This window comes from Anolis carolinensis, chromosome 1 (assembly GCF_035594765.1).
Source record: "Anolis carolinensis isolate JA03-04 chromosome 1, rAnoCar3.1.pri, whole genome shotgun sequence".
Taxonomy (NCBI): Eukaryota; Metazoa; Chordata; class Lepidosauria; order Squamata; family Dactyloidae; genus Anolis; species Anolis carolinensis.
In genome coordinates, this window is record NC_085841.1 from 65,552,599 (window position 1) to 65,696,777 (window position 144,179).

The window sequence follows — 144,179 nt, forward strand, 5'->3', positions numbered from 1 at the left end:
TCTGACAAAATCCACATTTGTTGATCTTTTGGGCACTGTGATGGCTCATCTGTTTACTCAGGGTTTGGCCTGCGGAGGTGGCAGTGGAGAATGTCTTGTTTATACCAGAAAGAACTGTCTGAAGTGCTGACAGAGATGAATGCATTTAGAAATGATACTCATTCATGCAGGCAAAAACACCTGCACACAGTGGGGTCCCAGTGGCATCTGACAAGGACCTATTTCTTCTCACCTTGGTGCACATTGATGATGCACATCAATGTATCTAGTTAATCTTGATTAAGCCTTAGACACATCCAAGAAAGTGGACCATTTTTTTGCCTGCTCCTATCTTATGAAATGCTTGCTGTATACCCCTTTGTGCTAAACTCAACAAAATTGTCTGTCTAGTGTTCTGTTTATGGGATGATTGTAGATGTCAAATTGTCCAAGAAAAGATATTTAGTCACCAAGACATTCCCTATACCACTACCACCTCAGAGTTGCCAGGAAAAATCCAGGAGAGGACTCATGCACCTATAACAGAAAAGAAAGTTTCAGCAAGTATTTGTCATGCAAGTAACACATGTCCTGTTTTTCACTTGGGAGCCTTACTAGTTCAATTGATTATTATCATTTCTGTATACATATATTTGTCACATGATTGTTTAGTCCATGTAAGGGTAAGTAAATTGTATGTTATAGGGTAAACCATGATTAGGATGTGGTTTGTAGTCTCATCAGGGAGGGTAGGGAAGGCAAAATGGGGGTCTCAGAGGCCAATAATTAACATGTTTCTCTCTTACTAAAACTACTAAATACCTTGAGTTAAAAAAAATAATAATAGCACTATTATCTCAGGTCACCTGGGCAACAATATGAATGCCTCAATGATACCCATCCAAATCTGCCTTTCATGTTAGATGAGTTCCAGTACTCATGAAGTTTATGGACAGAATCTCTGAAGAAATAGACTGTAGTCCAAGGAGAACTCTATTTTAACTCAGAGCAGCCATGGAAGAAATTGTGGTAGTAATTAAAGATTGATTAGCCATTCTCACCGAGGCAGATTGGTTGATCAACCCAATGCAGAGTGGCAATAGGCAGGGAAATCTCTCATTCCTCCAGATTACTATAAAGGTGTACCAGTTGGAGGGCAATGGGGGGTAGAACCAGGGAGTCTCTCTGAATGAAGGCAATGCATCCCAGGAAGAGATCATACTTCTGAATGTTATTCAAAGAGCATGCAGTTCATGCATTGTAATGTATTGATAGCATTCTGATGTGTGACTTTGCTTCTTCAGTGTATCTCTGTGTGGCACTGCTAAATAATTTCACACTATTTTCTAAAAAAGGTAAACCAGTTTTCATTTAAATTTACTAACAACAAGAACTTTCTTAAGAATAACTTTTTTAGTGAATATAGAAATTGCCAAAATCTAAAGAGCTCTTTTTATAGGAGTGATGGCTTTATTTTATTCAATATATTCTAACAAAATATAATTTCAAAGCGAGTCTATTTGCAAGTCAGAAATATTTTTTGTCTAATAGTGACATCTAGTGATTGCTTTCATAATTTAAACCCATCTACTTTCCTGAGTATAAGGTAAAGGTAAAGGTAAAGGTTTCCCCTGACGTTAAGTCCAGTCATGTCTGACTCTGGGGGTTGGTGCTCATCTCCATTTCTAAGCCGTTGTCCATAGACACCTCCAAGGTCATGTGGCCGGCATGACTGCATGGAGCACCGTTACCTTCCCACCAGAGCGGTACTTATTGATCTACTCACATTGGCATGTTTTCGAACTGCTAGGTTGGCAGGAGCTGGAGCTAACAGCGGCTGCTCCCGCCGCTCCTGGGGATTGAACCTGGGACCTTTTGGTCTCCAGCTCAGTGCTTTAACGCACTTCGCCACCGGGGCTCCCTTTCCTGAGTATAGTACAGACCATATGTTAAGGTGTTCTGTTCAGATAATTATTTTAATGAGATTGGATACACAAGATGTGTTTGTTTGTAGTCCAGAAGCCACTAATTGAAGAGTATTCTTAGGCTTCATCTTCACTGTCATATAATGAAGTATGAAATTGCATTTGTTGTTTATTCATTCAGTTGCTTCTGAATCTTCATGACCTCATGGACCAGCCCACGCCAAAGCTCTCTGTCGGCGGTGGCCACCCCCTGCTCCTTCAATGTTAAGGCAGTCACTTTAAGGAAACCATCCATCCATTTTGCTCTTGGTCAGCCCTCTTCCTTGTTCCTTCCATTTTCCCCAGCATCATTCTCTTCTACAAGCTTTCCTGACTTCTTATTATGTGGCCAAAGCCCTTCATCTTTGCCTCTAATATCCTTCCCTCCAGTGAGCAGTTGGGCATTATTTCCTGGAGTATAGACTGGTTGGATCTTCTTGCGGTCCAAGGCACTCTCAGAATTTTCCTCCTACACCACAGTTCAAAAGCGTCCATCTTCCTTCACTCAGCCTTCCTTATGGTCCAGCTCTCACATCCAAAGGTTACTACAGGGAATAGCATTGCTTTATCTATGCGGACCTTCGTTGCCAGTGTGATGTCTCTACTCTTCACTATTTTATCAGGATTTGTCATTGCTCTCCTCCCAAAAAGTATACCTATTCTGGCTGCAGTCTGCATTTGCAGCAATCTTCATGCCTAGAAATATAAAGTCTGTCACTGCTTCCACATTTTCTCCCTCAATTTGCCAGTTAACAATCAACTTGGTTGCCATAATCTTGGTTTTTTTATGTTTAACTGCAACCCAGCTTTTGCACTTTCTTCTTTCACATTGGTTATAAGGCTCCTCAGCTCCTCCTTGCTTTCAGCCATCAAAGTGGTATCATCTGCATATAAAAGGTTGTTAATATTTCTTCCAGCAATTTTAACTCCAGCCTTGGATTAATTAAGCTCCGCACATTGCATGATGTGTTTTGCATACAAGTTGAATAGGTGGGGTGAGATTAGCCCTGCCGTGAAATGGCATAGCCTCATATAATGCAGTTCAGTGTTGTTCAACTACATTTTACTAGTTTATTCTGACCACATAATGCATTCAAACTGCATTATATGGCAGTGTGGATGGAGCCTTATACAGTTTTTTCTCTCTCTAGTTCTGTCATTATCTTTAAAAGGAAATTCGTGCACAAAATATTTATGTTCTTGTGAATGTTGCCACTCTAAGGATGATGGCCTGTATTTCAAAATTTATCTTTACAGTATTCCTCATTCCCCAAATAGCCCTAGCGAATGACTTGCAGATATTTTTGTGCCCTAGACTAGTTCTACGCGGACCATATAATGCAGTTCAATGCAGTTCAAACTGTAGTAGGGTCAGTGTAGAAACAGCACTCGTCTCTGTGTATATAATCCCTGTATTTTATTTCATCCTAACCCAAACCACTTGCGCTTCATCATAGGCATCTCCTCCTGAGGCCTCAACTTTGTATATGTGTGTAGGTCATGGATGCACACAAAATGGAACATCTGCCCTCTTGTGGCTATTTAAAGGAAGTATTATAAATGTTCTGGACCTAGAAAGAGAACACATTTCAAGGAGTCAAGTGAAATACTGTTCAACTATAAAATAAAATTGAGAAAATTAATCCTCATTGTACAACAAAGTCCTAATAATTTCATTGGGAATATATGGAACTAGCCACAGGTTTATCTGCACAACAGACCTCTATCATGGCCACACAGCCCGAAAGACATACAACAACCCTGAGACCTCTATCAGTTTCATACCATTTTATCATCATGACTCTAAGGATTCCTAAAGTTTATAGATTTGTAATTTGATGAAGCACAATAATTCTCTTTACATAGATGCTAGAATTTTCTAATTGAGAATTTTAAGTACCTCACCAAACTATAAACCCCATAGTTCTGTGAAATAAAACTATGGCAGTTAAAGTGATATCAAACTGATACAACTGGAAAGTAGTTACCCCTTTAGTCTGGACCCAACTTAATGTTACTAATCCATGCTGGTGAATTGTCAGGAGTTTTACAATTTCATCAATAAAGCTAAAACCTGCCAGCTGGCTACTTTGCTAAGAAAGAGACGGAAAGGATTGATTCCATCCATTAGTGTTCTTCCTAAACAGCCAGTCTGCAGAGTTTAAACTTTTTGTATATAGATCAGGAGAGCCTGAAGACCTCATCACATTGAGGCTGGGTTTTGTCATGCATCATGGCGGATCTGGCGGGGCCCGGCATGGGGCGTGCTTCAAGTGAAGTCAAATTATCATAGGATGGACAATTTTGCCTGTCTGATGCGGTCGTATAACTCTGGAGACAGCCATAGAAACCCATTACCCAAGCCACACTCTCTCAGGCTAGATCTACACTGCCTTATATCCCAAGATCTGATCTCATGTTATCTGCTTTGAACTGGATTATATGAGTCTTCACTACCAGATAATCTGGGATAAGAAGATAATATGGGATTAGATCCTGGAATATAGGACAGTGTAGGTCTAGTCTCAGTCATTGGCCCCTTCTGCACTGCCATGGAAAATCCAGATTATCTGCTTTGAACTGGATTATATGACAGTGTAGACTCATATAATCCAGTTCAAAGCAGATAATGTAGATTATTTGCTTTGATAATCTGGATTATATGGCAGTGTAGAAGGGGTCTCAGGTTGGATCTACACTACCCTTTATCCCAGGATATGGTCCCAGATTATTCTGAGTTTGGAGTGGATTATATGAGATTATCCCAGATAATCTGGGATAAAAAGATAATCTGGGATCAGATCCTGGGATATAGGGCAGTCTGTTTGGACTCAGGGAAAGGCAAAGGTAAACTTCCTCTGAACAAATCTTGCCAAGAAAACCCCATGATAGGCTTTTTTTTAGGGTATCAAAAAATGGAAACAATGTGAAGGCAAGCACACAACAATAACAATATAGATCAAACTATTAGACCAGAAAGAGGATTTATATGTGCACGATCTATTCATGCACACATTTTTTCCCCAAACATATACCACAGAGAAGCCTACCTCAGCATTTGTGCATTTCAGTAGTAGGCTGCTGTGGCTTTAACTTCCAACATTCTTCACCAATTGTGATGTTGACCAGGGCTGATAGTAACTGTAGTCTAACTACATTAACAAGGCTATAGCTGTGTTGTCGAAGGCTTTCATGGCCGGGATCACAGGGTTGTTGTATGTTTCTAGATGTTCTGGTCATCCGCAAACCCAATCAACAATTGGGCCACACAGTTTACAGAAAACCTACACACACAGATAGATACCTTCATAAAAACTCCAACCATCACCCAAGTCAAAAAAGGAGCACAATCAAAGCCCTGACAGACCGTGCACAAAGAATCTGCGAACCTCACCTCCTCCAAGGTGAACTCAACCACCTAAACTGGGCTCTACAGGCCAATGGATACTCCACCACAGACATCAGAAGAGCTGCAAGGCCAAGAACAAGCCATGAGAGTCAAGACAAAGATCCACCCAGAGGAAAGGTGTACTTACCATACATCAAGGGAACTACTGACCGCATAGGGAAGCTGATGAAGAGGCACAACCTACAAACTATCTACAAACCCACGAAGAAAATCCAACAAATGCTACGGTCAGCGAAGGACAAGAGGGATCCTCTCTCTTCTGCAGGAGTCTACCGGATACCATGCAGCTGTGGACAAGTCTACATAGGGACAACCAAACGCAGCGCCCAAACAAGAGTCAAAGAACATGAAAGGCACTGCAGACTAATTCAACCAGAGAAATCAGCCATAGCAGAGCATTTGATGAACCAGCCTGGACACAGAATACTATTTGAGAACACAAAAATGCTGGACCATTCTAACAACTATCATGTCAGACTACACAGAGAAGCCATTGAAATCCACAAGCATGTGGACAACTTCAACAGAAAGGAAGAAACCATGAAAATGAACAAAATCTGGCTACCAGTATTACAAAACTCAAAAATCAGAACAGTAAATAAAAAGCAATACTCTGAAAACAGAGGGTTTCCAGACATGAATCAACCAAGGGCAGTTAACGACTCTAAACAAAGGATGCCCCAGAGGCAGGAAGAAGACAGCAGATAAGCTTTTCAATGCTAATTTAAGTGATTAACTACACATTCACACTGACCTCTCTCACCCTAGACTTTCCACAGATATATATTAACCTCTTTGCTTAGTTTTCTCCATACCTCACAACCTCTGAGGATGCCTGCCATAGATGTGGGCGAAACGTCAGGAGAGAATGCTTCTGGAACATGGCCACACAGCCCGAAAGACATACAACAACCCAAGGCTATAGCTGGTCCAGCCTTGGTATACTCTCCGTTTGGGTGACAACTAAAGTATGAAATGACCTTGAGTGTTTGCTCCTTCATTTTATGGACTTAGTGTTTTCACAGCAGATTTGATGCGATTATTTGCCAAAGGCTTTTAGGATGCTGCTAAGGTGTTTTTAAATATATATCTTGTATTGCTGCTGTTTTTATACCATTTCTTTTATCGGAAGGCAATGATTTGTTAGCATTTGATATATGTGAATTCTAATGAAGAGTGCTCTATAGATTTTGTATTTGAAGAGTTCAACGGAGGTCTAAGAGATAGCACATGAATAGCCCTCTACTGAAAACATGTAGCTGCAAGGGTGGTGTAATATGAACGTACTGCCCCCAAAATAAGAACTCTAGCACATTTACCTTTGATTGTCACATTTCTTGTAATGGAGAAAACAGGCATGGAGAAATGACATGTAGAGAGATTATCTTTCCCTTAACTGTTTATTATTTCTTCTTCAAACCAGCACCTGTTTATAAATCACAGATTGGAATTCCAAGAATCCTCCATCCGCTGTGGCTGTCTTAAATCATAGAGTTTAAAAAGTTGAGATGAAGCAGCTATGGAGCAGCAAAAAGACATATATCAGTGGCCTTTTTCAAAGGTATGCCTAATTTAGTTGATGTTTCTTTCTCCACTAGCCAGTGTTCACCTTTGCCAGTGTGTTGCTTGAGGCAAGTGAAAAAATGATAACTGGCAAATGAATCTTACATTTTTTAGTAGCAATTGGTCAGCATATTCCACCATGTCTGGAAGCAGAGATTTGCCTTGCTGGATACAGGGCAAGTCATCTGATACACATAATGATCTCTGTCTTCCAGCATCTAGCTGACACTTCCCTCAAATGGTAGGGTTTCCTCGTAACTCACTTTTTTGTGATCTTTTCTTCACTAGCACTTTTCCAAACTTGCATTTACTAGAGAAAACTCAGAAAAATGATTTTATTGGACTATATTACTTTGTATGACTTGTGGTTGGGAATTCCAGATATAATAGTGCTTGTCCAAATAATAATGGTAATAATGGTAATAATGATAACAACAACAACTACTCCAAGCACTGGTTACGAATTGATCAACATCATTCTTACAAGGAGCTGCGGTGGCGCAGTGGGTTAAACCCTTGTGCCTTCTGAACTGCTGACCTGAATGTTGGGTTGTAGACCTGGAGGTGTCCAGTTCGAATCTGCAAGATGGGTGAGCTCTTGTCTGTCAGCTTTAATTTGTGGGAACATGAGAGAAGCCTCCTAGTTAACACAGTTTGGCATCCCCTGGGCAAGGTCTCTGTAGACTACCAATTCTCTCACACCAGAAGTGACTTGCAGTATGTTCTCAAGTCGCTTCTGACACAATAAAAAAAATACAGTTTTTACAGGCTATCAACTTTAAGTGGCTCAATCAATGGAAATATCAAAAAGGGCTATGCTGTAAATAGCCTAGTTCAGTTTTGCAAACTCACTGCGATGGGTCCTTAGTCACATTCAATCCACCTGAAATGTGGTTTTTACATTGTCTTGCCAGCTTCCACTTTATAATCTTTATAATCTTTTCTAGTGAGCTGTGCTGCCTCATGTTGATTACTAAGTATGAAAACCTGAGGCAACTACTAATCAGTGCAACAATTCTGGCTGGGGAATTCAGCTACATCTTCTAGGAATTCAAGCCCCTAAAAGTAACTTTCCTAAGTTCCACATTACTCAGAAGTATGTTTTCTAAAATCACAGCATGGTAAAATTGCACTCAAAGGAGTTTGAGAGATGGCAATAAAGAATACAGAATGTTTTACTCTTCTCCATCAGCAATGAAATCTAGGTTGAATAAATGAGACGCATCCGGCAACCAGTTTGCATGCCAAAGCCCTGGATGGCAAGACATGTGAAACAAAGAGCAGCTGCTTGAATATGTTGATTTCTGAAACATTTGCCAAAAATAATCTGTATGGGTGGTTTGTTTTATAACAAAGAATCCTTCCTTGGGAGGTCTATTTCCACTCCAACCTCCAAAAACACCCCACAATAAAATTAGAAGAAAGGAGTGGCTTCTGACGGGGGAAATTCCCCTTCTCTGTCTATAGCTCCTATAAAGAACACAGATAGTTATGACACATTTATACCAGCCAATGTATACATGCTGCTTTTCATACCAGAAGGCCACATTTTCTTTCTACCAGCCTATTAGTCAATTGTAGTACTCTAGGCAACTGGCAACTTGGAACATTTTCTTCTGCATCAAACTGTGCCAAACTATGCTAAAATTACAGTTGGAGTGATTAGACACAATTTAGCCTGAGATTTACAGAGACCGCCACAAAATATCTTTCTTTCTTTTTTGGAAAAAAATGATGAATTTAGACTCAAAATAGCACTAGAGTAAAAGCACTGAAGAGCCTGAGCATGTCCTGAATCTTGATCAACCTGGTTGCGGTTCCTGGGAATTGAAACCACAAAAATAAATCTTGGAAATTGTTGCAAGTGTCTATTGAGTAATACCTTTAGACCATTCTAGTTCACATTCTCTTACAAATTCTCTAGACAGTAAATAGATACTTTTAGCAATGTTTGGGCAGTGTAGCCTGTAAGCACCATGACACTGTCTAGAGACTTCTAAAGATCCCAGGGCATCTCCAAATTGGTTTTGTAAAGTCACCAATAAAAATGCTCCTGGAGGTTTCTACGGGGTATTTTCCATCTACCACCTCCCATGGTCTAAAATATGTCTTTTTCTCCTTGGAAGAAAACTAGGTTAACTTTCTGGTTGAAAAATGTCTTTCCTGGACCTTACATTGCCAAAGTGAGGTGCACATATGTGCATGTGCATATACACACACAAAGCAAAATCGCCACCTACTCCACAAGACATGAGTAATTTTTTTAAAAAAATTCCAAAACGAGATAAACAAATGTAGGGGATAGGGAACATATTGAAGAATGAAAGTGGCAAAGTATCCCCAAAGCTACTTTCTCAACAGTACCATGCCAAGAAAAATGAAAGTTACTTGCTCATAGCTTGTTATGATAGGCCCCTTTCACACAGCTGAATAAAATCCCAAATTATCTGCTTTGAATTGGAATATATGGCCGTGTGGACTCAGATAACCCAGTTCAAAGCAGATACTGTGGAATATTCTGCCTTGATATTCCAGGTTATATATGGCTGTGTGGAAAGGCCCTTAGACCTGGCTCCTGCAAAGAAATTTAGGAAAACTAACAAAGAATTCACCAGTACATCAACCAACTGAGCCACAGTTTACTTCTGGACATTCAACTAAGTGAATATAAACACAGATCACAGCAAATATGTCTCAGAACTGCCATAGTCAGACCAATATAATGTATGATAATTGTTTTGGAATAAAATGCCATTTATAAACCAGTTTTATTCCATTATCTCTTATTTGCATCAAAACCTATTTTACTGGCTTATTCCACCAAATCATGAAGCAAACAACATCTGTGAATAGGTTTATTCAGATCATGTTCTCAGGTATCTTTAGATAATTGCATTTGTATGTTGTGAATTATTACTTGGGAAGTAGTATCAACAACCTGAATGAGAAAGTACATAAAAGCCAATACAATAAACAGTTTATGAAACAGTTCAGCACAAAGAACAACACTCTCAAGGAGATATGGGAAGAAGAGTTAGGCATCAAAATAAGATGAAAATGGAGATAGAAGATATTATGAATATAAAAATAGAAGTCCTAGTATTTCTTTGTTATCAAACAATTGAAAAAAGAAGAGAAAGACGTGATATCTAACTTATTAAGAGTAGTAAGGCTGCTAATATCAAGGAACTAGAAAAGCAAATAAATATTCAAATTGAGGAGTTGTATAAGGAATTATAGAAACTGGCAATAAATGATAAATTGACATGCAAGTTAAAAGTTAAAAGAAGAATATGAAAAAGTGATTCTGATGAAGTCTGGGAAAAATTTGTTGAAAGAAGATTTAAAAAGAAGGATGGAATCTTACCTCCATAAGAGGAAATGAAAGTTTGGACAGAAAATATAAAAAGAAGTGGCTCGGGGGAGGAGAGCACGGTGGTGAATGATATATAAATTTACAGTAGATATAACAACATTAATGAGAAAAAAGATTAAAGCACTTTGGATATTATATGTTTGATGTATTATAAATGTATTGATTTATTTTAGAAAATTAATTAAAAATTAAAAAGAAACAAGAGGTGAAGGTTGTCTCTTCAGGTTTTGCAGTAAATGTCATACTTTATCCGTGCTCCTAATTTAGTACCAGCTAAATGCTCTTCAAATTTTCTATCCATTTCTTTGTTCTGGGATTCTGAGAACAAAGTTTTCCAGTCACCAACGGATCCTGTAAGCATTTAAACAATAGCTATAGTGAGTGGTAAGATATATCAAAAAGTACTATAATACTGAGGTTTCTGCCTTTTCAGCATTATTGGGGGCTATATGGGCCAAAGAAAATCTCTCTATTGCTTCCTCCCCCCTCCTCCTTTTTGAAACAGAGAGTAGTCTTAACATTTATTCTTAATTTGTTCACCAGATGAGCAGAAGTGGTGGTTGGTAGTGCTCTTATAACAGTGCAGTGAATCCACTCTGTGGCCACTGATAATGCAGTGTAGAGGACACATTAGCCTGGGGCATCCAAATGATGCACCAGGCTAATGTGATTTAACCCAGTACACATTTATAATAATATTCTTATATTTATTCTTATATCCCTCCCCATCTCCCCAAAGGGACTCGGGGTGGCTCACATGGGAACCAAGCCCAGCAATACACAATAAAATACAATCACATAAATACATTTAAAACATATAAACATAAAATCATAAAACTTACAATACATTAAAACATACTCATTGTTAATCCAGGTTTATTCTGGTTTTTAAAAAAATACCTGCAAGGTATAGAGACTGGGGGGACTGTCCCTTGGGATCACCACCCGCAATCTCAGGAGGCGGTCCCACAGTCATCTTATACTCCCTGGGCTCAGGCAGCCCAGGAAGGTGTTACCTTCCCCTCCCTGTATCTCATTTCACAACCCAGAAGGCACAAACGGCCTCTTTAGCAATGCACAAGGCATCCCTTAGCTCCATGGCACTCAGAAATGAAACCATGGAGCTTTAGACCCTTTCCCTCACTGTAGTGCCATGGAGCTAAGGGAAGCCTTGTGCATTGATAAGAAGTCTGTTAATGCCATTTTGAGTGAGAAAAAGGGTGTGGGGAATGGATGGTGGCTCTGGTCATGCCCACTGATGACACAAGCTCATCTGCATCAACGGGTGTATGGCCACCCCCTGCCAATGAGTTGTGCCCCCTCCCCCTGCCGTGTGATCTCCAAATGCGACACAAACCAGAATTTTTAATGTCAGTTTATGTCACATTTTGGCCAGTGTAGAAAGTCCCTCAGTTTTAATGGCAGTCCTCAATACCTCCACAACTGTCCAACCTTTACAGGAGCTCTCCAGATGCTGAATCTATATTAAAAATAGAGTTCCTGTCTAGATAGCTCATGTACAGCTATGAAAGCACAACGATTAAAATTGAGAGCTGCCATTAAAAAGAAGGTGAATTCTTCACAATGAAATATCTGCATTATCAGATACCTTTGCATATAGAATTGATATGGGAACAAATAAGATACATTCTATTAGGCAACTATGATAAATCAAAAAATGACTCATACAAATTTACCAAAAAATCATAAATAATTTAAAAATATTTTAAAAGTTTTACAGATTTTAACTGAAGTACCATAATAGAAAACATAGTTTCATCTACTTAGTTGCACATTTGAATATACTTGGGACTTTGTGTACTAAGATCAGTGTTTTATTTTTGCCTACATTTAGAGATGTGCCTTGCTATGGCTTTGTGTATAATCCTTTTATGTTGTGGGTTATATTATAACAAAGATATATTTACACCTCAAAAAAAGATAAGGGGACTAACTAATTGTGAGATTTATGAGCTGCTAATATGTTACTGTTAAATCGCTGAGCTGCTGAATTTGCTGATCAAAAGGTCAGCAGTTCGAATCTGGGGAACGTGGTGAATTCCCGCTGTTATCCCCAGCTTCTGCCAACCTAGCAGTTCAAAAACATGCAAATGTTAGTAGATCAATAAGTACTGCTCTGGCGGGAAGGTAATGGCACTCTATGCAGTTATGCCAGCCACATGACCTTGGAGGCATCTACAGACAACACCGGCTCTTCAGCTTCAAAATATAGATGAGCACCACCCCCAGAGTCAGAGAAAACTAGACTTAATATCAAGGGGAAACCTTTACCTTTAATATGTTACTATATATAGAAATTTGATTATATAATATTTCTTAAAAGGAGTAGACTTGTCAGAACTAAAAAAAATAGAGAATGAAGGTTGTTAGTTTTGCTTTTGTATATATGTTTTGTGTATTGAATTGATTTAGTAGTTTTGTTAGTTGTTGTAGGCTAGTGTTTCATACTGTATTAATTAAAATTGATTTTTTATTTGTTTCTTTGAAGAAACATTAATAAAAGTTAATAAATACTTTTGAAGAGAAGGACGTGATGTTTATAATTATTAAACAGACTTCTCTTCTTGAGTCTTCTTTTACAAGACTATTTCCAAAAGACGTTTGGGAAGCTATTGTAATATTTCTGACTCTAAATTAATCCTGATTATTTCTTGCTGAAAGGGGGAAATGGGCAGTAGAAACAGGTTTGACTCTTGGTTTGACAACATCTTGGTGAAATCCTTCCTGGTGGCCATACTCTTATATTTGTGTTGCCATGCTATAATACATATGACTGGTGATTTAGTGAGCCTTGTCGATGAAGGGTATTGGGAAGGGATTGTGGAAAATTAAAACAGTGATCCCAAACCATTCAGATTTAAACAGATTTAAACAAAAATAAAATGGCTATTATTCACAGTCAAATTTTTAACTATTTCTGCATTAAAACTATGCAAATGCAGTTTTACCATATTTGTTTGTTCTAAGCTGTACTTCAAAGTCTAGGAAGAGAATTTGAGGTCATAAAACCACAGGTGTGTGTTGAAATATAATCATTGCTGTTGAGCATCTCTAGCATTAGGCAATCTTAGACACCAAAAACAGCCTGACAAGTGGAGAAATAAAACAGAAATAAAACAGTAACATCCATGTTATTGCCACCATCTCCACCCCATGCACTCTAAAAACTTACCTTTGCGGAAAAGAAGATCTCCAAATGCTCCAAGGGTTTCCTGTCCACTTTGTTTCATAGTTTTGAAGCTGCTCTTTTCTACAATGCTTTGAATCTCTTTTTCAGTCAGGGGAAACCCAAGAAATGTAGCTATTCTTTTCACTTCTAAGTTCGGATTCTTTATTTGTAAAAAGAGAAGATGATAAATCACATGTTAAGAATTTTACCTTGACAGTGCATGTATACAACCCAAAAACACTTCTGTTAAAGTGTACACTGCAAATGAAGATAGAAAACTCACAAATGAAGGCAGAAAAATCACAAATACACAAGTTCCGGGCTGTGGCGCAGGCTGGAGAGCAAGCCAGCTGCAACCAGCTGCAATGAATCACTCTGACCAGGAGGTCATAAGTTTGAGGCCCGCTCAGAGCCTATGTTTGTCTTGTCTTTGTTCTATGTTAAAAGGCATTGAATGTTTGCCTATATGTGTAATGGGATCCGCCCTGAGTCCCCTTCGGGGTGAGAAGGGCGGAATATAAATGCTATAAATAAATAAATAAATGAATAAAGTACCCAAGATACCATATTTCATCACACGATAGTTGATGCCACATAATAGTCGCACTGACATTTTCGAGATGGCAAAAACAGTAAAATGCACATTCCTTGCAAAATAGTCTTTCCCTTAGTTCAAGAGTGTGACTATTATGACAAGAGGGCAGGCATGCAGACAAGTGAGAGAGCAGCCATACAGCAAGGCAAGCCTCCGTAGCTCAGGAGGAAACCCACCCATCTGCCTTTTCCCTCTGAGTGCAACTACTATCTGGTAAAAATAGAATCAATTTTCATAATTTTGGAATTGAGCGTTGGGGGCTCTATAGTGATGGTTAGTATGTCTTTTCTACTTTTGAAGCCTTAAAAACATGCCTGGGCTTCAGGGCCTCCAAGAGACCATCAGTAGGCACAAATGAAGTATTCTTATAATTTCCCAGTCTTGGCCATGTCATATTTCAAAATACCACATGTTTGATCCCACCACCAGAGCAAGTCACAAATTTACACAACAGTTGAGTTTTGTTATTTTTTAAAAAAAAAAATCAAATATTTATTTAGAATAAGACAATTAAGAATAGTATCATATTTATTCAACTGTAAGACACCATTGATTGTAAGATGCATCCTAATTTCAATGGCTCCACCACCACCAACAAAAATACATAAATACACCTGCAGTTCTAAGACACACTTCATTTTAGCGATGCTTATATAGGGGGAGAAAGTGTGTTTTAGAACTGAAAAAAATACAATATGTAGCAAATACAATTCTTTGTGCAATTTTTTGTACAACCAAATTCTGCAAAAACATTGAAACCTTTTTCATCTTTGGGTTGTTGTATGTCTTTCGGGCTGTGTGGCCATGTTCCAGAAGTATTCTCTCCTGACGTTTCGCCCACATCTATGGCAGGCATCCTCAGAGGTTGTGAGGTATGGATAAACCATACCATAAACCATAGATGTGGGCGAAACGTCAGGAGAGAATACTTCTGGAACATGGCCACACAGCCTGAAAGACATACAACAACCCTGTGATCCCGGCCATGAAAGCCTTCGACAACACTTTTTCATCTTTGTTTCTGATTCAAAGAGATAGGCATAGAATTATGGGTTTGTATTCTGCATATATAAAATGGATTTTTTTAAAAAAAAACCTTGTACATTTATTATTTCTGTGGTAGTTCAGAAAGAAATTTCATTAAACAATCATACTTTGACATCAATGCTAACCTTACCTCTTTTAGCTCTTCATAACATAGGGATGTCACATTTTCATCATCAATATACTTGTCCCATTCTTTGACAAAGTCAAAGTAGGATCCCCAGCTCACTAAAGAAGAAGAAAAACACATTGAACTGTATGATACTGTCACTCTAAAACAGGGGTCCCCAAACTTTTTAAACAGGGGGCCAGTTCACGATCCTTCGGACTGTTGGCGGGCCGGACTATAGTTGGCCTCTGAGCAATAATAATAATAATTATTATTATTATTATAATTAATTATTATATTTATTAATTATTAATTATTAATTATTATAATTAATAATAATTATAATAATAATAATAATAATAATAATAATAATAATAATAATAATAATAATAATAAAGAGGGTTGGAAGAGACCCTTTGGGCCATTGAGTCCAATCCCCTTCTGCCTTTGTGCACTGAAAGCACAAGCAAAGCATCCCTGACAGATGGCCACCCAGACTCAATGTTAATAATAACAATAACAATAACAATAATAATAATAAAAAATGTGCCATGCCAAAAGATCTCAGCTGGCATTTGGAAACAATAGACATTGACAAAATTACGATCTGCCAACTGCAGAAGGCCACCCTACTGGGATCTGCATGCATCATCCAAAAATACATCACACAGTCCTAGACACTTGGGAAGTGTTCGACTTGTGATTTTGTGAAACGAAATCCAGCAGATCTATCTTGTTTGCTGTGTCATACTTATAATAAAAAAGCGGGTTGAAAGAGACCCTTAATCCAACCCGCTTCTGCCTCTGTGCACCAAAAGCACAAGCAAAGCATCCCTGACAGATGGCCACCCAGCCTCAATGTTAATAATAATAATAATAATAATAATAATAATAATAATAATAATAATAATAAAAAGGGTTGTAAGAGAAGAAGAGACCTCTTGGATCATTTAGCCCAACCCCCTTCTGCCCTTGTGCCATGGGGGCCGGATAAATGGCTTCGATGGGCCGCATCCGGCCCCCGGGCCTTAGTTTGGGGACCCTGCTCTAAAATCTTGCATTTAGTTTGGTGCAAGTGTGGTTCAGCCTGCAAGCGACTATAAAATGCAACCAGGCTGATCTGGTTTAACCCAGGGAAAGACGCTTAAAACTGCTGCACCGTGGGTTAAAAGAACTCAGGAAAGCTTTAATTCTGCACCAGGATTCAGGTTTTCCCATCATTTGAGCAGAGCAGAAATTCAAAGCCAATTCCTGAGAGGAACAGAGGTGGGTATTGCAACAGCCACACCATGCTACCAAGGGCCCAGGATGCAGGATGGCTGCCTTCTCTTACCCGTCATGATGATAGAAAGTTGCTAGTATTTGTAAAAAGAGATAACTGGCTTAAGTGTCTAATGAAAAGATGGAGCTGATTACAATACTTATAAGAAAATTTGAAATATTTAAGTGATACCTTTCCCATTCATAAAATCTGTGAAAAAATCATCCCATGTTTTCGTTGGAAAGATGGACATCTTGTTGTTAAAATGAAAAAAGGACACCAGTGTGTCCTTCGGATTTCTAATCAGAACCAGTATCTAAAAAAAATCATGCAAAGAAATCATACAGTAACATTGTACATTCAAAGTTCAACACAACATATAGACAGATAGCGAGATAGGAAAAGGAGAGATATAAGCATGCAGTACATATGAGGTGACCATATACATTAAAGTAAGCATCAGTTTGAGCATCTGCTATCTAGAATTCTGAAATTTGAATATTCCTGAATCAAAATAATCTGCATGTGTGGCTGAGATAACAATATCTTTGCTTTCTGTTGGTTCAGTATACACAAATTTTGCTTCATGCAAACACAAAATTATTACAAATATTCTGCTTAAAATGACCTTCAGGCTAAACATGGAAGGTGTAGATGAATGTTGTGTTTATATTGGGGTCCCATCTCCAAGCGACTTCATTATATGTCCATTTGTAAATAAAACTATTTATTGTTGATTTTATTGAGGTTTTATTTACTGTAATGTGTTTTAACTGTTGTATTTGTTTTGTTATCCTCCCCGAGTCCCTGTCGGGAGATGATGGCGGAGTATAAGAATAAAGTTACTTACTTACTTATTCCAATTTTTAAAAAAGCAAAATCTAAAACACTTTTGGTGCCAAGCATTTCAGATAAGGGATACTCAATCTGTAATACAGTGTTCCCTCACTACTTTGTGGTTCACTGTTCGCGGATTCGCTGTTTTTCGGTTTTTCAATAAACTCTAAAAGACTATTATAAATCATAAAAAATTACAATTTACAGCCTAAGGAAGGGAGGAAGGAGAAGCCAAAGAGAGAGAAAAGGAGCCCAAGAGGCAACGGGAGGAGAAGGAGGCGATTTATCAACACATGATTGGTTGATAAAGACTTAAAATAGTGTATAACTACTAAAATAATGTATAAATATTAAAATAAATATAGCGTTCCTACTTTGCAGATTTTCACTTATTGCGGGTGGTCCTGGAACCTAACCCCCGCGATCAGCGAGGGAACACTGTACATAAATGTATATGAAAATACATTAATATATACAAATTATAAATATACAGAAAAAACAGCAACATTTCATAATGATGATTATTTATTTTTCAAAATTTGTAATATAAATTATACAGACCATCTAAATTAAAGCAAGATGTGTCCATAATATAAGAAATATATAAAACAAACGCACTCACCTTGGCTTTATTTTTGAAAGCAGATTTAGGCAGTATATTGGGATCAAGGTGAGTGATTATAATCCTTCTTGAAGGTAGATTTTCCATTCTCTTTAAAAAGATAAAAAAAGGGACTAACGTCAAAATTGAGGTTAATGCACATCTATATTTTGAATGTTTTTATATTAAAACCACATGAAATGGAAGTGTTTTTGCAGATGGTCTGCAGAAATGTGAAACTTCATTATACATTAATTGAATTACTAGTTACAGTTGTTAAAGGACACTATATATATATATATATATATATATATATATATATATATATATGAGGATTGAATGGCTCCACCTTCGTTACTTGGGTTTGGATGGGAATATTTTAATAAATCAAATGCAGTAATAATCCTTAGAATGTGCTCTTTAACTACCGCTATTGACTTTTCCACATAAACACCAGACAATTGGATGCATTTCTGCCAACAGTGAACAAGTTTTCTGAAGCCGTCACTGAAGAAGTCGACACTCTGTTTCTGCAACCAGCGTCTCACAGTACCATCATGCACAGATTTTCCAATAGCCAAGTAAAGCAATAATGTGACCCACAGATTTTTGTGAAATGCTGATTATGCTTGAAATTTTTTTCTGAGTGATACGACAATCGTCCTGAATCAATCTGTCAACCTTTTGTTTGTGAAACTTGGTGGTTGCTGTCACAGGATGTGCAATTCTTTGTTTATCACGCAAATCAGATGTTCCCTCCTCAACATCTTTAAACTTACTTGCCTAGTGATGCACAGTGCTCACATCAACACATTCACCATAAACAGCTTGCATTCTTTGATTAATCTCCTTTGGGGTGACACCTTCTGCTGTCAAGAATTCAATGACTGCACGTTGCTTAAGTCACATTGACCGACCGTCTGCGCAGGATTCCATACTTTGCACTTTAACATTCAATGCTAAGGCTTCCCACCAAATGGAACTGTAGAGGAGAGTCTACTGAACAAGCCAGTACCTGCTGCATACCAGTACTGCCATCTGTTGAGGAGTTACGAAGGAGGAGGCATTACGTTTCATTCAACCCTCATACACACACAGCACTACCATCTCTGTGCAGAAAATTAGACAACCATCCTATGTTAAGTGCAATTATCTATCAGACTATAGATAGAATAATCCAATTTAAACTGTTTTGTTTTTGTAAAGACTGTGTAATAAGTCGACCAGCCCAGTTTGGTGGTCAACTAACCAGAAAAAATGGCCTGGTATTCTCTTTTGAGGAACAATAGCAACTTAATACATTCAGATGTAACAAGATAAGCTTTTCACAGCATGGGGATATCTGCTGCCCTATGATAATGTCTGCCCATCACAATGCCAGTATTTGATCAAGAAATTGGTAAATAGAAAGATAGCTAACAATTGTCTATCTGGCAATAGACTTATTCATAGAAGAAGTTGCACTGCAGTAGGCACTTTTTTTAAAGTTAGGGGCAGAGGACCAAAGTGGGGGGAAATCTGAATCAAGAAGCACTACCACATTTTTTTCAATTGTAAGACACTATTGATTGTAAGATGCAACCTAATTTCAGTACCACCACCACCAACAAAAAAACATAAGTTACATCTGTGATTCTAATGAACTTTTCACGTGTCCGGCAGCAGACGCCAGTGGTGCTCCTTTTCTCCACAAGGCATGGAGAATCCGGCAACCCACACCTCCCCTCCCTTCCCCTCGCCTTGCATTGCCCACTGGGAGGAGGAGCGATATCATGGGGGGAAGTGTAGAGTGCACGTGGTACGCGCGGCTCCCCCCCCCCCCGCCAGATTTGACAACACAGGAAGCCTCCTGTGTTGTCTGGGTGTGGCGGCATACCAATTCCACCCCTCTGCACCCACAGAGCTGGCACAACCTCATGCGAATGGAGCTAGCTGGCTCCGTAAGTGACTGGGGCTAGATCACTGGATGTATCTCATTTTAGATATGGTATGTTCATATATGAAATAAGTGCATTTTAGAACTGAAGAAATAACAATATTATTTTTATGCAACAGAATGCCACTCTAGGAATTTTTTGGTTCTCCAGGGCAACTCTACTGTGAACTTTTGCCTTTAAAAGCACCCTGGATGGCCTAGGCACTCCTAAAGAAGTGTCCTCTCTGGTAATCTCTAGGATCTGCTGCATGGAAGCTGACCATAGAATCATTATTATTATTATTATTATTATTATTATTATTATTATTATTATTATTAAACTTTATTTGTACCCCACTAGCATCTCCCGAAGGACTCGATGCGGCTTACAAAGGCCAAGGCCTCAACACACAATATAACAATACAAACAAAGGCAAATTAAAAGAATTAAAACAGTATAAACCACAAGCAATAACAATACGCTAAAACACAATGGAACTGGGCCGGGCCAGAGTAATGGGTATAAGATTAAAAGTGCTGATGTGACAGGTGATATATAAGGCTTATAGGGCAAGTGCAGAGTGCGATATGCGATCTTAATTCTAATAAAGTGCTTATGGGACTTGGTATTGGAAATTTCCTATTAATCTGGGAAGGCACATTGGAACAGCCAGGTCTTCAAGTTCTTTCTGAAGACTGCCAATGTAGGGGCCTGTCTGAAATCCTTGGGGAGGGTGTTCCAGAGTCGGGGGGCCACCACGGAGAAGGCCCTGGAGAATCTAAAAATCCCTACAGATAATACCTTAATCAATTGCACAAAGAGTCAAATCCACAAAAGTTAAGCCCACAAATGTGAAGGACTGACTGTTTGTAACTACCCACCTTAGTGAAATTACAAATCTTCAAATCTTCTTCAAGAGAACGTGAGAATCTCTCTGTTCATGAAGTCATTCATTTTTACAAATTAGGTCATTTCTTAAAACGAATAACATAATCAAAATCACTATTGAAAAACAGCTGCATTACAACTATCCATAGCTAGCTACTGATCATGCCAGCTTTATCTTACTTCCAAGATCTGGTTCATTATGTCTCTCTGGCAGTAACAGTTGTTGAGACACATGGGTGGAAGGATTTCTTTCCCCCGTGTTCTGGTTATGGACGTTCCTTTAGCATTTAGTTAATGGCTGTTGAAACAGAATGTTGGACGCAGCAGGTCTTTTGGCTTGTTCTGACGTGCCTTTTACTATGTTTTTAACCATGTCTGCAGTTGGGATTGAATAGCAAAGCCAAAGAAAAAGAGCTATACTACATGCAACATCACCATCTAGTGACTTTAACTGACCATTGCACATGCCATCTACAGTTTAATCATTATCTTTCTCCTACAATGGAATCCAGATACATTGCCTGTAAACAGTCAAAGCAGATGGAACAATATGGTCATATGAAGATTTACCCTGAAACTAAATGAAGCACTTTCCTTCCCCAACCTCTCTGCTCTTCAAAATCTCAGACACACTATTGAACTAAGCAACATGTTTATAACATGATAACATTTGAAAAGGTGATATACTGTACTCTGTTCTCTATGAATTTAAATTGATTTTATTTATTTTTCCTAAAAGAAATTAATTATATTGAACTATTTGGAAATGTGTTTGTCTGTCTATGCATGCATGCTCTTACTGGATAAATGCATTTTCACATAACGTTGCTGCTTTTCTATACAGATTTTCAATCTTTTTGTGATAAAATTATCTCTCGATATCTTTATCTTTCTTTCTTTTTTTCTTTTTTTCTTTCTATATATCTTGCTTGGATCTTTGTCTCTGCAGATTAATAATAACATAAATCTGTAGGCCATTCTGACCTTGAATTTGCTTGGATCACCAAATTCTAAGCGTGGAGTAATGTCCAGTTCCTTCTCAAGTTCTGCTCTCTTTGTCTTCTCCTCTTCTGTATATTTTGCAGCTATGACAGACATGTTATTTAGGATCTGTCCAAGCCAGTGACTACCTGAAAAATGTGAGAGATTTTTTATTTATCGTGTCAGAAGCGATCTGAAGGTAACAGTTGTAATGTATTTGAAAATACAAAGAGTGAGAAATGTGTGCCATACATGACTTGAGGCTGGCACACGTGGCAACATGGTTCTTCCAGCTTCAGTGGAAAGAGTATACAGGATATTTTACAGGCAGTTCTGATGATGATGATGATGATGATGATGATGATGATGATGATGATGATGATAATTTTATTTCTTACCCATCTCTCCTTGTAGCTTGATTACAGCATAGTTAAAACACATAATGATTGTAAACATTCTATAAAATATACCTATTAAAATGTATTTCTATAGAATACATATTAAAAGACACAGAACAAAGATTAAAACACAAGACACGAGTACCTATACAAATTATACCATTACAATCAATCCTGCGATATAATCTAGATTATCAGAGTAGATAATCCAAGTTATCTGCTTTGAACTTGATTATATGAATCTGCACTTACTTATAATATAGTTCAAATCAGATAATCTGGATTTTATATAGGAGTATAGATGGGGCCTGAGACTGAGAAAGTGCAACTTGCCCAAAGTCACTTCCCACCTCATCATACCTTCGGTGGCTGGCAGCGCTCTGCTTTGCCATGGGGCTTGGAGAATCCAGCACCCCACGCCCCGCATTGCCCGGATCCTGGGGGGGGGGGTGTTCACATGGGAGAGAAGTGTGAGCATGTGTGGTGTGTGCAGCTTCCCACCATAGACCTTATGGCAACAAGGGAGCTCTCCCGTGTTGCCCTGCCAGCAGCATGTACTGGCTCTGCCCTGCTTCATCCACGGAGCTGGCACAAAAGTCATATAGGAGCCGGCCAGCTCTGTGTGTGACTTGGGCTAAAATCAATGCATGTGATGAGGTCTATAATGGGTTTCTATAGCCAAGTGCAGATTTGAGCCCTAAGGTACATCTACACTTTAGAGTTTATGTAGTTTGAAACTCCATTTCTTGTAATGACTTGAATCTATGGCATCCTGGGAGCTGTAGTTTGCTGACACCAGCATTCTTTGGCAGAGAAGACTAAATACTTTGTTAATCTACAACTCCCATGCTTCCATCACATTGAGCTATGGCAGTTAAAATGGTGTCAAATTGTGTTAATTTTACAATGTAAAAAAACCCGTGGTCTCCAGAGTCCTAGTCCAGAACTCAGCACTTTGCCACATTGGGTGTCACATCTGAAGAATAACAGACAGTCTCCTTTGTCTATAATACATGCTTAAGATAAAAATTCTGGAACAGAAAGGATGAAAAATACCAAAAAATCAGAAGCCTTCAGAGGATCGTTCTGTATTCAAGGAAGCAGCAAGTCAAATAAGAGAGAAAGGAACGCCCCTGGGAAGATGTCTAAGTAGATTCCTTTGTTTCTGTTCCCCCTTGTACGCAGGGAAGCTATATGTGCAAATATGATTGAACATTTCAATAGTTCTATAAATTCTTGGCTTTACAACTACACATATTTCATGCAGTATTTTTTCTTAGGATGGCCAAAAGGCATACTCACCACATTTAGGATATCCTGTCATGATCACATCATCTTTTCTGGCTTCAAAGGTTTCAAGAGCTTGTAAAGTTTCTGGATGGCAAATAGTAATAGGAAACAAAATTCCCTTGTAAGAACAAAGTTTCTCTTCTGGGGATAGCTTGGAACCATCCTCTAGTGCCCTGTCAAGGAATTCAACAACATGTTTCCTGTCCTTGGCCATATTTGTGTCTGCTAGGATAGTAACCTGGAGCAGATCGGGAATGGAATTTGAGCTGTTGTTCTTGAACAGACCAATGTTTGTGCAGATCTTCTCAAATGTTATATAACTAGAAACTTGGCTAGTATATCATAGTGGGAGGGGTTTGAGGCTGTAATGTTACTGTTTAACTAAGGCTCCTTCCACATAGCTATAAAAATTATTAGTGTAGACTTTGATAATTCAACTTCTTTGCAATTCCAGCAATAAAGCTTAGTGATGTAAAGCTAGAGAAAATTGACCATTCTTGCTATCATGCCAGCCACTTTTTCACAAAAGTTGACATCAGCGGCAAAATACAATACCATCTGAACTCTAAAAGTATAGCATTCTTCGAAATGAAACAGAGAGCATTTGACAATTGTGATATTCAAAGGAGTACCAAGATGCTTGTTTATAACATTGTCATTCCAACTCAAAATATGAACTTCCTGCAAAATATGGACTATCTACAAATGTCACTCTCAACTTCTGAAAAGATTTCAACAGTGCTGCCTTCAAAAATTCTGCAAATCTCTTGGGAAGATAGGCAGATAAATGTAAGCATTCTGGAAGAAGCAAAGATCACCAGCATTACTCTGTTTAACATTATTTAAACAGTACTGTTTCATTATCTGGGTGGAGGCCACCAGGGAGCACTAGAGAGAGAAGGATAGTCCATTTTAGAGGGGGGAAGTTGAAGGAGGAAAACCATTCCTCCCATTTTCACTGTTTATTCCCCATCCCCTCTTCCCATATCAAAAAAGAGGGTTGTTTCCACAACAGGGACATGGGTGGGGGGAATAACAGGAAAACAGGGGGAAATGGTTTTCCTCCTTCAACCCACCCTCAACCTCGATAAAATGAACTAACCTTCTTTCTCTAGCACTCCCTAGTGGCATCCTCCCAGATAATGGAAAAGTACCATTTATACATAGCATCTTATGAGGAATTTTGGATTTTTCTTTTGCTGAACAGACTTGTACAGTCCTCAGAGACTCCAAACAGCTGAATATTGCCCCCTGTATGTTTATTTATTTATTGCATTTATATGCTGCCTTTCTCCCTCCTGGGGGGACTCAAAGTGGTTCACAACACAATCAATCTCTTTGGGGAGGATGTTCCAGAAGGCGTGGGGCCACCACCCAGAAGGCCCTCTCCCTCACCCCCAGCAACCACACTTGAGATGGTGGTGGGAGCGAGAGGAGGGCCTCCCTGAAAGATCTAAGAGTCCGTGCAGATACATAGGGGGAGATGCGATTGCAGAGATAGGTGGGGCCCGAACCATTTAGGGCTTTATAGGTCATAACCTGCACCTTGAATTGGGCCTGGCAACTTATCGGCAGCCAGTGTAGCTGTTTTAATAGGGGCATTGTCCATTCCCGGGTGTTTTTCCATACACAGACATTACAATCTCTGTTGTAGTTGAAAGTTAGTAGAAAATTCTGACCATGGCTGTAATTCTGGACAGAACATGGATGCTAAAAACCAAATGTGCCCTTTAATTTTAGAGGAATCTAAGCAGATTTTATTGTTGAAGAAAAATTAAACAGACATGGTTGCAATAATATGACCTTCAAAAGGTACTTAATTAGTGACTCAAACAGGAAATATAAAATATCTTGCATCTCTAGTATAAGAATGGAGCATTAGGAAGCCAAATGGAAACAACTGACAATTAAAATAGTATTTTAACAGTGCAAAAAGAAACAAATTATCAGTAACTAATAATCAGATTAAAACATACCAGAAAAAAAAACATACCAGAAGTGACAACCAATCTAAGAAGATCTTTCAGAAATCCCTGTGAAAAGCAAGAATTTATTTTTATTCAATATTCTCACAACTGGCGAAATAAAAGGATATCTGATAGCACTGTCAAACCAGACAGCACTAAAAATGTCCATGCCTATTTGATTTTCCAAGTGTTCAGTAGTTCCTTCCAGGTATTTGGACTTCATCTTGGGTTTTTGGGGAGTTAAATTTAGGGGATAAGGGGCATACTGGAGAATGAAAATGGCAATGCAACCCCAAAGCTGCCTTCCCAACCTATCAATTTCCAGTTTTACAGAAAGAAAAGGGAAAGTGACTTGTTCACAATTTAAGATGTTAGATCTAGTTCCTGAGAAGAAATTTTTAAAAGCTAACACAAATAACAGTTCAAGAAGCAATTCTGCAGATAGAAAGGTCTTCAGTGAGAGGGAGGTGAAAACTGTCTCCTCAGGTTTTGCAGTAAGTGTCATACTTTATTCGTGCTCCTAATTTAGTTCCAGCTAAATACTCTTCAAATTTGCTATCCATTTCTTGATTCTGGGATTCCGAGAGCAAAGTTTTCCAGTCACCAACAGATCCTGTAAGCATTTAAACGACAGGTTTAAGAAGTGGTTAAATGTATAAAAATACTATAAAATGGGAGTCTCTGCCTTTACAATTTTATTGAGAGCTATAAAGGCCATAGGCAATTTCTCTATACCCCTTCCCTCCTCCTCCTTTTTAAATTTGTTTTTACACTTACATTAACAACATTCATTATAAACAGTATACAAAATAATGTGGATTTTACAAACACTTAGAGTCACCGCCTAGGCCTGAACAAGTATCATTAACTTCACCATAAATATATAAGTAAACAGATAAACAACTGTCATATCCAAAACTCCTGTCCAAGGTGATTGTATTGTTTTCCCTTGTCATTCCCTAAGGAGTATTTAATGAAAGTCGACCAATATAAATCAAATTCTGATCTTTTAATTTCCCCTCTAAGTACCCTCATTTCCATTGATAATTTGTCATTTAAAGCTATGTTCCATACCTCCCCATACCATGCTACCAGTGCAGGATTGGTTACTATCTTCCGATTCCTTACAATTATAAGTCTTGCCACTGATGAGAATAATCATGAATTCTTTCTTTTTCATTTCTAAATTCAGCTTTGTGGCATCCATTAGAAATGCTAATCTAGCATCTGGGGCAATGTTTAGTCCTATAATATTACAAATTTCCTTAAATATCTTGTTCCAAAAATTCTTCAGCTGGGGGCATTTCCATCATAAATTAAAATATGTCCTTTTATGCATGCCACATCTCCAGCAGTGGCTACTGTGCTTCTTGTCCATCTGGCGTAATTTAATTGGTGTGGTATACCATCCCCATGTGACTTTATACACATTTTCTTTTAATTTTATCAACAGATTCTTAAAAGCTCTCCACTTTAGTACCCTTTCCCACTCAGGCACTTAAAAAATTACCTTTACGGAAAAGAAGATCTCCAAATGTTCCAAGGATTTCTTGTCCACTTTGTTTCATAGTTTTGAAGCTGCTCTTTTCTACAATGCTTTGAATCTCGTCTTCAGTCAGGGAAAACCCAAGAAATGAAGCTATTCTTTTTATTTCTAAGTTTGGATTCTGTATTTGTTAAAAGCAAATAGAGAAAATTGCATATTAAGAATTTTACATTGGTAGTGCACTTACACGACCCCAATACACTTTTGTTAAATAAATGTTACACTTTGGGCAGGGAAAAAGCCAGAATTGCTTACAAGAATTTAATTGATATCAAAGAGAGGGGGAACTAAATTTACCAGACCTAAAAACCTACTAGGAAGTCACCTGCATGAGCTGGCTCAGGGATGGGATAAAATTCAAGAATATAAACTTACTTAATTTAGAAGGACATGGGATTAGGTGTGGGTGGCATGTATACCTATGGTATGAAGGAGAGAGATTAAATAAGGCTTTTAATAAACATAATTACAGGAAGCCTAATAGATGTCTGGAACAGGTACAAGTTAAGTATTGAATCAAAAACACACCTGTGGCTGAGATCAATAGAAGCTATTGCAAAACCAACCTCTAAGGATGATTTAAGAACATATGGGGGATTACTTATCAGGTTCAATGGCCAATGGGCACTGAGGGTAAAAGATGAACTGGGTATCAAAGACTGGTTTCACTATCACCAATTATATGGAAGATTTAAAACGGATGAAAAGAGGGGATTTGCCTAAAAAAAAAAATCAGAACTGGAAATTATATTAGATAAAGGGAAAAAAAGGTTTATTAGCCAAATTGTACAAATATACCCTACTTTACAACCTGGAAGATAATCATGTAAAAACCACCATGATTTCATGGGCAAAAGATCTAGGAAGAAGCATAGATTTTGACCGAAAAGAGACAAGGAATGATTTTTAAACAAGCAATGCATGGAAGTGGAAGAAGACAATAGAATAGGAAGGACAAGAGACCTCTTCCAGAAAATCAGAAACATTGGAGGTAAATTTCAGGCAAAAATGGACATGATCAAAAACAAATATGGCAAGGATATAACAGAAGCTGAAGAGATCAAGAAAAGGTGGCGAGAATATACAGAAGATCTGTATAGGAAGGATAATAATATAGAGGATAGCTTTGACGGTGTGGTGAGTAATTAGAACCAGACATCCTGAGGAGTGAGGTTGAATGGACCTTAAGAAGCATTGCTAATAACAAGGCATCAGGAGATGACGAGATCCCAGCTGAGTTGTTTAAAATCTTGAAAGATGATGCTGTCAAGGTGATGCATGCCATATGCCAGCAAATATGGAAAACACAAGAATGACCATCAGATTGGAAAAAATCAATTTATATCCCCATACCAAAAAAGGGAAACGCTAAAGAATGTTCAAACTTCCGTACAGTGGCACTTATTACCCATGCCAGTAAGGTAATGCTCAAGATCCTGCAAGGCAGACTCCAGCAATACATGGAGCGAGAGCTGCCAGATGTACAAGCTGGGTTTAGAAAAGGCAGAAGGATGAGAGACCAAATTGCCAATATCCTCTGGATAATGGAGGAAGCCAGGGAGTTTCAGAAAAACATCTGTGGATCATAATAAACTGTGACATATGCTTGGTTGTATGGGCATACCAAGTCACCTTATCTGTCTCCCGAGAAGTCTTTATAAAGACCAAGCAGCCACAGTAAGAACAGACCACAGAACAACAGACTGGTTCAAGATTGGGAAAAGAGTACGACAGGGCTGTATACTCTCACCCTATGTATTCAACTTGTACGCAGAACACATCATGCGACTTGCGGGGCTTGACAAATCCAAGGCTGGAGTTAAAATTGCTGGAAGAAACATTAACAACCTCAGGTAGGCAGATGATACCACTCTGATGGCTGAAAGTGAGGAGTGGCTGAGGAGCCTTATTACCAAAGTGAAAGAAAAAAGTGCAAAAGCTGGGTTGCAGTTAAACATCAAGAAAACCAAGATTATGGCAACTAGACTGAATGATAACTGGCAAATAGAGGGAGAAAATGTGGGGGCAGTGACAGACTTTATATTTCTAGGTGCAAAGATCACTGCAGATATAGACTGCAGCCAGGAAATCAGAAGATGTCTACTTCTTGGGAGGAGAGCAATAGCCAACCTTGGGAAAAGTAGAGACATTACACTGGCAATGAAGGTCCACATAGTTGAAGCAATGGTATTCCCCATAGTAACCTGTGGATGCGAGAGCTGGACCATAAGGAAAGCTGAGTGAAGGAAGATAGATGCTTTTGAACTTTGGTGCTGGAGGAAAATCCTGAGAGTGCCTTGGACCGCAAGAAGATCCAACCAGTCCATCCTCCAGGAAATAATGCCCGGCTGCTCACTGGAAGGAAGGATATTAGAGGCAAAGATGAATATTTTGGCCACATCATGAGAGGACAGGAAAGCTTGGAAAAGATCGTGATGCTGGGGAAAATGGAAGGGAAAAGGAAGAGAGGCCAACCAAGGGCAAGATGGATGGACGGTATCCTTGAAGTGACTGGCTTGACCTTGAAGGAACTGGGGGCGGCAACAGCCGTCAGGGAGCTCTGGCATGGACTGGTCCATGAGATCACAAAGAGTCAGAAATGACTGAGTGAATGAAGAAGAAGATAGATTTTGACATTTGGGAAAACCTGTGGAACAAAGGCTTCAAATTTACAATGGTGGCTTCAATTAGAGACAACTTATATAAAATGTTCTACAAATGTTATACAACCCTAGCTCTCGTAGTCAAAATAGATAACTCACAATCAGTTGTAAACTAAAGAAAGGGACTTTTTTCACATATGGTGGTCTTGTGAATTGGTGCAGGTTTATTGGAAAAGAATCATAAAGGAAACAAAAAAAAAAGATCCATAACAAAATAAAACAAACCAGAGATGCACCTATTATGGATATTCAGAGAAAGATTAGAGCGGCCGGAAAGAGAAATTTGCCTGTACAGCTTTGCAACTGCACGCATTATGATTGCCAAAGATTGGAAGGGTGAGAAAATATTAAGCATTAAAAATTGGAAGGATACATTGTGGGATTACACACAGTTGGCCAAGATTTCTAGCAATTTGAAATATGAAACTTTTGAAACAAACTGGAAGCTGGCCTTAGCATACTTGAAGGGAGGTCTTAAGAAATAAAAACAGACTTCCGGGAGACTTCCAGTTGGCAGGTGATGGCGACAGGCAGGACCGAGAGAGGGCTCTCATTGGTCAACCGTTTGCTGATCTGGTAGAGCAAAGGCTCCCTCTCACCCCACGGTAAGAGTTGGGGGAGACGCTACAGCCACAGCAGCCTAAGAGACCCCAACGTCTCCCACCCCTCAAGGGTGAGGGACAGAGGGGCGGAGCGGAGCTGGGCTGGCGGGTCAGTAACGGGAAGCGGGCGGATGTCTGCACGAGCTGTTAGCCGAAGCCTTGCCAACAAAACAAAGACGGAAAAGAGGGAACAATCCAACAGCCCCTCAGAAGGAAAGGAAAGGAAAGAATCCAGTTCGGAAAAGTGTGAGTGAGTGGAATCCTCAACTTTAAAGCTAATAGAGGAATAAGTAATATTATTATTAAATACAGTCACGCTGTGGGTGCTGCAGGAGAAGTCTGTCGGTGGAAATATGTGGATTTTATAAGTGGCGAGGGTCGGAGGAATTGGTTTTGAAAAGAAGGAAATATAAGAAAGAACGAGCAGATAGTCACTGACCTTGGCGCCATAATGTTTTGACTACGCTGAACTTCTTCCTAAACAGTGAAAGAAACTCCCACACGGGGGTGGAGTTGAGCTGAGGAAGCGGAAGTGTCTCAACCATAGGAGGGAAAAGTTAAGAAGTTACACATAGGCTTATGTCTTTGGATGTGAAGAGGAGGGAAGCGATTTAGAGACGGACCGGGAGGAGCGGATACAGGAAGTGTAATAGATCTATGAGCTAGGTGAATTGAGGGGCATAATAAACAGACTTCCTGCCCCTCACTAGTCCCGTGAAAGCAAGAAAGTAAAAGCAAGTATAAGCAAAAGTAACGAGTGAAAGGAAAGAAGAACGGAGGGCTCTGAGTGACTCAGCAGCCTTCAATACGGAAAAAAGAGTCTGCCTTGGTAGGAGGAGGAAGGAGAAAAGACTCAAATACAATCATTGGTGAGACGCTGTATGAAGCTGTATGAAGCCTTAAGACCTTCCTGAAGCATAAGAGCATTTATTATAACAATTAACCTCCAAACCCTATTAAGATTTTTAGACCTTTAGAAGCGCCAAACCAAACAACCTTCTGAAGTAACTAAGTAAACAAGGGATTGTGCTACCCGTATGGCCAGAAGATAAGTGGGCTAGAGGGCCGGAGGGTGTGCGGTGAGGTCGAGATTCTTCCCCCCCCCCTTTTTTTCTTTTTTCTCTTTTTTTTTCTTTTTCTTTTCTTTCATCATTCTGAGAAATCTAAGGACCCAGAGGAGCCTAGAAGATCCACGCAAAGAGACGGGTACGACAACTAAGATAGAAGAACAGCAACCTTCGAGATGACCGCCACTAAAGGAAAGACAGACAAAGATACAAGGGAAACGAGAGACCTTAAATTTGGTGTTAGAAGATCCTCTCTTCCGGAAGATAACTATATGAAAGATATTCTACAGGAGATCCAGAAAATCTCGGAGAAACAGGACTTACTACAAAAAGAAATGAAATCAATAGCAGCTAAACAAGACTCCCAACACAAAATACTACAAGAAGAAATGTTAGATTTAAAGAAAGAATTGAAAGAAGAGTTAGGCGTGATCAAAAAAGAAACAACCAAAAATACAAATAATATTAATGAATTAAAACTAGAAAATAGGAAGCTGGAGAAAACAAACTCCAGATTACAAAAAAAAATCGACAATTTGGAAGAGAAAAATAAAAAATTGGAAAAAAACACAAGAGAAAATGGAACAACAAACAATGGAGTTTCAGCTGAGATATAGAAACGTACAGGAGGAAGCAGAGGAAAATATAGGTTGGGTGATCACGCAATTAACTGCTAAGATACTTCAGTGTACAGAGCAAGAGGCATGTGGACAGATTGACAGGGTGTACCGAATACAAAATAACTATACCAGGAAGAATAAAGCAATTAAAGATGTAATTGTCCATTTTTTGAAAAAAAGTACCCGGGACGAGGTCTTGAAGAAAAATGCAATAAACCCAGTCACCTACAAAGAGAGGAAAGTGTTTATCTTGAAAGAATTTCCCAAAGTGACACTTAATAGGCGGAGAAAATACTTTTTTCTAACAGCTGAACTGAAGAGACTCCAAATAAGGTACACGTGGGATAAATACGAAGGATTGATGGCGACATATAAAGGTGAAAGAATTTGGGTTACATCTGAGCAGGAAGCTAAAGATTTGTATAAGGTAATCAAAAGAGACATAAACAAAGAAACTTCACCTTTAAAATCGGAAGGAGGGAAATTCCCCAAATATTCAAAGAAAAGAAGATTCTTTTCACCAGGAGAGGAAGATCTAACAATCGCTCAATTAGATATGGCAGGAGACTCAGAAGCGAATGAGGATCCAGAGGAAGGAACATCGGAAGAGGATGACAGAATCGATGATGAGGAAGGAGCACTCAAGGATGAGTAAAGTCAGTCTGTCATTAAAGTGTTTTTCTCAGAATGTTAATGGACTAAATTCCCCCAGGAAAAGGAAAATTATATTTAATAAAATAAGTAAAGAAAGATATAACATAATAGCCCTGCAGGAGACGCACATCTCTCAAAAATATAATTATTTGCTAAAGAATGATAGAATTGGAAAGGAATTTATTTCAGGAGATAAAGAAAAGAAAAGGGGAGTAGTATTGTATTTCGATCAAGAGTTCAAGACGACAGAAATATTTAAAGATAACGAGGGTAGGATGATCGCAGTATTAATAGACACTATACTAGGTAAAATTCTCCTTTGTAATGTATATCTGCCTAATGGACCAAAGATGAAATTTGTGAAAACATTAAGAGAAAATATAGAGAAGGTTGAGTGCGATCAAATAATAATATTTGGGGACTTCAACGGTGTTTTGAACAAACACCTGGATAAAACAGAAAAAATTAGAAGAAACAAAATGACAGGGGTTCTTCCAAAAAACCTCTTCTTGCTGAAAGAAGAATATGATCTGGTAGACGTGTGGAGAGAACGCAATCCAGATAAACTAGATTACACACACTACTCTAGTAGACATCAGACATGGGCAAGGATAGATATGGTTTGGGTTTCAAAATCGATCTTACCTAAGATTCACAATGTACAAATTCACCCCAGAGAAACATCAGATCATTGCCCGATAAGTTTACTAATTAACAAAAAACTGACACCTAAACATTGGAGATTAAAAGAAAGCCTACTTAAACGAGAAGAAGATATAAAACAGATTAATGAGATGACAACTGAATATTTTAAACTAAATGATAATGAGGAGACCAGCCCGCAAAATATCTGGGATGCCTATAAGGCAGTAGCAAGGGGTTTTCTGATTCAATTAGATGCATGGAAAAAGAAAAAGAAAAGAGCTGTGGAGGACAAAATTAAAAAAGAGATAATTTTAAAGGAAAAAGAGTTTAAAGATAATCCTAAAAACAAAAAGATAGAAAGAAGTCTAGAACTTTTAAAGAAACAAATGAAGAGTTTAGAATTAGAGAAACTGGCTAGTCAGTTAAGATGGATTAGACAAAACGCCTTTGAGAATGCAAATAAGCCAGGCAAATGGCTAGCTAGGCTAATAAGGAAGAAGAAACAAAATCAACAAATTATGAAGATTAAAGTACAAAATAGGATACACACTATAGAGAAAGAGATTAAGGAGGAATTTAAAAATTTCTATGAGAAATTGTATAAGGAAGAAAGTATTAACCCTGAAGAGATAATGAAGTATTTAGGAAAACAGAAATTAGACAAAATCTCAGAGGAGCAAAGACTTAAACTTAATAAAGAAATATCAGAAGAAGAAATACTCAAGGTAATTAGGAAACTAGAAAGTAACAAAACACCGGGGGGCCAGATGGCTTTATAGGAGGATTTTATAAACTTGAACATAGGGAGGTAATCAGATTTCTCAGTAAAATTATGAATGGGGCATTATTAGATGGAATTGTACCAAATACATGGAAGGAAGCAAGGATCACAATGATCCCAAAAGAAGGAGCAGATAGGACTGATGTGCGGAATTACAGACCCATATCATTATTAAATTCGGATTATAAAATTTTTACAAAAATATTAGCGAATAGATTAAAAGAATTTTTAGCGGATTGGATAAGTGAAGAACAAACAGGATTCTTACCATCGAGGAGCATTAAAGACAATGTGCGTACTATAATTAACTCAATTGAATATTATGATCAAAATATACAAAAAGAAGTAGGGCTCCTGGCTTTAGACGCTGAAAAAGCTTTCGATAATTTAAATTGGCAGTTCTTCAAACTACTGTTTCAAGAATTAGATTTGGGTCTGCAATTCCAGAATGGCATCAATAGTATTTACAGTGAGCAACGGGCAAGGATAATAATAAATGGGGATTTATCAGAGGAATTTAAGATCGAAAAGGGTACGAGGCAAGGATGCCCTTTATCACCGCTTATATTTATTTTTGCGTTAGAAGTACTCCTCAGAGCGATTAATGTAGATGAAAAGTTACAAGGGATTAGAATAGACAAACAAAACTATAAATATAGAGCCTTCGCGGACGACGTTATATGCATTATAGAAAACCCAAGACAGAATATTTTATGGTGGCTGGATAAAATTGGGGAATTCGGAAAAGTAGCAGGCTTTAAGATAAACACAAAAAAAAACAATGATTCTCACAAAAAATATGTCTAAAGAAAAGCAATTAGAACTGAAAGATATCTCAGGATTGGAAACTCCCTCCAAAATTAAATACTTGGGCATTTGGATATATACGGCAAAATGGGCAGAAATTAACCAGGATCTAAAGAAATGGACCAGTTTAAATCTCTCTCTGATGGGAAGAATAGCGTCGATTAATAATAATAATAATAAAACTTTATTTATACCCCGCCACCATCTCCCCAATGGGGACTCGGGGCGGCTAACATGGGGCCATGCCCAGAGCAATACAACATAATAAAATATAAAAACAACATATCATAACACCATTTAAAATACAATAAATAATAATAAACAGAACATCAAGAAATCAAAAAAGAAAAAAAAAACAATAAATCAAGGGCAGGCCGCTTGAGCACAAAGATAAAACCCGGAGTGAGAGGGACAGAGAAGTGCTCCACTATGGGCAGGGACATTTGGAAGGGGTAATCTAGAAGATAGATGTTCGGAGGGGAGTAATACGGAGATATATGGCAGAAATTACTCACCGAAAGCACAACGGAAGAGCCATGTTTTCAATTCTCTCCTAAAAGCTAACAGAGTGGGAGCTTGCCTGATTTCAGTAGGTAGTGAGTTCCACAGTCGGGGGGCCACAGCAGAGAAGGCCCTCTCCCTTGTACTTACAAGGCGAGCCTGGGATATAGGCAATGGTGATAACAGGGCCTCCCTGGATGATCGCAAGGAACGGGCAGGTTTATGGAAGGAGATATGGTCACGGAGGTAGGTGGGTCCCAAACCGTTCAGGGCTTTATAGATGATGGTCTGCACCTTGAATTGGGACCGGAAGATGAACGGCAGCCAGTGGAGCTCCTTAAACAAGGGAGTGGATCTCTCCCTGTAATTTGCCCCCGTTATTAATCTGGCTGCCGAGCATTGGACCAGTTGTAATTTCCGGGCCGTCTTCAAGGGAAGCCCCACGTAGAGTGCATTACAGTAGTCCAGTCTGGAGGTAACTAGGGCATGGACCACCGTGGTCAAATCAGACTTCACGAGGTATGGTCGCAGTTGGCGCACAAGTTTGAGTTGTGCAAAAGCCCTCCCGGCCACCGCCGACACCTGAGCCTCAAGCGTCAACGCTGAATCCAGGAGGACCCCCAAACTGCGGACCTGTGATTTCAGGGGGAGTGCAACCCCGTCCAGCACAGGTTGCCACCCAATACCCCGATCCGACGTACGATTGACCAGGAGGGCCTCTGTCTTGTCAGGATTGATCCTCAGCTTGTTCCTCCTCATCCAGTCCGCCACAGCGGCCAGGCACTGGTTCAGCACCCGAGGGGCTTCCTTGGAGTCAGGTGGAAAGGAATAGTGGATTTGCGTGTCATCTGCGTAGAGATGGCAACGCCCTCCAAAACTCCGGATGACCTCTCCCAGCGGTTTCATGTAGATGTTAAATAGCATGGGGGATAAAATAGACCCCTGCGGAACCCCACAGGTCAATGGCCAGGGGTCAGAGCAGGTGTCCCCCAGCTTCACCATCTGGGAACGACCCTCCAGGAAGGACTGGAGCCACAGCAGAACCGTGCCCCCGAGCCCCATCCCGGAGAGCCTCCCCAGAAGGATACCATGGTCGATGGTATCGAAAGCCGCTGAGATATCCAGGAGAACCAGCAGGGTCACACTCCCCCTGTCCAGCTCCCTGCGGAGGTCATCCACCAAGGCGACCAAAGCCGTCTCGGTACTGTGCCCAGGCCTGAAGCCAGACTGCGAGCGGTCCAGAAAATCAGTGTCATCGAGGAACTCCTGGAGCTGCGTGGCAACCACCCGCTCCAGAACCTTGCCCAAAAATGGAAGGTTGGAGATTGGTCTGTAATTGTCACAAACCAATGGGTCTAGCGAGGTCTTTTTTAGTAACGGTTTTACCACCGCTTGCTTAAAACAGGATGGAAATGACCCCTGACCCAAGGAGGCATTTATTGTGGCCACAAACCACTCCAACAGCCCATCTTTGGCCAGTTTAACCAACCAAGAGGGACAAGGATCCAGAGCACAAGTGGTCGCCCTCACAGACCCAAGACTCCCCTCCACGTCATCAGGAAGAACAAGCCGGAAAGAATCCCATAAGATGGAACCGACAGGTGCCTCGGTTACCTCCGCTGAAACCACAGTCAAGCTGGAGTCCAACTCATGACGTATCTGAGCAACTTTGCCTGCGAAATGGTGTGCGAAATCGCTACACCGAGTCGCCAAGTCATCGGGAAGCTCCTGGGCCTCAGGAGGCCGCAGGAGCTCTCCAACAACTCGGAACAACTCCGATGGCCTATTGGCTGCAGACGCTATGCGGGCAGTCGTGAAAGCTTTCCTGGCTGCTCGCAGAGCCACGGAGTAAGCCTTAATAGCGGCTTTAGCCCGTGCTTGGTCGGACACATCCTGAGATTTTCTCCAGATGCACTCTAGTCCCCTCCTCGTACGCTTCATCACGGCCAGCTCCTCAGTGAACCAAGGGGTTGACGTGACTCTACGCAGCGAGAGGGGGTGTTCGGGAGCGATCGTGTCAAGTGCCCTAGTCAGCTCACTATTATAGCGATCAGCCAGGACATCGACAGGATCGCCAGTCTCCAGAACAGGAAGATCCCCAAGAGACCTCAGGAGTCCATCTGGATCCATCAGCCTCCTGGGGCGGACCATTAAGATGAATGTTCTGCCTAAATTAATGTATCTTTTTCAGAATATTCCAATTATTAAGAAAAATAAAATATTTAAAGATTGGCAGAATGTTTTAATGAAATTTATATGGAAGAACAAAAGACCCAGAATTAAATATACTACAATGATCTCCCCGAAAAATAAAGGAGGGTTTGGAGTCCCTGATCTGAGATTATACCATGAAGCTAGCGCACTTTATTGGGTCAAGGATTGGATTAAATTGGAGAAGACAAAGTTACTTACCTTGGAAGGGCATGAACTAAGAAGGGGGTGGCATGGATACCTATGGTACGAAAAATCCAAAATTGAAAAGCAGTTTGGAAACCATTATATAAGAGCGGCTCTCTTTAGAACCTGGGGAAAGTATAAAATATATTTTCATTTTAAAACCCCGACATGGTTATCGCCTTTAGAAGCCAACCACAGGAGGCTACTAGGTTGGCGTAAGTGGCCCACATATACAGAGATTTTGGTAGTAGGGACCGGGAAACTGGAACTTCCCAAATTAAAAGAGATGGACGAAGTACAAAAGTTAAACAAGAATATATCGTGGTATCAATACATGCAATTAAAGGAAGCATATAAAAAGGATAAAATAGTTGGATTTGATACGGAACAAGGTTTTTGGGATAAACTTCTCCAAGTGGAGAAGAAAAATATTTCCATATTGTATAATAAACTACTGAACTGGGTAATTGAAAGAGAAGAAGTTACCAATTCGATGATTCAATGGGCCAAAAACATAGGAAGATCAATTTTAATACAGGAATGGGAGGAAATATGGCAGGTCAAAATGAAATATACCTACTCCACGGACTTAAAAGAAAACTGGTTGAAAACCATTCATAGATGGTACCTCACGCCAAAAAAATTAGGAAAATGTATAAAAATGTTAATACAAAGTGTTGGAGATGTAAAGTTCAAACAGGTTCATATATCCATATGTGGTGGAGTTGCAAGAAAATTAAAAAATTTTGGGAAGTGATCCTAGGGGAATGTAATAAAATTTTAAAAACACAATTGGAACTTAAACCCGAGCTTCTCCTGCTAGGGCTTTATGACCAAAATGATAAAGTAGATGCTAACACAGACAAACTTTTCACTTTTTTCATCACGGCAGCCAGATTAGTAATTGCCAAACATTGGAAATCAGAGAAACCATTGAAGAAAGAATGGTGGATCGATAAAGTGATTGAAATTAAAGATATGGACAAGCTAACTTTTATGTTGAGGAAAAATGACGGTAGAAGGATGAAAGAGATGGACTGGTCATACTTAGAGGATTATTTAAAGAAACAATGAAGAACTTGAAGAAGGGAGATCGGAAGTCACCACAACCCCCTTTCCCCCTTTTCTCCCCCTTTCCCACCTTTTTTCCCTCCTTTAACTTGCTTTGTGCTATTTAGCCTTCCCCCCCCCATCCTTTCCCAAATTCCCCATTTCACCTCTCCCTTCCCCTGCACCTAGCTTACCTTTCCTAGTTCCCTAAGTTTCCCTCTCCTTACCTGTCTTTTCCCCCCGAACTTTCCCCCCTCCCAAATATGTACTATACAGTTAAACTCTAATAAAAATTTAAAATGTAAAAAAAAATAATAATAAAAAAATAAAAACAAGAGGAATTTATTGAGCTAAAAGTACAGAGGATTAAATAAAATGTGCATTCACTCCACGAGGATCAGTGACAGAAGCCAAGGTGATAGGTAGCACTGGGGGCGTGTTGAGGGGTAACTGTACTGAGGGTGGCAGGTTGTCTATGTGTATATATTTGTAATGTATATTGTGAGTGTATTACAATTTTAAAATAAAATTTAATTAAAAATAAATAAAGTTTACACTGAAGATGAAGAAAGAGAAATTTACCTGTCTTCAGACCAAAGTTCTCATAGATATGAACTGTTATGGGCACAGAGTACCTCATATATCTCTTTATGTCTACTAAACTAAGATGCCATATTATGAAGCTATTTTTGCAACCATGTGGCAGGAAGTGACATTGTATCACTTCTGGTTCTATAAACCAATTAAAATAGAATTGTTTTCCATAATTTGGAGTTTGGGAGGCTTTATCGGTGAGGTTTTGTGTGGATTTTTTTCACTTTTGAAGCCCTTTTTTCAAAGTGAGACTGGGAGCTTCAGGGTTTCTAAGAGAACATCAATAGGCCCAAATGAAACATTCTTATAATTTCCCAGTCTTGACCATGTCATGTATGTGTGTGTGTGTGTGTGTGTCATATAGACATTCACACATTCATATAGACATTCATATTCTGGAGCCATTGCTAACCTTACCTCCTTTAGCTCCTCATAACTTATGGATGTGACATTTTCATCATCAATGTACTTGCTCCATTCTTTAACAAAGTCAAAGTAGGACCCCCAGCTCACTGAAGAAAAAGAAAAAAAACCTAGCAAGTTGTATGGTACTATCACTGTAAATCAGGGGTCTTCAAACTTTTTAAACAGAGGGCCAGTTTGCATTCACTCAGACTGTTGGGGGCCCAGACTATAGTTGGAAAAAACATAAACAAATTGCTATGCACACTGTACATATTTTATTTGTAGTGCAAAAATATGAAATAATACAATATTTAAAATGAAGAACAATTTTTACCAATATAAACTTACAAGTATTTCAATGGGAAGTGTTGGCCTGCTTTTAGCTGATGACATAGTCAAGTTAATTGGGATTGTTGTTGTGGGCCTTCAAGTCATTTCGGATTTAGGACAACCTAAGTCTAAAGTTTAGGGTGGGGGCCAGGTAAAGAGGGACTTTTACAGTGATAAGAACCCAATTGAACAGGAAATAAGACTTTCAAACCAGGAACAGGTTTCTTCAAATATTGAAAAATAGTGTATTATAAAAAGTTATGAAAATTCGCCAAAAATCATAGGAGACAGGAAACGTTCTGCAATTTGTTGAGCAAAGAGTGTTGAATGTGATCTCCCACTGTACCAAATTTGATGAAGATAGCTCAAGAAATGAGGGTGGGAGAGCCCTGTAAAAGTCCCCCCCCCCGGTTTCCTTTTTTTTTTGGCGATTGCGCATGCGCATCCACCATTTTAGAAACATTAAGAATCATTATGAATTTTCGGAAATATCTGAAAATTTTGGGTGAAAAATTTGGAAATAATTTCTATATCGAAGCACCGGCACCCCCTACTTTAGAAACGAGAATTGAAACATTTTTTCCATCGATCGGACGAGTCTAAGAGCATCATCAAAGACACCCCGGGTAAAATGTATTCATGTCTAGATGTCACCATAACCTTAACAACAATAAAAAGTCACTAGCATTTGTGAAGTGAAGTAGCTAGCTTAAGTGTCTGTGAAAAGGTGGAGCTGACTGATTAACACTTATATATATATAAAAAGAAATATATAAGTACCTTTCCCACTCATAAAATCTGTGAAAAATTCATTCCATGTTTTTGTAGGGAAGACTGACACCTTGTTGTTAAAATGAAAGAAGGACACCAGTGTGTCCTTTGGATTTCGAATCAGGACCAGTATCTAAAAGAAATAATGCAAATAAATTATACAGTAATACTGTACATTCAGAATTCAACTCAACAGAGAGACAAATAGCTAGATACGGAAGGGAGAGATATAAGCATGCAGTACATATCAGGTGATCATATACATTAAAAGTAAGCAACAGTTTGAGCATCTGCTATCTGGAATTCTGAAATTAAAATATTACAGAATCCAAATAGTCCACATGTGTGGCTAGATCATGATAACTTTGCTTCCTGGTGGTTCAGTATACACATATTTTACTTCATGCACAACCCAAAATTATTACAAATATTCTGCTTAAAATTTCCTGCAGGCTAAGTGTTTAAAGTGTATATGGATTTTATGTTTATACTTGGGTTACATCTTCAAATGAACTCTTTATGTGTGTACAGACAGTGCCTGACATACAAACAGGATAGGTTCTGTAGGTTTGTTCTTAAGCCGAATTTGTACATAAGTCAGAACAGGTACACTTTTAAGTCTAATTCCAGCCAAATATGTGTGAGAGAGTATGTATGTGTATGTGTACAGTATGTGTGTGTGTAGCACAGGGAAGGATTAACAACCTTGTGGCATTTGATTGCTGTCTGCTCCCCAGTTCAGAAGATTTCACCTCACTTTCTGTCCCTATGATAACTGGATTTTGAAAAAATTAGCTCGTTGTGGAAACAAGGATTGGTGATAATCCTTTAGTGGAGTTACCTCATGATAACTCTTTCAGGAGTGAATTTCCTTTCCAAGGGATAGATTTCTCTCACTTCTTGTTGACTCACCCCCTGTCCTTAACTATGAATCAAACCTGTATTTGCAAAAACGAGTATTCCAAAATCAAATAAAAAATCCAAAACCTAAAACACTTCTGTTGCCAAGTATTTCAGATAAGGGATACTCAACCTGTAATATATATATTAATATGAAAATACATTAATATATACAAAAGACATACAAAATAAATACATAATGCAGTTCATTAATCAGCAGAACCTGAGTAAATAATGCATGGAACATTTAATGGTATTGGGAACAAGTAGCAGTATACTCTCATTAATTGCATACCCTTTTCAAGTCATATTTAGAGCCAGTGATATGATGATGATCTACCCTAAGGAAGGGTGGGAGAGATATCTTGAAAATACAACTAAGAACAGTTCCTTCACACCTCATTTTGACAACCCTAGCAAACCATCCTGAGTGGTGCAACCCATACCTATCAAATGTGAAAGCAACATTTGCTTTGACATTCAGATGCCATACTGAAAAATCAACTCATATGATGAATCCCAAGGGTTATGCTGGTATGTACCTATCTGAGGCACAGTTATACAGACCAGCATTCTAAATTAAAGTAAGATGTGTCCATAACATAAGAAATACATAAAACAAATGCACTCACCTTGGCTTTATTTTTAAAAGCAGATTTAGGCAGCATATTGGGAGCAAGGTGAGTGATTATAACCCTTCTTGAAGGTAGATTTTCCATTCTCTTTAAAAAGATAAGAAATAGGGACTAACATCAAAAGTAAGGTTGTCACATGTCTATCTTTTAAGTGCCATTATATTAAAAACCAAATGAAACTGAAGAATCTTTTTCGGCAGATGATCTGCAGAAACGTGAAACTTCTTTATACATTAACTAGCTGTGCCCGGCCACGCGTTGCTGTGGCGAAGTCTGGTGTTATGGGAAATAAAGTATTGAGGAATTGGTGGTAGTTAAGGTCAAGGGTAAAGGTTTTCCCCAGACATTAAGTCCAGTCGTGTCTTACTCTGGAGGTTGGTGCTCATCTCCATTTCTAAGCCGAAGAGCCGGCGTTGTCCGTAGACTCCTCCAAGGTCATGTGGGATGACTACATGGAGCGGCGTTACCTTCCCGCCGGAGCAGTACCTATTGATGAACTCACATTTGCATGTTTATGAACTACTGGGTTGGCAGAAGCTGGGGCTAACAGTGGGGGCTCTCTCTGCTCCCCCAATTCAAACCTGTGGCCTTTTGGTCCAGAAGTTCAGCAGCTCAGCGCTTTAACACGCTGTGCCATCAGGGGATATTATTTCCTAAAGGTTGTGAATATACAATATTTCTGATTGGGTTTTTTTTGTTTGTTGGAGGCAAGTATGAATGCTGCAATTAGGAAAAATGATTAGGATGTAATGGCCTTGCAGCTTTAAAGCCTGGCTGTTTCCTCCCTGAGTGAATTTTTTGTTGGGAGGTGTTAGCTGGCCCTGATTGTTTCCTGTCTGGAATTCCCTTGTTTTCAGAGTGGTGTTGTTTGCGATATTTTATGTGCTTCTACTGTCTGTGGCCCTGAGAAAACAGAGGATTTGCCAGACTTTGATGATGGGAATACTTTGTTGGGAGGTGTTAGCTGGCCCTGATTGTTTCCTGTGTGGAATTCCCCTGTTTATTTACTGTCCTGGTTTTAGAGATTATATTGTTCTGCATTATTCTATCCCAGTAATTATTTCATATTAAAGAAGAATCTCACTTATCCAACATTCGCTTATACAATGTTCTGGATTATCCAACGCAGTCTGCCTTTTCATAATCAATGTTTTTGTAGTCAGTGTTTTAAATTCCTTGTGATATTTTAGTGGTAAATTTGTAAATACAGTACAGTAGAGTCTCACTTATCCAACATAAACGGGCCGGCAGAATGTTGGATAAGCGAATATATTGGATAATAAGGAGGGATTAAGGATAAGCCTATTAAACATCAAACAAAGTTATGATTTCACAAATTAAGGACCAAAACATCATGTTAGACAACAAATTTGGAAGAAAAAGTAGTTCAATACGCAGTAATTCTATGTAGAAATTACTGGATTTATGAATTTAGCACCAAAATATCACGATATATTGAAAGCATTGACTACAAAAATGCATTGGATAATCCAGAACGTTGGATAAGCAAGTGTTGGATAAGTGAGACTCTACTGTAAATACTACATAGCATTACTGCACATGGAACTACTTTTTCTGTTAAATTTGTTGTATAATATGATGTTTTGGTGCTTAATTTGTATAACGATTACCTAATTTGATGTTTAATTGGCTTTTCCTGAATCCCTTCTTATTATCCAACATATTCACTTATCCTGCCGGCCTGTTTACGTTGGATAAGTGAGACTCTACTGTATATTTCTAATCTTATATTATCTGCTCAGAACTGGATTATCTGAGGCCCCTTCTTCACAGCTGTATAAAATGCACACTGAAGTGGATTATATGTCAGTGTGGACTCAAGATAATCCAGTGCAAAGCAGATAATATAAGATTATAAATGGGTTATATAGCTGTGTGGAAGGGCCTTGAGTCTACACTGCCATATAATCCAGTGCAAATTAGATAATCTGTGGAAGAAGACTCAGTGAGGCCTATATCTGCCTGTCCCCTAACTGAAACCTGGCTGTCCCTTGGCTGGTTGCTAGGCAACCAAGTGGGCAGAGATTAGCCCTCTAAACTGGCAGCAATTGGATAAAAAAATTATTGCTCTCCCTCTAATTAGGACTTTCTTTTTCTTTTCTTTTTGTTGTATCAACCTTGAGGCGTGGATGATGGGTTGTGTTGTCAAATTTTGAGGTTGGGGGGCCTGTACTTTTGTTGTTTTGTGAATTGCTAGGCAACCAAGTGGGCAGAGATTAGCCCTCTAAACTGGCAGCAATTGGATAAAAAAATTATTGCTCTCCCTCTAATTAGGACTTTCTTTTTCTTTTCTTTTTGTTGTATCAACCTTGAGGCGTGGATGATGGGTTGTGTTGTCAAATTTTGAGGTTGGGGGGCCTGTACTTTTGTTGTTTTGTGAATTGCCGTGATGTCATCACTCTTTTATATATATAGATTGAATTACTAACTTGTTCAGTTGCTAAAGGACACCATACACACACACACACACACACACCATCTCTGTGCAGAAAATTAGACAACCACCCTATGCTGAGTGCAATTATCTATCGGACTATGGATAGAATAATACATTTTAACTCTTTTGTTTTTTAAAGGGCTGTGTAGTAAGATGACCAAACAAGTGGATGACCTGCTTCTTTGGTTGTCAACCAACTGAGAAACAGTGTCCTGGTATTCTCTTTTGAGAAACAATAACAACTTGATACATTCAGATGTAACAAGGGAAGATTTTCCTCAGATTTCCTTCTTAAGTGGCATTGTCATAGGTGATATGATGTCTGCCCATGACAATGCCACTTAGGAAAGACTCAACAAAGTGTTTGACCAAGAAACAGATCAACAGAAAGATTGTCCAACTGCTAGGAATCATTTGATGTGCAGTAGGCCCTCCACTTTTCTGTCACTTAGGAGCACAGAAACAAAGTGATTAAAAAACCACTGTTCTTTTTACCGGAGAGAATGCCTCTCTCGGAATTTCTAGCTCCTTCTACAGTGAAATTTCATCAAATGTTGGCTATAAAATCAGCTAGAGATTCCTAGAGAAATAGTCTCTAATAATCTCTAGAATCTGCTGCATGAAAACTGACTATAGAATCACCCTGGAGAATTTAGAGGTTCCTAGAGACAATAATCAAATCCACAAATAATCAAATCTGCTAAACTTACATATGTGGAGGTTTGACTGTACTCCCCACCTTGATGAAATTACAGATCTTCAAATCTTCTCCAAGAGAATTTAGAAATCTCTCTGTTCATTGAGTTATTCATTGTTTACAAATTAAGTCATTTGTTAAAATGAATGACATCAGCGCTATGGCGAAACAGCTGTATTACAACAATTATCATGCCAGCTATACCTTACTTCTGAGATTTGGATCATTATGCCTCTCTGGCAGTAACAGTAATTGAGACACATGGATGGATGGATTTATTTCCCTCATTTTCTGGTTATGGGTTTTTCTTTAACATTTAATTAATGGCTGTTGAAACAGAATGTTGGACACAGCAGGTCATTTTGGTTTGATCTGATATGCCTTTTGCTGTGTTTTAACCATGTCTACAGCTGTGAATGAATAGCAAAACCAAAGAAACGAAAAGAGCTAAACTACATGCCTTCTACAATTTCATAATTATCTTTGTCCTACAATGCTGTCTAAGCATATTGCCTATAAACAGTCAGAGCTGATGGCACAGTATGGCTGCATGTGACTTTAACTTGAAACTTCATAAAGCAGTTTCTTTTCCCAAGTTCTCTGCCCCTTCAAAATCCCAGAGCCTCCATTGACCTAGGCAGCATGTTTAGAACATGATACCATTTAAAGTCTATTCTATATACATCTGAACATTTTCTAGATAGAAATTAACTAATCTGACCTATTTGGAGGTGTGTGTGTGAGCACGCTCATGTGTACTGTTACTGCATAAGTAAAGTAGCACTTAATGTTGCTGTTTTCCTATAAAGATTTTCAATCCCTTTATGTTAAAATGTTTCTATTGAATTCAGGTTGGTTCACTCTGTCTCCATCTCTTTAGATGTATTTATCCTAAGGGCCTCCGATGGCGCAGTGTATTAAAGCACTGAGCTGCTGAACTTGCAGACCAAAAGGTTGCAGGTTCAAATCCAGAGAGTGGAATGAATGCCGACTGTTAGCCCCAGCTTCTCCCAACCTAGCAGTTTGAAAACATGCAAATGTGAGTAGATCAATAGGTACCGCTCTGGCAGGAAGGTAACAGCACCCCATGCAGTCATGCCGGCCACATGACCTTGGAGGTGTGTATGGACAACACCGGCTCTTTGGCTTAGAAATGGAGATGAGCACCAACCCCCAGAGTCGGACACAACTGGACTTAACGTCAGGGGAAACCTTTACCTTTACTCATATATCTATCTGTCTATCTATCCATCCATGTACTAAACTATGATCACACTGTTTGGATCTTTGTCTCTCCAGATGAATTAATAACACAAATCTGTGGGCCATTTTGACCTTGAATTTGCCTGGATCACCAAATTCTAAGTGTGAAGTAATTTCCAGTTCCTTCTCAAATTTGGTTCTCCTTTTCTTTTCCTCCTCTGTATATTTCGCGGCCATGTCAGACATGTTATTTAGGATGTGTTCAAGCCAGTGGGTACCTGAAAGATAGGAGAGATGTCTGTAATATAAGTATTTGAGGTTGGCACATGTGGCAACAGGACAGCTCTGTTGATGCTGCACTTTGCAAATTCTAGAATTAAAAGAGGCCTCAATCAATGGTCACCTACATCCCTTTTGATGCAGAAAACCAGCATTATATGGTCGGTATAAATTCAGGTTGGATGTACACTGCCAACTAATGCAGTTTCAGAATGTAGTTTAATGGTATTGAACTGAATTGTATGAGTGAGTCCATGCTATTGTATAATCTAGTCCAATGCAATTAATTTGCACTCTCAAACAACATTATATGGCAGTGTACATCCAATCTATGCTGATCATATACTGTAATTTTATACTTCATTATATGGCAGTGTAAATGCAGGCCAAGGCATCATACACAAGCTCATTTGAATAGTGCCATATGTTGATAATGAATATCTCTATCAATTAAACATATACAGTTTAAGACAAAACATGATAAAAATAAACCTGTTTTCTCTAACAGATAGTGTGGGTTATAGTGAGGAGGCAAAATGGGAGAAGACAATGGCCAGGGAAAAGGAATCACACACACCAATGTATACGGTTTCCATCAGAAAGTAAGTTACTTTTTGCCAATGTTTTGAATAGGATGTGCTGGTGACAATTTTTTCCTCCACAAATGTCTTTACATTTTTCTTCCATAACTGAGACAAAAATTAGAAGAGAAACAGATAAATATGTTAGCTGATTTTTAAAATTGTTAAAATATAATAATCTTTAATTAGCTAAGAGTTAAATTAAGAGTAATTTAAAACATTAAAACCAATGATAAATATATCAATTGTAGATGCCTTTGTGGTATATGTGTTTGGGGAGAATTCCATGGATCTCAGAGAAAGCAACAGGTTAGACGCCTGTGTTGTCATATCACAATGCTGATATAGATCAGGGATTATACAGTCTGCTGTTCATTACTAAAAATGCATGAGATTAAGGTTGAATTACAGGACATTTTTGCATCCAGTTTAGCCTTTATACATTGTGCCACCAAAAGAGAGTTTCTTATGCAGAAATGATGCTGAATTTTGTCCTGAAATAAAATTTAAGTTAGGGAGGAAATTTCCAACATCCAGCTCCCTACATGGTCATTTGTAAACCTCTCACCTGTCTGGAGGATCCTCCTAAAAAGGTAGGAGAGAAAGAGAAAATGACCTTGAAATTGGTGGAGGTCAACAACTTGGCTTTTGGTAGTCCTTCTCCTCCTCCAATTTAGAAGGAAGAATGAGGTATAATTGTGTTGTTGTTGTTGTTGTTGTTACTGTTGTATTTAGTGAATGCAACCAATTTGAATTGTGTGATTTTAATATTGAATGTAATGTTTTTAAATGTTAATATGTATTAATTTTAATTCAAACTATTTAAGCTTAATTTTGTATGTATTAAGGCATTGAATAATTGCCACATGGTAGCCACCTTGAGGGTAGAGAAAGGTGGGGTATAAATAGGGTATATATATATATATATATATATATATATATATATATATATGTATGTATGTATAACTGTAATGTGCCATTTTACTATGAAGTAAACAACAAAACCACTAAACCCAATCACATCAAATTTGGCCACAAAGACATAATCATCCAAGCTATGTCTTTCAAACAAAAAAAACAACCCTAAAAATATAAAGTTCAAGTTACAGGACAAGGAAGAGCTGTCCCCCCCCCTCCCCCGGCTGCAGTCAGAAGGGTAGGCCCCGCCCCCTTTAGGCCCCACCCACTTCATCTCCTAGCAACCCACTCAGCCACAATGGCCTAGGGACAGGCAGAGTTAGGCCTCGCTTAGACCTCTTCCATACTGCCTATAAAATGCAGATTATCCTATTTGAACTGGATGATATGATAGCGTAGAATCAAGGCCCTTCCACACAAATATATAACCCAAAATCTGCTTTGCACTTGGTTATCTTGAGTCCACACTGACATATAATCCAATTCAGTTTCCCAGTGCAAGGTAATGGAAGAGAAAAAGATTTAGCTTTTTGATATCTCAGCTTGGAATCAGTATCTGAAATGGATTACATAAGTTAGGTCAAAATTCATCTGAACTGAATCAGGTCACCTTACCAATGTTTGAATTTGCCTCCAGGTGGAATTGGAGGACTCTTGTCCCAGCCATATCCAGAGCTATTCATTTATGATTTAAGTTAGGAGTTAAAGTATCGTGAACCCTTACATTATCTGCTCCTGTTAAAAATATTTGTTCAAACAAATTTTGTTCTTATTGTGTGCCTTCAAGCCATTTCCCATCTGTCACAGAGTTTTCTTGGCAGAAATTGTTTGTAGAAGGTTTGCCCTTGCGCTCCTCTGAGGCTGGGAAAGTGCAACTTGCCCAAATTACATAGTGGATTTCCATAGTCCTGATGTGTATCTACACCAGGCCTGCACAAGCTGTGGCCCTCCAGTTGTTTTGGACTTCAGCCCTCAGAATTCCTGGCCTTTGGACCAGTTGGCTAGGGCTTTTGGGAAAGTTGCAGGTTGTGAAGGTCTGAACTACACTGTAGAATTAATGAAGTCTGAAACCACATTAACTGTCATGTCTCAATGCTTTAGCATCCTGGAAGTTGTAATTTACCAAAGCACCAGCATTCTTTGGAAGATAATGCTAAAGACCTAAAACTATAATTCCCATGACTCCATTGCATGGCGCCATGACAGTCAAAATGTTATCAAACTACATTAATTTTACGGTATAAAAACACTCTGTGGTCTCCAGAGTCCTAGTCCAGAAGTCAACACTGACTGTCACATCTGATGAATGGAGCCCCTGGTGGGTTAAACCCTTGTGCCGGCAGGACTGCTGACCTGAAAGTTGCTGGTTCGAATCTGGGGAGAGCGAATCTGGGGATGAGCTCCCTCTGTCAGCTCCAGCTCCCCATATGGGGACATGAGAAAAGCCTCCCACAAGGATGGTAAAACATCAAACCATCCAGGCGTCCACTGGACAACATTATTGCAGGTGGCCAATTCTCTCACACCAGAAGCGATTTGCAGTTTCTCAAGTCACTCCTGACACACACACAAAAATTCTGATGAATAAGGGATGGTCTCCTCTTCCTATGATATATACACCTAAGATACATCAATTCGGGTAGTAGGCCCTTTTAATTCATCGGAATGACTGTGTATTTAACTATTGTTTTATAATTTTTATTGTTAACTTTGTTACTTGTTCTTTGGTTTATTGTGTTTGTTTGTATATTGATCTGAAGTGTGATTATTTGTTTATTTTTATATGTATCTTATTGTATTTATTCATGTTGTGAGCTGCCCCAAGTCCCTTGGGGAGATGGGGTGGGTTACAAATAAAATGTATTATTATTATTATTATTATTATTATTATTATTATTATTATTATTGAGACAAAAACTGTGAGAGAGGAAGTCTGAGATATAGCAAGGTTAACGGTTTTGGGAGGATCGTTTTGTACTCAAAGACACAGCAAGTCAAGCAAGAGAGAAAGGAATGCACCAGGAATAGCTGCCTCAATCTTTTTTCTCCTTTTGCACAAAAAAGCTATTTTTGCAAATATAATAGCGCATTATTCTAGTTCCAAAAATTCATGGCTTTACACAGATTTTATACAGCATTTTTGTTAGGATGTTCAATAGGGATACTCACCACATTTAGGATATCCTGTCATGATCACATCATCTTGCCTGGCTTCAAAAGTTTCAAGCGCTGGTAAAGTTTCTGGGTGGCAGATAGTAACAGGATACAAAACTCACTTGTAAGAACAGAGTTTCTCTTCTGAGGATAGCTTTGAACCATCAATCAACATCCTATCAAGGAATTCAACAACATGTTTCCTGACATTGGCCATATTTCTGTCTGCTGGGATAGTAACCTGAAGCAGATTGGGAATGGGAATTGGGCTGTTGTACCTGAACTGACCTGTATTTATGCAGATCCTCTCAAACATTATATAACCAGGAACTTGACCAGTGGGACGGGTTTTAGGAAATACCCATTCCACAAGCAAAGCACAGCAGAGCAAAGTGAAGCATGTATTGCAGAGAAATTGTATTAGCTGACATATGGCTTCCTAATAGGGTTGTACATTCGGGGTAAACCTTGACCCATTTCATATCACAGCTTTCAGTGGGGGTCCCAATCTGTTGGTTTTTTTTGGGGGGGGGGGGAGCCTCCCGCAATTGGGAGGGCAGATTATATGTTTTCGCTCTGGGATGCTGAAAGATTTCTAATCGTCCATTATGTATGTGTATGTGCCGTGGGGCTTCCCAGGCTCCCCTTCCCTTCATTTTAGGCATTTAAGCTTTTCTACTCTATAGGGGAGGTGCTCGGCTAAAGGCAGGCACCACACTTTCTCTCCCGGGCCTGCATGCCACACGCACTCTCTTTCCAAAGTATTTAAAGGAGGCAAGCAAGTTCTTAAATCTGTTTCTTACTCTAGAGGAGATGCATACACATCAGCAGCCATGTAGTCTTTCCATTTCAAAGCATTTAAAGTAGGCAAGCAAGTTCTTAAAGCTGTTTCTTACTCTAGAGGAGATGCACACATACCAGTAGATTAAACTGTGATGCTGAAAAGCAGGCAAGGAGTTGGGATCAGCTCCCACTTGCTTTCCTGTTGAGCTGATTGTAGGGGGAGGGGCCTTTCTGTGACCTGCTCCCGAAGAAATGAAAGTAAAGAAAGAATGGATGACATGGAGGGAAACTGTTTCCACGCACAACTCTACTTCCTAATTTTTTATGCCAGGTCATGGAACCCTTAATCCATATGACCTATGGATAAGTTGAAGAGTATTCCATGAAGGGGGGAAGTCAACAATGCCACCTCAGTCATTCAAAAGGACCAGAAGTGGCGCTGCAGCAGAGATAGTACAAGGAGTTGGTGCTTTTAAGGTTCTCTCACATGGAACTAAGCTTTTCCCTTTAACCACTGTATTGAGAGAAGGGGATGGTTTCAGAGAAGGGAATGATTCCTTTTTTAAATAAAAAGTTAAGGTTTTTATTTATTTCGTGTCAAAAACATTGCATAATAAATACGTTTGAAAGTGATAAAATAAAGGAATCACAAATAGCTAAATAGTTTTGGACCAAAAGCGGGCAACAGCAATCACATTGTCCGTAGCTTTAAACAACTCCTCCTCCATGAATGAGGCAGGGCATTGCGGGCAAGCATACATATGAGGAGTTGTTTGTTCAACTCCACAGTCACACAAGGTGGAAGATTCCTTCAGGTAGTGCCATCTTACCAGGTTGTCTTTTGATCTGCCCACTCCGCTTCTCAGTCTGTTTAGGGACTTCCAAGTTGCCCATTCTTGCTTTGCCCCTGGAGGCAGACCCCCATGGGGGGCCATCCAGTTGGGATTGCCAGGTTTAGCTGCCCAGAGGGACACTCTTGCTGTTGCTGGGGGAACATCAAGAGGAGTGGTGGTTCTCATGAAGCCCTTCCTTGATTTGAGTCTGGTGGGAGGAGGCTGATAGTCATGCAGTGGGTGGCTTTCCAATGTTCGACCTTATTTCTCTCACAGTTAGCAGCAACTTCCCGTCGCACGTCAGGAGGGGCAATGCCAGCTAGCTTATAGAGTGTATCAACAGGTGTAGGTTTAAGGCATCCTGTGATTATTCTACATGTTTCATTCAGTGCTATGTCCACCTGCTTCGCATGGGCAGACTTGTGCCAAACAGGACAGGCGTACTCAGCAGTTGAGAAAGACAAGGCCAGGGCTGATGTTCTTATTACTTGTGGGTCTGCACCCTATGCACTGCCAGTCAGTTTCTGCAGGATGTTATTGCGTGCAGCTACTTTGTGCTTGGTGTTCAGGCAGTGTTTCCTATATGTTAGTGTTCAGTCTAAGGTGACACCAAGATATTTAGGATGGAAACAGTGTTCGAGCTCTTGGCTTTCCCAAGTAACTTTCAGTTTCCTGTTGGCTTCACAGTTATGTAGGTGGAAAGCACATGCTTGTGTCTTGGAAGGGTTAGGCTTCAGGTGGTTCTCTTTGTAGTAGCTGGAGAGATCTTTCAAGGCGTTAGTGAGTTGGTTTTCAACTGTTTCAAAATCTTTTGCTTGTGTTGTAAGGCCAAGGTCATCAGCATATATAAAGCTCTTTGTGAGTGGTGGTTGTGGCAGATCGTTCGTGAAGATGTTAAACAAGGTTGGTGCAAGAACGCTTCCTTGGGGTAAACCATTCTTTTACCTCCTCCATCCTCCCTTTTAAACAAAAGTTAAGGTACAGTAGTCACATTGACTCATGGATAGATCTACACAGGGGTTTTTTTTTGGGGGGGGGGGTTGGGGGGGTTGGGAGGGGGATAATTTTTGACCAAAATGTCTGGATTTATACATGAGTGTATAGGGTAATATGTTTGGCTGTGTGGGGTGTTTCTGGTTCACCTCTCAAGACTTTCTGGTTCACCTCTCAAGACACCTTTCAAGACGCATGATTAAGTAATAGTTACTATGTCATTAACATTTCTGCATTATTTATTTATTTATTTGCAGCACTTGTATTCTGAGTCCACTCGGGTGAGAAGGGCAGGGTAGAAATGTTGTAAATAAAGTAAATAAATAAATATTCCACCCTTCTCACCCCAAAGGGGTCTCAGGGTGGAACCCAGAACATACATATGCGGCAAACATTCAATGCAGTTTATACACTGAAAAGACAGACAACTGTACATAGACACAGATTTATAGGCTGTTTCTTGTCTTTGGCATCTTGGAGATTTGTGCTCAGTTCTGGCCATAGGGGTGGGGCTTGCTGTTTCTCCATCTCCCTGCTGAAGAGCTTTGTTCATAAACTTTCCTCCTTGATCAAATCACTGGCACTTTCTGGCATTTTTCCTTAGGGGTGCCTTAAATACCTCCCTGCTTTTAAGTGGTACTATTTATCTATTTACATTTTTCTTTCAAAAGCTGGGCTAAAGGCCAGAAGCTCACTTTGACCCGGGTTTCAAACTGTCAATCTCTTGATCAACATGATTTACCACAGCTGGTGGTTTAACCTGCTGTGCTAAAACCCGGCCCATTATGAACAGTTTATAAACATTTTTCAACTGCTCTATGCATTTGAAGAAATAGGTTGGAATTCAATGAAGCATTTGCAAAATAAAACATGTTAATCTGCCAGCTACCAAAAAAATCTGGGGTTTTTTTCATACAAAATATCTAGTTTTTCTTCTTCTTCAATAGAAGATGAGGCTAGAAACTAGCATGATAGGAGGGCAGAATTATTCTGTAATCTCCTTTCCTTTTGTCTCATGTAGTCATCCCCCCCCCCCCATTTTTGGCCCTTATTTTTCTGATGAAATACTCCTTTCTGGAGGGCTGTTCACAGTTGGTGAAGCTGAGGGACACCTGCTCGGACCCCTGGCCATTGACCTGTGGGGTCCCGCAAGGTTCTATTTTGTCCCCCATGCTTTTTAAAATCTACATGAAACCGCTGGGAGAGGTCATCCGGAGTTTTGGAGTTCGGTGCCATCTCTACGCGGATGACACCCAACTCTACTACTCTTTTCCACCTAAATCCAAGGAAGCCCCTCGGATTCTGGACCAGTGTCTGGCCGCTGTGTTGGCCTGGATGAGGGTGAACAAACTGAGACTTAATTCCAACAAGACAGAGGTCCTCCAGGTCAGTCGTACATCTGATCGGGGTATTGGGTGGCAACCTGTGTTTGACGGGGTCGCACTCCCCCTGAAGGCGCAGGTCCGCAGCTTGGGGGTCCTCCTGGACTCAGAGCTGACACTTGAGGCCCAAGTGTCGGCCGTGGCTGGGAGGGCCTTTGCACAACTAAAACTTGTGTGCCAGCTGCGACCATACCTCGAGAAGTCTGATCTGACCATGGTGGTCCATGCCTTAGTTACCTCTAGACTGGACTATTGCAATGCACTCTACGTGGGGCTGCCTTTGAAGATGGCCCGGAAATTACAACTAGTACAACGTTCGGCAGCCAGGCTTTTAACTGGAGTGAATTACAGGGCGCGTTTAACGCTTCTGTTTAAGGAGCTCCACTGGCTGCCATTTATTTTCTGGGCCCAATTCAAGGTGCAGGTTATCACCTACAAAGCCCTAAACAGTTTGGGACCCACCTACCTTAGAGACCGCATCTCCCTCTATGAACCCACACGTTCTCTTCACTCGTCGGGGGAGGCCCTTCTCTCGCTCCCACCACCCTCACAGTCACAGTTGGTGGGGACGAGAGAGAGGGCCTTCTCCGTCGTGGCTCCCCGGCTTTGGAACTCTCTACCTAGAGAGATCAGGCAGGCCCCTACCCTCCTCTCCTTCCGGAAGAGCTTAAAAACCTAGTTCTTCCAAAAGGCCTTCGATGTTTAGCTGTTGCTGGATTGATCTATCTGTCCATTCCATAATAGTCCCATTGTTGTTGTCTTGCCATTTTATACCGCACTTTATTGTCCATTCAACTGTGAAATTTCCTTTTCCTATTTCATAACACTCTGCACTTTGCCTGGGATCTACGAATTAGTCTCCTGTTTTTAACACTGTATCCTGCTTGCTGATTTTAATTATTGTTTTTATTGATGTTGATGTTTTTTACTGGGATAATTGTTTTATTGCTTTGTTACTGTTATTTGTTTGTTTTATTGGGCCAGGCCCCATGTAAGCCGCCCCGAGTCCCTTCGGGAAGATGGGGCGGGGTATAAAAATAAAGTTGTTGTTGTTATTATTATTATTATTATTATTATTATTATTATTATAAAATAACTAATCCGTAATGCCTGTTGGGCAACCTTCACTATCTCAGTCTAATCCTCAATATATGTGATCTTTATTTGCATTGTTGGGGCATAAAGACGTCTCAAGAGAATGAAATAAAACCAGTTTTTTTTTAAAAAAAATCAATTCTTATTTATTACTACTTAAGCTAAAGTGGTAATTTATTCACCTCCATAAAAGAGGGAAAATGCTGAATAAGAAGCCAAACTAGTTTAGCAGATGAGAGTTTTCAGTTTGGTCTTGTATTTCTGGTTCCACGAAAACAGGAAACTTGGGGCCCTTCCACACAGCCATATAACTCAGAATATCAAGGCAGAATAACCCACAATATCTGCTTTGAACTGGAATATCTGAGTTCACACTTCCATATAGCCCAGTTCAAAGCAGATAATGTGGGATTTTAGTCAGCTGTGTGGAAGGGGATTTACTTTCCATTTTGAAAGCAATCTGGGCACTGGAATAACAAATGGCTCACATCCGGTAGAAGATTTTTACTTATTTAACTGCTGAATCACCACCAGGGTCCCATGAATGATGTACATACTAAGTGTTAAAACAGAAACATAAAATCAAATGAATTACTCAGAGTGTGTCTTCACAGTAAACTTAATACTGTTTGACACCACTTTGACTGCCATGACTCCATGCTATAGAAAACTGGGAGCTTAATGATGGGACTTAAATGATGTATGGAGATATCATCACGATAGAGAGAGGGACTACACTTATTTTTCAAACAGACATTGTACATGGACGAGAATTGATATGGTCTGGATGACTCCCCCACTGATCCCCAAAGTAGAAAAAATTAAAATCGCCCCCCGATACATCTCAGATCATGGCCCAATAGAATTCACAATCAACAGGACCCAGAAGAAATTTAATTGGAGATTAAATGAAAATCTTATTAGAACAGAAGAAGACATCACTAAAAATAAAAAAATTCTCAAATAATATTTCGAAATAAACAACACAACAGATGTCCCCACACAAGTGATTTGGGATGCGAGTAAAGCATACATGCGGGGACATTTTATCCAACAAATCATCCTGAAAAATAAAATAAAAAGGGAGAAAAGGACTAAGTTATTAGAAGAAATTAATATAAACGAGAAAAAATTAAAACGGGAACCAACAAATGGGAAATTAATACAAGATTTGGAATTATTAAAAAATCAAATGATCTCATTAGATTTAGAAGAAACAGCCAAAAAATTGAAATTCCTTAAACAGAAACACTTTCAAAATGCCAACAAACCGGGAAAATGGCTGGCCTGGAAAATTAAAAAGAAAAAACAGGGAAATACTATATTGGAAATAAATTCAGACGGAAACAGATTTACAACAGAACAGGAGATAGCGGCCCAATTTAATAAATTCTACAGCAAATTATACTCGAAAGACCATATCAGGAAAGATAAAATAGGGGAATTTCTCAGTAAACAAAAAATAGCTAAAATATCGGAGAAACAAAGGGAACTATTAAATAAAGAAATATCGGAGAAGGAGATCCTAAAAGCAATAAATAGTATGGAGAATAACAAAGCCCCCGGCCCGGATGGATTAAACGCGCTCTACTATAAGACATTTGCGGAAGAAATGATTCCATTTTTAAAGAAAATTATGAACGACGTCTTAAACAATAAAGAACTGCCAAACTCTTGGCGCTATGCAACGATCACGGTAATCCCAAAAGAGGGACAAGACCTAAAGAATGTGAAAAATTATAGACCCATCTCCTTGCTAAATTCGGACTATAAAATATTCACAAGTATACTGGCAGATAGACTTAAGATATTTTTGATGGAATGGATAGGAGAGGAGCAAACGGGATTCTTGCCTCAAAGGCAAATGAGGGATAATGTGAGGGAAATCATAAATATAATTGAGCACTATGAGTGCACAAAAAAGGAAGAACTGGCTCTATTAACAATTGACATGGAAAAAGCATTCGACAATTTGAATTGGGATTTTTTCAAACTACTGATAAAAGAATTGGATATGGGATACAAATTTTCCAATGCGATCAACCAAATTTACGACAAACAAGAAGCTAAAATAAAAATAAACACATCAGAATCCAAAAACTTCATGATTCAGAAAGGGACTAGGCAGGGTTGTCCCCTATCCCCTCTCCTATTTATTTTCTCAATAGAAATCTTATTAAATGCAATCAGAAAGGATCACCAACTAAAAGGTACTAATATTAGGAAGTGCAATTACAAAATTAGAGCATTCGCCGATGATTTGATCTGTATAATAGAGGACCCAATTAGAACAATAAAACTATGGCTAGCAAAATTTAAAGAATTTGAAGAAATCTCAGGACTAAAAATAAATTTAGAGAAAACCATGATACTAACTAAAAACTTAACGAATTCTAGACAGAAGAGACTAACAGAGATAACGGGAATCCAAATTAGAAAAAAGATTAGATATCTGGGCATAACTATAACAGCTAAAAATTCTCAACTTTTGGAGAATAATTACGACACCAAATGGAAAGAAATTAAAAGGGATCTAGAAAAATGGAAACATCTCAAACTCTCACTATTAGGGAGAATATCAGCTATAAAAATGTCCATACTCCCAAAAATGATCTTCCTTTTCCAAAATATCCCAATTATAAGAAGTACTCAAAGATTCAAAAATTGGAATAAAGACCTGAGTAAATTTATTTGGGGGGGAAAGAAACCTAGAATTAAAAGAACACACTTGACAGATGAGAAAAAAAGAGGGGGTTTAGGTTTACCTAACCTCCAGCTCTATCACGATGCATGTGGGCTAACCTGGATCAAAGATTGGGCAACACTCAAAAAAACCAAAATTTTGACATTAGAAGGGGCAGATTTGCGATCAGGGTGGCACGCATACCTTTGGTATGACAAAAAATCAATAGAAAAAAATTTTGGGAACCATTTTATTCGATCTTCACTAATAAAAATCTGGGACAAATACAAAAGGAGATTCCATCTAAAAACACCTTTATGGATATCACCACTAGAAGCCTGTGAAAGAAAAGAATTAGGAAGAGACAACTGGCCAAGATATAAAGATATCCTAATAAGGACGAATAATAACTACCAAATGAAGAGTAAGGACGATGTGAGCAAGCAGTTCACAAATATAGGCTGGTTTCAATACATCCAGCTAAAAGAGTATTATACCAAAGACAAGAAACTAGGATTTGAGAATCAGGAAGGATATTGGGAAATGATTATGAAACTAGAAAAAAAGGTGATATCCAAAATCTATAAAAAACTACTAGAATGGGAAACAGAAACGGACTTGATTAAAGAGTGTATGTCAAAATGGGCAAAAAATCTGGGAAAATCAATACAACTGGCAGAATGGGAAAAATGCTGGAATACAAGACTCAAACACACGTATGCAATGGATCTGAAAGAAAATTGGATTAAAATATTTTACAGGTGGTATTGGACACCACAAAAAATGGCCAAATTTAACAAAAATGCTTCAAATAAATGCTGGAAATGTGGAATAGAAGTGGGGACGTTCTACCACTGTTGGTGGACATGTAAAAAAGTGAAAGTTTATTGGAAAGAGGTACATTGGAGAATCCAAAAGATGTTGCAAATTAGGATTGATCTGAACCCAAAATACTTCCTCCTGGGAATGTTAGATATAGATAAAGATAGAAATAAGGAAGTTTTATTTAATTACCTAACAACTGCAGCTAGGATGAATCTAGCCAAATTTTGGAAAGATAAAGAAATCCCTGAGATAAGAGGCTGGATAAGCAAAATTTGGGAGATTATGAACATGGATATATTAACCTTTTGGCTACAAAATGCTAATGGCAGACCGATGAAACAGACGAATTGGGAATTGGTCAAAACCTATTTGAAGGAAGAAAAATATAATATAATTATCTGATATGCCACAGGAGACAAGACAGATTAAATATTGAAATATGTAAATAAACAGGTTTTTTTACTTCAGAGACACTAGATAGAATTGGTTGGGAAAAACCAAATATAGCTCAAGTTTACATACTGGATAAGATACTGTGTAAAGATGGAAGTCAATTTTATTTTTTGTGGGGGTGGGGATTGGGTTGTTGTTGTTATATTTTTTTTTTTTGAGTATGTTTTGTTTCTGTCTAGTCACTACTTTGTCACCTCTCCAAACCCCTATTCCCTCATGTCATCACTATCTTCTTTAGTCTGACACTTAGATCTTGCTATATTGTATGTTAAAAATACCAATAAAAATTGTTTAAAAAAAAAAAGAAAACTGGGAGCTGAAACTTGGGATGGATCTACAGTGTGGGCAATTCTACACAGGAATTACCATGCAGTTTGAAGCCGGTTCCAGGTCAAGGTGTCTACAAAATGTACACCACCAATGTATAATGTAGCATGCATTAATCTTGAAACAGCACATCAAAAAAGCTGACCAGAAAGTCTGGAATAAGAGGTAAAATCCACTGCAGCTGATCAAAGTACACCCAAAGTATAATTTCCTCTAGGGAGGGTACTTGTTTACTTTCTGACTAGCTGTGCTTTGGCATCAGAACTATGCATGTCCTGAGATACTGTTTCTGGAGTAATGCATGCTTTAGCATGCATTCGGGGTGTATGTTTTGCAAATATCCCACCCACAAGTTAGTTTCAAACTGCATTATATTGTCAGTGTAGAACCACCTTTAGTGAGGCCCCAGCACTCTTTGGCAGAGAATGCACAAGATTTTGCAAAACAAGAACTAAGGATTACAGTTGAGTATAACCTGGCTAGTCAGCTAATACAACCACTCTTACTTTCTAGAGTGGTAATCAAAATTTCAGACAGCACCACCACCCTGTCTCCATATGTATAGTGTTAGAATTGGTATTTATGCTTTTATTTGTTTTTGTGCTATTCTCTTCTATTGCTGTACTCATGCTGTTGGCATATCAGCTTGTTAACAGACCAAGTGGCTATGTATCAAGGGTACTAAAGATCACTTTGGACAACCAATCAATTGAAAACTAAATGACATAGTGACTTCATTAATTTTCAGCAAGTCAGTATTCCTCAGTTGGAACAATTACTGCTTTAGTTTGAAAAAGAGAAGGAAAGTATTGAAAATATTTAGTGCGCAAAGGAGTTGGAACTTGGAGGTGCCCCAAATTACATTCTTTGCAAACTGGTCAATGCCAAGAGAAACAGCATAAATGAAAACTACTGTAGAATCAACTTTTCTAATGGACTGGTATGCTCCCAGTAATTTTGGAAGAAGTACTACTTTCCTCTTAAAGTATGACTCTAGAAAACTGTAATCACCATGAAAGAGAATAAGAGACAAATTAGACAGCATCTTAAAGGCATATTTGCATTTATTGTGCAGATTTTTTTTAAAAAATGCAATAAAATACCATAATTGAGGATGGATAATAATAGTATCAAAAGAAATGTGCATTTCCTCCTTTTCTACATATCAAGAAGAAATATATTTCACCACATAATAGTCACACTTTTTTCTCATTTCCCCTTTAACAAAAGTGGTGTGTGAACATTATGCAGTGCAATATGGGGCACCTTCCTCTGCCGCCGGCAGTGCCACTGCTTTTATTGTCCAGCAACAAGGTTTGTCCTTGCCAGATCTTTGCTACACTTCCTCTAAATCAGTGGTTCTCAACCTGTGGGTCCCCAGATGTTTTGGCCTTCAACTCCCAGAAATCCTAACAGCTGGTAAACTGGCTGGGATTTCTGGGAGTTGTAGGCCTAAATACCTGGGGACTCACAAGTTGAGAACCACTGCTATAAATCCTCACACATTGCTTTCAGTATAGACACTGCATACAGCTGTTTTTCTGACGTATTGGGGCTGATCTACGGATTTACACAAATAGGCTGCAAACACATTTTCTTTTGGAGCAGAGATGGTCAATTGTCTCAAATCCAAGATGGAAAGGCTAGTGTTTGTTTTTTGTAAAACCAGAAACTGAAACAGAAGACATATTTGGGACATTTCTAGTGTTTTTAATTATCTGGAAGCAGAAAATGTGGTGGCAGCCAGGGGTGGCTGGACCCCTGAGACAGCATTGGTGCTTTCAACTTTCTGTGGAATGACCATTGACCTATCCATAGGTAAATCAAAATCCATAGCTTTGACCTCAATACCTATATATGGGCATTTTGGGTAATGTTATCATCCTTTGCCATATTTATATGTCAGTGTGTATGATGCTTTGCCAATTATAAAAAAGATATTTCTCTGTCCTGAGAGGTTTGTATTTTTTTTTAAAAAAAGGAAAACAATAGCAGAAATGAAAATACTGTTTAAAATGCATAGGTAAAGGTTTTCTCCTGGCTCTGGGGGTTGGTGCTCATCTCCATTTCTAAGCCAAAGAGCCAGTGTTGTCCGTAGACACATCCAAGGCCATGCAGCTGGCATGACTGCATGGAGCGGCATTACCTTCCCGCTGGAGTGGTACGTATTGATCTACTCACATTTGCATGTTTTCAAATTGCTAAGTTAGCAGAAGCTGAGGCTAACAGCAGGAGCTCGCCCCACTCCCTGGATTTGAACCGCTGATCTTTTGGTCAGTAAGATCAGCAGTTCAGCGGTTTAACCTGCTGCGCCATTGGGCATACTTAATATTATTAAAATGCATACTTATTATTCAGTGTAAGGCCCACTGAGTTGCTTTTCTTCCAAAGTTTTTAAACAATTTTCTGTAGAGAAGAATGGAATTCTAATGTCGTGGTAATTAAGCTAAAAATACTGCTAGACAAGTGTTCTTGGTCTTTCAAATTCAAGAAGTGTGTCCAAAATATATTAATATCCTGACAATGTAAAGAAAGTCCACCATCATTATGTCCATATGGAGCCAACACCATTTGAACAAATTTGTGTTTGTTTCTTTTATTTCAACAGAACTCGTACCACTGAGAAAATGAGATAGCCTCTTGAACAGTAGAATTGCATTGAGAGATCTTGCATTGCAGTTACTGACTATTATACACTGTTATATAAGCAAAAGAAAAACAAACTACTTTGGGAATGTAGTAAGAATTGAAAGCATTTGTATGAAAGACTTGCATAAAAAGAAAACATCTCTAAGATAAAATGTGACTCCATCTAGTGTTAGAAAACTAAACACGCTCAATATTGCACACTTGTTGATTGGGGGTGTCATTTCTGAGCAGAGCTCTGACATCCTAATGTGTAAGGAATTTAAGAAACAAACAGAATCTCTGGGTCCTTCCAGAACTCTGTTTAATCCAGAGAAAGGAAATGGAATTAAAAATCCCAGAGCCTGAAGTCTACAAACAGCACTATTAGTCCCAGGAAATGGTCCCAGGGTGTCCAGAAAGGTTTGGTTAATGTGAATTGAAGGGAACTGCAAAAGGTACAGTGGTACATCTGCCGGAAGTTTTATTTTATTTTGTTTCCTAATGACTTTCTGAGATGGGCTGCACATCATAAGCATTTTGACAAAGTTGCAGCACTGATGTGGATATAATAAATTGCAACCAAGCAGATTTCATCGTGTCTCCTCTCTCTTACTCCTGGTGCCTCTAGATTTGCCCTCTGGAACCCCATTTCCCATTGGGGTCACTTGCCTGTGGCATGCTGCTGCACAGGAAATGAGAACAAAGGAATGGTTGCAGAGAGGTCCTATGGGAATTGCTTTCCTTTTGTGCTTCCTTTTAGGCACCTGTGTGTCAGTGGCTCTGTTTACATCCCTCCATCAGCTGTTTTGGGATTTTAAAATGAGGATAAGCACTGAAGCAGTCTACACCAGTGTACCATAAAGAACTTCCATTTTTTGGGAACACTGGGATATGCAGTGCTTCATAGCAGCACATTTTTTGCCCAATATTGAATTTTATGCAAATCTTCTTAACACATGTTTTTTTATGCTGACCTGTGATCAGGTGTGCATTGTGGGTGCATGTTTTGTAGCTACCCCTCTTTTATGCCACTTTCTACCAAGCTTTGTAAGCCTGTGTACATGGGCCCTCTGTTTGCAATATATTTTCCCATTGGGTTGCTGTATGGCCATGTTCCAGAAGCATTCTGCCCTGACATTTTGCCCACATCTATGACAGGCATCCTTAGAGGTTGTGAGGTCTATTGGAAATTAGGCAAGCAAGGTGTATATACCTGTGGAAGGTCCAGGGTGGGAGAAAGAACTCTTGTTTGTTTGAGGCAAGTGTGAATGTTGCATTTGGCCACCTTGATTAGCATTGAATGGCTTTGCACTTTCAAAGCTTGGCTGCTTCCTGCCTGGGGGGAATCCTTTGTTGGTAGGTGTTAGCTGGCCCTGATAGCTTGCTGTCTGGCATTCCCCCCCTTTTTTTTAATGTTGCACTTTATTTACTGTCCTGATTTTACAGTTTTTTAATATTGGCAGCCAGATTTCGTTCATTTTCATGGTTTCCTCCTTTTTGTCCACATGCTTGTGGATTTCAGTGGCTTCTCTGTGTAGTCTGACATGGTGGTTGTTAGAGTGGTCTAGCATTTCTGTGTTGTCAAATAATATGCTGTGTTCATTTTAGTTCATCAGGTGCTCTGCTATGACTGACTTCTCTGGTTGAGTTAGTCTGCGGTGCCTTTCATGTTCCTTGATTCATGTTTGGGCAATGCTGCGTTTGGTGGTCCCTATGTAAACTTGTCCACAGTTGCATGGTATATGGTAAACTCCTGCAGAGGTGAAAGGTCCCTCTTGTCCTTTGCTGAACGTAGCATTTGTTGAATTTTCTTAACACAACCTACAAACTATTTACAGACCCACTAAGAAAGAATAGCTGTCTACTAACAGGCCAACACTAACCCAGAATATTAAAGGTCATTGTACATACCCTTTTCCCCCAAAAATAAGGTATCCCTGGAAAATAAGACCTAGTAGAGGTTTTGCTGAGTTGCTAAATATAAGGCTTCCCCTGAAAATAAGACCTAGCAAAGTTTTTGTTTGGAAGCATGCCCGGTGCCTGCCAAACAGAACACCAGAGCATGCAGAATTGGTAAACGTATGTAACATAGAGTGTTGTACATGGAAATAATGGTAGTAACAAGAAATTCTTGTTAGGATTCACAGTTTGTCTGGTTATGTTGGTTTGTGATGACAACTACTATATAGTATATAATAAATGTTCTTTTTTATGTTCAACAATAAATGTGAATTCTTCATTGAAAAATAAGACATCCCCTGAAAATAAGACCTAGCACATCTTTGGGAGCAAAAATTAATATAAGGCACTGTCATATTTTCGGGGAAACACAGTATGAAGGTGACACTCTGGCACTTTACTTTGTGAATTGATGGCAGCAAGTTTTTATCTACAGATGTTCTGCATTTTTAAAATTGAATAATTTTATTTTATGTTATGTGTGTTGGTAATGATTGTTGTTATAATTTTATGTGTTATTGTTTTTTATACTTATGTACTTTTTATATTATGTGCTGCACCCTGGTGTGCCTTTGTAAGCCACCCTGAGTCCCTTCGGGGAGATGGCGGTGGGATATAAATAAAGTTTATTATTATTATTATTATTATTATTATTATTATTATTATTATTATTATTGCAGTTAAATTATATTACATGGCAATTTCATTAACTGTCAGCTGGTGGAGCAATTTGTCAGTGTTCCTTAGTTGGAAATGCTTGCTCTAGTTTTAAATAGAGCAGGGAAAGTACTGACATTATTCAGGCCATAGGGAACTTGGGTGTGCCACAAGTTATGTTCTTTGCCAAATTGAACAATGACAACAGTAACATCATACACGAAAACTGGATTAAAGTTTCACAATTGATTGGTATACTCCCAGTTTTGAGGACAAGCAGTACTTTTCTCTTACAGAAGTACAACTGAAAAGTGTTTGCAGTGACCATGGGAGTGAACTCTTATAGAGATGATAGAGAATAAAAACCAAAATGGATAGCCTATTAAAGCCATCTTTGCACTTGATGTGCAGTTTAAAAAAAACATCAAATATCATTTTTATTGATAGAACAGTTAATAATTAATTGGATCAAAGGAAATGTGCATTTCTCCCTGTGCTCTCTATCTGGGTGAAATATGTGAAAGAAAGTGGGCTTTAAAAGAACTTATACTTGCTTTTGAGGGGATCATCTGCTGATGATAATGAGACCCCCCCCCCAATATGTTTCTGTACATATCTTCAAGTTGCCTGTTGATTTATGATATACAGTAGAGTCTCACTTATCCAACATGAACGGTCCAAGCAGAACGTTGGATAAGTGAAAATGTGGATAATAAGGAAGGATTAAAGAAAAGCCTATTAAATGTCAAATTACATTATGGTTTTACAAATTAAGCACCAAAACATCATGTTTTACAACAAATGGACAGAAAAAGCAATTCAATACATGGTAACGTTGTGTAGTAATTACTGTATTTACGAATTTAGTACCAAAACATCACAAGGTATTGAAAACATTGACTACAAAACATTGACTACTAAAAGGCAGACTGTGTTGGATAATACAGAACGTTGGATAAGTGAAGGTTGGATAAATGAGATTCTACTGTATTTGCATTTTGGAGTAGGAGCTTCCCTAAGCATTGGAGTTTGCCTAAGCACTATAACACTGGGAACTTCCAGAGACAGTTCATATTTAAATGGCCAGGAGAATCACTGGCAGTGGAGAATTGATCAACGGGAAGGAACGAAGCACACACACAAACGCTGAAGAAATACAATTTGAAATTCCACACTCTTTTCCTAACATCTAGTTCTGGCCCTACAATGCAGGCAGGCCTTGCAAAATGTATTTGTTTAAATAATGAAAACACTTAAGTCTACCAAGCTTTATTTCATTTTATTTTTTTCTTGCCTGCAAACCTTATTTTAGTAGAATTACATCTAAAATAAGCTTTTACCTCTGTTTATGTATTGTCTGTCCTGTTAATTGTGTAATGGCATTGAATGGTTGCTGTATATGTGTTCTGTAATCTGCCTTGAGTCCCCCTTGGGGAGATAGAGCAAAATATAAATAAAGTAGATTATTATTATTATTATTATTATTATTATTATTATTATTATTATTAATACATCAGGAGAGAATGCTTCTGCAACATAGCCATAGGTAAAGGTAAAGGTTTTTCCTTGACATTAAGACACCTTGAAAGTCACTTTGTTATTTTAGAAACTTAAAATGTACTATATATAACATGATATACTATCAGATTGGTAAAGGTAAAGATAAAGGATTTCCCCTGACATTAAGCCTAGTCATGTTCGACTCTGGGGGTTGGTGGTGATCTTCATTTCTAAGCCTAAGAGCTGCCGTTGTCCGTAGACACCTCCAAGGTCATCTAGCTAGCATGACTTCATGGAGCGCCATTAACTTCCTGCCAAAGTGGTACCTATTCATCTACTCACATTTGCATGTTTTCGAACTGCTAGGTTGGCAGAAGCTGGGGCTAACAGCAGGAGCTCACCCCACTTCTGGGATTTGAACCTCTGACCTTTTGGTCAGCAATTTCAGAAGCTCAGTGGTTTAACCCACTGCACCACTGGGGGCTCCGCCATACAGCCCGGAAAACTCACAGCTCTATTATTATTATTATTATTATTATTATTATTATTATTATTATTATTATTATTATTATTATTATATTGTATGACACAGCAAACAAGAAAGATATGCTGGATTTCGTATCACAAAATCACAAGTCGAATACTTCCCAAGTGTCTAGGACTGTGTGATGTATTTTCGGATGATGCGTGCAGATCCCAGTAGGATGGCCTTTTGCAGTTGGCAGATCGTAATTTTGTCAAATGTCTATTTTTTCCAAATGCCATCTGAGATCTTTTGGCATGGCACCCAATGTGCCAGTCACCACCGGGACCACCTGCACTGGTTTCTGCCAGAGTCCTGTTGTTTTTCGTCAATGCGACTGTCACCTGGTATGGCGACATCAATGATCCAAACCTTTTTCTTTTCCACAACTGTGATGTCTGGTGTGTTGTGTTCCAGAACTTTGTCAGTCTGGATTCGGAAGTCCCACAGTATCTTTGCGTGCTCATTTTCCAGTACTTTTGCAGTTTTGTGATCCAGTTCTTTACTGCTGGGAGGTGGTACTTAAGGCATAAGTTGTTGTTGTTGTTATTATTATTATTATTATTATTATTATTATTATTATTATTATTATTATTATTAAAATAGAGATGTATTATCTCTTAGCATTAACCAGAGAGGCAGGGGTTCTGATTAATCTTAAATCCATACACTGCCTCTTAAAAATGGTAAACTGCTTAGCTAGCAAATATTTGGATTTTTGGAATTAACACTGTGAACATTTCACTGTGATAGTGCTAGATAGCTAGAAAAACATCAGTCTAAAAGTTTACTTTTATCTCTTCGCAGGAGAAATGCGCACAACTGCTGTTTCTTTTCAAGTGTTTGCAGGAAATCTGGGCCACATTTGCAGGGAACGTTTCTCTCCTTTCAATGCTTCAAGCCAATTCTCTCCGCCTCAAAAACAAACATTCCCTTGAAACCTCCTGGGTCAGCTCTCATTGGACAAAATTCTGCTGCCATAGGAGAGGGAAAAGTTAGTTACAGTTACTGATTCGAAGTTAATCAGTAACAGTTTTCTTCTTTGATAAAGGCAGAGCAGAATATTGCCTGCTATATATTTAGATAATTTCTCTGCAATTTGCTTCCTTTATCAAGACAGCTCTGGTTCCATTCTAGCCATATTGCCGTTGTATACTCAGAACAGCTTGATCATGGCTGAGAAAGGAGTGAGTGAAAGTCCGATGAAGAAACTGGAAGAAGCCATAAAGAATGCTCCTAAAGACGGGTTGATTTGGTATAATGGGGAGGCATTTCCTGGTGTAACCTGTCAGCTGGAAACATTGGAAATTCTTAACACCTTTAAAGCTCGGAGCGATGATGTGGTTTTAGTTGGATATGCCAAAACTGGTAAGTGTCCCAAACTTGCTAGAATTTCTCAAGGATTTTTTTTGTTCCTATGAAAGTTTAATTGGGTTCCAATTAAACAGAACTGTATAGTGCCTGTAACAGCAGGAATCTAATTGTGATACACTGGGATGAGATTTTTTCATGAAAATGTATCAGAAAAAAAACAGTATCTAAGAGAAGGAAGAAATAGCTAATCCAATATATTTCCAAAAACACATTCCAAAGTTAAGTTACATTTAAATAATGTAAAATATGATTTATGATCATCAGTTGAATATTATTTCAATAAGTATATGAATATGTTGTCGAAGGCTTTCATTGCCGGAATCACAGGGTTGTTGTGTGTTTTTTCCGGGCAGTATGGCCATGTTCCAGAAGCATTCTCTCTTGACGTTTCGCTCACATCTATGGCAGGCATCCTCAGAGGTTGTGAGGTATAACACAAACTCACAACTTCTGAGGATGCCTGCCATAGATGTGGGTGAAACGTCAGGAGAAAATACTTCTCGAACATGGCCATACTGCCCGGAAAAAACACACAATAACCCTTTTTAAAAAGCTTTTCTGGGTCGCTCCCTCCCTTCCAGAGAGAGAGGGGGAGGGGGGAGGAAGATACTGGATCCATCGCTGTCACAAGGAAGGGAGGGAGAGAGAGAGAGAGAGAGCGAGAGAGAGAGAGAGAGCAAGAGGGAGAGAGGATGGAGAGGAAGGCAGCCACCATCACTGTCAGAGAGAGAGAGAGAGAGAGAGACAGACAGACAGACAGACAGACAGAAAGAGAAAGAGCAAGAGAGAGACGAGGGGGGGAATAGCCCTGCTGCTTCAAAGCCTGGCTGTAATAATGCTACCAAGCAAGTACCCAGATCTTTGGGATTCAGAAGCTGGATTTCATTTCTCCCACATCTGTGGCAGGCATCCTCAGAGGCAAGTGGGATTGTTGCAATTGTCATATCAAGATAAAATTCCTTGGAAATAAGTCCTACTGAGTTCAATTAAACACTAAACTCTTTCAGGGTTGTCTGGCCATGTTCCAGAAGCATTATCTCATTATTATCAGAGGCAAGTGGGAATTTAGGAACTGGCCACCTTGGTTAGCATTGAATAGCCTTGCAGTTTCAAAGCCTGGCTGCAATTCTGCAATGATGCAAATATCCAGATCTTTTGGATTCAGAAGCTGGATTATATGGCAGTACTAACGGGGCCCTAGATCATGTCACTTCAAGATAAAATTCCTTGGATATAAGGCTCACTAAGTTGAATTAAACTCTAGCACCTTTCAGAGCTGTTTAGGCAGTGTTCCAGAAGCATTATCTCATTATTATCAGAGGCAAGAGGGAATGTTGCAACTGGCCACCTTGATTGGCATGGAACAGCCTTGCAGCTTCAAAGTTCGGCTGCAATTATGCTATGATGCAAGTATCTCCTAGTAATTTGTTTGTGATTTTGAAAGTATTATACAGTATATAATACTTTGTTCCCAGAGCACATACGACTAAGTTGCAGAGTTTTTTCCCCTTCTCCATGCTAGAAATAACACTGAAATACCTAATTCCTCTTGTTCCTCTCTTTCTTACTTACTTACTTCCTCCTCTCTTTTAGACAGCATCCCAAAAGGACAAACTGAGTATGCTCAGAAACTTCTCAGCTCTCATGCTAATACAGAGCGAGGCTAAGATTTCAAGGAGAGGAGGATTTCTTTCAACAAATAATGTGTGGGGGGGGATGGTGGGAGGGGCCTCAGATCTGTAATATAGAATCATAGAATCATAGAATAGTAGAGTTGGAAGAGACCTCATGGGCCATCCAGTCCAACCCCCTGTCAAGAAGCAGGAAATCTCATTCAAAGCACCCCTGATAGATGGCCATCCAGCCTCTGCTTAAAAGCCTCCAAAGAAGGAGCCTCCACCACTGTCTGGGGAGAGAGTTCCACTGCCAAACAGCTTTCACAGTGAGGAAGTTCTTCCTGATGTTCAGGTGGAATCTCCTTTCCTGTAGTTTAAAGCCATTGTTCCGCGTCCTAGTCTCCAGGGCAGCAGAAAACAAGCTTGCTCCCTCCTCCCTATGGCTGCCCCTCACATATTTATACATGGCCCTCATCATGTCTCCTCTCAGCCTTCTCTTCTGCAGGCTAAACATACCCATCTCTTTAAGCTGCTCCTCATAGGGCTTGTTCTCCAGACTCTTGATCATTTTAGTTGCCCTCCTCTGGACACTTTCCAGCTTGTCAACATCTCCCTTCAATTGCGGTGCCCAGAATTGGACACAGTATTCCAGGTGTGGTCTGACCAAGGCAGGATAGAGGGGTAGCATGACTTCTCTGGATCTAGATGCTATACCCCTATTTATACAGGCCATAAAAGTGGTGAGAAATTTACTCAAGGAATGCGGGGAACATACTAAGTTGCATGGAAGTGTGGTGAAGTGAAGGAATTCATCCGTTTAATAAAGAAAATGGAACTCTACTAAGCTCTACTGAGCAAAACATTTTCATCCATTTCATTGCCTTAATGTGATGAAGTCCTAGAAACTCCAACAAAGCAGAAATGGGCTTATACTTGAGGACTAGGAGCTAAACATGTCCCTAGTCACACCTCTGACAGATGTAGTGCCTCTAGCCAAGAGAGGGATATGGAAGTTGGGAAATCACCAAATCACTTTCTCTCTATGTGGCAAAGAGGGCAATGTGGCTAGTCCATCATCCTCAGTCTCTTCCATAGCCAAGAGTGGCTCTTTAACTAATCAGGAGGCGAATCAAAGAGTGCATGTACAGTGTGAATTAATGCAGTTTGACGCTACTTTAATAGCCACAGTTCACTGCTATGAAATCATGAGAGTTGCAACTGTACATGATCTTTAGCTTTCTTTGCCAAATAGTGCTGGTGCTTCACCAAATTTTGACGCTCATGATTCCATAGCATTTAAATTATGAGAGGACTGAAAGAAAACTTTTGCTTCAGGCTTGGGGTTTTAACACACAATGGAAATGTATGAACCAATAGAGCTAAAATGGTTACTATACAGATTGTGTTTTGGCACATAATTTATAATGGTTATAATGGACTATTGAAATAGATTTGTTATTCCAGATCAGGGTTATCCCAGAGCATTTCTGAGTCAAAACCTGAGACCTGAGGGATGACCAAGTGGTGTCATTAAACATGATCTCTTAAGCATTAATTATTGTTGTACTGAATACACCATTTAAATAAAAACACTAAGTATAAAAAGTGAATAAAATATTTATACAGTTGACCCTCCAAATTTGTAGGAGTTAGGGATGCAGGACTGACACAAAGGTGGAAAAACTTTTAATATATCTAGCCCACCTCCTTACAAAAAAACAACAATTCATAACTCTTGATATTTAAAGTCACCTGCCTGCTCCCACTTTTGGAATGAAGCACCTTCCATATCCTGCTCCAGTGCTTGTACTCACATGTCCTAAGGAAGACTTACATGGTTGGTGGTGTATCCATTTCTAGGGAGCACAACAGTAATCTCTTTTGCCTTTGGAATGAGTGAGGAATGCAGAAAGGTGTTTTTCCTCTTGCCCTCCAAAGGCAGAAGCAAATGGCTGGCAGGTTTCCCCATCTGTGGGCAGTAAGCCTGCTGAACCTTTCACCATTGGAACAAGTAAAGAAAAGGGAAAGAAGTTTCTTTTATTTTCATCCAAAGGCAGAAACTGATGGATGGCAGGCCGACCCATCTTCAATTGCACAAGTGAGCAAATACATGCACATCCTCTCTTATTACCCCTTCATCCCATCTCCTTCTTCCCCTCCCACCTGTACAAATAAGCAAACATATGCACCCTCCTTCCTCACAATCCTCTCATTCCATCCACTTCCTGCCCACCTCCACAAATGAGGGTCTATATTTAGAAAATGGATTAGCCTGGGACATCCAATTTATGATCCAGACTAATCTATTTCAACCTGGATTAAACCTGATTATCCAAGTTTTCATGTTTAAAAAATAACTGAAAATTTCTGACCCGTTCAGAAAAGTATGGAAGGTGTGTGGAATGCCTCCATGGGTTCAGGCAGCCTAAGGAGGAGGGATGGCAGTGCCAGCCTCTCCTCCCTGCCCCCCCCCCGCTGCTTAGCTCTAAAACAGTGGTTCCCAAACTCATTTGGCCTGCCGCCTCCTTTCCAGAAAAAATATGACTCAGCGCCCCCTTGAAAGGGGGGCGTGGCTCCTGCTAAAGAGGGCGGGGCTGAGCCTCTCCCCTAGTCCAAGATGCAGGGCTGCGAGGGGAGGTTGGCGGGGCCACAAATGGGCGGCCAGGACTGGGATGGGCGGAGCTACGAGCTCTGAGGCAGGGTTGAGCTTCTATACCTGTCCTGCGGCCCCTGCCAGGACACAGGAGGTGGGGCTAAAGGAGGGGGCTGGGCCTCTTCCCAAGTGTCTGATGGGGCTGAACCCCACCCCTGTGTTCTAACAAGTGCCTCAGGGAGGTATACAGAGGCTCTTGGGAAGAGGCCTCGCTCCTGCCCCTAGCCCCACCCTTTTGTCTTAAAAGGCATCTCAGGAGAGGTATAGAGGCTCAGCCCTGTCTCGGGCTCTTGGGAAGAAACCACACCCACTCCTCTACCTCCGCCCCCTGTGTGTCCTAACAGGCACCTCAGGTGCTCAGCCCTGTCTCCGGCACATGGGAAGAGGCCCCGCCCCTCCTCTGGTCCCACCCCCATGTCCTAATAGGTGCCATCACTGCTCCCCTGGAACGCTCCAGCGCCCATCAGGGGGCAGTAGCACCCACTTTGGGAATCACTGCTCTAAAACATACCTTAAAAGCCTCAATACCAAGGCATGAGTCTTCTCCAGAGCTCCTGGTGCTACAAAAGGATGCCATGGAGCTTTGGAGTGTTTGGGGAGAGTGAAGTACAGCAGCCTCTTTTAGCTTGTGTGTTCTTATTTACTAATAATAACTTTTACTATCTTCACTACGCTATGAGATTGCATAGTTACAGTTTTTTTTGTTTTCATCTGTAAAATGTTGAAAGGTATTTACATTTCCTTCTTAAATGTTTCATTTTGGAATCTGTCTACTTACCAAAGGACCTGTGCAGTAAATCTATTTTCTAATCTCAATTAGATCAACCCTATTTACTGGTGTAAAAAGAAATTGTTAAATCAACACTTATGAAAGTGGCATTAATTCATTAGCTCTGCTTTATGAGGGATTAGCAATTACACTTAGGTCTAAGTGATTGCAGGCATAATGATGAGATGTTTTCTGCATTTTAATGAAATTTCTGCATTATTTCAGGTACTAATTGGGTTGGTCATATATTAATTGAACTGGAGGCTGCATCTGGCAAGTATGATGAAGAAGAAAGGAAGAGGAGGAAGCAACAGGAAATAGAATTAAAACTTATGCCATACCTTGAATTTGGAGACCCTGGAAAGTTTGAGGTCAGCATGTACAAAAATGCTGTTCAATTTATTTTTTCAAAATGCCAAGAGCCCAGGTGGGGGGGAACAATTCAGAAAAATTGTGAGTAGATTTGAGGGACTCTTTCTACACTCAGGACCTTGGAATGTTGCAACTGTCCATATCCACATGAGCCAGAGACCACCACCTCCATGGTCAACTGCAGCACCAAAACGTTTTGGATGCAGATTGGGCATTTGGATAATTTTTAGAAGGCCTGGACCTGTTTCAACCTCAACCACTTCCTCTAACCTGACATGCCCCTTTTCAGAATACAAGGGGCATAAAATGGTTTGGAAGGACATTTAATGAAGCCTGTACTTTGTCCATCGCTGGTTAGACAGACATTTGGCAAAGCTGCTGAAATTTAAAAATGTGAAATTCACACTAGGCATGTGCGATCCATGAAAAAAATGGTTCAAAACTCGCTTCGAAAGTAGGGGGTGCTGCCGCTTCATTTCTAAAGTCATTTCAGAATTTTGAAGCAAAAAAATTGAAACTTTCCAAAAATTCAGAATTTACTATAAGAGATCATCTTTTCCTATGTGTCTCAACACAAACCCTTAGTTCAGTCCTACACACAAATGTACATAAAGGATCGTAAGTTATTAACACAACAAGATAACTTAAAGTGTTGCATTCCTATTTCACAGGGCTGACAGAAAGCACATTCAATCAGCTATAACTATAACTTGGACTGCTTTTATTTCAAGCTTTTGGTGCTTGAAATCAACATAGAGAGATTGAGGTTTAGGAGGTCACTGGTTCCATGTGATCATTAGGTATCTAAGCAGCACAAAGCCTTGCCTGCAAGGTTATCTTCTACAATAAATGTCCTTGCCTCAACCTTTATCTGCACCTAGACATACACCATAAATGATAATTGAAACCATGGAACTGCATTTGGAATGAAACTTATGAGGCTGTTACATTGATTTTATTTTTTATATAAAGTGGTATTAATTTTCCTATTTTTATCCTGTTGTTAAAGAGGATGGAAAAATTGCCTTCCAGAAGAATTATAAGAACACATGTAAAGCCTCAGAATATTCCCAAACCATTTTTCGAACAAAACACAAAGGTAAGCACTCTGCACACTAAATCCATTCTGATTGAGTAATTTAGAATATTTATATTTGTGTTTCCACAGATGCTTTCAGAATGATTGACATAATAAAATGGGACAATGAAAATAAGCTAGGATTAGACCATGGCTGGATCTATACTGTATTATATGTCCAATGCAATCCAGATTGTATTATATAGGTCTACACCAGGGATGTCCAACTTTTTGGCTTCTCTGGGTTGCAATGGAAGAATTGTCTTGGGCCAGACATAAAATATGCTAACACTAACAATAACTGGTGAGCAAAATTAAAGATCAATGCATAATTTTGTGATATCTGCCACCATCAATAAAAGAATCCTTGCGTGATAATCCTAATTATGTACTGCCTTGTCTGGAGGGTTTAAAAACAATTCTCAAGCAAGTCTTCTGACAGAACTGTCTGCAATTATAATGCAAATTTTGGATAATGCTCTGATACTTGTATACACAACATTCTCTGATCATTCTATTCCATTCCATTATCATCTACAAAATTCACATCTCAGTTACCAAAAAAAAAAAATCTTAATTTATTAATTAAGTGTATGATTTTGTGTTGGGCCACACTCATAGCATATGGCCCATGGGTCACAGGTTGGACAAGCCTGGACAAACTGCATTAAAAATGAAAGTGTATATAAAGCTTCTGATTGCTGACCCAAAGGCAGTATTTAATGTTCTAGATTAAGTTACAATTTCATAAATTTAGATGTCATGTAAATCTTTTATTTCAGTTCTTTTTTTTAGTTACATCTATGTACAGTAATGAAGAGACTCTTTAAGTTCTGGGTCCTCTTTCTTGTTCATTCTCACAATGCTAAATGAAAGCTGGAGTGATGTTTCCAGTGAGTGAAAGCCTATTGCATTGACTATTCTAGTTATAAGCACTGGTCTTCCATGGCCTAAACTACTTGAATTTTATATTCTAGAAGTTGTTCTTGAGAGATAATAATCAATTCTACTAAATTATTGTGAGCTGTTTTTTGTTCAGAGTATGGGTTTCATTAAATTAATTCATTTTACAAACAAATGCAGATATTTAAGTTTTTGATTGTTGAAGTCTGAACTCATGTTCATGTATATCTCTTTTTTGTTTTAAAGATGCTTGTTTTGTTTCGGAATCCAAAGGACACAGCTGTATCTTATTTCCACTTCGCCAAAAGCATGAAATTGTTTCCCAGTGAGAAAACTTGGGATGACTTCTTCTCCGATTTTATAAATGGAAAAGGTGAAAATGCCTTTTTTCCAGCTAGTTAGCATATTACATTTCAATAACTTTACTTCAAATATTTTGATTTAAAGCTGAGAAGGTACACCAGAGTCCATGGGCTGTAGACAGCCTTTGGATGTTTTGCCTCAGGCTCATCTACATGGCCATATAATACATTATTATGGTCAGCGTAGACTCATATAATGCAGTTCCATGCGGTTAAACTGCATTATATAAGCCTACACTGACTATATTATTCAGTTTTAAACTGCATTATATGGCAGTGTAGATGGGACTTTGGATAGCTTCCATACCTTTCTCCAACCTGCAGAGAAATCTGGATGGAAGCAAACATTTGTCTTCCCTTTCCAAGGGATATATGAAGTGTCTTTGAACAAAAGCAAGTCTTTAGATGCAGAAAGAGGTTTCTGTACCCACTGAATGGTTGGGACATCAACCCTCCATGAAAATGAGTCCTTTGATTCGTGGCATCTGTATCTGCCCCATACAGGTTTATCAATGGGGCTGGGTGGAAAGAAGAGCAGAGGAAGACAAAGGGAGGGAAGCACTCCTCTGAACATTCAGTTGTAACATGGATGACGGTGAGGTTGAGGAATAGGGAGGAGGTTCTCCTGTTGTTATTGTCCAGCAACAAACTTTAGCTCTGCCTTGCTTGTCCAGTTCTTTACTATACACTTCCTTTAAATCCCTTCCCCCTTTGAAACATTGCTTCCAGCATAGACATTGCATACAGCTCTTTCATAGTTGCCTTAGTGCTGATCTACAGATTTGCACAAATGAGCTGAAAAGATTGTCACCCACTAAATCAGGGATTCGCAGCTGTTTGAAATCCAAGAGACACATACAATTTCTAACTGGAAAGACTTTTTTTTTGTTTGGTTGGTTTTTCAAACCAAGAATTGAGACATTAAAACACTGCCACTTTGGAAAAATCTAAATACTTTTTATAGATATTTTAATATTTTGAATGGAAATCCCCAACTATAGAGTTAAATTACAGTTAAGTAAATGTAAAGATTTAAGTCCAGTTGCGTCCAACTCTGAGGATTGATGCTCATCTCAATTTCTAAGCTGAAAAGTCAGCATTATTCGTAGACACCGCTAAGGTCATGTGGCTGGCATGACTGTATGGAGCGCCATTACTTTCCCATCAAAGCGGTACCTACTTATCTACTCACATTTGCATGTTTTTAAACTGCTAGGTTGGCAGAAGCTGGGGCTAACAGTGGGAACTCATCCCGCTCCCCGGATTTGAACTACCAACCTTTCAATCAGTAAGATCAGCAGCTCAGCACTTTAACCTGCAGCACCATTGGGTTATAGTTAAGACTGCAAAAAAAACAACAACAACCTTTTAATTTCAATACAACCTTAATATCTTTGGAACCAAAATATGCAGTTTTTTCACTGGGTTTTTTTTCCCGTATGCATATGTGGATTGTACTGTACTGTTGACTTACTGGAGAGCTCTTAGTAATCCAGACATTTTGTTTCTTTCCTATTAGTACCATATGGCGTTTATTTGGACCATATCATTGAATGGAACAAGTATATTGATAACAAAAACATTATGTTTATTACCTATGAGGAACTAAAAGAGGTGAGTTTTTAAGATTACAAGACATTGCATTTTAAATGTCTGATTGACTGTTTTAATTCAAAAATATTCAGAAAAGGAAAATATAATTAATTCCTTTATTCTCTTTCATTAATATATATCTTTGAAATGTTTTTTAACTTTTGAATTTTCTATATAAATCTTTTCTTTTTTCTTATTTCACACAGACATTCAGGTAATAAAATAATATCACAATTCTTCCATCTTGCTAGCCACCAATGCCTTTTGTTGTGGTTCTTTGTGAATTTCAGTGCCTTTTCATGGAAAGCCACATCTTGAAATAATTTCCCAAAATATCATTCTAGTAGGGGGAAATCTTGCTAAATTTTATATGCTTCTCAAAATGGATGTGTGATCCTCAGATCAGAATTTGAAATTGAGGATACTGTATTATTGTTATTATTTTTTGTTCAGAATACAACTCTGGGCCTGAAAAGAATAGCTGAATTCTTTGAATTTTCTGTGACTGAAAAAGATATTCAAACTATTGTTGAGAAAACCAGTTTCAAATCTATGAAAGAGAAATCGGCTGAGACCCATGGAGTTATAGGCCAACATTTTTTCCGCAAAGGTATAATTCTAATTCAATATTTCTTATTAAGTGCTGTATATCTTCAACTACAGGTTAAAATGAAGCTGGTTAAACACAAATCTAGTTATAAAATGGTCATACTATTCTTCACTGCAAATGAGGGAATGACAATGCATGTTTTACTGTAACTACAGTAAAGATAGTCATCCTTCCGATTTTGAGCTTTTGACTTTTGTAGATTTGATTATTTACAGATTTAGTTAGAATGTTTGGGTAAGCTGAATATATAATGAAGGCTTGTAAAATTAAAATAAAGTATATTTGTAGTAATATATGTGAGCATATGTGAGGAGCATATGTGAGGAGCATATGTGAGGAGCATGTAGCACCACTGGGAGGATGTCAGAAACCAAATTGGACTATTTGGGAGAAATCTTCCTAACTGGTAAACTGGTCTGAAGTGGTGTAAGGCTTTTGTTAACTCTAGTAGTAAATAGAATGCATAGTTCAATTTTCCAGGGCATTCTGTATTAACTGCAGTTTCCATATTATTTTTAATCCAAGACATACATGGAATACATTGCAACAGACTAACCTCAAAGTTACCCAATCCCTCTCTGTTTTTCTCCACACATTTTATTATATTTATGGCTTCAGGCATAGTAGGAGACTGGTGTAGCATCTTCTCAGAAGACCAGAGCAAAGAGATGGATATGAAATATGAGGAACCTTTAGCAAAAACCAAGCTTGGAAAAATGTTGAAGTATGAAGTGTACTGTAAAAATTGAAGAGGACAACAGTGCTACAAGCCTCTTATGTTTTGCTTTATATGTGTGCAAAGACATGCCAGATATTTTTCGTAGGAATTTTTAAAAGACAGTTATATTGTCACTCCATGTCTAGCCATGGAATTTATGTTGTGTTTTTATTTGAACTAACTTTCAAACAATAAAAGCCAATATACTAACAAAGATGTGCTTTACTTGGACAACATCGGCTGAGAGATTAGACAAGGGGTTTTCAAACTTTTTCAACTGCTGAGCACTTTTTGAAGCAAAAGTTTCTTGTGAAACCACAATAAATGTTTACATATTATTTATTTATTTATTAGCAACATTTATATCCCGCCCTTCTCACCCCAAAGGGGACTCAGGGTGGCTTACAAGTTATATGTACATAAAGGTAAAGGTTTCCCCTGACGTTAAGTCCAGTCGTAACCGACTCTGTGGGTTGGTGCTCATCTCCATTTCTAAGCCGAAGAGCCGGCGTTGTCCATAGACATCTCCAGGTCATGTGGCCGGCATGACTGCATGGAGCGCCGTTACCTTTAACACCAGGGGGCCCTATATGTATACAATATATTATTAGCATAGCACAATATAAGCATTAGATATTACTATATTGCACTTTACCACTCTATTGCATAATATTACATGTATCATTATTGTATTATATATATATATATAGTGTGTGTGTGTGTGTATATATATATATATATATAAGTATCAGGCATGGACATACTTTTTGACACACAGCACCCTCAACAAACGACCATCCAACCTTTGTAATAATAATAATAATAATAATAATAATAATAATAATAATAATAATAATTAATAATAGCAACACCAGAGGCCACCCAGTCCAACCCCCTTCTGCCATGCAGGAAAAGCACAATCAAGGCACCCCCTGAATGGTGGGAGGGAAATAGGGTTTTGGAAGCAAGGAAGGATCAGGGAGGCAGGGGTAAAACATTTTGGAGGTGAGGAAAAGGGCTTTTGGAGGTGAGGAAAAATAATTTAGGCAGCAAAGAAGCTGAATGAAAAAGGCTCTTTGCTGCAAGAGTATTAGGGAGGGGGAGAATCAGGAAAGAGGAGGGAAAGCTTGGAGAGGGAGAGGGAGGGGAGGAGGAAGAGGGAGCCGGGGAGTCCCTCAGTATGCTTCAAGGAGCCCCAAGAAGGACCAAGCCCAGGACAAACAACAAAATTCACCAACTAACAATGCAGTTGAAAACATAACAACATATAGCAATTCAACTATGGCACAATTAAAAACAAACTATAAAAACAGCATTAAAATTATATCAAACCAAACTCAACCAGTAGTAACCAGGAATAAGATGGGCATGATCAGACTAAGGAGGGCTGGGCATGGTAGGTTAAACTCTAGCCAAAATCAGGCATCATTACATATAACTACAGAGATAGAATTATGTTGCCCCAAGACTCTTCTACACAGGCTCAAAACCCGTGATAATAGGTGCCTCAGGCAAACCCGGATTCATCCAAAGGAAACTGGGTTTTCCCAGTTTACTTCGGATTAGTTTAATAGCACAACAGATTCAGACTTTACTGAAAGGTCTGGATCTGCTGAGGTTATGGACCTGTGGGGATGGGCTCCCAGGAATTAATGCAGAGAAAACTGAGTTTTCCCAGTTTTCCTCATTAATTAAACATCTGGAAAGATCTGGACCTTAAGCTAATGTTCAGATCTTTTCAGGTGTGGGCCCTGTGAGGATTGACTCCTGGAACCGTGTTCCATGATCCCTTGGGGTCAATCCTCACAGCCATTCCTGGAGCCCAACGGAGCAGAGGGCACCCACCCACTCCTCCCCAGCCCCTATTCCTCCCACAAAACTTACCCAAAGGGTCTGCAAGCAATGCAGGCCCCTCTGCACTGTCCTTCTGACATTTAAAAATCATAGTCAGGAGGGTGTGGGGAAAGAGGGATTTCCCTCATCTCACCTCCTGAAACTTCATTTTCAAGCATCAGGATGACTCTACAGAGGAGTGTGCTCTATTGCCAGGCCCACTTGGGTAAGAGGAATGGGGGGCTGGATGCCATCTGGGATCAACCTTTATTTGACCCAGGATGTTGTCTAGCCACTTCCTGCAGAAAACCCGGGGTTGTTGGAGGGTGTGGGGATTGAAACAAGAGGAAGTGGGTTATTTTAGCCCATTTCTTCCTGGATTTTAGCTAAGTCTAGAAGTGCCCTTAGTGATGGTATCTCATGATGGCATCCCTTATAACATTTACAGTGTGACTTCTGTATGCATAGGGGATATGTTCCAAGACCCATCTCCTGGTGACCTATTTTGATTAGGTTTGAGCTGAAATCATACCACAGAATTGTACTGGAGAACCTAGAGAGAGCCACAAACACTTCCAGTGAGAGGGAGGAATATTTTTTGTAATGTGGATGAATGGAACTGTGGGTATTTAATTCATGGATGAGAGGGTTGTATTAGTTTCAGTCTGGCAGGGCTTCAGCTGGAGTTGCTGCAGAATGTGTAATTGGGTAATAAGGATTTAGCACTCTCGTGGTTATGAAGCACACCAAGAACAAGCAAGTGGACAGATACCTCGAGGTTTTGCTGCAACAACTTGTCTCCAGGCTGAAATGGTAGGAGAAAGGAGGTCATGTTCCACCATTAATTAATGTTAGTCCCCAGCAGTTAAAAGATCATAAATCTGTTTTATAATCTTTGTGACTACTGGACAGGATGCCAACCAATATTGCTGCATGGTCAAGTTTAAAAATGCTGCAATGCTTCAAATTTGGGAACAGAATAAAAATCTCACTAGGACAGGGCAGAATTCTTACTGGAAAACAATGTTGCTATTTTGATTACTCTGTAACTACAACATTGGTAAGGCCCCTTTCTGATTAAGGCCAAATGGGTGTCCTTAGGGATCATGGTCAGCTAAGAACATCTGGACTGAAAGATCACATGCGATATTGCTATGCGATATTGTAAGACTGTACTTTGCTTCCTGCCTTGCATAACTGTCAGTGTAATTAAAACCCAATTGTAGTGCTCTAACAATAAATTGCTTGCATAATCCAAAGTGCTTGTGTAATCTTGTTTAATTTCTGCTGTTAACCTTTCCCTTTGATACCAAATGAGGCTGCTCATTACCTTTGCTTTTAAGTGCTCATTGCCACACATAACATAGTTTAAACTGGGGGAAAGTGCTATGAAAAATGTGATAGTTATACCTATTTCCTGTAGAGGAAATGTGAGCTCTGCAACTGCATCTTAATAATCTGGATTTTTCTTTCCTTTCTTGGAATTTTGCAATAAGAAGAAATGTAAACAAGTATGATGACCAGTAAATTATTTACAAACAAATCAAAACACAGTTTTAGTGGAAATATCAGAAATCTGTTATTTCCCCTTTCTTCAGGGTAAAAGTGCTTAAGAATCCATTTCCAGGAACCATAGGCTCATCATGGCTTCTAGAGGACATCTTAGGTCCAGACTATCTGAAAGACTACATCTCTCTGTATGAAACTCCCAGAAAGTTAAAACCCACAGAGGAGAGTTTCTCTTGCTCCCAGCAGGTAGTGAAGAAAAAAGAAAACCTTTCTCTGCGGTTGCTCCCACAGTCTGGAATTCCCTTCCACAGGAGGCTACAGTAACCTTCTCCATGCTCTCCTTTCATCATACCATTTTGTTTTAGAGCACTTTTCATGTGTAATTACTTGCAGGAAAATTTGGAGGGGTGTTTTTTTGAAAAAAAAATACTGTGTGTATGTTTTTGTACTGTGTATATTTTCATACTGTGTATGATTTTATACTCTTAATATTTTATTTGTTTAATATTTTTGTCAGATTTCAATTGATTCTTTTTGGGAACTGCCTCAGGTTCAACTCTGGACAAAATGCAGCATATTGAATGAATGAATGTATGAAATTCTTTCCAAATCGAGCAACAAAGTAGTCAAAACTACTTTGCAGCAGAGGGTGCCCCATCACTTCTTTCAGTCACCAATCAAGGCACTTTGTACCGAAACACACCCAAGTCACGTTGGCACTTCAGCTAGAAAGTTCCATTGACACCTTTATACATCGCTGACAATAAAATACAACAGTAGATTCAACTATTGATAATTTTGTGCCCTTGTATAACACACAAAATTAGGTAAATCAGACCTAACTTTTCTGCCTAATCCTAAGTGTGTTACATTGTGCTAATAATTTTTAACAGAGGTGAGTAAATCGGCCATGTTGAAGCAAAACGCTGTTTTGTTTTTGCTATATGCTCCTAGGAACCCATTAGAAATAGAAGGGGGGAGTTGCTGTCCAGGCCATTTTGAGGGCTGGAAAAGACTTTTTTTCCAAGACAAAGTGATTCAATATCTGATCATTCTCTTGGAGAGAAGGGCCTAAAATGTCCTAAGGTAAAGGTAAGGGTTTCCCCTGACATTGTCGAGTCCTGTCCGGCTCTGGGGGTTGGTGCTCTAAGCCAAAGACACTTCCAAGGTCATGAGGCCAGCATGACTTCATGGAGCACCATTACCTTCCCGTCAGAGAGGTAACTATTGATCTACTCACATTTGCATGTTTTCAAACTGCTAGGTTGACAGAAGCTGGGGCTAACAGCAGGAACTCACCCTGCTCCCCTGATTCGAACTGACGACCTTTCAGTCAGCAAGTTCAGCAGCTCAGCGGTTTAATCCGCTACACCACCAGGGGCTACTAGGTGTTTTCAAATTTCTTTCAATTGCCCCTGCCCTTCTCATTATAAAAATCATTTTGGTGCAATCCTTTTAATTAAAATTTTGTTTTTAGAGGCGTGGTGATAAAGGTTTGCCCCTAAGGAGCCAATGTAGCCCCATAGCATTCCACAGTTGTTCATTTTCATTTATAAAATTGTGAGCTAAATCACCTTTGATTCTCAAGCAGAGCAACTAAATTGACCAACTTAAAAATAAACTGTCCCTGAAAGAACAAGAACAAAAATTAGTTTGAAATGTTGTTGTTTTTTTTATTTTACTTTTACAAATTTAAAATGTGCTTATGAAAAACTGAATAAGAGAAAACTTACAATTTGCCACAAAAATGTCAACATAGGGCTGGCTTTTCAGATTTTGCATATTCTCCAATTGTAGGAGCTGAAGGCGAGATGTTATCAAATTCCACCTTATATAACTTCTGTGGTTCCTTTTGTTGATTTTGTGAGAAACAAATAAAAGATATGGATACCAAACCATGGTAGTATGCTATTTTAAAAGAAAATCACACAAGATTCACAACTATATATGATGTTGGGTGCACATTGTATTTAAGTTTGTACAGTGAGTATGGGTGTGCCCATGATTTTTTCATGGCCACTGTTTGTTAATCTGTTACTTAACATGGCAAGCACAGACAGGGGTGCAGTATCAGCCACAGGAACAATAGATGGGAGTTTGCTTTTTCATGGTCACAAAAGCAATTAAGGTCATAACAGTTAAAAAGGAGTATCATAACGCACAAAATTAAAAGCTTTAATAGGTAGCTAAGAATGTACTAGAAAATGAGAAAATATACTAAACTCAGTACAAGGTTGCACAAAAACCTTTCTTGATTCCTTTATAACAGGATCCTAGATAAGATAGGGAATGATGAATGATCCCAAAAAGGGGAGAGGAGTGTGCTATGCTGAACAGTGGAACAGAAAGCAGTAAGTATTGGACAGACTTTATGCAATGCATTGCTGTTGGTCTGGACATTTCTAGTTGCAATGCTCCATGCAGCTGTGAGAAGTTGCATCTAACCGATCTTATAATGTACTACAATGCCCCAAAACTATTATTAAAAGACATCTTGATACAGCTACCTAGCATTTTTTCTTTCAAATGCTTACCCTGAAAATTATTTTTTTATGATTACTCCAATATTGCCCTCATCTACACATTCTGTTTACTATACAAGAACACAGACCATGTCGTATTCTGCTTTCATTCCAATGAGCAGCTAACAGTTCCTTAAACTTCTACACACTTATTGAAGAAAATTACTCCCCTCTTCTATTTTCACAATGCCAAATGAACACACTTGGTTTAGTGGATGGGAAAACAATACTGCCTTATTTCTAATATCAATAACGAGGAGGAGAATTATTTATTTATTCTCTCACTCATTTAAAATACTTTTCTATCACCTCTCAGATTACCAGGACCCCCAAGTCATGTACCACCAATAAAATAATTAATACATTTAATGTAACATCTTCCGTCATACTATTTATTTATTTATTTATTTATTTATTTATTTATTTATTTATTGTGTCAGAAGCAAATTGAGAATACAGTTATAATGTATGAAAGATCACAAAAAGTTTAAAACTTGTCATTATACTAAATTTCTTTTGATCAGAAGCTGGCCACTTCAAGTGCCTCTGGTGTCTCTGGGAGAAGGTCCTCCATTGTGAACGCAGCAAGGCTCAGACTGCATTGTAGTAAGTGGTCTGTGGTTTGCTCTTCTCCACACTCACATATTGCAGACTCCACTTTGTAGTCCCATTTCTTAAGATTGGCTCTGCATCTCGTGGTGCCAGAGCACAGTCTGTTCAATGCCTTCCAAGTTACTCAGTCTTCTGTGTGCTCAGGAGGGAGTTTCTCATCCAGTATCAGCCATTGATTGAGGTTCTAGGATTTAACCTACCACTTTTGTACTCTCGCTTGCTGAGGTGTTCCTCTGTAGATCTTAGGAAACTGTTTCTTGATTTAAGGCATTGACATGCTGGTTGATATCCAAATAGAGGATGGGCCGGAGATGTTAATGCCTTGGTCCTTTCATTATTGACTGCTACTTCCCAGTGGATGTCAGGTGGTGTAATACTGGCTAAACAGTATAATTTCTCCAGTGGTGTTGGGCGTAGACATCCTGTGATAATGCAGCATGTCTCACTAAGGGCCACATCCACAGTTTTAACGTGGTGAGATGTATTCCACACTGGGCATGTGTACTCAGCAGCAGAGTAGCAAAGTGCAAGGGCAGATGTCTTCACTTTATCCCCAGGTTGTGCCAATCAGCTCTCATATGATATTGTTTCTAATGGCTACTTTTTGCTTGATAATCAAGCAGTGCTTCTTGTAAGTCAGTTCTTTAAAAATAGCTTTTCAACCCATACATAACTAAAACAGCTACAGCAGTTTTTCCTGATTTAAAGGATTGAAGGCCAATAATCTTAATTACCCGTGGGAAACTCAAAAGTGATAATGCTCTTAGGTTCCAGAGTTGGAGTGGCTGTTATGCACCAAGCTAGATTCATGGGGATACCTAACAAGGCTTCCACTAAGCATTTAAACTATCATGTAGGTGCACTCACTTTTCTTCTTTCCCATACACAATTGTAAAGGTAAAGGTAAAGGTTTTCCCTGATGTTAAGTCCAGTTGCGTCTGACTCTGGGGGTTGGTGCTCATCTCCATTTCTAAGCCGAAGAGCCGGCATTGTCCTTAGACACCTCCAAGGTCATGTGGCCAGCATGACTGCATGGAACACCGTTATCTTCCCGCCAGAGCGGTACCTATTGATCTACTCACATTTGCATGTTTTCGAACTGCTAGGTTGGCAGAAGCTGGAGCTAACAGCAGACGCTCACTCCGCTCCCCGCATTTGAACCTGGGACCTTTCGGTCTGCAAGTTCAGCAGCTCAGCGCTTTAACACACTGAGCCACAGGAGGCAATTCTTTTGCTGGAAAAGGTTTTTTTCTCTCATTCCTACCCCCTTCCTTGCTGTCTTCCCAAAGAAATCAGAAAGATTAGACTACTTAAAGTACAGCCATGTGGTGGATAACCCCTAGTTCTCCCCTATCATTTGTAAGAAAGAAATGCAGCACACCTTTGATATTTAGGAAGAAATGGTCCCTGCTGATAGCACAAATGTGCACATTCAAATTCCTATTAAATAAGGCAACTGTAATGTGGCCAGCAAGCCCCAGGCACCAAGCCTGACTGGTATGCCTTGAAGACAGAAGCAGGCAGCCCTCCACGTTCATATCTGTAGATCATAAGCCCACAGATACAAAGGCGGGCACTCTATCTGCTAACTTCCCACTCCCAGTTATTGTTTCTAGGTAGGAAGTGAAGGGATAGAGAACATACATAATTGAGTGGACAATAACCATGCTTAACTTCCAAGATCAAATGGGACCTGGTACTTTATTTTTAGAGCAAAATTACACAGCATGATTTCAACAAAAAGGACAGTAAGTTAAGACAAAAGTCTTCAGATAAAAAAAAAAATGGGAGGGGGAGCTCTAACCAAGTGATAGGATTATATCTCCATCTACTGTTGAAAATGAAAAACCACACCCTTAGTATTGAAAGTAAACTTCTCAAAGATTAAAAAGCATTCATTTTGTTCAGTTTTTTGTAGATACGGGCTCATTTCATTAAATACATGCTTTTTAGATTTAGTTAGAAGGTATTTGTTCACATCCTATAATGAGAGTATGTAAATGTAAGGGGTGCTGGCAGTTTAGCAATTATTTTAAAATCTTAAGAGGCACCACAGAACTTTTTGAGCAAAAACTGTGTGTATCACTTTCTTTTGCACAAAATAAATATCTTATACAAAATTAAATTGAGCAGAGTGCTGGGAGCCCCTGATGGCACAGTGGTGGCAGCAATGATGACTTGAAGATTGGGCTGCTGACCTGAAGGTTGCCGATTTGAATCCAACATGGGGAGAGCATGGATGAGCTCCCTCTATCAGCTCCAGCTCCATGCAGGGACATGAAAGAAGCCTCTCACAAGGATGGTAAAAACATCAAAACATTTGGGAATCTCCTGGGCAACATCTTTGCATACGGCCAATTCTTTCACACCAAAATGACATGCAGTTTCTCAAGTTTCAAAATGTCAATTTAAACAAAAAACACCAAACCATAAAGTTCTGGATGCTTACCCAAGTGGAAGTTTTTTACCTAGATTATTTGTTCTTGCTTGTGAGAATAAAATAGATGAAGATTTAAGTAACTAACTGCCTCCTAACACTAGAACATGAATCCACTTTAAATCCGATTTCTGCCTCCTGCAGAATTCTGGGGTTTGTAGTCTGGTGAGACCCAGGACTTTTCTGGCTGAGCTGTTTAAAGCCACTCCCTAAAGTAGATTTAAAGTGGATTCAAGCTCTAGTGTGATGAGGTCAATCCCATCTTATTAGGCTCGTGCCATGTGGAGACATAGACGGCTTGATTCTGCTTATTTATTTGTTTTTGTTCTTCTGCAATAAGAACCAAAAACAAACTTCCATCCATGGTTTGCTTACTATTATATGCAGAGTTGGAGATCTGATTTGTCTCTCTATATAAATGCAAAAAATGTATGCCATCAACAAACCATGGTTTATTACTATGGAAATTATCTCATTGGACTGTGGAACACTTTGGAGGCTCCTTAAATACAAATGGAAATAACGCTGCATAATGCCACTCTCAATCCATCACAGATCAGTCTTCAGAGTGTATTAAAGTTGTAGCAAATGACCCACTGCATGACTATCAGCTTCCTCCCACCAGACTCAAATCAAGGAAAGGCTTCATGAGAACCACCACTCCTCTTGATGTTCCTCCAGCAGCAACAAGGGTGTCCCTCTGGGCAGCTAAACCAGGCAATTTTAACTGGATGGCCCCCCATGAGGGTCTTCCTCCAGGAGCAAACCAAGAGTGGGCAACTTGGAAGTCCCTGAACAGACTCAGAAGCGGAGTGGGCAGATCAAAAGACAACCTGGCAAGGTGGCACTACCTGGAGGAATCTTCCACCTTGCGTGACTGTGGAGCTGAACAAACAACTCCGCATATGTATGCTTGCCCACAATGTCCTGCCTCATGTACGGAGGAGGAGTTGCTTAAAGCTACAGACAATGCGGTTGCTGTTGCCCGCTTTTGGTCTAAAACTATTTAGTTGCTTGTGATTTCCTTTTTTCCATCATTTTTAAAATGTATTTGTTATGCAATGCTTTTGACACAAAATAAAAAAAAGCAAATGAAATGGTATTTTGCCATATAAAGGCTTTTAAATGTCCATTCAAAGAGCTTTAGATAGCCATTTCTGCCATGGATACCATGAATCCACTTCTGCAGTTAGTTTTGGAGGCTGTGATGTATATTGTGAGTATATTTGCCTCTTCAGCTGCAAAGCAAAAAGTTAACGCCTTCTCCCAGTTCACTCCCAACTGATTTAAAAAAAGTTGAATGAAGGATCTGCACCAAGCCTCTAATATGGATTTCCCCTGTAAATTAAATGTTTCCTTTTCTTGGAAAGCAATAATATTGTACAGAACTTCCCACATGTGTGTTTTTACTTCACTGCAAAAGCTGTAGAAGTACGAAGTGCACCTTCCATTTGCAGAATAAATCCAATAAGAAAAGTATTTAAATTGCTAATTGCTAATTCTTAATTAATATTGAAAGTGCATGTATGAATGGTAATTCAGTACAGTGAAAATTTGGAAGTACAAAGATGTGCAGTTTCGAATCTCTGAACTATTGGAGCACCATAGTTCTTACTTTAAAAAAAAAAAAAGCAAAAAGGAAGCATGTATGAAAATGGGGGATGCACAGATTGGGAAGAGCTGCATCCCTGCCACTATAGTAAGGTCAACATCCTGGGAAACATCCTATTTTATCCTTAAATTGCAGATCTGATCCTTGGTACACATTGGCCAGATAAGAGCAATGAGTGGAAGATCACAAAACTTTATTTAAGCTTCAGCGAAAGGGTGTCTGGGGTCTCAGGACCATAAAACAGAAACACTGATCAAGGCAAAAAACTAATCATTATGAAATTTCTGTATGAAAAAGGCAAAATATGTCATAATACATCACAGTTACACCACTAACTAGTAGAACAAATATCTGAGCACATGCATACTGGGCAGAAAACATAGGCACATCCCATAATATTTCTATTAGTAGGAGGAGGGAAATAGGGGCACTTGAAGACTATGCATCAGCATGCTAGTTCAGAAAGAAGAGTTTCCTCGAACTCATTGTGACTTAGAAGTTCTAGAATTGATTGAAATTTTATTACAGGAAGCGAAATCATTTTTACATGCAAACATTGTTTTTTTATTGAGGCAAACTGAGATCCCTTTTTGGGTCTTCACACCTTGCAATAGACATCGTACTTTATCAAGGCTCCCACTTTGGTTCCTGCTAAATGCTCTCTGAACACTGTGTCCATTTCCTGGTTATTCTCTTGACTAAAAAGTGCCTTCCAGTCACTTACAGAACCTAGAAGCAAATACATATACAAATATCTATTAGTCCTGTGCGATCAATAAAAAAAAATGTTTCAGTGCTCATTAATAATTACTAAATTAGGGGGGCAAACATTTCTAAAGTGTTTCTAAAATATCATAAGGGGTCTGTATCATAACAATAACGAAGTAACAAATTTTTCGTTAAGTAATAGTGCCCATAGGGAAAGTTCAGGGACTCCTTTCTCCCTCACTGTTAGAGTTATCAGGATGAAACTTGCTACAATTGTAGCACACATTTATCACTCTTAGCCCTCCAAGTTTCAGAACATTTCACTCATCCAATGATTTTTGGGTATTTTTTTAAAGAACAACATTAAAAAAAATACATGAGCTATCTTCGTGATTTTCTCTATAATGAGACAAGATAACAAGGGCATCCCCCCCCCCCACACACACACACACACACACATTCCAGAAAGATTCACACATCTACTGATTTGGGGAATTTTTTTTAAAGTTTTGACAAAAACCTTTTTTAAAGACACAACAACTACCCTCTTGAATGTCTTTATATGACACATGACATAGAGCACAGATTTACTATCAGTCCTCTTTGCAGATTCCATAATTTATTGGAACTTTAAACTACGTGGCTAACTGCTGCTATGGACTAACTATGGCTCTCCCCTATCTCATTGGGGCTTTCTGATATGAGCAGAATTCTGGGAAATGTAGTTTAGGGCAGGGCCTTTTGAATTCTCTGCCAAGGGGTCCTCATGCATATCCCTAATGCATATCCCTAATGCATATCCCAGAATTCTGGTCACATCAGAAGAAAGGCGCTGCTGGATTTCAAGTGTTAATGTGTCTTTCTCAGCCTCCCTCCCAGCTCACTTGCCCTCTCACAATGGCAACAGGCAACCTGGCTCTCCCTAATTTAAAGAAGAATGGCCTCTTTGGCTTCACTCCACTGGTACGGTTTGCTTGTGCTAAAAATGAAACTGACTTTGGGAGACTAACGAGACTTAATGACCTTTAACAAAAAGTCATAGGTGAGTGTTTCAATTCTTGAGTTTTTTTGTGGGTACCCCCCTCCCGCACATTTCTTAATATTGCCTTGTATGTAAAGATCTTACAAAATAGATCCAACATACGAGGCACAAATGATTTTCTGCATAGTCTAATATCTACATATAAATGGAGGCAGCATGGCATAGTAATTTGTTGGACTGCAACTCTGAAGAACAGGCTGTATTTTGAAATACAGATGAATGAATTGGAAACATTTTCTTTGATTTCAAATGAAAGCTGGGTTTTGATACAGTACAAATATCTGAAAGCAATCTGTTAATAATCCAGATTTAGATGCTTTAGCAAGCCAGCAAAATGTAATGAAATAGTAAACCCCATTAAAATAAGGCTGCAGCATTTACCAATGACATCAGCAGATAGTTGACTGTAATTTTAAGCACTTTAGAAAAGATACCTTTACGGAAGAGAGCGTTACCAAATTCACCATGGGTTGTTTTGGAATTATCTTTCATAGCCGTGAACGTACTCCTTTTTGCAACACCTTGAATATCTTCCTCACTTAGATTCAGTTCTAAGAATTTAGCTATCTTCTCAGCTCCTAAAACTGTGTTCTGCAAAGAGAAAAGGAAAGCAACAGTGTAATCAATGTCTACGCTCCATATCACATGAGGTACCTTTGTTGTTAAGTGTTTTCAACACAGCATGCACCTATTGTGACAGTATGAATGAGAGATCTTTTGGACACCTTATTGAGTCTATCCACTTATCCATACTTACAATATGCTCTTTCTCTGTTCTACTTTTCTAACTTCACCAAGAATTTTTTTCCAGTGAGTCATGTTCTCTCATGATATGCTCAAACTTCAATAGCCTCAATTTAGTCATTTTGGTTTCTAGAGAAAAAGTAAACTTGATTTGCTTACAAAACAGAAGGTACAAACACAGCAACAAAGTTTTCTTGTTTTTAAGAGATATTCCAGCATTCAACAGAAAAGCTTTAAAAATATTTTTTTCACAGTGGGTAATGTCTACAGTCTTAATCTTGGTAACTAGGTTTAATTTTGCAGCGACATTGCAGTACCACCCTGGGTCCCCTTGGGGAGATAAGGTAGAAAACAAATAAAGTTGTATTATTATTATATTGAATTGTGTTTATCTATGAAGCTTTTTAAGTGAACTCATGGCTACTGGCATCTCTTACTTTAACCTTCCTCACACGGTTGCTGGGAAGAATCGATGGGGACAAGTTCATATCTTAGCAATATTTATAGTACCTCTTTCATTTCTTCATATGTTATTGGCATGACATTTTCTTCATCAATGTACTTGTTCCACATGCAAAGAAAATCAATATAGGATCCCCAGGGCACTAGTGGAAATCAGAAATCATGAAACAATAATCAGAGATAACTACTTAAAAATATTTTTGGTTGTGCTGCATTCCCCAAGCATCATATTTCAACATAGGTTAGACTTTCCCAAACACTTTCTTATACACTTTAAGATGATGTGTGAGAGAAGGAAACCATTTTGCCTCTTGAGTGTTTTCTGTTCATGATGAGTCCAGTTCAAAATAAGTTGGCTCAAAACTAGTCACTTCATTATTTAGTTAGTTAAATGTTCTGTGGTATTGAAAGAATTGTAACTAGTGTACAAATAATACAATGGGTTTTCCTTTTGATACTGCTTATTATTTATTGAAGATATTGTTTTATGATCTACCCTAGGAGGCGAATGGCTCCAGATAGACTCCTGATAACTCTTGGGAGTTTCCTATTGATAAGAGACATGATCCTGTGGAAACCCTGGTTAATCTCTGGAATGGAGAAGACACCGAGATAACAGACATTACTGTGTGCAAGAATCCCCACCCCTAGAGCAGTTCCAAGTCATTTGTTTAGTAAGGAGAGGTCAATGATGAAATGAGTAGGATAAAGAGTAGAGCACCAACAGCGGAAAACTCATAATGATTTTGGCCAAACATAGTATAAAAGCAGAGGCGGTCCAACCATAAGGCGAACTAGGCACTCGCCTATGGCGCTATCGTCCCGGGGGCGTCACCATCCTGGGAGGAGGGCGCCACTCTCCGCCTCCTTCTCCTTCAGGCGTCCCGGTGCCCACGCTGGGCCTTCTGGCAGGCGCGAGCCTGCCTTCGCACCCTGCAAGCCCACCTTTGGGGCCTTCAGAGATTGTGAGGTCTGTGGGAACTTGGAAGCTAGGTATGTGGGGTTTATATATCTGTAGGAGGTCCAGGGTGGGAGAAAGAACTCTTCTTTGAAGCAGGTGTGAATGTTGTAATTAATCACCTTGATTAGCATTTAATGGCCCTGTGGCTTCAAGGCCTGGCTTCTTCTTCCCTGGCAGAATCTTTTTTTGGGAGGTGTTAGCTGTCCCTGATTGTTTACTGTCTGGATTTCTTCTGTTTTCAGAGTGTTGTTCTTTATTTATTCTCCTGATTTTAGAGTTTTTTTAATACTGAGGGCTATCTGGGTTATCTAAGTCCACACTGCCCTATATCCCTGTTCAATGTTTAGTGCTAAATTCGCAAATATAGTAATTCCTACATAACATTACCATGTATTGAACTGCTTTTTCTATTGATTTGTTGTAAAACATGATGTTTTGGTGCTTAATTTGTAAAAGTATAATGTAATTTGATGTTTAATCCTTTTCCTTAATCCTTCCTTATTATCCAACATTTTCGCTTATCCAACGCATTTATTTTTCAGTTATTGGGTTGGGGGGGGGGGCGCCAAAATTCTGTTTGCCTACACTTGAAAAATACCTAGGGCCGGCTCTGTATAAAAGACATACTATATAGCATGTCTAAGCTCACTTAGATGAAAGGTTAGAAGGCATGATTATCAAGTCTGCAGATGACACCAAATTGGAAGTAAATTGGAATACTCCAGAAGACAGGAGCAGAATCCAAAACGATCTTAACAGATTAGAGAGATGGGCTAAAACTAACAAAATGAAGTTCAACAGGGACAAATGCAAGATACTCCACTTAGGCAGAAAAAAAATGAAATGCAAAGATACAGGATGGGGGATACCTGGCTTGACAGCAGTACATGTGAAGGGGATCTTGGAGTCCTCTTGGACAACAAGTTAAACATGAGCCAACAACGTGATGCGGCAGCTAAAAAAGCCAATGGGATTTTGGCCTGCATAAATAGGAGTATAGTGTCTAGATTCAGGGAAGTCATGCTACCCCTTTATTCTGCCTTGGTCAGACCACACCTGAAATCACACTGTGTCCAATTCTGGGTACTGCAATTGAAGGGAAATGTTGACAAGCTGGAAAGTGTCCAGAGGAGGGCAACTAAAATGATCAGGGGTCTGGAAAACAAGCCCTACGAGGAACGGCTGAAAGAGCTGGGTATATTTAGCCTGAAGAAAAGAAGGCTGAGAGGAGACATGATAGCCATGTATAAATATATGAGGGGCAGTCATAGGGAGGAGGAAGCAAGCTTGTTTTCTGCTGCCCTGGAGACTAGGACTCAGAACAATGGCTTTAAAATATAGGAAAAGAGATTCCACCTGAACTTTAGGAAGAACTTCTTCACTGTGAGAGCGGTTTGGAACTCTCTGCCCTGGAGTGTGGTGGAGGCTCCTTCTTTGGAGGCTTTTAAGCAGAAGCAGGATGGCCATCTGTCAGGGGTGCTTTGAATGTGATTTCTTGCTTCTCAGCACGGGGTTGGACTGGATGGCCCATGAGGTCTCTTCCAACTCTATGATTCTATGATATAGCAGGAGTGCACAACCTACGGCCCTCCAGCTGTTTTGACCTCCAATTCCCAGAAGCTCTAGCCAGCTTATTCAATGGCCAGGAATTATGGTAGTTGGAGACCAAAAGAGCTGGAGGGCCACAGGTTATGCAGGCTTGCTCTATAGCTTGCTCTATAGCAATGGTGGCATCTTAGAAATCATACTTCTCAGCCACATTGTATTTGCAAGAGTCTCCAGCACAGCTGCCTTTAGTGATTAGGGGACTAATCAGAATAAGATAAAGGGAACTTTTCTCATTTAACTGTATCAAAGAAAAGAAGTGGGCAATCACTTATAATAACTGGTATTTAAGTATCAGAATTCAGAATGCAGAAATATTTGCCGCTTCTGGGCAGCTGTCAGACTGTTGTTCCTTCTGGAAAAGAGAAGGATGCTGAAGGGACCACCAGGCAATGGCAGCACCCTGTCCCCACCAATAAAAATAATCTAAAAAAAGAGTATGTGGACATTTCTGAGGATCTGTAGGATCAGAGATCTTAATATATTTTCAGTACTTCTCAGATTGAGTCGGGAAGTGGTACATAAGTCACTTTACAGCAAGATTGTCAGGCTCTATTGATATCATTGGACTGCAACTCTTAGCAGCCCTAACCATCATAGACAATTATAATGAATACTGAGAAATGAAATTCAGGCATAACTATTTAAACCCCTACGTGCAGTATAATTCTTTCATTTCAAACATTTATTGACTGGATAGAAAATAAATTATTAATTAATTATATAATTAGTATGAATGAAAAATTAGATATCCTACCTTGTCCCTTCATTAAGTCTTCAAAGAATGCTCCAAATGTATCATATGGTGGGTACGCCGTAAAGGTGTTTGAAAAATGGAAAAAAGATGCAGCTACATCTTTTGGATTCCGAATCAACATCAGGACCTTAAAAATTCAAGAATGTGAGAATTGTGGATGGAAGAAAATGTTTCTATAATATATTAGTATCTAGTATTTAAAATTTCTAAGTACCACAGTCTAGTACTGCAATGTTATGTATACATCTTCTGAGGAGTAAATCACATTTAATTCATTGTGAATTATGTGGGACTATTTCATAGAGCAAGGCTTCATAACTCATAACTAATGTATCTTTTCCTATAATATATGCTTTTCCCCACACAATGTAAATTGGGAGTGGGCTCAACTCGGTCTATCTATCTAAGAATATGATCCTCTAATTTTATCATATACTTATATTAGCTCAGTATAATACAGTACAAGTAAGAAAAATACATGTTCAGCCATTTTAAAATTTCTAATCAAAATCTGCCTGATATGTATATGCACAGAAAGTCACAGAAAGCAAGAGGTCCTTTGTTGTGAATTGTTTTTGTATCTTGTCCTAGGTGCTTAATGTTGAATAATGGCTGCCGGGAGCCATAATTCAATGTAATATGTTGGATTAAATCTCTAAGCGGTTGTCTTATTTATTTTGGAGAAGAGTAAGACAGAAAATTTAATATGACCGTAAGGACTTGACTTTTCTCAAGAGAGGGATGGCAGCTGGAACGAATATTAATAATGCTGTCATTTTCTATGCATAAAACATTGTTTAGTGCATAACTCCATTTTGTCTGTGTGTGCAGAATAAATTTCTGTTATGCACACTACACAGACCACACTGGTTGTATGATGTTCCTGACTTTCGTAGGATGTGTGTTATGGATAACATGGGATGTATGAGTTGTAGAGCTCAGATACAAGTTGATTCCTTACAAAACCTGTCCTTGGAAGTGGCACCCTAGGTTCACTTATTTCTGATGGAGAAAAAAATAGAATTGTTTTTCAAAGTATTGTAATCCAGAGTATTTTGGCCTATTTGGAAATGTTTCTCTCCCTATCCTTTGGATGCAGTGGCCACACTAGATTTTCTGGGATTTCTGTGCCTTTAACTGACAGTTTCTTGCTAGGAGCCCTGTCTCCTTGACTTTTTCCTAATGATTTTTAAATGTTTTATTGTTGATGTTTATATGATTTTTCTGGGTATTGGTTAACATTAAGAAGTATAGAAATATTTGATCTAAAGAAAATGTACAATAAAAGTACTCATTGTTAAAGGATTAGGAACAACAGAGTCAAGGCTTATTTAAGCACCAGTCTATACTTTTTAAAAGGCTAGCATGTGTCAAGGCTGCCTTAATGTGGACTTGCCCCATATTTCCCAAAGTTGAGGAAAAGTTTGAATACTAGCTCAGAATTTGGACATTCCCCTGATTTAAGGCCAGTGAAAACAGTTTGGTGAGTTCTCAAATGGTACCAGCCATAAGTATTCTGACTACCATCCCATGTTACCTGGGCTCGGGTGGCCTGGGGACATGGGATGGCAGTCCCTGTTCCCCTTGCCCGCCCCCGCCCCTGCCCATGTTGGATCGGTCTCCGGCCACATCATAGCACTTGTCCTGACATCAGCCACAATGATCAGGAACACTGGGGTGGTAGGGGGAGCAGAAGGGAGTTTTCCTCTCCTCTCCTTATTTATTTGCAGCATTTATATTCCGTCCTTCTCACCCCGAAGGGGACTCAGGGCGGATCACATTACATATATAGGCAAACATTCAATGCCTTTTAACATAGAACAAAGACAAACAAACATAGCCTCCGAGCGGGCCTCGAACTCATGACCTCCTGGTCAGAGTGATTCATTGCAGTTAATTGCAACTGGCTTGCTCTCCCACCTGCGCCACAGCCCGGGCCTCTCCCCTTCCCTCTCCCCTGGTGCCCAGTTGCCACAGCTGATGTCAGAGCAAATGATGGGGAACAGATGGGTGCTGTGTTACAGCCAGAAACTGCCACAACACAGGGGGTGAATGGAAAATATTTAGGATGCTGGCCCAGTAACACCAAACCAAGTTTGGCACTACTGGGCCGTGGGGACTCTCTCCTGCCCTGTAGTAGCTAAGGAAGTCCCTGTGCAAACTTTTCCCAGGGCTGATATGGCATCCAGTACATGGGATCAGGCCATATTTAGGGTAGTGTAGACATGCCCTTAATGACACAAGGAGACTTCTCTTAATTACCCTGAGGGTTTTTTGCCTTGAATCTAACAGCTTCACACTAATCAAAATAAAGGAATACTACCGAGTTTGCTATCTGGAAAAATAGATTGGGTTTGTTTTAGCCCGATACATTATTCACAATAATACTCTTTCACTCATCAGTGCAGAGAAGAGAACAGATTGTTCCTATGTCACTACCATGATCCTCATTGGCCACATAGATCTCCCTGTGAACACCTGGTCATTGCAGTTATGTCTGCTGAGGTCAGAATAGGGCGCCCTTGTGTTCCACAAGAAGGACTAGGTTACTCTCCCCCAGGGAGTTCCGAGTCTAGCCAAGAGCTGTGGTGGTGACACATAGATTAAGGAATGGGTCAGCAAGGGAACAGAATGATTACAGTGAATTAAAGATTGTACTCACTTTGGCTTTGTTTTTGAAGACTGATACCGGAAATTTATCAGGACGAAGATGTGAAAATATCACTCTCCTAGAAGGATAGCTCTTCATCCTCTTTCATAGACAAAATAAATAAATATGAAATTAAACACCTCATGCATTTTATGTTTATTACTAGAAAGGCAGCACATAAAATAAAGATGCAAATGAATAGATAAATAAATAAATAAATATTCTGTAGACCACATGGGTGGTCTACAATTGTAAAAAATGAAATATAATATCAGAATGTCTAAGTATATTTACATCATTAATAGAAACATACCCAGAATTTAATCTAAAATGTTAGATCAAATCTATACCCATCTATATCTAATACCTTGTTCACTGGCATTTTTGTGCCCTGTTATATTTTACTGTCTACAGCTCAAAATATTTGGCGTAGCACTGAATATTAAAGTTTTTGTTTTTTTCATATCAACAGTTCCCCTTTCACCTTTTCTTTTGTTCCTTCAGTTCCTCATCAGAAACTGGGAATCAAACTAGAAAAGCATACACTGTACTTAGAAAAGGTGCACCCTCATGTGGGGAAAGATATCTACGTATCATAGCAGGTTACTTTCTACAACTATGCTTCTTTCATTTGAATTAGTTTGGCTCATGATTGGCCCTTGGAAAGTGGATGCAATTTTAATTTTCATATCTGATTGCTGGGACACACATCAAGAAAAACTTTTGTGAAAGGGGAAATGCGCAAATCACAGGGGGAAAATCCCTTTTGTGGTGACTACAGTCAAGAGATGCATTCACAAATGTTATATGACAGTTACCACAGCAAAATACTGTGTGGTATGTAAAATATTCAGTTATGTTGTGCTAATTTGTATTCAATGTGACATAATATTCTACAGATAGAACAGCATACCTCCTTCTAGTTGATATCACAAAGATTTGGCTGTTAAATTCATGGACTTTGAGCCAGAGAAAAGACTGTGGGCACACCTACATTAATATTTAATCTGGGGTGACACTGGGAGAGGAGGAAGCAATTTGAACTTACTTACACATGAAGCTCTGGGTGGTGCTTGTAAACACCAGAAAGGCCAGCTCAGAACCAGTAGCAGGATCTGCTGGATCCGTGACTTCACAGTGTTATAGAAATCATTTTCCCCACTCTCCTATCACAATGCAGAGCACCCACCCCTTAAACATGTGGCTTACAACTACATGTACTGATGCACATTACAGGTCCTATTTTAGAACATCCCCTGATTTAACTTATCCCTATTTAAAGTTTTTAATGCATGTTACTGCACATGTTCACACTATGCATCATTATAACACTGCATTTTCAAGCTGCTTTCAATCCATATTAAATAGACAGTGCACATGTGCTCTATGACTGCTTGGTTTCTCTGTTCTAGAGATTTCCAAAAGGAACTAAGAAAATTTATAAAATTACCTGCCAAACAGAGACAGTTGGGCTTTTCCTCTACAGCAGTAAATGGGTCCATACATGTAACAGTTTGGTCTTGGGGGAGCCACTCCACACAGGGGAATCCACACTGACCACATAATGTGAGTTCAATGCAGTTCAGTACCATGATGTCCGTATGATGCACAAAGCAGTGCACATTACGGACCTTATCACATTGAGGCATTCGCCACCCATCATGGCACTACTTCCCCACCCCTTTCACCACAGAACTCGGCCAGAATCAGATGTGTATCATGTAATGGGCTCAGTGGTGAAAGGGGTGGGGAAATGGCATATGACTGATAAATCAGCCCATATGATGAAGTCGTAAATCATACTCCCGATGCCTTAAACCAGAATTACAGTGTTCAATAGTTTGAATTAGCCTAATAATTCACATCAGTGCATTGACATGTAATCTCAACTGCAAGGGTTGTTTGAATCAAATATGGAGAGTAGAATCAATAAAAAAATGCATCACAGCCAGGATGCCATCCCAGCACAAACAGGCTCTGGATTCTGGGGAGGTTGCTTCACTACAGGGCACCCAAGGGTAACTGCCCAGATGACCTTTCCCACTGGGAAATTTGAGCTGCACCCAGACAACTTTCACTTTCCAAAATGTTGCACTGCTGGTCAAAGCACAGATACACACTAGCACAGAGGACAGAAATGATTATCAGGAGGCAGCAGACTCAGAATAGATACCAAGTGCAGTGATGCTCTGCGAGTGCAGTACTCTTCCGAATGAAGCAGAGAGTGTTTGAGGATCAGGACATCCATAGAGAGACTAAGATGTTTATTTACAACCTGTTATATGCCTGCAAAATGTGGACCATCTACACATGTCACACTCAACTCCTGGAACAATTTCATCAGTGTTGCCTACAAACAATCCTGCAAATCCAAATGCCCAGTCACCGTCTCCCAAAGTAGTCACTCTACTCCCAAATGAAGAACTGAAAATGGAATGTTTGTGGACAGGAAAAGAGATTTAAAGGTGGCCTTAAAGCCAACTTTAAAACTGTGGCATAGACACTGAAAACTGGGAAGCCCTGGCCCTTGAGCGCTCTAACTGGAAGTCAGCTGTGACCAGCAGTGCTGCGGTATCTGAAGAGGCACGACTGGAGGGCGAAAGGAAGAAACATGTCAAGAGGAAGGCACATCAAGACAACCCTGACCAGGACCATCTTCCAGCGGGAAACCGATGCCCTCAATGTGGAATAGATCACCTACGGACCCACCACAATGGCCCTACGCTTTGAATGCCATCCTACTCAGACACAAGTGATTGCCAATGATGATAAACACCTTCCAGGTTTCAATTTGGTTTAACATGTGTATATGTGGACATGTGCATATTCGCTTTGCATTGACTCCTGCCAAATTTCTGGCATGAGTAGATGCACCCTGAGAGACTGAAGAAGATTTGGAGGAGGAAATTAGCTTTTTCCTGTCTTTAGTTCCATCTGATCCCATGAACTATTTCATCGTAAAATATAATTGTTTTTATAGCAGAAGTACACCCAACCCCTGACTTCATAGAAAAAAAACATCTGAAACATCATGGGAAGGGATGGACCCTGGCAGTAGGGAACACAGCATGACGGTCCTCTCCACTGCCCCACAATTTCCCCTGCTGTCCCCTGCTTTACAAATGGCCATCTGATATGGTCTTTAGTTTCTAATTTGACATTTAAACTGCTTATGAACAGCTCTGGTGGGGAAGGTAGTACTGTCTGCTTCCCCAACATGAAGAATGTTGGTGTACCTACAAAGCCCCAATAGTTGCAACCATGATTATTATTGGCCTGGAACCTGGAAGAGGTGTCAGCTAATCAAATACAGCACGTGAAGAATGCATTTTAAACATGAGAAAAATAACATGTACGCAAAGATAAAGCATCCTCATTCAGCTCTAGCACTGGCAAACATTACATAGAGGAGGAGGAGGAGATGCTAAAGAGCAAGGAGAAGTATAAGAATGCCTTTAAGCACCCATTCAGGTTTCTGTATAAGCAGGCAAGGATTCACCTGGTACTTTTCAGGATCTCCAATTTCCAGAAAGGGCATTTCTGCCAGAAGTAGCTCTTTGTTAAATTTGTGAGGTTCATGTTTCTTTGCAGAGGTTGCTACTAAATCTGTAACAATCTGACCAACCCAGTTATTGCCTGGAAAAGAAACAGAGAAATAGAAATATTTTTTCTCTGCAGCTAACCCATAGCCAAGGTTATCTAGCCATGAAGCAAAGATTGCAAGAGCTATTTTAAGATATGCTCAAATCAATTCATTTCATTGATATATACTGCATTCATAGCAAGCTAGCATCAACTCTATGTGAGTGTTCATGTCTATGTCTATATTTGTGAAGAAAACTTACCATAATTTTCTCCAGCAGTTGGCCAAATTTCAGTTTATTTTAATGCACTCCACAAAGCCTTTGCTGTAAACACTCTATTAAGTGTGCAAGTATTGTTTCTTTATTAAATGGATTTAAATCTTGACCAGTTTCTCAGTATAGTATCAATTGCTAGGTGAGTTCACTTGGTGAAATCTACTCCCTGGGCATGAATACAGCTGTGTAGAGGGAGCTAGAGAAATGGGGCTACTTTCCCATAAATAAGAATTCTGCTTCATCAGATTCTTCATTCTCAAAATCTATAACATTATTTTATGCTTTCAAATCATTTTTTACGCAAACCAACCCTGACATGGAGTTATATTGGCAGGTTCAGAGGGCCTGAGGCGCCTTCTACACTACCATAAAATCCAAATTATCAAAGCAGATCATCCACATTATCTGTTTTGAAATAGATTATATGAGTCTACATTGCCAATTAATCCAGTTCAAAGCACATAATCTGGATTGTATAAAACAGAGTAGGCCCCTTCCTCATAGCTGAATAAAATTCCACATTATCTGCTTTGAGCTGGAATATATGGCAGAGTGGACTCAGATAACCCAAATTCAAATCAGATATTGTGGGATTATCTGCCATGATAGTCTGAGTTATGTGACTGTGTGAAAGGGCCCATAGAAGGGGTCTGAGAAAGTATGACTTGCCCAATTGGGCTTGCAGGGCCAAGCAAACATTCAAAGCTTGCTCTCCAGAGCATAGTCCAGTGCTCAAACCACTACAGCATAGTGGCTGGTATCATTAAATTACAGTAATGTAAAGCTTATCTTGAGCATTTAGAAATACAGTTGGAGAATTCAGAGAAAAGACTCAGACAAAGTGATCAAGGTAATGTGAGCAAAATTAATTGTAGGCATGAATGCCTTTCAGTGTTCAGTCTTTGTAACGTTGGGCATGAACAAAAAAAATCATGATGGAGGTAGAATTCTTATGCTCTCATTTCACCACCCCTATAGCTAGATCCCTAAATCTAGGTACACATCAAACTCAAAAACTGGGGGGGGGGGGGGGATAAACCAGAAGAGAAGGAAGACCTTCACATGTGATTTTAAGGGCTTTATCAGACTAGCTTTCAAAGCAGGCACCTCCCACATTCTTGTCATCTTCTGCTGCCTGCAGACTTCTGGGAAATGTAGTTTAGGGCTAGGCCTTTGGAATTCTCACCTACAGAGGTTCTTGTCTTCCCAAAGTACATTTCCCAAAATTCTGCAGTCAGCAGAAGATGCCAAAAATGCCTGGCTGCCGCTTTAAAGCACTAGTCTGATAAAACGCTAAGCCTCACCTATCCTTTATTTATCAAGAGGAGTCTGCTTCTGCTTCAGGGACTCGGGATTAATTCCACAAATACACTCTGTACCCCAGAGAGGTTGCTAACTAGGATATGCAGGAAAAAATACAGCATTGCTCTACTGGCAATAGCTCCATTGGCAGTAGCTCCACAAGGGAAAGTGGGGGGGGGGGGGGGTGCTGACTTTTGAACTTGTTCGGTCAAGGTTAATAGGAGATATGCAGTGTTAATCCACTCTGGCTTTAGCTTTTGTGGATTTTGATTTTTTTCACAAAGTTGATTTAAAATATTTTATCTGGGAATCTAGATGTTCAAGTTTGATTCTGTGGCTAATTTCTTCCAGTCACGCTGGAGGAACTCAAGATTTGTAGAGAGAACACCTCACTAGGAATCCCTGAGTCTTGGAGTGTGATTATAGAGCAAACTTCCAGTGGAAGTGGATCATAAGGCCATGCTGGCAGATCTAGACATTTCCACAGAGGTGTTCTTTCAGGTAAAAAAAATGCCAAAGCTTTTTATTCACAGCTTTTTTATTTCATGGGGGTCCTCTGCCTCTATCCCCAGTGAGAGTGGAGGGCTGATTGTACTAGAACTTTTTGCTTTCAGAAGAAAGACACAGAAAATTGTAAGAGCTCACCAGGAAAAGATGTATAGGTCATCAACCTATAGATGTTACATACAGAACAAGTGTTCTTTCAAAACTTGTTGCTTGTTTGGAACTTTATTAACTGAAATTTGCTTTAAAGCAGTGGTTCTCAATCTGTGTGTCCCCAGATGTTTTGGCCTTCAACTCCCAGAAATCCTAACAGCTGGTAAACTGGATGAGATTTCTGGGAGTTGTAGGCTAAGACACCTGAGGACCCACAGGTTGAGAACCACTGCTTTAAAGTTTCACAGTTGCATTTTAGCATTGAGTTATAACTTTAAACTGGTACCTTAGTTATCTCCTGTCTGATCTTGACAGAAGGGTGACAGAGCAGGTGGCCACATTTCTTTTTGCAGTGGCAAAAACCTGCAAGTGCTTCATTAACAATTTGAAACTAGTAATAGCTGAGAGTATAACAAAGAGTAACTAAATTGTAATCAGCACCAGTCTTAGAATATAAGGATAGTCACACAACTCGTAGAGAATGTAGATAATTATTATCATTAAACTATAAGCCAGATTTGATGTTATAAATTATTCAAATGCTGTATTTTAATATTCTGTCATCATTTTACTTCAGCCAAAGGTTTGTTGACAGAAATAATGGCTACTGAACTGAACTGACTGTGATAACCTGGCAATAGTCATTACTTTCCTTCCCCATTCACACGCTCCTCCCCAGATAACTGTATTGGGTCATTATTATGACTTATTGAAGACAAACATTTCTGATTCTATCATTTTACACTTTGGTCTCCCTTATGTTAGGATTCCAATCAATTTTTATCATTAAGTAACTCTTCTAATGACAGTTCCAATTCAAATCACTCATGGTAGACTATTTAGATATAGATATATGAAAGGAGACCCACCACATTTACAATATCCATCTAGAATGACATCATCACTCCTTGCTTCAAAAGACTCAAGAGCTCTGAAGACTTCTGGGCTGCAAAGAGTTGTAGGGTACACAACGCCATCATAAGTGAATAGCTTTTGTTCTGGAGTCATCTTTTTACCAGCTTCCATTGCTTTTTCCACAGCCTCAATAAATTTATTTCTAACATAGGCCATTTTACACTTCTTTTTCTTCTTTTTTTCAGGAGGTAGAAAGATTCTGTAAAGAAAATAGATATGGTTAGGCTTTAAACATGTGACTTGTTTTAAAAGTGGGTTGTATTGTGTTTGTGTGTTTCTAAACTGTGCATCAGTTCAGAAGATTTCTTTTGCTAAACAGTTTTTCTTTCAAACACTGTTGCTGTTGTGTCTCTTCAAGTTATTTCTAACTTAGAGTGACTTTTTTGAGTGTTTGTTGCCAAGATCTGTTCAAGGGGTTTTGCCTTTGCCTTTAGGCTGAAAGAGTGTTACTTGCCCAAGACCACTTAGTTCTCATCTTTCTCCCTCTTCTAACCTTTTATTCCTTATTTCTCTGAATGCAATGATTTAATATGGAGACATGGCTAAATAATATCTCAAAAATACACTAATACTTACTTTCAATCCAATGGAACCCTTAGATCTCCTTTACTTTTCCTCTGTTATAGTTTCCAAAGCTCTGGTCTTGTCTGTGTCCCAAAGTTACTGGAACCTTGACATTAACTTTGCAATATCTTTGTATTTGTTAAGGTAAACATTCAAAGTACACTTTGATAAAAGCTGACAGAGAATTTATTTATTTATTTATTACATGCATTTATACCCCGCCCTTCTCCCCGAGGGGACTCAGAGCGGCTTACATTCTGCCACGAGAGCCAGCAACAAATATACTATAAAAACAAAACAATTAAAACATGATAAAAACATGATAAAACATGATAAAAAGTATACAAAAATTAAAACGCTGCAAAGCAGCAATATTGCACCATACAGAATATCAGTATTCTGTTGGCAAATGCAAAAGATGTTGATATAACTCTGCTTACCAGCCTCCTTCCTCTCTGACACCTTTCTTGCTGAACAAGCTGCAGCGTCCAGAGAACCAAAAAGGGGCAACTTTTGATATGGGACCAGACCTGTTTTTCTGGTTATGCATTCTCTCCTCCCTTTCCATTTTAACATTGTTTTTCTCATCTTTTGTCAGGTTTCTCTCCCCCTCCCCCTTCATTTTGTGTTTCCTGACCCATGTTTTCTACAGCAGTTCTTATTTTCCTCTATCAATTCCATAATCTGCCTATTAAATAGCATAATAGAATCATAGAGTTGAAATATATCATCCAGTCCAGGCCCCTGCCATATAGGACTATGCAATGAAAGTACACCCAACAGATAGCCTCTGTTTAAAACTGCTAGAGAAGGAGACTGTACCATACTCCGAAGCAGTATACATCACTATCAAGTAGTTCTTACTACCATCAAGAAGTCCTTCCTGATGATTAAGCAAAACCTCTTTTCCTGCAATTTGAATTTCATTGCTCCTCTGGACAAGGAAAAAACAAGCTTCGCAGATGCGATTGGTGGGGATGAGATACAGGACCTTCTCAGTGGTGGACCCTTGATTGTGGAACTCCCTCCACAGCAAAATCAAGTCAGCCCCTTCTCTCCTGACCTTCAGAAAGCAAGTTAAAATATGGCTCTGGGACAAAGCCTTTGACCAATAATGCAGTGCAATAAGTGAAGATGGAACATTTGTGCAATACTGACTGGAACGGCTTTTTGACTATGATTCCAGACTGCATGGTTTTAATAATGTGTTTTAATGTATATGTTATTTTATTGTATGTATGTTTTTATGGCATCAAATTGCTGCTTATCTGTGAGACCACGTTGAATCCCCTTCGGGGTGAGAACAAATGTAGTGAATTAAAAAAAAATGTTTCCAAGTTTGAGTAAATAGTGTTGTTTCTAATGTTACTGGAGAATAATTCAGGCAGAGTGAGCATCTCTTATCCAGAATTCCAAAATCCACTTTAAAACCCAAAATTGTCCACTCGGGTGGCTGAGATAGTGACATCTTTTCTTTCTGTTGCTTCAGTGTACACAAACTTTGCTTCATGAACAAAATTATAAATAAAATCTTCTATAAAATTACCTTTAGGTTATGTATATGAAGTAGATATGAAACATACATGCATTTTGTTTTTAGCTTTGGGTTCCATCTCATTGTATACAAATACTGGTATGCAAAATTCCACCCACTAATAAAGTATACTTGATCTATTTTGGTAATTCAGTACTATAAAACTTTATTTTTATTGACTTGTATTTCATTGACTAATAAGTTTTTGCTTTCTTACAAGTTCACTACATATAAAGAAGGGAGCCTTCTAGTTTGAGATATTCTGGGACATTTTCAATGGTTTCACTACAATTAAATTACCAGTAGTACCTATTTCTGACATTGGATCCAATTTTGATCCATAGACTTAACTAAGCTAACTATTTCCTGATATATGTAAAACAATTCATTGATTGTAGTACAGGAAATGGTAATAGTTTTATTGCAGACTTCAGGGTTTACAATAAACGTCATATTTCAACTTTTCTCCCAGTTTTGTTCCACTTAAGCGTTCTTCAAATGTCATATCCATCTTCTGGTTGTGATCTTCACTGAAGAAATTCTTCCAGTCACTAACACTGCCTGAACAGAGTATATATATATTACTGGTTATAATATCCATGAGTTATTAATATTTAAAATATAACACGATACTTCATTCTACTATAGTGTATCCTGCTCTAATCTTTTTATTATTATTATTAACCGATACAGTTTTGCTGCAACTGGTCTCTAAAGCAAATCAGAGAAATTGTAGCATATTCTTCAAAGTACAAAGAAAAATGAAAGGAAAATGATAAGGGAAGAATGGCAAGAAATTATAAATAAAAAGAAAATAATTGAAGATGGGCCATATTGGCATGGGGAGTGGTTGGAGCTATGTAATCAAATGTCACTTAAAGAATTACAGGCAGGGCCGGCCCCACTATAGAGGCCACGTGAGGCCTCCGCCTCGGGCGCAGGTCCGGGGGGGCGCCGTCAGGCTGGGCGGGAGGCGGGGCACCGCCCTGACGGTGCCCCGCCTCCCGCCCAGTGCGCCCTGGCCTGGCTGGCCTTGCCCGGCCGGCTGCCGGCTGGGTAAGGCCAGCCAGGCCACAAGGTTTGCCCGGCTAACTGCCACAAGGCCAGGGTGCACTGGGCGCGAGGCGGGGCACCGTCAGGGCGGTGCCCCGCCCTCCCGCCCAGCGTGCCCTGGCCCCGCCTCCCACGCTGCGTGGGAGGCGGGGCCAGGGCACGCTGGGCGGGGGGGCAGAATTGGCCCCGCCTCCCACGCTACACCCGCTCGCCCGTCTGGCCTTTTCTAGCTGACCAGAGTGCAGCGGAGGTCCCTCCAGGCCGCGATTGCACTATTCGCCCTGGCCCCACCTCCCACGCAGCGTGGGAGGCGGGGCTAGGGCACGCTGGGCGGGGCCAGGGCGCGGGAGGCGGGGCCGGTGGCGGGGGCGCTTTTCAGCACCCCCGCTTAACATTGAAAAATATCTCCAGCCGGCCCTGATTACAGGAATACTATCAGAACACATGGGCCAGGGACTCATTGTTAGACACATTACTATATTTTGTAATTCATTCAGAACATAAACCTTGCTCATAACACCTGCTTTCATTATCAGGGAAGCATAATGGTCTACCAAATTCTTCTCTACCTTACAATTTAATCTGAGCTGGAAAATATAGCCTTCTCATCCACTACTCATTCTATAGTTGTTGTGATACATGCTGTGTTGACAGCATGGTAAAGTGTAAGGAAGCAGGTCTTCTCTGCTTTGAGAGTTCATCCACCAGTATTTGTTACATGCATCGAAATTCCTGGATCTATGAAGTTCTATCACATTCATTGCTATGAACTTAAAAGAAAAAGTCTTCCTCAACTTAATGTGGTTAATGTAATACAAGTAACACTTTACTGAGTCATATGATATGAATGTGATCTGTGGTTACCTATCTTTGGTTGTATTACACTATTTTCATTTTATATTGGGCATTCATTTGAAAAATATTGATGTCAATCCAGCTATTAATCCCATCTAGATTTAATCCACTGAACTCATGAAATGTATATAAGGGTTGATTTATCAAGTTTATATTGATTTGTTTATTTACTTCATTTATAGCCTGTCCTTCTCAACCCCATAGAGGGTTCAGGGCAGCTTACAAAATGGCATAATTCAATGCCACATTTACATAAAATAAAACAAATATAAACATTTAAATCAATAATTAAAAACAAATAATCTTCAAAACAGTTATTAAAGACCACACAGTCTGAGGGCATATTCCATAAACTGCATTATTCCATAGTCACTTGTTGTGCTTTTTGCATTTCCTACTATAAACCTGCATGAACTCTGCAATCCACCAGGGAGGTTCTACTCTTGTTGCCACCCTCATCTCAAACCCGATTGGTGGGGACGAAAGAGAGGGCCTTTTCAGTTGTGGCTCCCTGGCTCTGGAACTCTCTCCCAAGATAAATTAGATTAGCCCCTACATTGATGTCCTTCAGAAAAGCTTTGAAAACTTGCTTTTTTCAAGCTACCTTTGACTGAGGTGAACAGTTGATTGAGTCCCCACTTGTTACTATAGCACAGTCTTCTGTTCCTTATCATGGACGGTCATAATTAGCTCTCCTAATCTGTTGCACAATTAAAATTTCCTCTCCACCAAGACTATGGACTGAAGTGCCATGATATTGCCTCTTTTAATTACCACGCTTTATACTCTGTAGAAGCTGTGTTGTTGATCTACTGTGAGGGTTATGTATTTTATATTGTTGTATTTTACATTGTGTATTTTATACTGCTGTATTTTATTGTATGTTGGGCTTGGCCCCATGTGAGCCGCCCTGAGTCCCTTTGGGGAGATAGGGCGGGATATAAAAATAAAGTTGTTATCATCAACATCATCATATGATTGCATTGCAGATTACTGTCCAAAAGCTTGGTCCCACAACTATATCTTCACTTTCTTTCTGAAGGACAGGAGGGAGAGAGCTGATCTAATTTCATTGGGAGGGAGTTCCATAGCCGAGGGACCACTATTGAGAAGGCCCTGTCTCTCGTCCCCACCAAGCGCATCTGTGGAAGTGGGACTGAGGCCAGGGCCTCCCCAAAAGATCTGAACCTGTTTCATTGATTGAATAGGTCCTCCTTTCATAGAATCATAGAATAGTAGAGTTGGAAGAGACCTCATGGCCATCCAGTCCAACCCCCTGCCAAGAAGCAGGAAATCGCATTCAAAGCACCATCCTTTAATTTAGACTAACAGTGGGATTTTAGCCAAAAAAAAATACAAGCACATACTTTAGAACCACCTGGGCACAGAGAAAGTATTGAACAAAATAGTTTATGTATTGTTTGAAAATTACAACCTACGACCAGTTATATGAACTGTACATCCAGGGATGGCCATACACAATGAAATTTGACAGAGGCACAAGTTTAGGAGAGAAAAAAATAATATTTCTAGTTTAGAAACATCAGTTTAGTTGTCCTACACTGATGTCACCAAAAGATAATGATCAAGTTTTCTTTTAAAAGATGTAGTCTAAACTTAGCTTTGGGAACTTACCCTTACGAAAAAGGACACTGCCCAATGCACCATGGGTACTTTTAGAATTTTCTTTCATTGCCTCAAAACTGCTTCTGTCTACAACCCCTTGAATCTCTTCATCAGTTAAATGCAGTTCAAAGAATTCACTTATTTGTTTAACTCCCAATGCCCTATTCTGAAATGAAGAAAATAAAAATGTACTAGGCAATTTGTATTGTTGAAGGCTTTCATGGCCAGAATCACTGGGTTGTTGTGAGTCTTTCGGTCTGTATGGCCATGTTCCAGAAGCTTTCTCTCCTGACATTTCTCCCACATCTCTGGTAGGCATCCTCAGAGGTTGTGAGGTATGTTGGAAACTAGGCAAGAGATGTTACACAGGCCTCCAACAGACAAGATTTCTTTCTCCCACCCTTGACCTTACAGAGATATATAAACCTCCCTTGCCTAGTTTCCAACATACCTCACAACCTCTGAGGATGCCTGCCACCAGGACCATAGCCAGAAAAAAAATTTCGGGGGGGGGGGGGCTGGCTTTTTTTTAGGAAATCATGAAGAGTAGTTCCATAACACAAAATAATTTAGAAATCAGGCTCCATCAATAAACTTCAGAGGACACTCATGGTGATTTGTTTAACCAGTTAAAATTCATAAGTAAACCAGGTTTTTTAAAAAACCTGAAAAATTTCAAGGGAGGGGGGCTTGACTGCAGCCCTGCCTGACACAGATGTGGGAGAAACATCAGGAGAGAAACCTTCTGAAACATGGCCATACAGCCCTAAAGACTCACAGCAACCTACTAGGTAATTGTTAGCTGCTTCTTGAGAAAGAAGTTGAAATGCAACATTTTGAGGTGAGAAGATGGGTAGGCCTGGGTAAAACTAATCAATCACAGCTCATGAACAAGGCATATCAAAGAGAGAGATGCAAACTACTAAATTGTCTGCTAAAGAGTCAGATAGGAATCAAGTGGGAGAAAATGAAATAGAGTAAGGACAACCAAAGAGCAGAACACTTCCACAACAACCATTTAATGATGTTTGAAGACAGCTGTGGTGTTTATATGATGCATGCTGTGAATGCACTTTAAGAGCTCTTTAAGCTAAGATAGTATGCATCAGTATGCTTGAGTGGAAGCACATTGCACAAAGCACTCCACCAATCTGCACTTGCACATTACGGAAGGGTGAGTTTTTAAAAATTGCATTTTCCGCAGCTCTCAAGCCAAGGATACTATGGATTCTAGAACTGGCTCAAGGACAGCCTCTTCCATGTATGTACGCACCATCCACACCTCAAACCAGATCTAGGACTCCCCATCTAATCACACATAGAAACTGCTTCCTTCTCAGCTGGTTTCACACTGACCTAAGTGATCAGTGTAGTTATGCCCCAACTGGAAAGCTGCGAATGAGGAAAGAGTTAAGGAGTTTAGTGTTAAAGTTAAATGTCATTTTCAGTTATTTACAATAAACCCACAATAATAAGGTCAAATAATTTGTAACCTGTTCATCCAACCTCTTTGTAGACATCACACAACTTTTAATATTATAATTAGATCTCTACAGAGGAAGAAGTATACAATGTCATGCTTGCTAAACAATGTGAGTGTTTGGCTTTGCATGAGTAGTCCAGTTAGGCAGATAATCAGGAAACATTTTCTTGCTTTTCATAATTATCAGAATACAAAAATATACTTAAGTGTTCTCCATACAGCAACACTCCTACCTCTTTCAGCTCTTCATATGTTATTGTCATTATGTTTTTCCTATCTGTGTGCTTGCTCCATTCAAAAACATAGTCAAAATAAGAGCCCCATGGCACTGTAAAAAACACACACAGAAAATAAGGCAGCTTTAAAAGGAAGAATAAGTGAAGATCTGACCATTCTTTTGCATTCCAAGAACAGGATTTCCTGGCCAAGATGTATGCAGTTCTTGGAAATCTTGCAGTTTAAACCCTTCTTCCCATCTTCATATAATTGTCTCTTTTATTCATGTCCATCCAGAATGCAAATTATACCCAAGAACAAACAAGTCACTGAATATCTACAGAACATGGAAATGATATGAAAAATTACACAAAAATAAATATACTTTACTTTTTCCCATCATAAAGTCTGCAAAGAAATCATTGAAGGTCTTGTAAGAGGGAAGAGGAGACAATCCATTGGAAAAATGGTAGAAAGATGTAGCCACATCTTTGGGATTTCTAATCAGCAGTAGTATCTGGAAGTAAAGAATGTTTGCATGTGTAATATTTACAATGTAAGGTTGTAATATTTATAATGCTTTTGTGGCTATGTTGACAAAAATGTTATCTTTTTAGAAAGCTTAATATCAGACAAGTTCAAGAGTAATATTCACATGTCCTATATTTTCAAAAGCTCAGGCAAATTGGAAGGGGCTATCACCTTAACCAATCTCTCTCAGAAATGATCCATACTGCAGAATTATAGCAGTTTGGTATCATTTTAATTGTCATAGCTCCACCATATGTAATTCTGGGGTAGAAATGAGTAAATGTCTCAGAAAACTACAAATTCCAGAATCCTATTGCATTGCGCCATGCCAGTTAATTTGGGGTTAACTGCTGTAATTCTGCAGTGTGGAAACAATCTCTACGCTTCTTCTTTTTTCTTTTTCTTTTCTTTTCTTTTTTTTTTTTTTTTTTACTAAGATCAGCCCCTTCAACTCCTTCTCTCCCTTTCTGGTATACTCCTTTACCTCCTCCCTTTTAGATTGCCCTTGAAAAATAGTGTGATTGAGGCCAATGAAGGCTTCTTAAATTTACAGTAATTGCTTTCCTTTGCTAGTTTTGACCAACATTCAATCAATCCCATCAGACACTCCTATGTGAGTGATTTGAATTTTAATGGGGAAGGGCCAGTAAAATGATAACTATAAAACCTAATATACAAATCTATGTTCAATAGTATTACTTCAATGGTTTTGCTCCTGAACTGTCAGAATGAATTGTAAATTCCTAGAGTAATTAGTAGCTGTGCAACAAACCCCAAAACTCACGCACTTTGGCCTCTCTCTTAAAAATAGATGAAGGTAGATTGTCTGGAAGAAGATGTGTAAATATAACTCTTTTAGAAGGTAAATTTTCCATCCTCTTTGGTAAAATGAAGGGTAGAGACACAGCAATGAGGTGAGAGGGAAAGAAGGAAAGGGAAAGAAAGACATAATTAAACAATATAATAACTTTAACATTTACATTTCAAAAAATTCAACTGTTCAATGTGACCATATGAAATTTTGTTCAAAAGTGAGTCCCATGAAATTCAGTGAACCACTGGCTAGTAAATGTATATAGAACGATGATAAAAAAAATCTTAATGCAGAGGATCATGAAAATATACTTCTTATTTATATCTGGGCTTAACGTAAGTAGGGGACAGATGAAATCTTAACCCTAATATCTTTTAGCAATGCAGGGCGTGGGGCAAGGGGAATGCCCTGTATCCCTGCCAGGTAATTGCAGCATCCCTGCCTAGCTTTCTCAGATTTTTTACCCATCTCCAGCTTCCCCTGTCCTTCCCTTCCTCCCCTCCCTTAGCCATTGGGAGGAGGGAGAAAAAAAAATAATGATTTTTTAAAGCTTCTCATGGTGAGAGCGGGGCCGAGCAGGGCATGTTACTGGGTGCCTGGTTGCTTTCCCCGCCTCCTTCTTCCCTAGTAAACATTCACAATTTGGAATCCATATCTACATTGCCCTGTGTGCATTGCTTGCATCTTTTTATTTTCCTCTGTGTTGATCCTGCCTGAAACCTGCAGAAACGTGGCAAGTTGCAACTAGGAAACTTCTGGCTTCCCTTCCATCTAGGACAACCCTGTGATCAGGAAGAGAAATCTATCCTCCCAAAACTGCCTAATCTCCCTTTCCTGGGCTGTTTGGAATCTGGGGGTTTCTCTGAGTGCCTTCCTTCCCCTGATTCTGTGCTCTTGAGCTTGAGGTTCTCCCTTCTCCCTGATCCTCCTCTTTCTCTCTCTGCCCCCTCCCTCCCTTCCTTTCCTGGTCTCTCCACCCCCCCCCCCATTCCACATTCCCTGCCAATCTCTTCCTCTCCACCTCTATTTCTCCATTTGAAGGTCTCATGAACCTGAGAAGGGGGTCTTTCCCATATTGATTTCTTCCCCCTCTTCCAGATTTGAATTGGGGATTTAACACTTTGAGCTGCCTGTCTCCTTCCAGGCAATCCTCCCCTCTGCTTCCATCCTCCCCTCCCCCTTGCTACTTGCGATGTGGGGCACTTGGTTCCAGAGTTACTCCACTGCCCCAATGATTTGAGACTAAGCACAATGGATCAGCTGTTTGATAATTTATTATTTATTTATTTGCTGTCTTTATATACCTCCCTTCAATCCCGAAGGGGACTCAGGGCAGTTCACAGTGTTGGCGACAAGGTCATTAGCCTCAGAAAACCCTGACATGACTCGAAAGCAAACAGCCATCACCACAGAATGTGTATAAAATGTACAGAGTTTTAGTCTCATAAAAACGGATTTTAAGTATATGTTTTATGTTTTATATTTTATACTGTATTTAATTGGTTGTAATATATTTTTATATGTTGTTGTTTTTAATGATGTATCGGCATCGAATTGTTGCTAATTGTATGCCGCCCTGAGTCCCTCCGGGTGAGAAGGGCGGGATAGAAATATTTGAAATAAATAAATAAATAAATATAGTTCAGGACCTTTCCAGAATGATGCAACATGGGAGCCACTATGAAGTTCAGTCCTGGATAATGTGCTGTCTTCATCCTGTTTACAACCTTGGTCTGCCCACACACACAAAAATTCAATGCAGTGGTGTGACCAAAAAAACCCAGAAAATAATATCTCACCATCATCTCTAGCAGATGTTCTTCACATAGGTCCTAATATTTCTTCCCTAGATGCCCTTCAAAGAAAATGCAGTGGGTGCCTTACATATCAGTGGGATATTATTTGGTTCTAGGTTCTAATTCAAATGAGCTTTTCAAAATCTTGAGTAGTTTCTTTAATATTTAGACTGAAATCTAAAATAATTTTTTAAAATTGGTTTTTATTGTTGTTTTGCCGTTTTATCCCACTCCCACCCTCACCTCCTTGTACATACACTTTATACAACAAACTACAGAAGTTACATTTGAAATATCAATCTCAATCTTAATTTTTCCACTCCACATCTTAGTACGTTCGTTAAATAGTTCTTAACTGGTTCCCACATCCCCTTGATTATTGCAATATTTTCAATTTTTTCTGTATTATTTCATTTGCAATTTGTGATTTCTACATTTAATATATCAACTATATACTTATACCAATTCGTCAGAGTCCATTTTGTTTTATCTTTCCAACCCCTCACTAAAACAATTTGTGCACATGCTATTAATTTGTCAATCATTTTTTCTTTTTGTATATTCTTCACTTCCGTTATCCTTGCATGTATTTATTTATTTATTTATTTACAACATTTATATCCCGCCCTTCTCACCCGAAGGGACTCAGGGCGGCGTACAAATTGGCAACAATTCAATGCCTACACATAATTAAAACAGCAATGAAAATCCAATAAAACAATTAAAACAATATAAAAATATAAAACATATGATTAAAATCCATTCCTCCAAAATCCTCGTGCTGTAGCCGTAAATCAGTCCGGGGTCGTCTTTACCATTTAATCTTCGAAAGCCTGGGCACATAGCCATGTTTTCAGAGCTTTTCTAAAACTCAGAAGGGTTGGGGCGTGCCATATTTCTCTGGGGAGGGTGTTCCACAGCCGGGGAGCCACCACCGAGAAGGCCCTGTCTCTCGTCCCCACCAGGCATGCCTGTGAGGCAGGCGGGACCGAGAGCAGGGCCTCACCAGATGACCTTAGGGATCTTCCTGGCTCATAGGAGGAGATACGTTCGGACAAGTAGATTGGGCCAGAACCGTTTAGGGCTTTATAGGTCAAGACCAGCACTTTGAATTGGGCTCGGTAGCATATCGGCAGCCAGTGGAGCTGGCTTAACAAGGGGGTGGTACGCTCCCTGTAAAATACCCCAGTTATTAATCTGGCTGCCGCCAGAATAACTGTAGTATATTTCTATTAACTATTACTATTTGTAGATTTAGCATTCTATTGATTTCTCCTTCAATCGTTCTCCAGTATTCTTGCACCTGATCGCACTCTCATATCATATGATTAAACACCCCTCTTTGGCCAACACTTATCTTTCATCCCTGGTAAAAAAAAAGTGAAAGTTGTGCAGGAGTTCTGTACCATTTTTGTAACATTTTCCTTCTTGCTTCCCTTAATACATTGTACTTTTCTTTTGCTATATTACTTATTTCCCTTTGTATATTTTCCCTCTCAATTTCCATGTCCATTCTCCATGTTTGGAAATTTTCCTTTATTATTTCTTCTTTTACCATTATAATTTGTTCATACAGATCTCCTGTCACCTTCTTTTCCTCTCTCAAACATTTCCTAATCACCTTCTCAAATGGACTGTCCTGTTCTCTAATTTTTTTCTCTCAGTCTAAACATTTCCTGTCTTATAGCCCAGCTTTGAATCCAATTCCCTGATCCTATCCAATTCTGAATTTTCTTTTGTTCTACAGGGTCTCCATCTACTGTATACAAATCCTCCACTAACCTTTTCTCTCTACTGTCAATTGATCTCAATCAGGGCCGTAGCCAGAAAAAAATTTCGGGGGGGGGGGGGGGGTTGAAAATTTCGGGGGGGGGGGGTTTAACCCCTAGCACATACCCTTCCCCGCTACAAACTTGTCAATATCTTCTTGAGATAGTGCCTGGAGGGACTCTTAATGTTTTGTGTCTCATAGACTTAGCATGGGGATTTGGTTAACCAGTTAAAATTCATGAGTAAACCAGGGTTTTTTTATAACCTGAAAAATTTGGGGGGGGGGGGGGTGAATCGCTACAGGCCTGATCTCAATGTTCTACCTATAATTTTGTTATTATTGTAATTAATTTGCCATATAATTGCCATCTTATTCTCATTGCCTGGACTTAGCTTCTTCTTTCTTTTTTTCACACTTGTTCCTTTAAAAGGTTTCTTAAATTCTGCTTCTTCTCTCCTACTCCATTCCCTAAATATTATTTCTTTTTCTTTAGTATTATTTATTATCTTCTCCATATTTGCCCTTTTTTTGTATACTGTATTTCCAATAATCTTTGGATTTGAAACGCACCGTGGTAGACTTCAAAACTTGGAATCTCCCAGCCTCCCTCTTCCTCTTTTGCATTTAACCATTTGTCCCTTATTTTGGGCCTTTTTCCTCCGACTGCCCATTTTCTTATTCTCCTGCCCCATGTCTTTAGTGTCTTCCTATCTACTGTGTTCGGTAATGTTTGAAATAAATATTTCAATTTTGGTATTATAAACATTTTTAGTGCCCTTATTCTGTCCACTCTTGCTAATGTTTTCCCTTCCCAATTCTTAAACTGTTTCTCTATTACTGTCCAATAAATTCAACACACCACTAGCCTAGAAGACATTAGCCATCATGGCTCCATGGGCTACTACTTCTACCATTTGGCTTGAAATAAAGAAGCCAAAATTATTGTAGTGCAATTTTTCATATAGGATATAACAGATGACATATCAAAACTTTGAGTCAAAAAAAAATTAATGGAATTATTCAGAATCTCTCTCTCTCTCTCTCTCTCTCTCTCTCTCTCTCTCTCTCTCTCTTTTTTTTTTAAAAAAAACCTTAACAAGTATTCTAAAATCAACCTGATACTTTTCAGCATCACCAACTTCAAGATATGGAAATTCTTCCAGTTCCTCATCATCCAGGCTGTTAAGGTTTTCGGTATGCTTTGCAGATATTGTTACCAAATCTGTTAAGATCTGACCAACCCAGTTTGTACCTGAAAAGTTGTGCGGGAAGAAGAGGAAAAAAGGAAGGAAGGTGCAAATGTCAAAACAAACTGAAAGCTGTGGATGGTAACATATAGCTGTGGATGGTAACAGTAGCAGCTGTTGGTTTCTATGTAAGTAGGAAGATTGCACTGGATTTTAGTCTGAACTTGAATAGAGCTATCCAGGGTACTCAATCCTATCTACAAAAACATCTTGAGTAGCTCTTTTAATGTCAGAATCAACATTGGGAACAGATTCACCACTTCGCTAACACCAGAGCTAGCAGCCAAAAAAAAAATAAGGTAAAACTAAACAAATAATGTAGGCCTGACTTAATATACAGGCTGAACAATGCAAATGATCTTTGATAAATCATAATAGTAATAATGATTCATGATAATGATGATGACAACTGGCAACCTGCATTGTAGTTACAGATTTATAACATAGAATTATGCATTGGAAGTGCTCCATTTTCAACAGTATATAGTATTCATGATTGTGGAAACATTGCCACAATCGTCACTTTAAATCCAACTTAGACTCCAGGGAGCTATTCTAAGTGTTGGAGGTCTGCAACATTGTTAAGTGGAATGCTTCTGGGTGCTAATGCAATACAGCTAAGGAACAGGGTAGGGACCGGAGATTAAAGGGCCAATTCCTCCATTCATTCATAGCTATGTTTGCATTTATATATCTATGAAAGCAGTGAAAGATCTTGGTAAATAATAACAAAGCATTTGTTTTGCAAAAAAGATTAAAACTTCAATTTCCCATGTATTTCCAATTCATGGTTGAGACTTTTTGTTTTAGAACTCTGCATGTTATTCATTGATCCCTCAGTTTACACACAGAAATCCTATTGTTTGCCATAATACAATGATTCATATTATTTTAATACACAATTCAACAGTACCTATTCCTCCCCATACAATTGTATGTCTTTTTCCTCAACCCATTCCCCCTTTTTATGTCAGATTTGGCCCAGAAACTTGCAGGTATCCATGTTGTCTGAGGCTTAGAAGTTTTACATGTAAAGAATATATACTGTCCAGAATGAGTCTCAGTCTCTTCTCTTGCATCAGAATTCCACTCCCTCCCCATAGTCACACCTCTCAAGTTGCTCTGATGGGTCTCCCAAATCTTAGGAGATGACTTGGAGTCTGTGATGAGAGACTGCAGGGGAAAGGAAAGTTCCACCAGCTGCATCCATTCAGTTAGATGGAAAGGGTCCATTGGGTATGTTATGTGTCATCTCCCACCTCTGATCATTAAGTATTTTCAATCCATTGCTCAGAATTCTTTTTAATGTAACACATCCATAACAAATAAAAAGTATTTACCAGACTTGGGATACCCGGCCAGGAACACGTCATCATCTCTTGCTTCAAAGGACTTGAGAGCTTTGAAAGTTTCTGGACTGCAAATAGTAGATGGATACAAAATTCCCTTATACAAAAACATTAGGTCTTCAGATGCCATTTTGTTACCATCAGCCATTGCCTTGTCTATTAGAGCAACAAACTTCTTTCTGTGTTTTGACATGTTCTATGCTCACCCTTATCTGTGCTCACCTGTGCTAACCCTCACTTTGATCTATATGGAAAGGCTGTTGGAGATACCAATCTAATGTCCATGTTTAAATAAAATCTGTGAGTAGGTGGAGGCATATGGGCACATGACTCCATGCAATAAGTTCCCCATTGGAAATAATTTAAAATAAGCTCATTAATTTTACTTGTTGTTGTATAAGACTCTACATAGAATTTGATATCTTGCTTGGTTAAAAGGCTTTTCTGATTTTGGAATATCACATGTCAAAAACAAATCACCATTAAATAAGTCCCATGGTATACTTGCATAACAAAGGTTATGCAATGCTAATATCCATTCTCTGGGCAAGATGTTTCAGCAACTTTAGATGTACTTGCAGGAAACAGATTATCTGAATTTATTTCAATCTGGTTTCAGAGTATGGAATTGAAATAGATTTGGGGTGCATCACTGTATAATTAGTACAGTTTGCTACTACTTTAATTGTTAAGGCTCAATGCTATGATATCATGGGTGTTGTTGAGGGCTTCTCTACACTGGCCAAAAAACCCAAAGTATCCCAGAAGTTGCTCCTGGACGTCTTCATGATGTCCAGGGATTTCCAGATGTAATGCAGGCTAAAAAGGGCTAAACTGTCTTAGCCCCACATTAAGAAAAGATGGTGTGTGTAAACATCTCCACAGCCTTTGGGGCCAGTCCAGAGCATTTCTTCTCCAAACTGGCCCCTAAATGATTAGTCAGTGTATAAAAGCCCTGATAAACTACTCCAAGTGAAGGATGGTACAATTAGTACTATTCTGATCTCTATGGGTCTGTTAGCAGATTTTGCTACCATTGACTATAATTACTGGATTGTCTCTACAGGATGGAAGTTGGAGACACCGCTTCACTGAAATTATATAGCCAATTATCTCCTGGATTTCCTCATTCTTTTGCTATAGTAGTATATCACTGGAAGGTAAATTTAGGCAAGTGTTGACTGTCATTTGAGAGAACAAATTTTAAAATCTTTATTTTTTTTAATTTGTGAGTCATTTCTGTTTTTGATCTGTTTTTGAAATGTTTTAATCTGTTTAATTGATTTATATGTGTTTTAATTGTTCATGTTAAGTTGTTGATATTTTGTTGAGATGTATTTTAATATTTGTAGGCCGCCTTGAGTCCCCTCTGGGGTAGAGAAAGGCTGAAGAGAAATGAAGTAAATAAATAAATAAGTGACTTTCAAGTTGTCTTTTTGATTTTTCCAAACAGTTTTCATATTTTTCTTTAAGAAAACAGAAAAAAATTCTCCCAAGTTTCAGTTTTTTTGGAAATTTTACATCTTTAATCTCATATAGTTTCATGTATCTCAATTATCTTATAGGAAAATATGATTACAGTTGCAAGGTCAGACACAAAAGAAGTATTCTGAACCATGTTATGTAATTGTGGCATTAATCCTTTGAGAACTGTAAGAGTGATACTGTGGGAATATCAACCTTTGGGACGTTGTATAACAATATAGTCCTGCCCTTATTTATTGCACAACTGAGTCCAGTGGGGCTAAACCTTGCAGTGCAGAAAGATGACACTTGAGGGCAATTTTCAAAACAAACACATTTTAAAGCTATTAACTATGGTGAAATTTAAGCTATCTTACTGAAACCTCTTTGACAGCATAAGCCTATGTGCAGAAAAGAGACCCAGATATTGTGCCATTTTGTTTCTGCATTATAGGTCCCTTCCACACAGCCATATTACTCAGAATATCAAGGCAGAAAATCCCACAATATCTGCTTTGAACTGGGTTATCTGAGTCCACATTGTCACATATTCCAGTTCAAAACAGAAAATGTGGGATTTTATTCAGCTGTGTGGAAGGGGCCACAGTGTATGTTGTCAAATCAAAGAAGGTTTTGTCGAATGTGTGGAAATTTGGAAATTTTTCCAGTTTTTTTCTATTTTTCTACTAGTATTATGGTGTCATCTGCATGTCTTAAATTACACACATAAATTTTTTTATTATGGAGCCCCCGGTGGTACAGTGGATTAAACTGCTGAGCTGCTGAACTTACTGACTGAAAGGTCAGCGGTTCAAATCCGGGGAGCGGGGTGAGCTCCTGCTGTTAGCCCCAGCTTCTGCCAACCTAGAAATCTGAAAACATGCAAATTCTCTGGTGAGAAAGTAATAGTGCTCCGTGAAGTCATGCCAATCAAATGACCTTGGAGGTGTCTACGGACAACGTTGGCTCTTCGGCTTAGAAATGGAGATGAGCACCAACCCCCAGACTCGGGCACTTGATGTCAGGGGAAAACCTTTACCTTTAACTAACAAAATTTGTTTCTGGTTTGAAAGTGTTATTTCCTGTTTCATTGTATGCTACTTACTTTGAAAGAAATTATTATACTCCAAAAACCTCATTTTTGTGGTTGCCACAAACTATGTATAATTGGTCGAGACTATGAGATATTCAATGAAAGACTATGGCAAAACATGCTGCAGGATGTCCCACAAAAACAAACCTTTCCTGTGTTTTTATGATAGAACCAATTAGGAAATGACATTTATAACCCTGGGACAAAAATCGTGTTACATAATGTTACTGATGTTCCTTCCTCCAATTTTTATGGCTCCTTTTTTTGACTCTAATCATTTTTTACATATGATAAATTCAGCATAGAAGTTACAAAGATGGGGTGCCACCCAGTCAGTTGCCTTCATTCACCTTCTCTGGCATGTGAAAACATGAAATATTCATGGCCTGCAAGATTGCTGAAGAACAAGAGAGACATGAAAACAGCATCTTTGCTTCTTACCAGGTTTCATTTGACATTTCCAGTTTCTCCTAATCTGAAGACCCATCTACACTGCCATATAATGCAGTTTAAACACACTGAAGTACATTGTATGGGTCTACGCTGCCATATAATGCAGCTCAATGCATTCAAAATGCATCATGATACTGCAGTATGTGCAGGCGGGGTCTGATTTTTGCTCTTAGCTAAATAACCAGTAACAACAGTCTTCCAGATGTGTATTACCACCACATTATCTATATGCAAACTGATGTTCCACCACTGGGTGTCACTCTGCACCATGTAAAGATTCGCAATCTGTATTTATCTATCTGGGAGAGCCAGTGTAGCATAGTGGCTTGACTGTTGTGTTGGATTGGGACACTGGGAAACTAGGGTTCAGATCCCTGCTCAGCCACGGAAACCCTCTGGGTAGCCTTTGGAAAGTCACAGCCTCTCAAGCATCAGAGGAAGGCAAGGACAAACTAAATCTACCAAAAAAAAAAACATTTTTGGGTGCATGAACTTTTTGCCATTAGGTGAGACAATTTGTGCAATAATTTGAGGTGACCAAGATGTGTTAAGCACAAAAAGACTTTAATCTATACATAATTTGCACTCAAATTGGCCATTTGCACATCATCAGCTGCCTCTCTATAGCACGTTTAAAGGAAAGAATAGTATAGTATACATATTGTACTGGTCTCCTCGAGCACATGAGAGAGAGTTACTAGTTTATCATATAGGATAGTTTAAACACCACAGCATAACACCCAGCTGCTATGCAACAACATTATGGATTCATGTTATGAAAAATGAACTGAAAATCACTTCTGGAAATTGACTGTAGGTTAATTCTGGAGGACTTAGAGATTTTCAGAAAGGTATTCTGTTCCCATAGGTTTAAAAAAATGCTTTTGTGGATGTTCTGTACCCCTAACCCCAGCAAATATGGAGGACTGACTGTATACATACACAAATATAGAAGAGCTCTCTGCTTTGAAGCTCTTTGGGGATGGGGAAACCTGCCAGGACTGACAATCAGCAAGCATAATTAGCTGCTATCATTCTTTCTTACTCCTTCCTAATTTAATTGCATCTTTTTTTGTTTTTGTAAGTGCTTGAAATCCATGGAAATCCTTCATATGAAATATTAAAACTGCTCATTGTATTTGCTTTGGAAACAGTGATCATTCAAACAGTCAGATTGGGAGTGAAAAATGTCAGCTCAGCTTCAGTCTGCTTTGACTGTTGTGGCTTCAGAAACACACTATCCTAATAGTGGTAAAGTGGTAGCATTTGAAGTGTGGTCCCTTATTATGTCATGCCCTATAGTGACACATATAAGCAAAGTCGAAACATTCAGGAGACAGTGATTTTAAAAAATAGATTACATTCTAGCAGATTTCATTTCTTCTGGGAGTGACTCTTTTGTAAAGCTTATGATTCTTGCCCTGTAATTCCAAAACTCTTTGAATTACAAGAGTCATTCATAGCAACAGTCTAGGAAATCATTTCAATTCCAGGTACTGTGGGAGTTACAGAGAGAACAGAAATGCAAATACAGTAGTCCCTGCTGATCAAGAAGTCCCAAGGTTTCAACCCTGTATCTCCACTATAGCAGTGCCTTAAAAACAGAGGGAGGAAGAGAAAGAGACATTTTTATTTTCTTTGTGGTGGCTGGCAAACCTCTGACTGATGTGAAATGTTACCTTCATTTTGGAAAGTGAAATAGTTATTAGAATGAACTATACTATGCCAATCTGTGATTCAGTTTTCACTTCAATTATGAATTCATTCTGTGGCCCTAAACAAAACTTAAGGTGAGCAGTATTGTCTATATACACCACAATTCAATGTTATAAATATAATATATCTAACTTAGGTACCCAGCAATGCCTAGGTTAGGTATTTCATAAGGACAAAAATTAGAAAAAGTCATTGTTTATTTTTGGATTTTATAAATGGTCCCATTACAAAATCCATAAGGATATGGGTGGGTTGCAAGTCCCACCATCCTTGTCAATTTCCCCTAAACACTGCCAATATTTAAAGAAGTGTGTGTGTGTGTGGGGGGGGGGGGGGTCTGTGTACCAACTTTGGTCCAGATCCATGGCTGATGGGGTTCATAGTGGCCTCTGGTTGTAGGTGAAGGTACTGCAACTTGCATAGTCCACCTTACCCAAACTCCACCAGGACTTAAATTGGGTCATGGAATGGCTGTGTGCCAAGTTTGATCCAGATCCGTTGTTGGCAGGAGTTACAGTGCTCTCTCTAAGGGGGGACATCTTTGAAGATACATACAAGTATAGATAGATAGATACAAATATTGACTTTTATCATATGAAATAGATAAATAAATAAATTGAATTTACAGGCAAACCAGTCATAAGGGAGTGTGCATGTGTGCAAAAGACAGGGAGAGAGTGAACTGCATTCAGCCCTGCACATTTGTGGTGGCTAGGGTACAAGTCCCTATGAAAAAGTAAAATAAATAAATGAATAAATTGCTAAACTAAAAAATACCATATCTCAGGGAAGATCTAGGTCTTCCAGCATGATTCTATAATCACTTCTCCTGAAATCTGGCCACAGAATTACATTACAGGACCTAGAGATTCCTACAGAAGTGTTCTCTTTAGAAATCTCTAGTTCTCCAGCAAAGCTGGATGAAACTGAATATAGAGACACACTAGAGATTTCTAGAGAGAACATTTAATCAAATCTGTGAATAAATAAATTCACAAATACCAAAACTGCAATTATCTTGATATTTGGTCACTGTAGCCTAGTGCCAGCAGCACGGTCCCTTTGATGACTGTCCCTGATTCAAAAAGAATATTGACAAGATGAGACATGTCCAGTGCAATGAGGATGATCAAAGGTCTGGAAGTTCAGCCTTATGAGGAATGACTAAAGGAGCTGGGCATGTTGAGCTTGGAGAAGACTAAAAGGCAACATAACAGCCAGGGGCGGTTCAACTGAAGGCGCCATTCTCTAGGGGGCACAGTCGAGGTGCCTCTTTAGGTGCCTCAAAGTGCCCCTAATGAGCATCTTCTTTTTTGTCTTTTTTTTTCTTTTTCCCCCCTCTTCGCTTGGAGGGGGCATGCCCTCCGGGCACGGCTCACCTTCCCCCTCCTGCGCGTGTGCATGCATGTATGCATGTGCACCCCTGCCTTCTCCTCCCAGGCCCGTGGCCTGGCCAGCCTCTGAGGTCTTGTGCCAGATTCCGAGGCCTCCCGCCAGCCTCCGTGGCCTGGTGCCAGCCTCCGCAGCCTGGCACCGGCCTCCCGCCATCCTCTAAGGCCTCCCAATGGCCTCTGAGGCCTCCCATGGCCTGGCCTGCCTTTGCTTCCTCGAGGCCAGGTCTCCAGGCTGCCTAGCCATGTTCCAGAAGCTTTCTCTCCTGATGGTTAATCCCACCTATGGCAGGTATCCTCAGAGGTTATGAGATCTGTTGGAATCGAGGTAAGTGAGGTTACATATCTGGACCTGAATATACTGTATAAGACTTCTATTATTCATTATTATTATTATTATTATTATTATTATTATTATTATTAATGTCCAGGGTGGGAGAAAGGAAGAACTCTTGTCTGCTGGAGACAGGTGTGGGTTTTGCCATTGACCACCTTGATTAGCATGTAGTGGCCTTGCAGCTTCAAAGCTTGGTTGCTTCCTCCCTGGGGGCATTCTTGGTTGGGAGGTGTTAGCTGGCCCTGATTGTTTCCTGTCTGGATTTCCCCTGTTTTCAGAGTGTTGTTCTTTATTTACTGTCCTGATTTTAGAGTTTTTTAATACTGGGGGCCAGATTCCCTTCCGATGGCCTTTTAATTCCTATGGATTCCTAAGGACCCTCGGGGCTCTTCCACACAGCCATATAACCCAGAATATCAAAGCAGAATAACCCACAATATCTGTTTATCTGAGTCCACACGGCCCTATATCCCAGTTAAATGTTTGGCAAAATTCGCAAATATAGTAGTTCCTACATAACATTACCATGTATTAAACTATTTTTTCTGTCAATTTGTTGTAAAACATGATATTTTGTTTCTTAATGTGATGTCTCATGGGTCTCAGAGTTCTGATCCTAGCGCCATCATGGATAGTGATGACGAAAACATGGGTTTTCTGCCGTCTCAGCAGGAGACGGATTTCTTCCAGATGCCTGTTGTTGACGAATCTACCCAGGACTTAATTAAAAGGGACCTTGAATCGGTTTCTTCCAGTGTTTCTCCCCCCTTTTCGAGAAAAGATTCCTATGCGGCGAGTCGGGGCCAGAAAGAAATAACAAGGAGAAGTCTCTGATTAGCAGCCAAACAAGACGCTAATTAGCCAAGTTTCTCTTGGGAATTTGCAGGGAGGATTGCAGCTGCAGGAAGATGTGTTTTGCTTCTCTTTCCCTTGGGAAAGGAAGCTTTGGACACCTGCTTTGCAGGAAGATTGAAGCTCTTAAAAGTTACCCACACAGGGAAATCCATGCGGAGTCAACTGATCAACTTCAGGAGTAACTTCGGCTCCTTTTCTAGTGTAGACTGCGTTAAGTCTACAACCCCAGTTTCCTTGCCTTCACCGTGCCTCGCTTTGCCTTGTCAAGTTTTCAAGAACTATCTCGTCTTGTTTCCAGCCTTGGATTTTTGTCTCAAGTATCTAGTCTTGTCTCCAGTTCTTGCCTTGGACTTACTTTGAACCTCAGAAAACATTGTTGGACGTTTCCCCACTCTACGGCTTGAAAGTAGAGTGTGTTTCAGTTATGGGATTACAACTTTGAACTCTAATATAATATAATGGACAAAATATTTCTAGACTATATTTGACCTTCTTTGAAAGGTCTATTCTTGGACTACATTTTCTATTTGTTTTTATTCTTCTATAATATTTCCTTAATAAAGATATTAGATTATATTTGGCCTCTGTGTCTGGTTCTTAGTGCTCCGCTGCCTGGGCGTGACACTTAATTTGTAAAATCATAATGTAATTTGATGTTTAATAGGCTTTTCCTTAATCCCTCCTTATTATCCAACATTTTTGCTTATCCAACATTTTTATTTTTCAGTGATTGGTTTTTTTGGGGGGGGGGGGTGTGCCAAAATTCTGTTTGCTTACACTTGAAAATTACCTTGGGCCGGCCCTGATAACAGCAATCTTTAAATCTCTGAAGTGATGACATGTAGAAGATGGAGCCATCTTGTTTTCTGTTGCTCTGGAGTCTAGGGTTCAATTTAAAAGAAAAGAGATCCCATCCAAATACACAGGGGGTTTTTTTATTGTAAGAGCTGTTTCACAGAGGAATGGACTGCCTCAGAAAGTGTGATTGTCTTTGGAGGTTTTTACACAGATGTTAGGTGGACATCTTTCAGGAACATTTTAGTTATGTATTCCTGCATGTCAAGGGTTGCACTAGATCACCTTTGTGGTCCTTTTATAGTCTTACTATGGTGCTTAGCCTATCCTGTCAATTACTCCTCTTCCCTCCTATGCACACAGAAATCAGATTCTGATCATTGTTGTGGGTGTATATTGATCATTCTAAAAATGGTTTATACACATGAAGGGGTACTACACTAACCATGTCCCTTCCATCTTCATGTCCATCAGACTTCAGACATAGGTAGGGATAGCCTAAAGAGGACATCCCTTTTCATGGAGGATACTTACTATGCAATTGGAAGAATGGATTTTCCAGAACTTCTGGTTGTGTAGAGAGCTTCCGCATATAAGAGAGGCTCTCTTCTTCAAAATTAATCTTGTGTGAAGGACCAGAAAATGGATAACAAAGAGGTGTGGAGCTACTGTGCTTTCCTTGCTTATTTAATTTTTAAAACATTTGAAAAAGGCTTGGGTCAAACAGAGAAACACATATCCCTATTATCAGACTATTGCCTTCTCATGCATTTCCATCTCTCTCCAAACATGGAAGCAAAAGGAGAGTATTTTCTGTCCATGGAGATTCTCCACACATTTTCAAGCACTGGAATATCAAATTTAACATTGTGAGAAGAAAGAGCCTCCCATTAATTCCATCCCATTTCACCAACTACTAAAGGCTGGCCATCTTTGAAACTGCCTTGTAATTCAATCACGTTTATTTCTTCCTAGAATACTGCTTGATGTGTCACAGCAGGCCCAGGCTGGATTAACCTTTTATGCCTGCTTAAAATGAAACTAAAGAGAGGATTATAAAGAATAAAGGTTATCAGCTTTGCTCTCTGATACCTGATTAATCCCCCAGACACCACAGTTTAAACCAATAGCAGACAAACTAAATCATAGAAAGTTTTTCTGCAACTTCAAAACCAGCTTCTCCACACAGAGAGCAGCATTTTTAAAGGTTACAGTCATGCTGTAACATGCTATCTTACATTCTGGGGGTTCATACCATAGTAAAAGGTTCACAGCCATGTGAATGAAAACTGTTACCTTTGTTATTAACATGCAATTGCTGGTTGGCCAAACCAGCAATTCCACATGAGGGATGAATTTGATTGATCCAATGAGCCCAGATATGCCTAACTTCAAGAGTACCACCATAATGTTAAAGAGGTAGTTCAGCTGATTTCTATTTATAATTTTTAATAAAGCAAAATGTCTTGGAAGAGCTTTATAAAAAAACTTTCTGCAATGCAAGATTTTAGAAATGGTGCATCTAAGGGTGTATCTACACTACAGAAACAATGCAGCTTGTCATGATGCAATGCTATGTAATAATGGGCACTGTGATTTGATGAGGCACTAGCATTTCTTGGCAGATAATGCTATAGATCTTGTAAAATCGCAATGCCCATGATCCTACATGATTTCCACATATTTATACAAATGTGAGAGTAAGATAGAATACAAAGAGATCTATAAGGATATATATCATGACTCTCACACTTTGAAAATTTAGGGTGAGAATCATAATTTTCATCCTTCTGTATACTATTATATTCTGGAGAAGTGGACAAATAGCTCATGCTAAAATAAAAACCAGTTAATTTTAAAGGTGCTGCTATGTTCCCTTGTTCCCTTCCCCCTCCCTTCTTCTTTATGTTACAGGAGACTATGGACCTCATCACATGGCCCTTTTTTAAGTGGAGGGCAGCGGCAGAAATCATGGGGCAGAGTAGGGAACCGTCACACTGTGTTCCCTACCGTCAGGGTCCATGGCATACATTCCCATGACATTTTCCCACTGCCCACTGCGTCTTCTTTGGCTCTTCTGTACACTCGACTCCTCTGGGCTCTGCTGCTGCAACGTTGCTGGCACAGAGATTCACAGAGTCCCACCAGAAGCAGCCCTGAGTCAGTGGAGGAAAGCAGGGAGAAGATGCTTGATTCCATGCATATGATGAAGTCATTAGACAGCTACTACTTTGAGATCTTAAAAGTTTTTGCAAAAATATTGTGACAGATCCACTTTAATATGTCAACTAGTTTGAGGGAAGGGAAATATTTAGGTTCTAACTGGGTCATGGCTCAACACCCCCCCCCCCCCCCAGATAACACCCTGAAATTCTGAACACAGTTCTTCCCATGCTATCATTTGGGAGGATCAGTTAGTAACAAAAGAGAAACTGGAATTCTGACATATCTGTGGTGAGTTTCCTGTGAGAAGAAAATAGTTTAGGGAAGGTGTGGCTATTTGCATGTGAAGAAAGGGAAATGTCTGTATTGACAGTGTCATTTCAGGGAATTACTGATGGAATTGTTAGTACTCCTTCTGCATCCTTTATCCAACTACAGTAGAGTCTCACTTATCCAACATAAACGGGCCGGGAGAACGTTGGATAAGCGAATATGTTGGATAATAAGGAGAGGTTAAGGAAAAGCCTAATAAACATTAAATTAGGTTATGATTTTACAAATTAAGCACCAAAACATCATGTTATACAACAAATTTGATAGAAAAAGTAGTTCAATATGCAATAATGCTATGTAGTAATTACTGTATTTACGAATTTAGCATCAAAATATCACGATATATTGAAAACATTGACTACAAAAATGCGTTGGAAAATCCAGAACGTTGGATAAGTGAGTGTTGGATAAGTGAGACTCTACTGTATAAACAAACATGTCCCTTAATCTGAAGAAATCTTCAAAGGACATTTAGTTGCAAATGGGATGCACTTCCAACCCACCAAAGCCAAAATACATTTGATCCAAAACCATCCAAGTTATTTTGACACATAGGGTATGAAATCCCACAAGCCCACTGAGCATCCCTGGAAGCAAACACTGCAAGATGTTAGCAGTTTGGTGCCTTTTTTGACACCTTATATATGCTGCCTTGCCTAGCTGTTCACTCTGTTTATCAGTAGGGCCAGCTCTGCTAAGTTAACTGTTTTATGTTTACTCATCAGTTTGTAGCATCTTGTCCCTCAGTGGGGAAGAATGGAATATCCTCAGAATTGCAGAACAGCTATATCTTCTGCCTGGGCTTTTATTATTACTATTTAAAGATGTGGTAGCTCATAATTCAGAAATCATTTTTATTAATTCATCTTAGGTACTTATATTCTTTTGCTTGACGCAACCTGCAACATTTTCAAATTACATTCAATATCCAGTACACTCTTTGCACTGATAGCATCATAGCAACACTGTTAGGATTAACATAATCCGCGTGCCCATTTACTATCCCAGATCACTAACTCCTAGTTTGCAGGCTTGCATTCTTTGTTTTTCCACAATCACTTTGTTCTTGAATCACTCCAACCTGAAACCATTTTATTCCTCCTCTCCTTATTAAACCATATGTTTGATTGTGTTTAAGTAATTTGTAAGTAAAGCTGCTTGTATATGTTTCATAAAGAAGACTAAGCAGTTTCTTTTCTCTGCCAGTCTCTAAGTGAGTGGGTGTTTAGTATTGGAGTGGAGCCCCTGTGGCCTAGTGGATTAAAGCCTTGTGACTTGAAGGTTGGGTTGCTGACCTGAAGGCTACCAGGTTCAAATCCCACCCGGGGAGAGCGCAGATGAGCTCCCTCTATCAGCTCCAGCTCCATGCGGGGACATGAGAGAAGCCTCCCACAAGGATGGTAAAAACATCAAAACATCTGGGCATCCCCTGGGCAACGTCCTTGCAGACAGCCAATTCTCACACACCAGAAGCAACTCAGGTTGCTCCTGACACGAAAAAAAAATATTGGAGTGGTTTTTGCTCATCTTCTGCCTTGCCAGTTGGACAGTTCTTCTTGAGATATCCAATCCTATCATTCACATTTACCAGCAATTAGAGAGTTAGAAAGGATTATAGCCTCTGTTTAAAACCTTTTTACTAAGGAATAGCAATCACATTCTTTCTACTTATTCCTAGAGATACATGCAAACTTCGTTCTTATTGTTTCTTTTGTGCCTTTCATGTCTTTTGTTTATTCAGAAGCACGAAACAGAAAGCCCCCTCCCCACATGAAATTCAGTTCGACACGAAAGTCTGCTTTTGCGTGGAGCCGAAATTTCATGCTTGTACACTTCTTTTCTTTCTCCTCCTCCCTCGCACCCACAATGCCCCGCATTCACTCATGGGAATCACTGCTGGGCAGCCCCACACCTCAGCATCAGAGCGGAAGGAACCACCTCCCCTCCCTCCTTTCCAGGCGTGTGTGTGTGGCTGCACTCGGCTGCAGGCAGGCACTGAGAGGTGAGTGTGCACTTTCCAGGCCTGCTTGCACCCTGCCACACACACATTTTCTTTCCAGGTGTTGTTGACCGCGCTTTAGGGGATCGGGCCCTTAAGGAGAGTCCCGATCCGGTCCTGAGAGAACGGACCTTGGCGGAGCCAATAGGAAAATATGAGCCGCAATACAACCTGAAGCCGAAATGAAGAAGGTCCGCCAAAGTTGAAGGAAAATTCCGCCAAGGAGTCTTTATTGAGCAATTCAGCTGAAGAGGACTCTAGTAGCGATCATTCAGTCTACTAGGGTACCACATAATCAAAATAAAGCCATATTTATACAAAGTTTCAGTCTGACAGCCCTTTGAATTTCCCGCCCCACTCCCCCGCCCATCTGATCGCTGATAGGCTAGAAGGTTGAACGAGGCGGGCTTTCGTTTCCCGCCTTGCTCTGTTGGCCCAATAGGGAGCTGCTTTTTGTCGCCACTCGAACCAATCAGGAAGGAGAAGGCGGGAGTTATTGAAACAATGAAGTGACAGGGCAGGAAATATCGGATTAATTCCTGCTAGACCGATTTCTAAAGGGATTAATGGCAGCAATCAAGGGTGTCCGGGTTCCTGTCACGTATACAGATTTTAGATATGCCTTGGGGTGTCAGAGGTGGAAGTAAGGATGGGTGGTAATGAGCCATATTTACAGGCTCTGCAGGGCACCTTCCTGAGGTGTCCTGGATTTTCCTTTGGGTGAGATATGACAATGTTTGCCTTGGGGTGAATCACCTTTAGGACAACACTCCAAATTCGGCGACTCAAGCCCTATATTGTCCATGCAATCTGAATTTGATTGGGTTAAGCGGTGGCAGATTATCCTTTTGTTTTTGGGAAGGGAAGCCTGGGTCATAAGAAATGGGATAAGTTCTGGGGTTCAGGTTGAGTTCAAAATATTTCCTATTTGATTTCATGACTTGACAATTATATGAAATAAAATGAAAAATAAAATAAAGTTGGAATATAAACCCTGCTGGGAAAAATACATATTTTCCGGGATCCCAAAGAGTACAAATACATATAGGCAGACAGATAGATTTCATGGAAATAAGGGAGAATCCATAAAAGTGAGTTACATTGCATAAAGGGGAATCATGAATGATATAAACAATTGAAAATATTTGATAAGAACGAAGTTCATAACATCTGGGGAACCCAACATGGAAATTCATAAAAGTGGAGTTTTAGCAGCATGATTTTACAATTCATGAAGTTGTTATCTCTTGCCTCAGAGTGCAGGGATAATCCACAGTAAACTCCAGTAAAAAGTCTCAATCACCTTCTACTATAAATATATGGAATATAGAACATAAAGTCTTGATTTTTGAACTATCTTTTACAAAGTCCTGGGGGGGTCACCTCGATCACACAGGGAGAGTTTGTGTGTGCCGTGGGGTGTACAGGCAGGCCTGGAAAGGTTGTGTGCACGTCTCAGTGCCTGCCTGCAGCCAAGAGCCTGCACAGTCACATATGCCCTGCCACCCACCACACTCTCCAAGTTGAAGGAAGGAGGGGTAGTGGTAACTTCCTGTTTGCTTACTGAGGTCTGGATGTGGGGCCGCCTGGCCATGACCCCTGTGAGTTAATGGGAGGCATTGCGGGGCATGAGGGAGAGAGGGAGGAGGAGGAAGAGAAGAAGCACAATGCCTGCCAGGCAGCCAAACACCTCAGGAAGGGGAGCCAGTGGGTGGGAACCCCCCCCCCCCCATAATGGGCCGATTTTATTTATTTATTTATTTCCGATATTTCTACCCCGCCCTTCTCCCCGAGGGGACTCAGGCCCTCAAAACAAAACAATAGAAAACAACCCTCCCAATTTTGGGAGGCTTTCTGAAAACAGATTGGGCGCTGCAACGAAAGCCGGAAACGAAAGGAGACAAATTTTTACCTGAATGCACACCACTACTTATTCCAGAGTTTAGCAGCGCTTAATATCAGAAAGTTTTTCTTAAATTTTAACCAAAATCTGTTCCTTCTTTTATTTTCTTTTTTCCTTTCTTCCTTCTTTCCTTGGGGGAATGCTAATCTATTAGATTGGTTTTTTCCCCTCTAGAATATCCACAAATAAGTTAATTCCATTTTCCATAGGATAGCCTTTAAATAATTAAAGATGATTATCATATCACCTGTCACTATTCTCTTTTCCAGTTGAACATAAACTCCCTCAACTGTTCATCATGAGGCTTTGTTTGGAGTGTATGATAGGAGGTTGACCATATACAACAACAACAACACTCTTTATTACAGTCAACAACACAACAGACCATTAGGAGATTGACCACAAGATCAAAGCAAGGTAGAATCATGCTATGGAAAAAAGCATTCTTATTCAAAGAAAATACAGAAGCTTTCTTGGGAGGATTTGTTCTGAGGTCTTATGTTCAATATGTTCTCCATTCTTGAACAAAAACCCAACAATTTTTTCAGTATCCAGACAATTTTCAGACTTACTGAAGAAAGAGAAGAAATTATATCTACTCTTTACTGGAGTTCACTCTGTGTCCTGATGGGCAGGACTAGAAAACCCTTGGCCAGGTTTTCTATCCCTTAGGGAACTCTAGGGCCGTTGTGATGAAAATGCTGATATATCACAAGTGTCACACTGAATTTAGGCTTATACAGTAAATACATAAATATAGACTAAAATTGTACAATCGTTATGAGCACCATTATAATGATAAAGTTTCAGCCAACATAAAAGAAATCAAATTGAATTAGAAAGTTGAGAGAAATGTATTTGAGAGTGAAATGAGATCAGAACAGGCAAAGTGCCAGGCTTTCTGGAAAGAGCATTCAACAGTTGTCCTGTCATGAAGAATGCCTTCTCCCTTGCAGAGCGATGATGGAGAATGAAGGAGGGGGGGAGGGCACCTCTGAAAAAGATCTTACTATGTGAAAAAATATATAGACAGGGTGGGGATAGTTCAGTTAATACAATTCCAAGCTATGAAGGGAGGTAGCAGTTAAACCCAGCATAACCCTGCCACCTGAAGTTCGTGCCTTACGGGACTTATCAGCCTTTCGCTGGGCATGTAAGACAAACCTGTTTCTGCAAGCTTTTGATTTCTGTTATTGATGTTTTTTAAAAATGCTTTTAGGATGTTTTTAAGATGTTTTTTAAGAATTTTTAAGATGTTTTTAAATTGTTAGATTTTAGCCTGTTCTTGTAAGCCACCCCGAGCCCTAGGGGAGTGGCGACATATAAGTTTGAATAATAAATAAATAAATAACAAGGATGTGAAAGTAAAAACCAACTCAAAAACAACATCTGCAGAACATTGTCTGAAACAGGTTTAGAAAAAAATACTTTTTAAAACTACACTTTATCTAGCTGACTACAGGGTTCTATGCATTGTCGTTTTTAAAAACGCTCCCATGCTCTAGCCTAGAGGTGGGATGGTTTCACAAAATGAGATCAATGTCTCTTTGGACGGTCTGCTTGAACAGTATGGGATTTCAGGTCTATCTTCTTGCTCTTCCTTTGTGACCCAAAAAAACAACAACTCCTAAATATCAAGGACCATTACTGGAAAAACTGAGCAGACCTCTTCACTGATGCACATTCCATGTAAGGAAGGAGTCTGAAAGGAAAAATGAGCTACTGCCCCACAGTCATGGAAAAGTACTCTGCTTATGATCTTGTACTTCCTTCTTGCATCCCAGAACAATTTCTATTTTGCACCAACTCATCATAGTAAAATGTAGTAAGCTTTCAAAAGGTTAGGCTCTTCCTCCAGCATAAATGTTGAAAGGGTGGAAAAAAGTAATTAGTGTAACACATTAACCACTTATATAATCTCACTGAAAACAGTCTCCCAGCTATGTGGGAAACCATTTGTCTGTTGGCAGTTCCTGTGCAACAGGGAGGGGAGCACTTTTAAATAATTGAGCAAAAGATTAAGAAACCAAGAAACCAACTATGTAAGTTTTTCCCAGCACAGTGTTGCTTCTTATGCAAAAAAAGACTAGGGACAAGTGTTCCAGAATGAGACATCTTTCTCATATGCCCCCTTCTGGGGAGATGACAGCTTCCACCTGTTTCTCTTGGAGTCCCTGGACTTTTTCTTCACTTGGAAGAGAAAGTAAATTGACCAAATAGTTTGTTCTCCTGTCTACAAGCTCCCTACTCTTCCCAAGCATATTGGAGGCCATATCCCATTACAGAGGCCCCCGCTGGCACAGAGGGTTAAACCGCTGAGCTGCTGAACTTGCTGACCGAAAGGTCGGTGGTTCGAATGTGGGGAACAGGGTGAGCTCCAACTGTTAGCCTTAGCTTCTACCAACCTAGCAGTTTGAAAACATGCAAATGTGAGTAGATCAATAGGTACTGCTCCGGTGGGAAGGTAACAGCACTCTGTGCAGTCATGCTGACCACATGACTTTGGAGGTGTCTATAGACAACACCGGCTCTTCAGCTTAGAAATGGAGATGAGCACCAATCCCCAGAGTTGAATACGACTAGACTTACTGTCAGGGGAAAACCATTACTATACATATCCCATTACATTTGTTAATGTAAAATTGAACTTTCTTTATTTCAGTATTTTTCATTCTTTATCTCATTTTAGTCTGGTCCCAAGAAAGACTCACCTGATTGGGCCCTGCCTATATGTCTCATTCAGTCAAACAAGCTTCCCCTCTGGAGAATGATCTATCTTGTTCTTTAAATGTCAGTAGATGCAACAAAGTAAAAAAGGAAATGCTCTAAATGATGTGCAAATTAAATAGGTTTTTTTTAAAAGAAAAACTGCTTATAATCTTCCCTTATTTGAAACTTCCTCTTTTGTCATCCTCCCTCTTACTTTATGAATTTTTTTAGGAAGCCATGTTTTATAGCCACTGTGTCTGTCTAGCAATTATCAGGAATTCTTATATGCAAAACAGAGTGCTTTAATTCCTAATCTGTCTGCAATGATGCCACAACTGATGCAAGGGAAGCCAAACTCATTATACTAAATGGTTCCAGTATTTTTGATGTTCTTCTTTGTACTACTTTTGGGAGGCACAACTCCCAGTAGAGAGAGTGATAATGAAATCAAGGTATTTTCTGGGAACATATATATTTGAATCTCAACAAGCATTCAGTAGTTTAATTATCGCAAATAACTCAGATAAAATAAGCTTTGTAGGCCAAGTACATAATTACTTGTTGGCACATCACCATATATACGCTACATGTTGCCAGTCTATGGGAAAGTATGGAGGAAGAGCAGGGATAAAAGGTAATATCCGCAACAGTGTCCACAGAAAAATGTAACTTTCTTTCATTGTTTAAAACATATTTCTAAACTTTAGCCTCAAAATACATGTTTGCAATATCCACAAGGTTGGGCTAGAAAAATAACTGCAGCAGAATTATGGGGTTCTGCATATACTTCCTTACACAAAACCTTTCTAAATTACAAATGATAGCACTGGCTTTGTGGTGTTTCAAAGGGCTGCAGAAACCATCTTTTCTTCATGCAGAATTTATATGGCCTGAGAGCAATTTTGCTGGGGATGTTTTAACAGTGGCAGCTGGCAATTTCCATGCCAGTGGGGCAACAAAATTGGCACCAGGTTTTAGTTTAAAGTTAAATAAACTGCTTGGGGACAAGTTCAGCACCCTGTGTATTTCTTTTAAAGTTTAGATTAAAGGTCTGAATGTACTCAGCACTCAACTGATAAGAAAATCACTACCTGAAAATGTGTTTTACACATGGAATACCATCAACTCTGCACATATTTCCTCCTTTGTTCAGGATAAGTACATACAGATGTGCACTTCTTCCCTACCATTTTAATAGGTAAAGGTAAAGGTTTCCCCTGACGTTAAGTCCAATCATGTCAGACTCTGGGGGTAGGTGCTCATCTCCATTTCTAAGCCGAAGAGCCAGTGTTGTCCGTAGACACCTCCAAGGTCATGTGGCCGGCATGACTGCATGGAGCACCATTACCTTCCCGCCGGAGCGGTACCTATTGATCTTCTCACATTGGCATGTTTTCGAACTGCTAGGTTGGCAGAAGCTGGAGCTAACAGCAGGCACTCACTCCGCTCCCAGGATTTGAACCTGCGACCCTTCGGTGTGCAAGTTCAGCAGCTCAGTGCTTTAACACACTTCGCCATGCTTATAATCACAAAATACAATACGTTAATACTAAATGAGAAAATATAACAGAAACAGGTGCAACAGTTAAAGCATAATAAATGCTACACACACATCGTTTTTGCCTTCTTCTGAATGCTCTGAAGCTTCCAAAGACTCTTCCAGCTAGCAGACAAGTGCAGAGTAAGACAGCTGTGTTTGGAATAATCCACAGCTGCTTATGTGTCTTCCTTTTATGCCTCAGTGTAGTGGTTCCCAACCTTTTGTCCTCCAGTTGTTTTGGACTTTAACTCCCAGAAATCCCAGTCAGCTTGCCAGCTTGCCGGCTCTTAGGAGTTGTGGGAGCTGGTCCAAAAACATCTGGAGAACCAAAGGTTGAGAACCACTGCCTCAATGGGAGGAACAAGAAGGCTGACGTAAAAGAGAGTTCTGAAAGGGGGAAGAGCAAGGGAGCAGTGACATGACTACATTCAAGTGTGTTTTTAAAAAATATTTCAAAAACTATTAAAGATAATTACACAGGGTAAAAAAAACAAATGAAACTACATAATAAAATCTATAAATTTCATTAATTTTTTATTGGAATAAGAGATACAGCATTTTGAAAGATCTTGTATACATATATTTTCACTTTAAATTGGAATATTATAATAATAATAATAATAATAATAATAATAATAATAATAATAATATAGCTTTATTTATACCCCACCACCATCTCCCAGAGGGACTCAGGGCGGCTTACAAAGCACTCAAAGGTGCAACGCACAAAATACAAAAATTGCAGGAACAGTAACATAAAACCATAACAGCCAACATAAATATATCACATCACAAATATCCCCTCATTAAAATCAGTAAAATACAGCAATCGCTGCAGGTATTAAAAAAAAAGTCAATCTCAGTCATGTAAAATGCTTAGTGAAATCTGTGGGTCCTCACCTATGTTCATTAAAAACATCTAAATATGATTGAAGACTTGTCAAAACAACCATGTCTTTAGTTGTGTGTGGAAGGCTTGCAGAGTGGGGGCTAGCCTGAGCTCCCTCAAGAGAGCATTCCAGAGCCGGGGGTCACAACCAAGAAGACCCTTTCTCTCGTCCCCACCAACCGCACTTGAGACGGAAATGGGAACGAGAGGAGGGCCTCTCCAGTAGATCTTAGTGCCCGTGCTGGTTCATAGAAAGAGATGCAGTCTTGAAGATAGGCCGGACCTGAAGCGTATAGAGTTTTATAGGTAATAACTTGCACTTTGAATTGGGACCGGAATCTCATCGGCAGCCAGTGGAGCTGGTTTAATAGGGGTATTGTGTGCTCCCTATAACCAGCTCCAGTTAGTAATCTGGCCACTGACCTTTGCACTAATATCTAAATATCAAGATCAATGACTCACACATATTATTACATTTTTTGAAACTACATAAAATACATTTAAACTTGATAGTTCAGGAGAAATTAAAGTATAAACTTTTAAAGCAAGTTCAAATTATCATAATTATTATATGCCTGGAAACATAAATGGTATTTAAACGTAAGTTTTTTTAATGGAATTTAACCTGGGGAGTATGATTCTGGTGTCAGTTTTGGTGGATTATATTGACTTCACGTCAAAAATGTTGATAAAACATCCGCAAAGTCAAAACTTGGTTGTTTCCACTAGGTCAGCTATAGCAGCTATTGAAATGTAAATTGGTGGAAAGTTAAGCAATTATAGTGCAAATAAATTATCAAAATTTGGTTGAGATAGTGCTTGCTGTTCTGAAGGAACTCTAATTTTTGCTTCTCACAGATAACATGGGGATTTGGTTAACCAGTTAAAATTAATGAGTAAACCAGCTTGTTTTTTAACCGTAAACATTTTTGGAGGGGGGGGGGGTTGTATGCGTAACCCCCGCCCTGCGCCCTTTGGCTACGGGCTTTCCTACATGGGTAACATTTTTTCCTTCCTTTGATTGCAACATTTTGTATTTCTTTTCATTTAAAAGTTTAGCTTCTTTATTCTTTTGTTTACTTAGTTTTGTTATTTTTTTTATTGACAGGGCAATTCAGGCAGAGGAGCCCTGATGTATACAGTGTTCCCTCACTACTTCGCAGTTTACTTTTCGCGGATTCGCTGTTTTGCAGTTTTTTAATAAACTCTAAAAGACTATTATAAATCATAAAAAATTACAATTTGCAGCCTAATGAAGGGAGGAAGGAGAAGCCAAAGGGAGAGAAAAGAATCCCAAGCGGCAACGGGAGGAGAAGGAGGCGATTTATCAACACACGGTTGGTTGATAAAGACTTAAAATAGTGTATAACTACTAAAATAATGTATAAATATTAAAATAAATATAGCGTCCCTACTTTGCGGATTTTTACTTATTGCAGGTAGTCCTGGAACCTAACCCGAGCAATAAGTGAGGGAACACTGTACACAGACACCAGAAGTAATAGCATCACTCATCATATTCCAAGGAGTCACAGCTCAGCACTTCTGTTTTTGGAAAAATTACCCTTGGGCTCTTTCGGGTAAAGGGCTCCTTACATTATCAAGACATTTGGTAGAAGCCATTATTGGAATTGCAATGGTGTTTTTTTACTCAAGTCTGTTGTTCTGTGTGGGGAAGGTTAGAAATGATGGTTGTGGAGAATTGCAACTTTTTTTTTTACTAATTCTTCCTCCTCCCTCTTCTTTCCCTTAATGCTCTTGTAATATTGCCAAAAAAAACCCTGCTTAAAAAAAGAAGGAAAGTAAAATATCTGTGAGCGAATATGGTGTAGTGGTTGAAAGTTGAACCATGATTCTAAAGACTAAGGTTTTAATCACCCCATAGTCATGAAATCCACTGGGTAATCTTGGGCAGGTCACACCCTCCCAGCCTCAGAGAAAGGCAGAGCTCTCAATCTCAGAGAAAAGTCAAGGGACCCTTGTTTTAAAACAACAACAACGCTTCTTGCTGCTGTGGTGGCTTGACTCTCCTTTGTCAGTAGAAACCAAGAAGGTGTGACCAAAAAACCTCTCATAAACAACAAATCACATTGCAGTTCCCTTCCCAAAACACATCAAAGGTCCTATATTTTGTCTGCACTGCATCATTAACTTGTAGCAACTTTAAAGAAAAAAAATGGAATGCAACAGAACCAATTTAATTTCAGCCTACAAATGAGAAGAGCACAATAAGATGTGAAACCTACATGAAAAACTGACTTGTGGTGCCACAATAAAAGCTTCATCTTAAATTGCTGCTCTTCTCAATTCTCAGGGCATATTTTGAAAGTTTCCCAGCAACTACCATGCCACAAATCAGCTAGTAAACTAAATAATTGAAGCCACAGTTTTTCTCAAAAGAATATTGTTTGTTCAGATCTCCCTCCCCAGAAGTGTGAATTTGCACACTCTGTTCTGAATTCAGTAGCTCGGGTTTTGAAGAGTCTAAAAGGCGTCAGGCATGGAATTGTTGAGCAGGTTTTGACTAAAACTTGGAATCCTCAGCTTGTACTTTCATTTGGCCTTATGCTTGTTTCAAGGTCATTTTTGCGTTGGACACAGTACATTTAACTGGGTGTAAATGGGTTCGTCTCATCTTTGCATCATTGGCTTTTCTTAATGGCCTATATTTTATGTTTATTACCCATTACCTAAAGTCATATCATCATCTTTATTTCCCATTTGATCATTTTGTTTTCTTTTAGAGCCATGCCTTTTCACCTTGAAATGTAGCCCTGTTCCCCTACAAAATTGGTAGAAATGACTCATTCCTAGGATTTTTTTTCAGAGTTGAATTTTTTTAATTCATTCTGTTTCAGGTATCGGTTGAACCTGCATCAGCAACAACTACGGTAGCAGGCTCACACAGAAGTGAGACTCTGATATAGAAAGATCTTTAGAGCATTGGAGCATTTTGAATTGAGTCCTCTTTAGAGAGTACAGGGTGGTTCCAAATCCTTGTTCACCAGTGATTTCACTGACAAACGTGGGATGTATATCCATCTACACTGTACAACGAATGCAGTTTGCCACCACTTTAATTACCATGGCTCAATGCTGTGGAATCATGGGAGCGCTTGTTTTACAAGATCTTTAGCCTTCTTTGACAAAGAGTGATGGTGTCTACCAAACTACAGTTCCTATGATTCTGTAACTTTGAGCCTTAGCAGTTGAAGTACTATCAAACTGCATTAATTCTACAGTGCAGATGTACTCTTGGAGAAGATAATTCTTTGTTCCTGTCATCTTAAAAATAACACACAAAAATTGCATAAAGGCTGGGCAGCATTTTCTGGACATAAAAAAACAATACAAGCAGTACCATTACAAAAGCCTGAAAACAAATGAAGTATAATACATTTTACATTTGAGGTCACATTAAAATTCAGTTGGCCTGTTGTTAAGTACAGCCTACTAAGACAGGCTAACTTAATGGCACCATTTTGACCCTAAGGAAGATGAAAAGATCACAAAAAGTGCTCTTACCTAATATCAGAAGCATCTTCTGAGAATGTCCTTTCTCTTGTATGTTCAATTGTCTGCTATCTATGAGGCAGTTGCCCTGGAGGAGATATTTGGAATTTCCTTGGCTTTGGAATGCAGGATCATAAGCCCACTGTTTGTCTGCTTCTGCTGTGAAATTTCTTCTTCTGAGGTCCTGGAGGGCAAAAGGGGAACATTTATGCCACTACACAGTCTATTTTCTTTAGAACCTGTATCCAGTGAACAGAGTTGATTTTTTTAGTTGCAGCTGTCAGTACACCCCAATCCCACTGGCTGTAAAATTCTGGGAAATCAAATACTAATATGTAACATTTCCAAATTGAAACACTTTTAAACATTCCTCAAGAAATGAGTATTTAGTGTGTGTCATAAATTTGTCCTGAATATAAAGACAGGCATAACTTCTACACTATACCACTTGCTATCTTTCTTTCATGGTGGGACTACATGCTCCAAGAAGCTATACTTGCAGAAGTACTGCTACTGATAAGGTCTATTAAGTCAGAGCCAACAGGTTACTGGACAGCAGTAGTATCAGGTAGCACTAATAAAGGATCCCTAGAGACAAAACCAGGAATGCTCTAGCTAATCCTTGTTAGTTCTGTGCAGAAGGGGGACTAGTAAACAATTCCCAGATGTCTTTTACTTTGAAAT

At 39.3% G+C, this 144,179-nt stretch overlaps 5 protein-coding genes across 5 annotated transcripts; 1 reads left to right on the forward strand and 4 right to left on the reverse strand.

Annotated features, from left to right (window-relative positions):
- Nucleotides 1-9,756: 9,756 nt before the first annotated feature.
- On the reverse strand, nt 9,757-23,700 carry LOC100552374 (sulfotransferase 6B1). Its single transcript, XM_003215828.4, has 7 exons — nt 23,414-23,700; nt 21,717-21,862; nt 17,950-18,039; nt 16,683-16,806; nt 15,254-15,348; nt 13,485-13,641; nt 9,757-10,642 (listed from the first exon to the last, which is right to left on the reverse strand). The coding sequence occupies exons 1-7, from the start codon at nt 23,613-23,615 to the stop codon at nt 10,512-10,514; spliced, it is 945 nt and encodes a 314-aa protein (XP_003215876.1). The 5' UTR covers nt 23,616-23,700; the 3' UTR covers nt 9,757-10,511.
- A 1,141-nt stretch (nt 23,701-24,841) lies between these two features.
- LOC134297713 (sulfotransferase 6B1-like) lies at nt 24,842-44,813 on the reverse strand. The gene is made up of 5 exons (XM_062976035.1): nt 42,334-44,813; nt 40,811-40,934; nt 39,713-39,807; nt 26,879-27,035; nt 24,842-25,981 (listed from the first exon to the last, which is right to left on the reverse strand). Exons 1-5 carry the CDS (start codon nt 42,418-42,420, stop codon nt 25,851-25,853), a joined length of 594 nt encoding a protein of 197 aa, XP_062832105.1. The 5' UTR covers nt 42,421-44,813; the 3' UTR covers nt 24,842-25,850.
- A 23,399-nt stretch (nt 44,814-68,212) lies between these two features.
- On the forward strand, nt 68,213-79,529 carry LOC100552570 (sulfotransferase 6B1). The gene is made up of 7 exons (XM_003215829.4): nt 68,213-68,635; nt 73,905-74,050; nt 75,061-75,150; nt 76,279-76,405; nt 77,914-78,008; nt 78,441-78,597; nt 79,216-79,529. The coding sequence occupies exons 1-7, from the start codon at nt 68,440-68,442 to the stop codon at nt 79,344-79,346; spliced, it is 942 nt and encodes a 313-aa protein (XP_003215877.2). The 5' UTR covers nt 68,213-68,439; the 3' UTR covers nt 79,347-79,529.
- Nucleotides 79,530-90,016: 10,487 nt separating this feature from the next.
- Nucleotides 90,017-106,213, reverse strand: LOC100552765 (sulfotransferase 6B1). Its single transcript, XM_003215830.4, has 8 exons — nt 106,080-106,213; nt 105,458-105,702; nt 102,269-102,405; nt 98,782-98,871; nt 96,120-96,246; nt 92,845-92,939; nt 92,025-92,181; nt 90,017-90,569 (listed from the first exon to the last, which is right to left on the reverse strand). Exons 2-8 carry the CDS (start codon nt 105,657-105,659, stop codon nt 90,439-90,441), a joined length of 939 nt encoding a protein of 312 aa, XP_003215878.1. The 5' UTR covers nt 105,660-105,702; nt 106,080-106,213; the 3' UTR covers nt 90,017-90,438.
- Nucleotides 106,214-108,031: 1,818 nt separating this feature from the next.
- LOC100564169 (sulfotransferase 6B1) lies at nt 108,032-120,557 on the reverse strand. The gene is made up of 7 exons (XM_003215885.2): nt 120,334-120,557; nt 118,862-118,998; nt 114,154-114,243; nt 113,225-113,351; nt 112,852-112,946; nt 111,145-111,301; nt 108,032-108,162 (listed from the first exon to the last, which is right to left on the reverse strand). The coding sequence occupies exons 1-7, from the start codon at nt 120,533-120,535 to the stop codon at nt 108,032-108,034; spliced, it is 939 nt and encodes a 312-aa protein (XP_003215933.1). The 5' UTR covers nt 120,536-120,557.
- Nucleotides 120,558-144,179: the final 23,622 nt, after the last annotated feature.

Coding starts and splice junctions, on each gene's coding strand:
- LOC100552374 (XM_003215828.4), bottom strand. CDS start 23,615: ATGGCCAAGGACAGGAAACATGTTGTTGAATTCCTTGACAGGGCACTA. Junction 13,642..15,253: donor GTTATGAAGAGCTAAAAGAG/GTAAGGTTAGCA, acceptor TTACAAATAAAG/AATCCGAACTTAGAAGTGAA. Junction 10,643..13,484: donor AGATCTTCTTTTCCGCAAAG/GTAAGTTTTTAG, acceptor AAATGCTTACAG/GATCCGTTGGTGACTGGAAA.
- LOC134297713 (XM_062976035.1), bottom strand. CDS start 42,420: ATGGAAAATCTACCTTCAAGAAGGGTTATAATCACTCACCTTGCTCCC. Junction 40,935..42,333: donor CTTTTAAAAATAAAGCCAAG/GTGAGTGCATTT, acceptor TATTTCTTTTAG/ATACTGGTCCTGATTCGAAA. Junction 39,808..40,810: donor AGATTTTATGAGTGGGAAAG/GTACTTATATAT, acceptor CTTTTTCTTCAG/TGAGCTGGGGGTCCTACTTT.
- LOC100564169 (XM_003215885.2), bottom strand. CDS start 120,535: ATGTCAAAACACAGAAAGAAGTTTGTTGCTCTAATAGACAAGGCAATG. Junction 112,947..113,224: donor AGACTTTATGATGGGAAAAA/GTAAAGTATATT, acceptor TGTTTTTTACAG/TGCCATGGGGCTCTTATTTT. Junction 108,163..111,144: donor CAGTGTCCTTTTTCGTAAGG/GTAAGTTCCCAA, acceptor TACTCTGTTCAG/GCAGTGTTAGTGACTGGAAG.
- LOC100552765 (XM_003215830.4), bottom strand. CDS start 105,659: ATGGCCTATGTTAGAAATAAATTTATTGAGGCTGTGGAAAAAGCAATG. Junction 92,940..96,119: donor AGACTTAATGAAGGGACAAG/GTAGGATATCTA, acceptor GATTTCCACTAG/TGCCCTGGGGATCCTATATT. Junction 92,182..92,844: donor CATATGAAGAAATGAAAGAG/GTACTATAAATA, acceptor TTCTCTTTGCAG/AACACAGTTTTAGGAGCTGA.
- LOC100552570 (XM_003215829.4), top strand. CDS start 68,440: ATGGCTGAGAAAGGAGTGAGTGAAAGTCCGATGAAGAAACTGGAAGAA. Junction 76,406..77,913: donor CGATTTTATAAATGGAAAAG/GTGAAAATGCCT, acceptor CTTTCCTATTAG/TACCATATGGCGTTTATTTG. Junction 78,009..78,440: donor CCTATGAGGAACTAAAAGAG/GTGAGTTTTTAA, acceptor TTTTTTGTTCAG/AATACAACTCTGGGCCTGAA.